Source organism: Eurosta solidaginis, chromosome 2 (assembly GCF_040869045.1).
Source record: "Eurosta solidaginis isolate ZX-2024a chromosome 2, ASM4086904v1, whole genome shotgun sequence".
NCBI lineage: Eukaryota > Metazoa > Arthropoda > Insecta > Diptera > Tephritidae > Eurosta > Eurosta solidaginis.
In genome coordinates, this window is record NC_090320.1 from 266432980 (window position 1) to 266577158 (window position 144179).

Below are 144179 nucleotides of genomic sequence, written 5' to 3' on the forward strand. Positions count from 1 at the left end.
AGCATAAGTGTGACAAGAACAAATTTAAATTTAGGTACATTCGGTTATTGAATACAAAAACAAAAACATTTAAACAGCAATATATCGGCATTCTGATGTTTGGGAATGTACCTAGCCTTTTGTAGCAATATAGGAGTATTACATATATTGTAGTATCGCGTGAAATTCAAATCGCGTGAATCCAAATCATTTGTTATTCAATTCATTTTTTCTTTACATGGCGATCCTGCCAGCCTGATCTTCAATTAGCTGAAAATTTGCGCATAAGCAAAATTCGCTAGATCTTGCTGAACAGAGATCCTGCCATCTCACAAACAGTTCGCTAACTGCCAAGAATTTTAAAGACAGCACTAAAGGCCCTGCCAAACTAAAGATAAAAATTAAGTAGTCCTGAAAGAAACAGGATACAAAAGAAAGGAGACATTTTGCGCTATAAAGAGGATTCCAAGAAAATTGCTAACAAAATCAATTAAGAGGAGATGAGCAAATTAATATCGAAAATATTCAACATCAGTTATAAGGACTTAAGCAAATTTAAATCGAAAATATTACAATCAAAATATACAAATCAGTTATGAAGATTTGAGCAAATTAAAATGGAATAAACAACATTCTGATCGGCAATAAGGATGACTGACCAAATAAATGCATAAGCGAGGTGGAATAAACAACATTCTGATCGGCAATAAGGATGACTGACCAAATAAACGCATAAGCGAGGTGGAATAAACAACATTCTGATCGGCAATAAGGATGACTGACCAAATAAAAGCATAAAGCGAGGTGGAATAAGAATGACTGACCAAATAAAAGCAAGCGAGGTGAAATAAAGAAATCTTCGGCAAACAACATCCAGACTGGCAGCAAGGAGTTATAAATGTTTAAGTATAATTAACATTTTTTAGAATCAATTGAGCGGCCTCAGGGACGCTAAACTATGAGCAAAAACTTTGTTTTTGCTTAGGAAATTTTTTTTATCTCCATTTTGAATTAGAATAAATTTGTCACAATAGGACTAGCTTAATAGAAAAATCTTGAAAAAAAAAAACAACATAAATACAAATTCTCAAATAAGTTGTTGAAAAAAAAAAATTTTTTTTCATTGTCAGAAAAATAACTAGAAATATTCACATACCGAGTAAATTGGAATGTCGAATGCTAAAAACAAAATTTTGATTTGTCAGAAAAAATTAAGAAAAAACAACCGAATGTCATAAAATCCTATCGAAATACAAACTGGCTCGTTTGTTTTTAACAAACTAGATTGTATTTTTCTTGGTTCTTTTTGGAAGTACCGTAGCCCAGAGCTGTAAAAGTGTGCAATCATTTGAAATTTTAAATCATTGATTTAAGAATGCTGTTTCTTCATTCTTTCATTCTTTGTTAAGGAATGTACTTTGATGTATTTAAATTTAAACGACTTAAACTCAAGTATCTGTTTTTGTTATATTATCGGCAAAAAATATCCACAATTTACTCTATTTGGTCAATGCACAATGTGTTCATTTACAATATCCATTTTAATACAACAGCAAAATAAGTAGGACATATAGAACCATTTTGACATATAGCAAGAAAGCAATAGATTGTCTTTGCGAAGGTTAAAAAGAAACTGAAAAGAAGGAAACATTTACTGGCATATTTCGATGTTTTAAGGCAACTGCAGTTTCACCGTGTGATTCGCGGTTCGAATATCAGTGAAGCCTTTGATAACATTCGAAATTGACTGATGATGATTATGTGGCGGTTTTCGAAATGTTAAAAACGCAGTATGCCAGTAAATTTTTCTTTCTTTTCAAAAATAATGATTGAATATTCAATTATTATAAGCCGGTGTTAAGCTCATGAATTCTTAAATATTAAACTACTTGAATAATTAGGAAGGCTAAGTTCGGCTGTAACCGAACATTACATACTCAGTTGAGAGCTATGGAGACAAAATAAGGGAAAATCACCATGTAGGAAAATGAACCTAGGGTAACCCTGGAATGTGTTTGTATGACATATGTATCAAATGGATGGTATTAAAGAGTATTTTAAGAGCGCCATGGTTCTATAGGTGGACGTCATTTAGGGATATCGCCATAAAGGTGGACCAGGGACGCTAGAATTTGTTTGTACGATATGGGTATCAAATGAAAGGTGTTAATGAGTATTTTAAAAGAGCGTGGGCCTTAGTACTATAGGTAGACGCCTTTTCGAGATATTGCCATAAAGGTGGACCAGGGGTGACTCTAGAATTTGTTTGTACGATATGGGTATCAAATGAAAGGTTTTAATGAGTATTTTAAAAGGGAGTGGGCCTTAGTTCTATAGGTGGATTTCTTTTCGAGATATCGCCATAAAGGTGGACCAGGGGTGACTCTAGAATACGCTTGTACAATATGGGTATCCAACGAAAGTTGTTAATAAGTATTTTAAAAGAGAGCGGGCCTTAGTTCTATGGGTGGACGCCTTTTCGAGATATCGCCATAAAGGTGTACCAGGGGTGACTCTAGAATTTGTTTGTACGATATGGGTATCAAATGAAAGGTGTTAATGAGTATTTTAAAAGGGAGTGGGCCTTAGTTCTATAGGTGGGCGGCTTTTCGAGATATCGCCATAAAGGTGGACCAGGGCTGACTCTAGAATTTGTTTGTACGATATGGGTATCAAATGAAAGGTGTTAAAGAGAATTTTAAAAGGGAGTGGGCCTTAGTTCTATAGATGGATGCCTTTTCGGGATATCGTTATAAAGGTGGACCAGGGTTGACTCTAGAATGCGTTGGTACAATATGGGTATCAAACGAAAGATGATAATGAGTATTTTAATAGGGAGTGGGCCTTAGTTCTATGGGTGGACGCCTTTTCGAGATATCGCCATGAAGGTGGACCAGGGGTGACTATAATGTGTTTGTACAATATGGATATCAAACGAAAGGTGTTTATGAGTATTTTAAAAGGGAGCGGGCCTTAGTTCTATGGGTGGACGCCTTTTCGAGATATCGCCATAAAGGTGGACCAGGGGTGACTCTAGAATACGTTTGTACAATATGGATATCAAACGAAAGGTGTTAATGAGTATTTTAAAAGGGAGCGGGCCTTAGTTCTATGGGTGGACGCCTTTTCGAGATATCGCCATAAAGGTGTACAGGGGTGACTCTAGATTTTGTTTGTACGATATGGGTATCAAATGAAAGGTGTTAATGAGTATTTTAAAAGGGAGTGGGCCTTAGTTCTATAGGGGACGCCTTTTCGAGATATCGCCATAAAGGTGGACCAGGGGTGACTCTAGAATACGTTTGTACAATATGGATATCAAACGAAAGGTGTTAATGAGTATTTTAAAAGGGAGTGGGCCTTAGTTCTATAGGTGGACGGCTTTTCGAGATATCGCCATAAAGGTGGACCAGGGGTGACTCTAGAATTTGTTTGTACGATATGGGTATCAAATGAAAGGTGTTAAAGAGAATTTTAAAAGGGAGTGGGCCTTAGTTCTATAGGTGGATGCCTTTTCGGGATATCGTTATAAAGGTGGACCAGGGTTGACTCTAGAATGCGTTGGTACAATATGGGTATCAAACGAAAGGTGATAATGAGTATTTTAAAAGGGAGCGGGCCTTAGTTCTATGGGTGGACGCCTTTTCGAGATATCGCCATAAAGGTGGACCAGGGGTGACTCTAGAATACGTTTGTACAATATGGATATCAAACGAAAGGTGTTAATGAGTATTTTAAAAGGGAGCGGGCCTTAGTTCTATGGGTGGACGCCTTTTCGAGATATCGCCATAAAGGTGTACCAGGGGTGACTCTAGATTTTGTTTGTACGGTATGGGTATCAAATGAAAGGTGTTAATGAGTATTTTAAAAGGGAGTGGGCCTTAGTTCTATAGGGGACGCCTTTTCGAGATATCGCCATAATGGTAGACCAGGGGTGACTCTAGAATACGTTTGTACAATATGGATATCAAACGAAAGGTGTTAATGAGTATTTTAAAAGGGAGTGGGCCTTAGTTCTATGGGTGGACGCCTTTTCGAGATATCGCCATAAAGGTGTACCAGGGGTGACTCTAGATTTTGTTTGTACGATATGGGTATCAAATGAAAGGTGTTAATGAGTATTTTAAAAGGGAGTGGGCCTTAGTTCTATAGGGGACGCCTTTTCGAGATATCGCCATAAAGGTGGACCAGGGGTGACTCTAGAATTTGTTTGTACGATATGGGTATCAAATGAAAGGTGTTAAAGAGAATTTTAAAAGGGAGTGGGCCTTAGTTCTATAGGTGGATGCCTTTTCGGGATATCGTTATAAAGGTGGACCAGGGTTAACTCTAGAATGCGTTGGTACAATATGGGTATCAAACGAAAGGTGATAGTGAGTATTTTAAAAGGGAGCGGGCCTTAGTTCTATGGGTGGACGCCTTTTCGGGATATCGCCATAAAGGTGGACCAGGGGTGACTCTAGAATACGTTTGTACAATATGGATATCAAACGAAAGGTGTTAATGAGTATTTTAAAAGGGACCGGGCCTTAGTTCTATGGGTGGACGCCTTTTCGAGATATCGCCATAAAGGTGTACCAGGGGTGACTCTAGATTTTGTTTGTACGATATGGGTATCAAATGAAAGGTGTTAATGGGTATTTTAAAAGGGAGTGGGCCTTAGTTCTATAGGGGACGCCTTTTCGAGATATCGCCATAAAGGTGGACCAGGGGTGACTCTAGAATACGTTTGTACAATATGGATATCAAACGAAAGGTGTTAGTGAGTATTTTAAAAGGGAGCGGGCCTTAGTTCTATGGGTGGACGCCTTTTCGAGATATCGCCATAAAGGTGTACCAGGGGTGACTCTAGATTTTGTTTGTACGATATGGGTATCAAATGAAAGGTGTTAATGAGTATTTTAAAAGGGAGTGGGCCTTAGTTCTATAGGGGACGCCTTTTCGAGATATCGCCATAAAGGTGGACCAGGGGTGACTCTAGAAATAGTTTGTACGATATGGGTATCAAATGAAAGGTGTTAATGAGAATTTTAAAAGGGAGTAGGCCTTAGTTCTATAGGTGGATGCCTTTTCGGGATATCGTTATAAAGGTGGACCAGGGTTGACTCTAGAATGCGTTGGTACAATATGGGTATCAAACGAAAGGTGATAATGAGTATTTTAAAAGGGAGCGGGCCTCAGTTCTATGGGTGGACGCCTTTTCGGGATATCGCCATAAAGGTGGACCAGGGGTGACTCTAGAATACGTTTGTACAATATGGATATCAAACGAAAGGTGTTAATGAGTATTTTAAAAGGGAGCGGGCCTTAGTTCTATGGGTGGACGCCTTTTCGAGATATCGCCATAAAGGTGTACCAGGGGTGACTCTAGATTTTGTTTGTACGATATGGGTATCAAATGAAAGGTGTTAATGAGTATTTTAAAAGGGAGTGGGCCTTAGTTCTATAGGTGGACGCCTTTTCGAGATATCGCCATGAAGGTGGACCAGGGGTGACTATAATGTGTTTGTACGATATGGGTATCAAATTAAAGGTATTAATGAGGGTTTTAAAGGGAGTGGTGGTATTGGATATGTGAAGACGTTTTCGAGATATCGACCAAAATGTGGACCAGGAAGACCCATACCATCATCTGTCGGGTACCGCTAATTTATTTATATATGAAATACCACGAACAGTATTCTTGTCAAAATTCCAAGGGCTTTTGATCTCGCCCTGCAGAACTTTTTCATTTTATTTTACTTAATATGGAAGGTGCCACACCCATTTTACAAAGTTTTTTTCTAAAGTTATATTTTGTGTCAATAAACCAATCCAATTACCATGTTTCATGCCTTTTTTCGTATTTGGTATAGAATTATGGCATTTTTTTTTTTTCATTCTTCGTAATTTTCGATATCGAAAAAGTGGGCGTGGTCATAGGCGGATTTCGGCCATTTTTTATACCAAGACAAAGTGAGTTCAGGTAATTACGTGAACTTAGTTTAGTAAAGATATATCGATTTTTGCTCAGTTTATCGTGTTAACGGCCGAGCGAAAGGACAGAGGGTCGACTGTGTATAAAAACTGGGCGTGGCTACAACCGATTTCGCCCTTTTTCACAGAAAACCGTTATCGTCATAGAATATAAGCCCCTACCAAATTTCACAAGGATTTGTAAATTTTGAAAATTTCTTTTATTTTTGTATTTTGTTGCACCATATTATTACATTATATTATATTTTATTACATATTTTTTTTTTAAATTTGACTTGAAAATTTTTTTTTTTTAAGTGGGCGTGATTGTTCGCCGATTTGGCTAATTTTTATTAAGCATACATATAGAAATAGCAGTAACATTCCTGCCAAATTTCATCATGATATCTTCAACGACTTCCAAATTACAGCTTACAAAACTTCTAAATTACCTTCTTTTAAAGGTGGGCGGTGCCACGCCCATTGTCCAAAATTTTACAAATTTTCTATTCTGCGTCATAAGTTCAACTCACCTACCAAGTTTCATCGCTTTATCCGTCTTTGGTAATGAATTTTCGCACTTTTTCGATTTTTCGAAATTTTCGATATCGAAAAAGTGGGCGTGTTAACGGACGGACGGGCGGACATGGCTCAATCAAATTTGTTTTCGATACTGATGATTTTGATATATGGAAGTCTATATCTATCTAGATTCCTTTATACCTGTACAACCAACCGTTATCCAATCAAAGTTATTATACTCTGTGAGCTCTGCTCAACTGAGTATAAATACAATCTAGTTTGTTAAAAACAAACGAGCCAGTTTGTATTTCGTTAGGTTTTTTTGACATTCGATTGTTTTTTCTTAATTTTTTCTGACAACTCGAAATTTTGTTTTTAGATTGAAAATTTTGTGCATAAGAAGTACACAACTAAAATGGACTTTCGTGTGAAACAAGTGAACCACCAAAGCGCGAAATAACTTCCGTGATATTTACATTTTTTTTTTTGAAAAATGTTAATGAAAAAATAAAATTCAAAACATAAACAAAAACATCAAATAATTTAATTTTCTGGACAAAATTAGTCTCCCTTTCTCTTGTTGGAAATTGTTTCTGTAATTTCACTTTCCGATAAAGTTTCGTCAGATTTTTTAGAATGGAATCCGAGCAAAAATAAAATAGTGTCATATAGGCATTAATGTATCTATACCATTGTGAATTCATACAAGTGAAAAATCTTTCTATTCCATTGCCCATAGCGGATTGTCAAATAATAGCTGACAGCGCCTAACTGCTAGGTTTTATGTTTCTATTCCATACCATTCGCACCAACACCAATACACAGATTTTGACAATTTGAACAGACATATTTTGTTGCTTTACAGATGAGCCAACCTGTATATAGTTGAACCATGATAAAAACGTCAATAGTAAACAGCCTCGATCACCTGTTCAGTCGCTGTTCGATTACTTAAATTATTTGCTCGATAGTGTTTTTCAAAAATTTTTGTAGACGACTGGTTCATTGCATTATTTACATGTTTTACAATGTTTGCTTAATTGGCTGCTCAGGTTTTATCTGTTAACTAGATTTTAGAAATTAATATAAATATGTAGTCTACTTTTCAGAATACACATAAAAAATGTTGATTTGAGACACAAATGGGCAATTCATGGCAGTTCAAAAGCAAAAAACAAACCTCTCTTCTATTCTCTGGCCATTCGCGACAGCCATTCTCCCTCTCAGCTATTATTTGACAGGTAGGTATGGCAATGGAGGAATAGAAAGATTTTTCACTTGTATGTATTCACAATGGGCTGTCGTGAATGGCCAGATATTGGGATATAGGTTTGTTTTTTGCTCGCGGTTATTAAATTGAACTGCCAGGAATTGCCCATTTGTGTCTCAAATTAGATTTTCTTTTAAATGTGTTTACTGAAAATCAGACTACCCTGCTAGACGGCTATTCGTCATTTGAAGTATCAATTGAGAGATATGGCTGATGGATATTTACATCAGGGCGTAAAGCAAAGTTCCTATCAGGTTCTTAGAAGCGACACGACAAACCTGATTAAACAATTTGTATACGTGTATGGGTTTCCGTCTTTTGCACACGAGAATTGTCATATCGCCGTCCTTTTCATTGCCTGCGGCCTATTCGTCAAACCTGTATAAATAAAATCCGACCTGATGTAAAAACCTTCCACATTTCAAATTTATCATTTATTTCCATACAAAATTTTATCATATAATTATTTTACTAATATATTATTAAAATAGTAGATGTCAAAAGTAAAACAATAGGGGGACTCATGTAACCGTATAAATGCCTTATAAAGTGTGTAAACGTATAAATTTATCTAGTTTACGCAGGAGCTGTCAAATTTTGTATGAAAAATCATTTACACGATTTGTATAAATTTACGCGCACATTTCATTGTGTAAACGCGGTAAACTCAAAGGAATGCAACCTTGCAGACATTACAGACGGCATTTTCATCAAAAATCTCCAACATCAGCAAGTAAAGGCGTTTTAGTTTTGATTTTACACTTAATCTTGGTATTTTTTAATTTGTATAACAATCAAAAAAATTTTTTTGGAAATAATAGGGGGACTCATGATAGCATATAAACTTATAAGGTGTAAAATTATATCCATTTACACACGCGGTTATATGAACGCACCTAATAATACTCTTGATAAACTTGATTATTTTTCAGCTGTATTATTTCCAAAAAAAATTTTTTGATTGTTATACAAATTAAAAAATACCAAGATTAAGTGAAAAATCAAAACTAAAACGCCATTACTTGCTGATGTTGGAGATTTCTGATGAAAATGATGGCTGTAATGTCTGCAAGGTTGCATTCCTTTGAGTCTATCGCGTTTACACAATGAAATGTGCGCGTAAATTTATACAAATTGTGTAAATGATTTTTCATACAAAATTTGACAGCTCGTTTACGCACTAGATAAATTTATACGTTTACACACTTTATAAGGCATTTATACGGTTACATGAGTCCCCCTAATACAGCTGAAAAACAATCAAGTTTATCAAGAGTATTACTAGGTGCGTTCATATAACCGCGTGTGTAAATGGATATAATTTTACACCTTATAAGTTTATATGCTATCATGAGTCCCCCTAATATGTTTTCACAAGGAATTTATCTTTGAACTAATAAATATAAACAAATACAAAAACCAAAAAATGTATAAAGTATATTATAAATAAAATGTATAAGGATATACATAAATGTAAAGATATAAATAAGCGTTGTTTATCCAAGTTTATATATAAATTTATGTATGTGTATATGCTTATACATTGTATTTATTATATAATTTATGCATTTTTGGTTTTTGTATTTATGTTAATGTTAATTTGCTGTAAGGTAGACTTTGGAGTGAAGTCGTAATTATGCAAAAGCAAACACTGTGTTTTACTCTATAGCCGCAAGCTCAACAAACATACCACAACAAAGAAATAAGGCTTTTAGCAACAATTTCAGTTGTATACAAAAGTTTGGTTGTTGTTGTTGTTGTTGTAGCGATAAGGTTGCTCCCCGAAGGCTTTGGGGAGTGTTATCGATGTGATGGTCCTTGCCGGATACAAATCCGGTACGCTCCGGTGCCATAGCACCATTAAGATGCTAGCCCGACCATCTCGGGAACGATTTATGTGGCCACATTAAACCTTCAGGCCATTCCCTCCCTCCCTACCTCCAAGTTCCATGAGGAGCTTGGGGTCGCCAGAGCCTCGTCTGTTAGTGAAACAGGATTCGCCGCGGATAGGTGAGGTTGACAATTGGGTTTGGAGAAGCTATATTTTGCGCTGGCAACCTGAAAGGTTGCGCTACACAGCCCCTTGAATCTGGTATTTTAGTCGCCTCTTACGACAGACATACCTACCGCGGGTATATTCTGATCCCCTAACCCGCTGGGGTAAAAGTTTGGTAGTCAGTGTGTGTGTGGGTGGAGCGAGTGTGGTGGTAGGGAATGACTGATTCCCAGCTTCGGTAAATATGTCACATTTTGCACCAAATTCGCCAACTGCTGTGCCATATTGCTTGGTTCGTTGCCAATGTGTTTTGCTTAATGGGAATAAAAAATATTTGGAAAATGCAATGATAAATTAAATATCAATACATACATTCGTCAATATAACCTGCAGCATTTCCAACATCTGGTCCATTTTTCTGGAGATTTCTGTCTCCTCTTACTGACTTTCATGATGAAGGCTGGGCGTCAGCATGAGCAGTCTCATTAAAACCTCCGCTGGTTGCGAAGCTCATCTTAAGGGGTTTGGCTGAAAATAATACTCATATAATATTCTACTTGGTTTTATTTAAAAAATTAATTATAGTTACCGTTGTTTTGTGATGACATATTGCTATTAATAGTGTTATAGAATAGTCATTTTTGAAAGAGGAATTTTTAATTTACGAATGTAATAAAGATTGTAATAAATTAAATTTAACCCAGTGAAAGTTATTATAGACTCAGTGGAATATGTAGTTTATTTGGAGAAGTGAAATATGTAGGAACCAAATTTACATTCTATCTTTCGTTAAGCCTTAGAAAAAATTGTTTAAGGACATCGTTTGGTTTATTAATAATTATAATTGGGCTCAACCGCAACAATAAAAAAAAGCAACAATTCTTTGATTTAATTGGCAAATATTTTGATTTGCGGAATTCTTTGCTTTAGCTCACAACTGCTAAAACTTGTCCAAAAATATCGGGAGAAGTGCCAAAGGACGCGTTTACGAAAGCGGAAATGAAACATTTTATTTCTGTCAAAAGATATTGGTAATTCTATAAGACAGCATGACACTGCTAATGCGCGTCCAACAATATCGAAAGTGGTGTCAAAAGACACGTATGCGTATTGACAATAATACGAACGCGGAAAATAAAAATTTTTAACTCGTTCAAAAGATATTCAGGACTGTCATGAAATCCAAGTCGGTTTTGCGTTTTGTCGGAATTACAAACCAATAGATGTCATAAAACCGTATTGGTTTTGCTCTTTTCGAATGGAAATAAAACCGATGTTCGAATCAGCTGTTTTGTGGTGCACCGGCAATTTTGATGTTAATTTTTTTGGCAAAACTTTATAAAATAGTTGTTTTGTGCCTTTAAACAGAAATAAACAAATTTATTAACATCAAAATGGCATCAGCAGTTGTAGCATTTATATTATTGGAAGAAGAAAGGTCAAAAGGAAAATTTTGAGAGATCACATCAATCCATTTGAGTTTCCAGAGACAGCGTAATTCAATATATTTCTTAATGTGGGTTTATAAATATTTATAGTGTATTTGCAGTTACATTGCATACTATCGCATAAAGAAAGAGGCTTTCCGAATGGTATTGGACACCATTGAAGGACTCTTAAGTCGCTCGAAAATTCTCCCAGTGCTGCAACTAGCAGCTACGTTACGATTTTTAGCTGAAGGACCCTATCAAAGATCAGTTAGCATGGATTCTAGCATGAGTGTAGGTAGAAGCACGGTGTCAACTATTTTAGATGATGTGCTTCGTGAAGCCCTTCGCAATATCTGAATGTTTCTCCATAAGTTCAGTCAAAATACTGTTATACATTGAATTTTTATGTTTTCCCCTATTAAGAATGAAAATATATGTAAATTTACATTTATTTTTATAAAATAAACCTTTATTTACTTATATTTTTAGAAAATACTCAACTGCAAGAGAAATACAACTAGAAAAAAATGAAATCCAACAGCATTTAACTGATTGGATTGTTTCCGATAGCAAAATCGATATTAACGGATTCTGTGACACCTAAAACCGACACTAAAGGCTCCATTACTGATACTTAGCATAGACTTGACTTGACTTGAGAACTGTCACTTACAGTTCTGTTAAATGAACAGTACATGTTACTGATTACTCAAAACTTGGCAACACTTAACTTGACTTAGAAGTCTGTTGAATTTTGGTTTTCTATGTAAGTTCTAAGTGGCGTTTACATTTTGAGATGCCATTTGTTTGTTTCCATGTCATTTTGACATTTTGTCATTTATTTAAAAGAAAATTTCAAACCTGATTATGATGCCAGATTGTATGCGCTAAGTGGAGTATAATCGTGGCTAAGTTGCCAAGTTTACACCAAGCCAAGTCAAGTCTATGCTAAGTATCAGTATGGGAGCCTTAATTCCAATTCGAACATTAAACCGATAACATTGGATTTCATGACACCAAAGTAATTATTTTGTCGTTTTTAAAGCCGATTCCGACAACAATTGGATTCCATGACAGCCCTGATTAACGAAAAACCGAAAAATTATCCCGGAGTTTTTATTTGCCGCCTTCGGATTATTAATATTGATGTCAAGACGCGTCGTTTGACACCTCTCTCGATATTTTTGAAAGCGTATTAGCAATCGACCCCTCAACTAGACTTTTACCTTTTTTTATGGCTACAACAAAATCATCTAAATTACAACAACCACATGAAAATTTTCAATTTCTTTTGCAAATATCTCTTGACAGGTCCAAAATCTGTCACCGCTACTTTCGGATTCGCGTTCCTGGACCCAAAACACGTCTTTTGATACCACTTTTTATATAGGGCGTGTATTAAGTGTCATGCTGTCGTGTAGAATTACCGACCACCATTCTACATTGGCGGCCTTCGGCCGCGATTATAAAAAATTGTCGTAGGTGATTCCAACACCGGTTTGGAGATCAAAACTCAACCCGCGGAAAACACTTTTACCAACAGTTATTTTTGTGGGTACCACAAAATCATAAAAATTACAACTTGAAAATTTTAAATTTTGGGTAATAGTCTAGTTGAGGGGTCGACTGCTAATACGCTACCAAAAATATCGAGAGAGGTGTCAAAAGACGCGTATTAACCTCGAGAACAATAATCTGAAGGCGGAAAAGAAAAATTTTATCTCTGTCCGGAGATATTTGCAGTTGAAGTTGGCGATTTCCATGTGGTTGTTGTTGTGTTGTACCCATCAAAAAAATTGTGCATCACCGTGGCGGTAGCCACGATTAAACCACACACCCGGACGTGGCATGGCGTAGCCCAGGGTTAATTTTTATAAGCGCGGCCGAAGGCCGCCAACGCCGAAAGGTGTTCTGCGCAAAAATACTATGGATCCGACCCCCGGTTTCGGAGGTACCCGCGGGTCTTTTTTCGGTTTTATGTTAATATCTTTTGAACGCGTTAATATTTTTATTTTCCGCCTTCGGATTATTAATACTGATGTCAAGACGCGTCTTTTGACACCTCTCTCGATATTTTTGGTAGCGTATTAGCAGTCGACCCCTCAACTAGACTATTACCAAATTTTGTTTGCAAAGCGCGTCTAGTAACACCTCTCCGGTTAGCAGTTGCGAGTTAAAGAATTGCCTGATTTGCACCTCCATTTTGAGCCATAGGCAATATTTTCACTATTGTCCTCATAAACCACACATTTCCCATTTGTTTACGCTGGCTTCATAGAGCCTCTTTTTACTGCTGAGGCAGTTTTTTAAATGCCTCTTATTCATTTACTGACTTTTTTAACAGGTCCCGCTATAATAATTAATTAAATTGGCAAACAAAATTTCACGATTGAATTTGTCAAATGACTTAGCGGCACCAATAATCGATTGCATTGATTCCCATAAGGTTGGTCAAATCAGCTGTTATAAGGTTACCGATACGGTTACCGATAACGCACCAATGGTTGCAGCTTAAAGGGCGAATTAATGGTGACTTATAACCATAAAGCCATAACCAGATAAAACAGCTGATCCGCCTACCCTATGGAAATCAATGTAATCGAGTTAGCGTTATGGTATGCCACCATTAATCGATTACATTAGCGTTATGGTATGCCACCATTAATCGATTACATTGATTTCCATAAGGTAGGTTCGGTCAGCTGTCTTATCTGGTTATGGTTATAAGTCACCATTAATTCGCCCTTAAGGTTCAGTTGGTCTTACTTATGACTATCAATAGAAATTTGACGCGTCCAACGCATTTGTTTAATTGTCTGATGAATGCCCTAGATTGATGAGGAGTGGGATGACTAGTACCTAGGTCCTACCTAATTATTTTCTAGCTTTTAGTATTATTATTACTTAATGGAAGTATTGTGTTCAAAACTGTTAAGCTAAAATATTTTTTTTTAATTATTATATTCATAATTGATTGGTACTAGAAAAGTGTGAGCACACTCAGCAAAGGCTGCATTCATTTGAATGTTTATTCTGTGTTAAACAATTTATGTGTTTCATTCAATTACTTCTTTCTTCGAATGAGTTCAGGAGTACTGTCTTCTTCCACTACTAAATGAAAAATGGGTTAACTTTTAAGCCACATTCCTTAACAAGGAATGAACGAATGAAGAAACATCAATCTTAAATCAATGATTTAAAATGATTGCACAGTTTTACTGCTCTGCCGTTAGGTTGAACTGTCCGGTCCATGAAGGCCTCACATAGACTGAATGGGTCCGTAGTGCTACTAGATGTTTATTTTAACGACCAAACTGAAGAACCCTATCAAAAACCAGGACCTGTGTTATAAAATAACTCCGGCCCCTGCAAATACTAGAAGTTTTCTAGGACTTAAGCAACTTGCTGCTTCTAGAGCTGACAACTGTATCACTCCTAATAGCTGAGTCTTAGCTTGGAAAGCGCAGGGCATGACAACAAAATGTGCTCGACCGTTACCTCTAACCCGCACTTCCTACATCTGCTATCTCTTACCAAGCCTAATTTAAAGGCATGTGGCCCCAGAAGGCAGTGTCCAGTCAGAATACCCGTCATGAGTCTACAGTCCTCTCTTTTTAATAATAGTAAGACCTACACCTAATCTTCGACCCTTTACAGCCCCGCGCTTGAACCCACGCCTTTCCTGCTTAGTCGATGATGTGCACCTCTCGCCTTCTCTTAATTTCGCCCAATCTAATTGGGACATTTACGGGGCAAGCTTCAAAGGATTCGCCCTTTTTATCTAGTTCATTCGCTTTTTCATTCCCATCTATTCCCATATGTCCTGCAACGCAATATAGATATATGCTTCTTCCCTGTCCCGATTTTTTCCAGAGATTGCTTACACTCTAACACACTTTTAGATGCTGTGCTATGCCTTAATTTCTGCTTGGCTGTCAATATAAAAGTTAACACGGTTGCAGTTTAAGCTATTCTCTTCAAGTGTTTCTACCGCTTTCCTACGGCTAATATTACCGCTAGGAAAACGCTACAGTAATCTGTCAGCTTGTAGGATCTGTTTGTTTCCGGATCAGCACAGTATACCGCAGACCCTACTTCTTCCACTATTTTGGAACCATCTGTGTACACATGCATCGCCTCGTCCGCCATTTGAGCACCCTTGCGCCAACCGTCCACCCCTATTGTGGCCTTAAGATCTCCATCGAAGCGCAGATAAGGAATCAGGTAGTCAGTTCGTCTTGTAATTGCTATACTACTATGGCTCTGCGGCCAGCGTTAACCGTATTTCGTGCATCCCTGCAAAAATCGTTGGATCATGTGGTCCACTAGAGTACTTACCATTATACTCCACTGTAATGCAGCGATGGACCAGCTCATGTTTCTACACGAACATGTTGTAAGCCGATCATTGCTCGTTTTTAATGATTGTAATCACTACACGATATTTATTGGACTGTGGGTACTCCATGGATTACTCTGATGTAATGCGGAGCTGGAGTATATGGTCCGGTCCTAGGACATTGCAATGTTAATTGGACCATATTTTTTCTATGAAGTGTGGTTAATTTTGGAGTACTCGGTTGGTCCATAGCGAGTACTCCATACATGCATACATGGAGTACTCGCGATTTTTGCAGGGATATGACCCTAATAATTTTTACAGATATTAATAACTGGGTTCAACACCCCCCAGCGGGTTACGGGATTAGAATATACCCGCGGTAGGTATGCCTATGCCTGTCGTAAGAGGCGATTAAAATACCAGATTCAAGGGGCTGTGTAGCGCAATCCTTCATGTTGCCAGCGCAATATATAGCTTCTCCAAACCCAATTGTCAACCTCACCTATCCGCGGCGAATCCTATTTCACTAACAGACGAGGCTCTGGCGACCCCATGCTCCACATGAAACTTTGGGGTGAGGAGGGAGGGAATCGTCTGAAGGTTTAATGTGGCCACATAAATCGACCCGAGATGATCGGGCTAGCACCTAAATGGTGCTGTGGTATCGGAGCGTACCGGATCTGTATCCGACAAAGGACCATCACATCGATAACACCCCCCAAAGCCTTCGGGGAGCAACCGTATCGCTACAAAAACAACAACAACTGGGTTCAACAGGCGTATGTCCCACAACAGATTGCAATAATATCCAACTATGTTCAAATGCAATATGTTAAAATAACGAAATACATAGTGAAATCCATTTTAAATGAAACAAATTGGATAAACCGATTTATTCATGTGTCACGCTTTATTCGGCGAGAAGACGCAAAACACTCCCGGAAGGTTTGGTAAGGATGATGTGACTAAAATACTGACGCGAAGATTAAATACGTAAACAAATAACTATCATAGCGGTCTAGTACTTAGAGTATCGTATTCATAACCTGCCCATATACGTAAAGGGCCAATTAAACTTCCTTAACCCTAACGCGATAGTCGTAACAATACCCATATCCATAACCACCTCCAATGTGATCGATTAATGGTGCTTTAACCTAAAAATCGTGAAAATTTCATAAAAATGAAGAAAACGTAAAAATTTCAAACACATTTCACAAAAAATAAGTTTCTTAGTCATTACGTATTAAAAACAATGAATAAAACCTACAAAAAGTTATTAAATTCACCAACTCAAATATTTTTAGGTTATGGATATGGCGAGAAACCAAAAACCAATTGGTTGGCTATGGAATGGTTATGGCGTTAGCGTTATGGTATGGCACCATTCTTCAATGTCAAGTTGCCTCATGTGCATGCTACACAACTTCAATAAGCAAGAGTCATTGGTGCCGTATGTCGTACCCCTAATGTAATCAGCTGTTTATCGTTACGACGGTAAACCAAAACCCAATTGGTTGGCTACTATACGGTTACGACCTTACAAGCCAACCTAATATAAACGCACGCAAGTCATTTTCTTTCAAAAATGTCTCATGCAAATACAACTTGTATGAGAGCAACTCAAATTGATTTTGCTGCGTGAAAACCTAACTCGATTTCCAATTTAGATTTGACGTTTGCACACATGCTTTCCATTGTCGCAACACATGCTTATTTGGGTTCGGGCAAAAAACGCCGGTTGTTTGCGTGCGCTAAAAAAACGCAGTGCGGTTTTATTAGGTTGGCTTGTTAGCGGCACCAATAATCGATTGCATTGATTCTCATAAGGTTGGTCGAATCAGCTGTTATAAGGTTACCGATACGGTTACCGATAAAGCACCAATGCCTTCAGCTATACACTGCTCTACCGACATTTCCTCACAAATTTCAGCTGATTTGCTGAATAGCCGACGCATCGCTGTAGCTGCCAAACGATATGTCAAAGAGATTCTAAATATTGACATCTCTTTCACACATATTGCATTTATGCCATAAATTATGCAAAGAGAATAGCGATGTAATAAATTTGCGCCGTCGGTGACTATCGTGAAGTAAAATAATTTTCAAACAGGTATGCTATTGAAAAAAGTTAAGATAAATACTGATAAAAGATTAGCAAGTCGTGCATTTTATACCAAAGAACATTTCTAAAACGCTCAAAATTCAATAAACATTGTTGTGTAGAGTGAAATACAGCTATATATACACAAACTAGTATATATACATACATACGTACATAAAAAATCTCTGTTCAGTGCCTATTTAAAATCGTTTTCGCTGTCCTTACCTATATTTCGTTTGTCGTATCGGGTTCGTATCGTTTTGTCGTCGCTGCATTTCCTGATAAACAATAGATATTTGTGAATTAAGTGAAATTGCTGTACAGTTTTACATGAAAAAACTTCTTAAATAACACCATCTTCAGCTAAATAAACAAGTGAGTAGATTTTTCCAATGTTTGTGGGTTCATATTTAGTGCAAAGTATTGTAGAATGAAAATGGTGCATCGAAGAAGGAAGACAAAAAAATATTGCCACCTATCTCTGCTTCTTCATGTTCACGTTCGCTCGTGTATCAGCCTCGGGAGCCTCCTCAATGATTGAAAGATATCTGTTTTTTTTCTTTTCCTGCTATTATGTATATCTATGTCTATGTAACTGCATATATTTTTCATATTTATTACTTAAATCGATAGGAAAATTATGGCAGTAAGGTAAACATGTTTTGTTGTTGCTTAAAACAGAAAGTCTTTTCGAATGATAAATGCCCCACCGAAGGCTGAACACAACATATTCATGATACTACATCCATGCCTACAAACATAAATCCATACAAATATACATGCATGCATACATCGTGCACACATACATTATACCCAGCATGCAAATATACTAGTACACTGTGCTCACATTTTTTAGCGTTATGCAGTTTCTTGCATCCTGTTTTAGTTTAAAGCGCAGAATCCACATCTTAAGAAAACACTCAAAAAATTTTATTTGGAAAATTTTTGGTAATTCTATGCGACAGCATGACACTGATAATACGCGTCCAAAATATCGAGAGAGGTATCAAACGACGCGTCTTGATTCAGTATTAATAATCCGAAGGCGGAAAATAAAATAAAAATTTGAACTCGTTCAAAATATATTAACGAAAAACCGAAAAATTACCCGTGGGTCCCTCCGAAACGGGGTACCGATCCATAGTATTTTTGCCCAGAACACCTTCCTGTATTGGCGGCCTTCGGCCGCGCTTATAAAAAATTACCCTGGGTGGGTCCAACACTATATCCGCGCACAACTCTTTTACCCGCAGTTTTTCTTGTGGGTACACCAACATTACAACAACATCGCCATCTTCAATGGCAAATATCTCCGGACAGAGATAAAATTTTACTTTTCCGTCTTCGGTTAATTAATACTGAAGTCAAGACGCGCCAAAACAATCTGCGCAAAACCCTTACGTTCACAACTTTTTTGTGGGTACTACAACATTACAACAACCACATGAAAATCGCCAACTTGAACTGCAAATATCGACTTATTATTGTAATTGATAGATATATGTATGTGTAAATACAGAGCCATCTTTAAAATTAAAAAGTAAACTTTACAAAAATGGGAATAGATTATGCGTTTTAAATTATCGAGGAATAGCAAAGCTTAGTGATATACCCAAACTTTTTGAATCGATCGTCACCAAGCAACTATATCATAGGGTATCCTCAATCATTGACTTGTCTCAACATGGTTTTTGCTCGGGTAAATCTACCGTGACTAACTTGCTTGAGTTCACAACTCATGTGATGAACGGATTTAAGGTTAATAGCGAAATTGATGTAATGTATACTGATTTAGTAAAGCTTTTGATAAAGTTTCCCATTAATTTATTCTGTTCAAACTCGATCATTTTGGCTTCCCGCCTTTGTTTCTATCTTGGATATCTTCATACTTGATGGATAGAAAACAAACAGTTATATTTAATAACTGTAGGTCAGAAGCTATAAATGTTACTTCTGGTGTTCCTCAAGGCAGCCACCTTGGTCCACTGCTGTTTCTGCTGTTCATTAACGACCTTCCAAATGTTTTAAGCACTGCAAGCCGCTAATGTACGCTGATGATGTCAAACTTCTTATGCCTATCCGCTCACCTGTGGATAGATCAAATCTACAATCGGATCTGAATAGCCTAGTCGAATGGTGTAGTATAAATGTTATGTCACTAAACCTGCCGAAGTGCAAGTTCATGTGCTTTACAAGGAAATCATACCAATCCTACGAGTATATGATTGATGATTACACAGTTAACCAAGTCATTAGTTTTGTAGACCTTGGGGTTATTATGGCCTCTAAACTCGACTTTAAGTTGCACATAGAAGGTTGCGTGAACAGGGCCAAAGGGACTTTGGCGTTCGTCAAACGATGGTCTAAAGAATTCGATGATCCATATATTACTAAAACTCTCTTTATACATATCTTTGGAGCGGCCAATATTAGAATACGCTTCACTAATCTGGAACCCTCGTTACCAGACGCACTGCGGCAAATTAGAGTCGGTTCAAGCAATTCCTGATTTTTGCGCTAAGGGACTTACGATTGGACCCCTCAAGGATTCTGCCTCCCTACTCCTGCCGTTTAAAACTTATTCAGCTCCCTACGTTACGGAGTCGTAGGGGGATGGTAGGTGTGTTATTTGTAGTAAAACTTATTAGAGGGATGGTAAATAGCCCTTTTCTGCTCGGTGAAATTTTATTTTATGTTCCCTTTCGACCATCTAGACATTTTCAACTGCTTCAAATAAGCACATGCAGATCGAATTTTGAAATGCACGAACCTCTTCGTTGTCTGTGTACTGACTTCAATAAGCACTGCAAAAACGTTGATACGTGCGACACACTACTTAATAAAAAATATCTGCTGACTACATTTAGTTACCAATGATTTGGGTGGGTGGCTTGGAATCACGTCCTTTCCAACATCCCACTCTTATCACGAGCTCCAGTAACTTTGGGCGGATGGCTTGGAATCACGTCCTTTCCAACCTCCCACACATCGTAGCCCTACTTGTTGTGTGTCAAATATACATCAGCTGCTCGAAATCACGTCTAATCACCAGCTCCAGTAACTTGTGGCGGGTAGCTTGGAATCACGTCCTTTCCAACCTCCCACACATCGTAGCCCTACTTGTTGTCTGTCAAATATACATCAGCTGCTCGAAATCACGTCTTATCACCAGCTCTAGTAACTTTGGGCGGGTGGCTTGGAATCACGTCCTTTCCAACCTCCCACACATCGTAGCCCTACTTGTTGTGTGTCAAATATACATCAGCTGCTCGAAATCACGTCTTATCACCAGCTCCAGTAACTTGTGGCGGGTAGCTTGGAATCACGTCCTTTCCAACCTCCCACACATCGTAGCCCTACTTGTTGTCTGTCAAATATACATCAGCTGCTCGAAATCACGTCTTATGTTGTTGTTGTTGTAGCGATTAGGTTACTCCCCGAAGGCTTTGGGGAGTGTTATCGATGTGATGGTCCTTTGTCGGATACAGATCCGATACGCTCCGGTAACACAGCACCATTAAGGTGCTGGCCCGACCATCTCGGGAACGATTTATATGGCGACATTGAACCTTCAGGCCATCCCTTCCTCCTCACCCCCAAGTTCCATGAGGAGCTTGGGGTCGCCAGAGCCTCGTCTGTTAGTGAAACGGGATTCGCCGCTCGAAGGTGAGGTTGACAATTGGGTTGGAGAAGCTATATATTGCGCTACACAACCCCTTGAATCCCATCACGTTTTATCACCAGCTCTAGTAACTTTTTGGGCGGGTGGCTTGGAATCACGTCCTTTCCAACCTCCCACACATCGCAGCCCTACTTGTTATGTGTCAAATATGCATCAGCTGCTCGAAATCACGTCCATTCCGACAGCACTAATAATCAATTCCCGTTGCTCGGCATCACATTCCATCTCGGCAACTGATTTAATAATTGATATACATATTTTATAATATAATTTTGTTAAATTTGTATGCTTCTGTAATTTATCTGTAATCCGTACAATATTTAGTCTGCTTAATTGTTAAATTTGTAGACTAAAATAAATAAATAAATTGAGTTCATAAAAAAAAGAGGTACATACATAGAAAATTAGTATGTTATAAAAATTTGATATCACATTGTATAAGAAAAAATTAAATTAAAAATATCAGGCTAAACCTAAGAGTATAGCAGTATGTAAAGCGGCAAACGGACATTCAAAGCCTATGCAGTTATACAAATCATTGTAACGCGAGCACCAATGACGCAGGGGACTATTTCTAGCAAAATTTTGCCGGCATGGAGGTAAATGAAAAGGCACAAAATGTCTGGAGGCCCTAGCAGGAACAGCAAAATTTAGTTGACTGATTAGGTCAGGGGAGTCAATCACGCCAATGATAAGCTTGTGAATGAACATAACGCCGAGTAATACTCTACGATTCTCTAGAGATGGCAAATTAATTAGAAGAAGCCTATTCGTGTACAGTGGATGATAAGTACTTGATTCCCAGTTGAGACCTCGTAATGCAAAATTTATAAACAGTCTCTGGACCGACTCAATCTGATCTATATGGATTTGATAGATTGGAGACCAAACACATGAACAGTACTCGAGAATAGGACGTACCAGCTAGGTATAAAGGATCTTTGTGAAATAAGGGTCATCAAAATCTTTAGCCCAACGTTTGATAAAACCTAATAAACCAGTTGCTTTGTTTATAGTGGTTGAAATATATATGGCAAAACTTAATTTCGGATCAAAAATAACACCTATATCAGTTACAACAGATATTCGCTCCAAAGGGTTGCCGTTAAGTATATAAGAGGACCGGCTTCACACGGTGAAAAGTCATTTGCTTACATTTAGAGCAATTCAAAAAAAGTAAATTTGCAGTACACCAGCTTTGAAATGAGTCAAGATCGGCCTGCAGCTGATTTAAACAGAACAAGTTTGAAGGCAGATATGTGTAACAAAGTTTTACATTATCTGCGTACATAAAAACTCTAGAATGTAAGATAACCTTTGGTAGGTCGTTAATGAACAGGGTAAAAAGTAATGGACCCAAATGGCTACCCTGGTGCACGGCAGAAGTTACATCAAACGACTTTGAAAGATTGTTGTTGAAGAAAACTCGCTGAGTCCTCTTTTCAAGATAACTTGAAATCCAACTTAATAAAGGCGCTGGAAGGCCCAGAAGATCAAGTTTGTGAACTAAGAGCTCGTGATAAACAGAGTCAAATGCTCCGGACAGAGATACAATTTTTCTTTTCCGCCTTCGGATTATTGTTGTTGAGGTCAATACACGTCTTTTGACACCTCTCTCCATATATTTGGACGCTATTAGCAGTGTCATGCTGTCGTATAGAATTACCAAAAATTTTTGTTCGTTCGAAAGATATTAACTTAAACCCGAAAAATTACCCCCGGTCCCTCCGAAACGGGGGTTCGTATCCATACTATTTTTGCGCAGAACACCTTTCTGCGTTGGTGGCCTTCGTCCTTCGGCGATTATAAAAAATTATCCTGGCCGGTCCACCAATGAGGTGGGATCAAAATTAAATCCGTGAAAAATCCCTTTGTACACACAAATTTTGTTTCAGTGCACAACAACATTACAACCACATGAAAATTGCTATCTTCAAGTGCAAATATCTCCGGACAGAGATAAAAGTTCCATTTTCCACTTTGGACTATTAATACTCATGTCAAGACGCGTCATTTGGCTTCTCTCGACAGTTTTTTTGACTCATTTTAGCAGTCCACCCTTGTTCTAGACTGTTACCTTTTATTTTCCACGTGTATGCCAAAGTTGAAATTGTTTTATTTAAAAACTAGCGACCAAGGACGCAACAAATTGAATGGGATTTCACTGAAATGACAGCCCTTGGTCGGGAAAAATCCCGAGACGCTCCGGTACATAGAACCGGCTGCCTTCGGAACGTTTTTTTTTTTTTTGTAGTAAAAGTAATTTTATTAGCACTCGGCCCCTTTTGTAAAATATTACCAAGTTCACTCAAGATGCGGCCTGCAAGCATCAAGGATTTCTTGTGCATTTCTTCGTTGCAATAAATGCTTAAGAACTACCCCTAGCCTTAAATTTATCAATTATGAAAAAATATAACACAACAATAAAAATTATTGCCGTTTCGAAGCAATGACAAAAAAGAAAAATTAATGTTCAGACCTTGAGATCGTTCCCTGCTAACCACAAAAATTGTTAAAATGTACTATAAATAAGTTAGTTTAAAGGGTATATAAAAATAAATTATTTGAAAGTTTTCTTGAGAGCTGAACTTAGGACTTAATGAACAACAAATGATTTTGAACACTTGTTAGAATTTCACTGCTGGGTCAATAATTCGTGTACATATGCCTTAAACACCCGGCAAAAAAATTGAGCCTTATATAAGGCTTAGTTCATAAAGCCAAGAGGCTTTTGGCATCAGGCTATCATACTATAAGGACTATTAGTTTTATGGCGTATTCATTATGATATTCCTTATTTTTCTGTACTTATGTCATCAGGCATAAGGGGTATCTATATGATAACGTTATGTATAAGGCTTATAGCCTCAAAAATAAGCCTTACATACGGAATTATTGTAAGCCATTACAAAGAATATAATAATCTTATTATAAGGCTCATGGACCAAATAAATAGGACTTACATTATGCGTTATATAAGGTACTACTTGCTGTATTAGGACCTTTCATATAAGGGCTATAACCAGATCTGCTCCCTATACACTTATGGCACTTTTGTTTTTGTTTTCCTTGAATAATGGGCACAGATACAAATTTACACTTCAAACATAAAAAAAAAAACTCAAAAGCACACCCATATGCCCTCATATATAAATAAAATTCATATGGAAGTTTTTGATTTTAATATTATAAGTGCAAAGCAAAATGCACTTTCACGAGCACTTCGATATAGAAAACAAATTTACACTAACAAGATGACGACTAAAAATTATTAAAAAATATAGCACTGAAAAAAAATGTGTATTGAAAATTGGCTAAGAAATTTAAAATAACTGCAGGCTTTTAGGGTTAGATCTCGGAATTTGAGAAAAGATTTGGAAACTTGCATAGGCCTGGATTTTAAGGACCGAGGTCGCAAAATTTATTACTTCGCAAATATCTCGCTTCCTATGTCTTGCTCGACTTTTGCGCTCAGTTTGAAGTTCAACATTATGAAATTGTTCATAGATCCAGCAACTTTTTCGTTGTGTTGTTGTATTAACGACAAAAGATATCCGTAGGCTTTGGGTAGTGTTATGGATGTTGATGGTCATTTGCCGGTTACAGATCCGGTACGTTTCGGTAAAAAGAACAATTAAGGTACTAACCCGACCATCTCGGGAACGAATAATAAGGCCACATTGAACCTTATAGGCCATCCCGTCATTCCGTACCTGTAACTTCGGTAATAATTCACGTTTTGTAAAAAAAATAGGTGGATTTGATCTGAATGCCATGACTGAGTGAAGTTGTTGGGCTGGATTTTGAAAATTAAGTTTAACAACAACAACAACAACGAAATGCTTAAAAAAATCGATATATTGAAACTTTTGAGTTTTTTGGACTTTTAAAAATTTATTTTTTATTTTTTAAACAAATGTCAGTATGTATACAATTTTGTACATGTATTGTCATTTGAACTTCAATATAAAAAATTTTGCGCAGCACTGCTTATAAACCACTAAAATCAGTCTTACATAAGGGCTCATAATAAGGTAATACATCGTGTACAATTTTTTTTTGGTTTACCTTAGGTATAAGGCTTATTGTAGCGTAAATAAACACAAAATAAGGCGTTGCTGGGCATATTCACGCTGTGCACGTGTGTGTGCTGGTGTTGGCCAGGCTATAACAACTATAAGAAAATAACAATAACAAAACAATTTGTGTGCACAACAATAAATATCAAAGTAGGTTCAAGTGCATCCACCGCCGGCACCCCCTTGATCAGTGTTTTAGATTATTTGTTAACATTTGCTAGCGTTCTTATTTATAAATTATAACAAACAATTGTTTGTCTACACACACAATTTTCGGCTAAATCATATTTTAAAGAATTTATTAATTTTAAAGTACGGAAGAAGGCAATAAACTACAAGTTTAGTGATTTCATAAAACTCATTTTAATTAAAACAAAAAAAAAAAATGTTTGTTTAGATTTCTTGACGTCATAAACAAAATTGAAAACCACTTGAAATCGTTTGTGGCGTTAACCTATGTATTATTTTTAGCTTCCATCTCGTAAACCTGAAATTAAATGCATTCTCAAAGGAATTCATTGTTTGGCAATGAATAATATTTGAGTTCATGGAAATTCAAATTAATCCACTTCACATGCGTACCTATCGCTTTTAATGAATGAAAATGTGAGTCATATAATAATCGGTCTCTTTTATATACATTAATACTATGAGGGAATGTAGGGGCCAACAGTTATCAAAATTTGATAGCATTTAAAAGCCAACGTCAAGTATTATTGTCGTGTTGACTTTTCCTCAGCTCTCACACAAGTTTCTGTATTCATTAATATTTCCCTATGAAAATGTAAAAGACACAATTGTCTACAAGTTTAGACTTATGAAAAAGCACAAGGTAAGCCAATTCAATGGTTTAAATTTAAGATGGTACCATTTTTTTCTGAACAGTAAACGCAATGAGTTTTTTGTTATTGTCTTCAATGATAAGAGTACATACATTCATTGCTTAATCTGGTTGCTACTTCTACATTTAGTTTTCTGTTATAGAATTTCACAATTTTTTTTTTGCAATACATAATACAAATACTTGACGTCTACGAACCAAAAGCCTATTACTGGAATGCGCAGGCGATGATCTGTCAACCTTAAACTCCAGACGGAAAAAGAGGGTGGGGTGATTGAGATGGTGCTACTTTGTTATACGAAATCGTTCCCGAGATTGTCGGGCTAGTATGCAGCTCATAAGAAACCCAAAAACCCCATAAAAAATAACACTTAAAAAACGGTCAAGAAAAAACGTGTCTGCCAATTTTCTTATCTAGCAAGTTATATGCTTGTGGTTTTGGCAAGAAATAATTATATAAAGTATTATTTTTTTACTTTCGATATTTTAAGAAAAAAATTCTATGCACTTACTGAAGCTATGCAAAAAAATATCAAAAAAGTTTTCGAAAAAATTTGAAATATCGAGAAAATTTTACGAAAATTTCGCACGTTTCTGCTCCTACTAAAAAAAATCAAAGATTCACACTTTGTATGGATAAAAATCTTAAACACCCTTCGAATTAAAAAAAAAATTTTAATGCTTAAAGAAGTAGCAGCGCAACAACAACACTGCCTTTCGGCCAAGCCCTTCGTAGAGCCCATCCATCGTGTATCACGTACATACATACCATTAGTGAATATTCGGGAATTAGTGAATAGACGGAAATCAATTACAGTGTATATTGTGGATATTCATACACTTTGGACTTCACCAGACTCCAGATAATCAGTGGAATATTTCGATCGAGCTCCTCTCGTCGTCTAACGTTGGTCTTCACAGATAAAAAATCTCTACTTTATACTGGCCATATATGTATATAACTGACTTGTGGATTACAGTTGAAGTGATCCCATTTCTCACTTCCGCCATTTTGAAATTTTGATTTTTGTGTTAAGGAGCGCAATCAACCCGGAATGCAGTCCATGTATTCCCATTCATGGAATAACACTTTTGGATTGCAGCCTTTATTCCATTTTTTTAATGATGAATAACTAACAAAAACGTATTGCAATGCTTTGGAGCAGCAATCAATGAAATAATTAGTCCAAATGGAAACCATTCCTTAACAACTGTGTCAGTAACTCAATATTTCCCCTTCAGCTTAAACATTGAACAGAGAAGGGTTCTTCAGGATTTTGTCTACTTTGGCTATACAGTGTTAAACTCCTATTTACCCAAATTAAAAGCTCACATTCTAACCAATTTCTCTATAGTGAAGATGAACAGTCATCCAAACACTTATTCTTGGGTTGACCTTGATAACATATATTTCGGTTAGATGAACCAGATTATGACATATATCACAAAGCCATACTAAGCAACAACAAATTGATAATTATATTGAAAAGCACTATCAAAGGTAACGCCATGAGCATTTTTGTTCATTCCCAATTCAAGAAGCATTTAATCACTAATCATATTCTCGAATCCCAAAGGAATGTTGTAAAATGATTCATAAATAACAAAATCGATAGCAATCACAAACTAAAAGCCACACTCTTAATATAAGACTTACGATAGTTTTCAAACTGAGAACTCCATATTCTCTAATCTATATCAAGCATCCAAGAAGCGGAATTAAATTAAAGTGGTCTTTTCGTACTCGTTAAGTTCTTCGAAAGATTTATGGACCTATACGCGTTGGCGATGGCGAGTACCGAAGAAGATTTAATGATGAGCTGTACGAGCGAGCTATACGCAGACATCAACATAGTCCAGCGAATTAAAACGCAGCGGCTGCGCTGGCTAGGCCATGTTATGCGAATGAAAGATGATGATCCGGCCAAGAAAGTGTTTCTATCGGAACCCGCCTATGGAAGCAGAGGTAGAGGGCGGCCCCCACTCCGTTGGAAGGACCAGGTGGAAAACGATTTAAACTCCCTTGGTGTGACCAATTGGCGCCGGTTGGCGGAGCGAAGGAGCGACTGGCGCGCCTTGTTGGACGGCCATAACCGTTTAGACGGTTAAGCGCCAATTAAGTAAGTAAGTAAGTAAGTCTTTTCGTACTCAAGTTGAGAGTTGCGTTTGAGAAAAGCAAGAGAAAGTTTCAAATGACAAACAATGTTTAAAATTTAAGAATAAGTTACATTTGCTGAATCCTTTGCGATGATTTTTCTGTAGTTAATTGGGAATGCCCGCAGCAGTATCTTATTTAAGATGCTGTGTTCACATGATGCGCACCCACCCTTTAGTGTATTTTTAAAGCGTGCAATTTAGTCGAACACTGTATTTATTCTTAAGATAAGTTTATATGTAGTAATTTATTTTTATTCTTTTGCTTAGATGGATGCTTTTTATCTATTTGAGTGCGCAAATGGCCAAGTAGTACACTTTACTCCTACATACATAACTCAAGACGTATTAACTTTCAAACTCATATGTATGTCTAAAAGTATGTATTTGTATAAAAGAAAATAAGTATCACACAATTTTCTGTGTTTGACCCACTTACGTAACTCAAGCGTAACTTATCTTGATGTTAAATTTTGTTGTGCCCCGTCTCGCCATAGCCACACCACCATCATAGGACCCCCAATCGACACTTAACGATACATCTTTTCGTCAGCTTGATTTTGTAGCAGAGTTGAGCGCGAAAAACTGCTGAAACTGTTATAAAAATTTGCATATTGAACACTAAAAAATGAAAAAAAAAAAACCATAGAAAGAAACACCATAAAGTGAAAAACGCGAGTGGATGCTGTGACACGACCATAAAGACAAGGGCACTTTACTTGTTGTAGCAAATACAGACATAGTGATAAACTTTTGTTAGATATGTATTTACTTAAGTAATATGTTGTTCTTTTTCTTTCTTTTACTAAACAGCCCCGAATAGAAAAAAAAAATCTTTTAAGTAAACAGAATTTAAGAAATAAAATAAAAAAGTAAATTTTTATTTGCCGGCTTGAGGTCTGATGTTTTGGAAAATAAAACACAGATGTTTTAAATTTTTTACCAATATATTTCGGTTATGCACGATAACCGTCCTCAGGGTGAACTATAAACAAACAGAACACAAAATAACATATAATTTACATCAAACAACAATTAACAATTATTAACAAAACTTCTTAAACATTGAAAACATACATTTTTGACACGTCTTTCCCTTTGTACGTGGAGTTGTTAACTATTTTGGTTTTTTATTAGATGCCTATAGGAGAGCGCGGCGTTTGCTACATCTGTTTTGTAGTTAATTCTTGTGTTAGTTGGTGTGTTTAGTATATGTAGCATTTCCAGTGTGAATCTCTTTCCATATTGTTGTTCTTGTTGAAGTACTTTTTTTTTCGAAATTCGGGCAGTGCTTTCTCGTTGCACAATGGGTCATAAGTGCGGTTTTTTGGTTATTTATATTTAAATCATTACAATATTTAAAATCTGATTTATGTTGTGCTAATCGAGTCTTTAATTTAGATTTAGTTGTTCCAACATATACTTTGTTGCATAATTCTTTGTCGTTTCCGTTACACGGGATTTGATAAATAATGTTGCTTTTTTCCATTTGCGGTATTTTCGATTTCGTTTGGTTAAACATACTTTTTAAAGTGCTCATAGGTTTGTGTGCTATTTTAATATCTTCTTTATTATAGATGTCAGATGTTGATAGGCGCTCAGATAATTTAGGTACATAAGTTAACGACTTGAATATTTTTGGGTTTTCCTCTCTACGTTGACTATTTGGTGATTTATATCTTTTTAAAAGAGTTTTTATAATTTTATCAGGAAAATCATTGGCTTTTAACAATATCTTTATTTCATTTTCTATGTCATTATTGTAAGTGTCATCTGTAATATTCATCATTCGTCTTATACAGCCCATTGCCGTATTTATGATCATGTTTTTGGGATGTTTAGAATAATAATTTATAATTCTACCCGATGTTATGGATTTCTTATACCACATTAACTTCAGTTGATTTCCTCGTCGTATTACTATTGAATCTAGATAGGGTAATTTTCCGTCGTCCTCGAGTTCCGTAGTGAATTTAATATTTTGTCAAAAGAATTTAGTGCGTCAAGTATGTTTTGTACCTCGTTTTCATTGATCATTGCAAAAAGATCGTCCACGTATTTAGTTAATAATCTTGGTTTTCGTGTAATTTGTTCATCGCCTTGTCCAACAGTTCTTCCATTACAATATCTGCAATTATTGGGGAGGTTGGTGATCCCATCGGTAATCCTTTTAGTTGTGTATATATTGTTTCATTATATTTAAAATACCGATTATCTTTAATGCAGAACTTTGATATTTCTACGAACATTTTCTTAGGTATTTTCGTATATTTTTCTATTGTTGACCACTTATTTCTTATTATGTCAAGTGTTAGATGTGTCGGTATACTAGGGAACAATGAAACTGCGTCAAAGGATATCATCTTTTCATCGTCATAAATATAAGAGTTATTGATTTTTTCTTTAAAGTCTTGTGTGTTCTTTATATTATATAATGAACTGGTGGTGACGTTTTTTAAAATATCTGCAACGTATTTGCAGAGTGTGTGTGGTGGTGATCCCGTGGCCGAGCATATCGGTCTTAATGGTGTTCCTTCCATGTGGATTTTCGGCAATCCATATATCCGTGGTGGTAGTGCCGTTGTAGTCGTAAGTTTATTTCTATCTGCCTTCGAAATAAATTCCATTTTAAAAAGTTTATCTACAAGACTATTATTTTTATTTTGTAATTTTAAAGTGGGATCTTGTCTCTGAATTCTATACATCGTCAGGTCATTTAATATTTCATCCATTTTATTGTTATAGTCATTGAGTTCCATTGCTACTGTTTTGTTTCCCTTGTCAGAAGTTAAAATACGAATCTTTTCATTTTTATTTAGAAATTTACGTGTCCGTCCCACTGTATCTAGTATTGCACGATCTATTGCACTTTGCCGTGTTGTTGTATGATCTTTTATCAATATTGCTAATTTTGTTCGCGCTTCCTCTTGTTGCTCTTTGGTTTTGTGTGTTTGTATTAAATTCTCACCGTCAGCTATGTTTTTGAATAATGGAAAGCTCTTATTTTCTATTGGGATCGCGAACTTTGGACCCTTCGATAATAGAGATTTTATATCAGCTGGAAATTCTACTTTAGTTTTGTTTACAAACCACTCATCGCTTTTGCTGTTGTTGTTAACCAAGATATCATTTCGTTTATTTTGGAGTTTATCGTGTTTTGTTTCTTGTTTATTTTTCAGTTTCCTTGTCAGTTTGTTGGCAACATTATCTTCTCTCATCATAAATTCTTCGAAGTCATCATCGCTCATTTGCTTCTTCAGTTTTGTTCTTATATTTTCCACCTGCTGTTGTTGTCTTTTTAGTATGATGTGTTTTTGTTGAATAAGTAAACTTAATATTTTCGTGTGGTAGTAATATGTATATCTATCTAAACTTCTGTATATTGTAACGAATTCACTTGCAAATCCTTTTATTTGCAATCCTCTGCAAAAGTTCGAATCACTAAACTGTTGAATAAATAACTCCAATATTGAATGATGGAAAAATGGCCTTTATTAAGTACTTCACAATAACACTTATACTTTGCTACTCGCTGGCTTAATAACCAAACTGATTGATAACTCTACTATTGGCCGCCAGATCGCGTGCTTAATCAAACTGATTGATAGCTCAACTCAAACTGAATTACTTCTTACTCGCCTGCCCCGCTTTTATAGTTTACGCTGCATACTTCTAGGCTCTTCGATTTCCAGAACTTACTAGCATTGTCCATGAGCTCTCAAACTTCTCAGCTATATGCATGTGTTTGCGCATTGACTCTCCGCTGCTCGTATTCGTACATGGTACATATGTGTAGGCGCAATTATTTATTCGTTTATGTAGATACATAAAGATTGAATTATTGATGTGAATGTTTGTAGTTTACAGTCTCTCGCGCGCACATAGGCGTATAAGTAAATGCATCTGTGTTTGACATCTCTCTGGGCTGCCTTATATATGTGTATACTTGATTTGATTATTAACGTAAATACTGCTTGGCATGGCCTTAGCATCGCCTTAGTGATGGGATAAGTTAGTGATGCTAATATCCGTGACAATATATCTATGTGTGTATCACGGTCAAATGAAAATAGTTTATTACTATTACATCTAGTCGAATCTGTTATAAATTTTGGAATAAGTTTTGACTTTCTGCATTTTAAAAGAAACTTAATACTAGATCTAATTTTCACTAATTTCTTTGATGTAATTTGATACTTATTTATCACTGCTCTTGCTTTTACATATTTGTTCCTTATTTCTGCATATCCCATTTTGAAGTAATTGTTGTTGGTGTATGCTCACGGCGTGCCTTCCGTTTTTGTAAATATTAGTTTGGCGACCTTTCTATTTCATAAATTTTTATTTGCCGGCTTGAGGTCTGATGTTTTGGAAAATAAAACACAGATGTTTTAAATTTTTTACCAATATATTTCGGTTATGCACGATAACCGTCCTCAGGGTGAAATAAAAAAGGTTGTACCTATTCGTTCGGAAACCTTTACAAACATTTTCAATTTTTTTTTTTCGTGTTTTGTTTTAGTTTTTTTGCTTTGTTTTTTTTTTTACTATACTTCATTCTGGCCAAAAAAAAATCCAAACAAATCGCCGCTTTAATAAAAATACCTTGAAAATGAAAAAAAAAATATATAAATGAAAGTTGGAAAAGTAAGGTGTTACAAGGAAATATTCGAATACAATACATAAATATATGAAATAATTGGGGATATTTCAGAAACAAAACGTACAAAACCATGGTTTCTATAGATAAAATAAAAAAATAAAAAATAAAATAAAAATAGAAACAAGGTTAAAGATAAAAAAAAACAAAAAATTTGTGTAAAAATAAAAGCAATTAAAATACTAAAAATTAAGAAAAAAAAAAATGAAAAATAACAAAGTTTTGAAATGAAAAAATAAACATGAAAAAACTGAAAATAGTGTAAAATTTAATTAAATTTAGGAGATTTAAATAACAGTAAGACATAAAACAAAAAAATTAAAAAATGAATATGAAACCAAAAAATTTTAACATTGAAAAACAAATAGCAGCAAAAATATTAATTTATTTTTATAAAACTTTTTTCGACCTCTAGGCCATGTATATGTAAATTAAAACACCAAAAATGCTTGTTTTACATATAAATTTTATATTTGTCAAATTTATTTTTATCAATTTATTTTTATCGATATTTCGATTTCAAACTGAAATCATCTTCAGGAACTCTTGAGTGCACCGTCGATCATTTATATGTAAAACAAGCATTTTTGGTGTTTTAATTTACATATACATGGCCTAGAGCTCGAAAAAATTTTTACAAAATTTACAAAATAAAGGCGAAATAGAATAAAAGTAATTAATAATGTATGTAAATGGAAAACAATTAAAAAACATTTAGGTAATTATAGAATCATAAAAAAAAAAAAAAAATATAACCAAAAATAAACACAAATACATATTGTTAAAAAATATAAACCAAAAAGTAATGTAAAAATAAAAAATTAAATGACAGTTAAAAAATAAAAAGAAAACACAATAGTCTTGCTCAATATAAATAATCCAACAAGAACAAATAAAAAGAAAACAAAAAATATAATAAAATAAAAAATTAAAGAAAATATAAGATAAATAAAAAAATAAATAAATACAACTGAAAAAAAGAAGATAAAAAATTAAATATAAAAAATGTAGTTAGAAAAAATCGAAAAGTATAGAGTTAAAAAAAAGTAGAGTTAAAAAAAAAAATAAATAAAAAAGTAGAGTTAAAAAAAATAAATAAAAAATGTAGAGTTAAAAAAAGTAAATAGTTAAAACAAAATATAAAAAAAGTAGAGTTAAAAAAGAAATCAAAAAAAGAGTAGTCTGATGGTAACGTGGTTCTGCAGTGTTTGGAAAGCACTCCGAATGTATTTCTGCCATGAAAAGTTTCTCAGCGAAAACTCATTTGCCTTGCAGGTGCCATTCGGAGTCGGCATAAAACAAGTAGGTGCCATCCCGCCAATTTGTAGGAAAAATTAAAAAGGAGCACGACGCAAATGGGAAGAGAAACTCGGCTTAAAATCTCTTCGGAGGTTATCGCACCTTACATTTATTTTATAAGGAGTTAAACAAATATGAATAATTTAATTTTATTCCATGTTCAAAGAGGACAGTGAAAAAAGTTATTTTCTGCCATATGTATGATAAATAAATTTTTTGACACAAAAAAAGTAATTTAGAACAAAAAACATTACTGAAAAATTGATAAGCTTCCTTTCACGAATAACTTGTACTTTATTGCATTCCAAATTCCATATTCAGTCATTTAACACACAGGTGAAGGAAGGTCATTGCTTAGTCAGATCTTAAAAAATTAAATTCTTTTGTCAGAAAAAAAACAAAAATTTAATAAAAGTATTAAAAAATATGGAACAATGTTAAAAATGTATGCAATCTTTTGCAAATTAATACGAAAGTTGAAAAAAGTTCAAGTTACGTTTTGGTCCTAATTGGCGCCCGAGCCGGAACTACCCCCTGAAAGAAACCGCCAAAAAAACGAGCTGCGTTAAATTTAAAAACCTTTCATTTCAACAGAGAAACAAAAAGAGAAAGTACTCTAAATGAATCTTTGAGCTTTAATAACAATACATCGGCAACTATTAGTGCCAAACAACCGCACTAACGTGGAGCTGTCTTACAATGTGACGATAGTTGCCAGTTATTGCGTATCCAGCCACCTATCGTTCTTTGTCTGGGTAGTTATAGATCAATGGATTTCTAAGACATACAAAAAATTCATCTCCTAGAACTAATCCTGTGACTAGTACCTAAAACGCCAATTGTTGCAGTAAAATTACATGCCTCCATTTTAGTGTGCGCTGCTTGACGAACGTTCATACATATTTATTTATGTTTGGAGTTTTTTGTTTTCAAAAATTATGTTAGCGTAAATCGTTAAATCTTACTTGGCAACTCAATTTATCTCCACAGCCTACGCATGCAGGGTTTTTGTAATTTAGCAGCATTCGGTATGCACCCATTATAATTATCCTATTAAATTTTAAATTTTACATAAATAGATCAGTGGTGCACAAACCCAGCTGAGATTCAAACACAAACGCAACATTTTTATACTCAGCGTGCTTTGCACACAGAGTACACACAGAGTGTATTAATTTTGATTGGATAACGGTTGGTTGTACATGTATAAAGGAATCGAGATAGATATAGACTTCCGTATATCAAAATCATCAGTATCGAAAACGCCCACTTTTTATATATATAACATTTTGGAAAACAAAAAACCTGATTATTTAGTAAATAATACACCTAGAATGTTGAAATTTGACAAGTGGTCTGATATTGAGACTCTTGATAAAAATTTGAAAAAATATTTTAAAATGGGCGTGGCACCGCCCACTTGTGATAAAATCAATTTTACAAATATTATTAATCATAAAGCAAAAACCGTTAAACCTATCGTAACAAAATTCGACAGAAAGGTTGCCTTTACTATAGGGAATGCTTTGAAGAAAATTAACGAAATCGGTTAAGGACCACGCCCACTTTTATATAAAAGATTTTTAAAAGGGTCGTGGACGAATAAAATGAGCTATATCTTTGCAAAAAAGAGCTTTATATCAATGGTATTTCATTTTCCAAGTGGATTTATAACAATAAATAGGAAAAACTTTAAATTAAAAAAAAGGGCGTGGCACCGCCCCTTTTATGACTAAACAATTTTCTATGTTTCCGGAGCCATAACTCGAAAAAAATTAACATATCGCAATGAAATTGTGTACACTTATTTTCCTTATAGCAGAAAATATTTCTAGTAAAAATGGACGGGATCGTTTAAAGACCATGAAAACTTAGATATAGAACAAGACTAGAATAATAAGCTATAACTTAGCAAAAAATAGTTTTGAATCAATGATATTTCACTTTTCACGTTTTATTGTAAGAGGAAATGGGGAAAAATTTTTTTCTAAACGGGCGGTGCCACGTGTTATGTATAAAAGTAATTTATATGAAATGAAATGTACAATTGAAGATCACGCTGAGTATATAATGTTCGGTTACACCCGAACTAGACGCCTTTACTTGTTTGTAAGAATTTTAAATAAAATTTGAGCATAGAGTTTACGTATGAAGTACAAGCGACTCACTGCTTGCTCTGTTGAATCTCAGTCGCTAAGCTCACACGATGTGTAGGTGAATGCCGAACAAATGTCCGACGCTCTACCAATGCTCTTTTGGGCATCTCTGAAATATATACATATGCACGGCCAAAGTTAAAAAATATGCATATTCTAACGCAAATCATGGCATCGATTTGACTCCGCTCTGTGCGGGTAATAAAAACCGTTAAAATAGATTTTGCCACCGTGACATTTGGCTTAAAGCGTGTTTGTATGTATGTATTTACTGTGTGCTCTAAATATCCATATTGTTATAATAAAATGCTTTAATACTTTTTATTGCTGAGATTTTATGCTTTGTTTGTTTTTGCAATTGTAAGTTTGGTTATGCGGGTTTGACAGCTGTTCCAGTTGATATAGAGATTAAAATCTCCATAATTATATTTAACTCTACATCCTACAACTTCAAGAACTTTTTTTGTATTCATATACTTATTTATTAAGCATGTACGAAAATATATTAACGTTAACTTTTATTGACTAAGCAATCAATATTATTGTAAAGCGCTTTTTTTTGTTGCATGGGCCTGTAATGGGCTTTTATGAAAAAAATAATTAAAAACAAATAAAGGTGTCTAAGTTAAGGTGAAACCGAACATTATATACTCAGCGTGAGCTTCAATTGCACATTTCATTTCAAATAAATTACTTTTCTACATAACACGTGGCACCGCGCGTTTAGAAAAAAATGTTTCCCCATTTCCTATTACAATAAAACTTGATAAGTGAAATATCATTGATTCAAAACTATTTTTTGCTAAGTTATAGCTTATTATTCTAGTCTACGACCCTTTTAAACTTGTTTAATATCTAAGTTGCCGTGGTCTTTAACCGATCCCGTCCATTTTTACTAGAAATATTTTCTGCTATAAGGAAAATATGTGTACAAAATTTCATTACGATATGTTAATTTTTCTTCGAGTTATGGCTCCCGAAACATAGAAAAATGCTTAGTAAAAAATTTTAGTGTTTTCCAATTTAATGTTATTATTCAATTTAGAAAGTAAAATGCTATTCATACAAAGCTCTTTTTTGCTAAGATATAGCTTATTATTTTCGTCTACGACCCATTTAAAAATCTTTTATATAAAAGTGGGCGTGGTATTTAACCGATCTCGTCCATTTTTTCTAGAATTATTTTCTGCTATAAAGAAAATATTTGTACCCAATTTTATTACGATCCGTTAATTTGTCTTCGAGTTATGGCTCCCGAAACATAGAAAATTGCTTAGTCATAAAAGGGGCGGTGCCACGCCCATTTCTTTAAAATTTGAAGTTTTTCCTATTTATTGTTATAAATCCACTTGGGAAATGAAATACCATTGATATAAAGCCCTTGTTTGCAGATATAGCTTATTTTATTCGACCTCGAACCTTTTAAAAATCTTTTATATAAAAGTGGGCGTGGTCCTTAACCGATTTCATTAATTTTTCTTCAAAGAATTCCTTATAGTAAAGGCAACCACTGCCGAATTTCGTTACGATAGGTTTAACGATTTTTCATTTATGATTAATAATATTTGTAAAATTGATTTTATCACAAGTGGGCGGTGCCACGCCCATTAAAAAAATTTTTTTTTTCAAATTTTTATCAAAAGTCAATATCAGTCCACACGTCAAATTTCAACATTCTAGGTGTATTATTTACTAAATAATCAGGTTTTTTGTGTTTTATATATATATAAAAAGTGGGCGTGGTTATCATCCGATTTCGCTCATTTTCAATACCAATCTATTCTGGGTCCAGGTAAGCTCGTCTACCAAATTTGGTGAAGATATCTCAATATTAACTCAAGTTATCGTGCTAACGGACGGACGGACGGACGGACCTGGCTCAATCAAATTTTTTTCCGACACTGATGATTTTGATATACGGAAGTTTATATCTATCTCGATTACTTTATACCTGTACAACCTACCGTTATCCAATCAAAGTTAATATACTCTGTGTGCAAAGCATGCTCAGTATAATAATATTAACGATTTTAAGAGTTTGGGAGTAATTTGTATGGTATATTATTTTTTCTGCGGTGAGACAGATGAAATTTTGTCCATGTTAAAACAGAAAGTATTCAATGGGCTTGCCAGTGTCTAGAGGCTTTTCAGACAATATTTAGCACATAACACTTAGGTTAGGTTGAAGTGGCTACACTTAGGCCAGCGATATAAGCCCGGTTGTGATACCACGAAAAGACACCATTACCTTTCCTCTTCGAACCGTTCTGATAAAGGCTACCAGGCCCTTGACGCCATGCTCCACAACATGGCTTAGAGCATCTAGAAATGCAGAAAGCGCTGCCGTACACCACAGTGCCGGGCAGTTGCAGATGAGGTGAACCACCTTTTCCTCATCCTCTTTACAACTCCCCGCGATATGGCGCTCCTAACCTTTTTGCATGCCTACCTTTAAGGCAATGCCCATTTAGTGCCCCTACAAGTGTGGAAATTGTATCCATACTAAGGTTGCACACGTGGTGGTATTTTTTGGGATCCCATTTTGGACAGGTTTCCCTCGAAGTCCGATACCCCGGTGTTTGTAGCCATCTTTCGTCGGCTTGACGGTGGATGTGCTCGTTTCGCAAGGGGCATACCTAAGCGCTCTTGACCAGGAAGAATCTTACTGCTTATACCCTGCCTAGCAACTTCATCTGCAACGCAATTTCCCTCAATGTCCCTATGTATCGGGACCCATGTGGGGTGTTCTGTTGGGTCATCTCTTGAAGAGATCGGCGACAGTTTAGTGTTGTTTCAAAATTGAAGGAGTAGGTGCCAAGGATTTGATGTCGCTGAAAATTAAGATTCTTTTGCCGACATTGTGTGTCGCTATCCTAACTGCGGTTTCCATGGTGGTTAAAACTTGGATGGTAAAAACTGGAAGACGCTGCAGTTTGCAGTGATCGTGTAATCTGAAGTAGTGCTGGAGGTCAAGGTCCCTTTAGTATATTCCATCTCCAACTCTACCGTTTAGCTTAGAACCGTCTGTGTATATGGAAATGCTGCCGTCAACAGCAAGGCTCTGCCCAATCAACTCTACCAGAAATGTTTATCATAAAGTTAGTTTCCGCAACTGTTGTTGTCGTACAGCGATCCGTGCTAGGAGGAAGAAAACTGTATTTGTTTAGTATTGTAACGAATTTACTTGCAAATCCTCTTATTTGCAATCCTCTGCTACGTTCGAATCACTAAACTGTTGAATAAATAACTCCAATATTGAATAATGGAAAAATGGCCTTTATTAAAGTACTTCACAATAACACTTATACTTTGCTACTCGCTGATTTAATAACCAAACTGATTGATAACTCAAATGAAACTCTACTATTGGCCGCCAGATCGCGTGCTTAATCAAACTGATTGATAGCTCAACTCAAACTGAATTACTTCTTACTCGCTTGCCCCGCTTTTATAGTTTACGCTGCATACTTCTAGGCTCTTCGATTTCCAGAACTTACTAGTTGTTTCGGCTACAAAATCGCCAGCCACAACTACGTGCACAAATTATTGCTCTCTCTTGTGACAACTCAGATAAGATATATGCATGTGTTTGTGCATTGCAGCTCCGCTGCTCGTATACGTACATATGTGTAGACGCAATTATTTATTCGTTTATGTAGATACATAAAGATTGAATTATTGATGTGAATGTTTGTAGTTTACAGTCTCTCGCGCGTACATAGGCATATAAGTAAATGCATCTGTGTGTGACATCTCTCTGGGCTGCCTTATATATGTGTATACTTGATTCAATTATTAACGTAAATACTGCTTGGCATGGCCTTAGTATCGCCTTAGTGATGGGATAATTTAGTGATGCTAATATCCGTGACACTGCCCTCCACCTAAGTCTGATCGTCCCGATCAGACAAATCTCTCGATCTAAACGTTGCTAGCCTTTCCAAATGGACCACCTTCATTTTGGTTCGTGGTTTACCGATGGTTTGTATGCGGTACACTACATCGTTGATCCGTTTTACAACTTTGTATGGGCCTTCCCAATTACACTGCAATTTCGGGGACAAACCTTTTTTACGTTGTGGGTTGTATAACAGCACCAAATCTCCTTCCTGAAAACCTTCTGAATTAATTGCTTTATCATATCTGGCTTTCATCTTGTCACTCATAATCTTTGTTCGTTGCCTTATCAGATCATGTATTTCTCTTATCTCTTCTTCCAAATCACTAGTGGATTTCCTGACATTTCTCTCCGCATTGGCATCTATCCCAAACTTCAAATCAGCTGGCAGTCTAAGGTCATTGCCAAAAATTACTTTTGCAGGGGTTTGGCCCGTTGTCTCATGCACTGCTGATCGGTAAGCCATCAAGAATAATGGTATGCGGGTATCCCATTCTTTATGGTACTTGTCCACTACTTTCCTTAAGTGCTCCTCCAATGTTCTATTGAATCGGTCTACCATACCATCGGATTGAGGATGCAATGCAGTTGTCCGTGTTTTTCGAATGCCCAATGACTTACACATTTCCTGGAACACAGCTGATTCGAAATTCCTGCCTTGGTCAGAATGTAACTCCATTGGTACACCATACCTTGCAACCCAATTGTTTATAAACACTTCTGCTACCGTTTCCGCTTCTTGATTTGGGATTGGGTATACCTCTAGCCATTTGCTGAAATAATCCATAACTACCAGTACATATTTGTTTCCGCCGTTGCTAGTAGGAAATGGACCGGCGACATCCATAGCGATCCTTTCAAATGGCGCACCTGAGTTATATTGCTTCATCTGGCCATGACTTCGTGTTCTGGGCCCTTTCGCTCTGCTGCAAACCTCGCAGTTCGCAATCCACTCAGTGACCGACTGACGGCAACCAACCCAATAGAATCTCTGTTTAATCTTCTCGAGCGTCTTCGTGACTCCAAGATGACCTCCGCTTGGACCATTATGCAGCTCGCTGAGCACATCAGGAATCCTCTTTCTGGGAACAACTATCAGTTTATTCTTGTATTTACCATCCTCACTCTCCCATACTCGATGAAGGCAACCGGATATCAATTCTAAACTGTTCCACTGTGCCCAATATGACTTCGCAATGGGACTCTCTGCTGACATCTCTTCTCTGTTTGGTCTTTCATTTCGTTCGAGCCCTTGCATAACACGTGACAGATCTGCATCTTCTAGCTGGCACTTTCTTAGCTGTTCCTTGTCCCATTCATCTGTACATGTTATAGTCATTAGCCGGACATCTATAATGTCTTCTTTAGCCTCGGCTTTTGAACAGTGCTTGCATTCCAAACTACATGGTCTTCGTGACATTGCATCGGCATTTCCATGGGTACTACCTTTTCGATGCTTAATGGAAAAGTCATAGCTTTGTAGTCGCTCGATCCACCGTGCCAATTGTCCTTCCGGATTACGGAACTGCAGTAGCCATTTTAAAGCTGCGTGATCTGTCCTGACACGGAATCGCTGGCCGTAGAGGTATTTGTGAAAATGTTTAACGCACTCTACCAATGCCAACAGCTCTCTCCGCGTAACGCAGTAGTTCCTCTCTGGGTTTCCAATCGAACGGCTGTAATATGCAACTACCTTCTCCTGTCCATCGACCAGTTGTGATAAAACGCCTCCTATAGCATATCCACTCGCATCTGTATCTAGAATAAATGTTGCTCCTGGAATCGGATATGCTAACATTGGGGCAGTGCACAAACGCTCCTTCAATGTTTGGAAAGCCACTTCTCTCTCCTTCTTCCATTCAAAAGCTTTATTTTTTTTGTAAGCTCATGGAGGCTATGGGCTACGCTGGAAAAATTTTGTACAAATCGGCGGCAATATGTGCACAGCCCAAGGAAACTTCTTAATTCATGTAGGTTCTGTGGTCTTGGCCAATCCTTTACAGCCTCTATCTTTTCGTTCGCAGTGCAGATGCCCTCTGTCGTTACCTTGTGACCCAAATAATTTACTTCCTTTTTAAACAGCGCACACTTTTTGGGACTTAACTTCAGACCAGCGCCAGCTATTCTTTGGAAAACTTCCTCCAAGTTCTTAAGATGTTCATCGAAATTCTTGCCCAATACGATGATGTCGTCCAGGTACACCAAGCATGTTTTCCAATGTAGTCCTTTCAATACCTGATCCATGAGTTGTATAATTTGACTCACAACTTGCCGCTTAGCCAGTGGAACACTACGTGGAGCTTGACGGATCGGCCTCGCATCTCCAGTGTCAATTTGATGTTTCACAACGTTGGTGCGGCCTGGTTTAGAACCATCCTGGTCAAATATGTTCGCGTACTTTAGGAGCAGTTGTTTTGCCTTACTCTGATATGCTTCCTCTAGCCCCTGCGTCCATGCCGTGATGTCATTTGAAAGATTAGTATTACTAGCTGAAACGTGTTCCTGGAGCTGTTCACAGTTAATAACTACTTCAGCCTCTTGGCATCTTCCCAAAATAGCTCCTTTAGTCAGTTTGAGTGGTGAATTGAACTCATTGAGTACTCTTACCGGAACACGTCCATCTTGTTTTGTCATAGCCAGGGTTTTTCCTACAAGTATGTTCAGTGCTGATTTGTTTGCTGCTTCGACAACCCACAATTTGTTTGTCCCACAATCTCCATCAACCTTTGCCCAGATGACTGCTTCGGATTTTGGTGGTATTCGCTGACTCTCTTCCACCAGCACTCGTTTACTGCTGTAGCCTCTCTCGTAGCCGAAATTAAGTGGTACATCCATGTTCTTATATCGCATCGTCTTGCTTTGCATGTCGATCTTGATGCCCTGGTCGATTAAGAAGTCCACTCCAATTATGATTTCATCAACAATCTCTGCCACTATAAAATTGTGTACTACCGTGACGTTCCTAATTGCGACTTCACATGATACTTCTCCTAGAACCGTGCTGTCTTCTCCAGTGGCTGTACGCAATCTTGCTCCATGCAATGGTGTTATCTTCTTGTTGACTAAATCCGCTCGAATGATGGAATGAGATGCACCCGTATCTACAGTCAGTAAACGTTCCTTTCCATCCACATGTCCTCCGACAGTAAGATTGTTTGACCTTCTTTCAATTTGTGAGATAGAGATTATGGGGCATTCAATTGAGGGAGCCAGCTGTCGCCCCTTGCGGCTGACTCGCTTTAGTTTAACGATTGAGTGGACTTGGAGATTTGCTCATCTCCTTCAGCTCTGCGCTTACGGCCACCCACATTGTTGGAGCTATTGGGACCGGTGCTGCAATGTCGTGCAATATGACCTGGGTTGCCGCACTTGAAACATTTAATAACTCCGGCATTTTTCTGTTGTGATCCCTTCAGTGCTTCCAAAATTGCGTCTACCCATTCCTGCCTTTCTACTTCTACACGATGAGCCTTATATGCTGGTTTACTTAATAGGGAGGCAGTTTCCTGAGTCAATGCATGTGATACCGTTTCAGCAAATGACAGTTTTGGGTTCGCGTATGTAGCTCGCTTCGTTTCCACGTCTCGTATGCCATTTATAAAACTCTGGATTTTTACCCTCTCGGTGTATTCCACGGGTGCGTTCTGTTCTTCCAATTGTGATGTTATACGGGTTTCCTGCGATTCCAGTTGGGATACCATATACGTCTTCTGTTATTCAAGTTGTGAAGAAATTTGTGTTTCCTTTGCTTCAATCTTCGATGTTATTCGTGTCTCCTGCGCTTCCAGTTGGGATGCCAATTGCGACGACATTGATGCTACTGTCGATGTTTGTGCAGATATTGCAGCCAATATCATGTTCAAGTCTGTGCTGGTAACTGTCTGCGATGTTTCGTTTTTCTCTTCAATTTTTGTTGTCTCCTCGCCATCAAGGTGAAAGACATACTCTTCCACGTTAATTCCCTCTAATTCCATTGCCTCTCGTAGTCGTGCCTGAAGTTCGAGTTTATTGCCGGTTGTATTCAATCCACGGCTGTCCAACTCCTTCTTCAGTTGCTGGATCTTCAATTCACTGAATTTTGCCATGTCCTTGTTGTCCTCTGGAATTTATTCAACAATTCCTCTTCTGACACCAATTGTAACGAATTTACTTGCAAATCCTCTTATTTGCAATCCTCTGCTACGTTCGAATCACTAAACTGTTGAATAAATAACTCCAATATTGAATAATGGAAAAATGGCCTTTATTAAAGTACTTCACAATAACACTTATACTTTGCTACTCGCTGACTTAATAACCAAACTGATTGATAACTCAAATGAAACTCTACTATTGGCCGCCAGATCGCGTGCTTAATCAAACTGATTGATAGCTCAACTCAAACTGAATTACTTCTTACTCGCTTGCCCCGCTTTTATAGTTTACGCTGCATACTTCTAACCTCTTCGATTTCCAGAACTTACTAGTTGTTTCGGCTACAAAATCGCCAGCCACAACTACGTGCACAAATTATTGCTCTCTCTTGTGACAACTCAGATAAGATATATGCATGTGTTTGTGCATTGCCGCTCCGCTGCTCGTATACGTACATATGTGTAGACGCAATTATTTATTCGTTTATGTAGATACATAAAGATTGAATTATTGATGTGAATGTTTGTAGTTTACAGTCTCTCGCGCGCACATAGGCATATAAGTAAATGCATCTGTGTGTGACATCTCTCTGGGCTGCCTTATATATGTGTATACTTGATTTAATTATTAACGTAAATACTGCTTGGCATGGCCTTATGCGGCAGTTACCCACCGACGTGTGCCGTACGTAAGGACGTTTGTCGTACGAAGCACGTTTGACCGAACTCTCAAGTCCGTAGGAATCAATGTGTGCGTCTGTGTACATGTACATAACATATTTGTGTGTGTATTGTTTACAGATAAGCACTGTTGCCATTGACCATTTTGCATGTATGCTTATGGAAACATCAACTTTTTCCAATTTAATTTTTGATATTGTAAAAGGCCGGAATACATATTAAATAAGTATAAATAGATTACATATTTATAATCAGCACTTTTACATAATTATTTCGCATTATTTTCACAATTTTTCAAACTTTAATTAGGTGTTTTTGCATAAAATTGCAAACGGTAAAAAATTAGCGCACACAAGTTTACTAGGCAACTCTGTCTAGTGAGAGAGCGATCAGCTGACACGTTCTTACGGAAAAAATCAAAATTGTTTTGATTTCTACGTTCCGGGCTACGTACATACGGGCGTTGCGCGTCGGTGAGTTTTCGTTTACATTGCACACTCATAAGATAGGTCGTGTCAGCTGACACGTTTTTGGTACGTACGTTCGTGAGTAACTGCCGCATTAGTATCGCCTTAGTGATGGGATAATTTAGTGATGCTTATATCCGTGACAGTATATTATAGTGTTCTGTTGTCTTGTTGTTCTAACAGGACAATTCCCTTAAGCGCAGGGATGACGTTGCCGCTGATCGATAACCAGCTAGATCCAATGGAAGGACTTGCCTGACATTTAAATATTCACAGATGTAACTGGAGCCGAGAAATCCTGGATCACTCTACCTAAGAAATATCATAACTAAGAAAATTCGTTAAAAAATTGATTTGTTCATATTTTTACAAAACGGTTTTAAAAAAAATGCAGATCATGCGATAAAACTAGCTGAACTAATTATAACAAGATTTTTGTCTAAAATTAGGCATCAGACGAGTTAATAATCAATTCAGTTGTAAAAAATGGAACTTGCACTAACCAATTATGAATTGCCACGCGTTTAGTTGACTATTCATATCCTAATTTGGTATAATCTGCATGCTGCTATACATTCATATGTAATTATGTATGTATGTATGTCTTTTCATGCATACATACAGTTGTGGTAAAAATCTTAGTAGTGCCTATGTTTCATTGCCCTCGTTTTCACACAGAGTTGTTGGAGAGGGGCCTTCCATTAGGAATTTAGTTCCTCTAATGTGCAGCGACATGCAATGATGGACTGCGGTGAGTAAAATTGTGTTTCTAGTGATGACGCGATTGATTCTGCCGAAAGGGAGCGCAGAGAAATGCGCATGGGAAACAGTGGCGACTAAATAACCGACTGCTAATCGCAAATGTGGAAGTGCAAAATATCATTGGTTGCTCACTAATTGTACGCAATGCCTTGAAGTATCAACAAAGTGGCAAAAAGTGTTGAAGAAAGACACCAATGTCGGTAAGAGGAGTTAAGACCGTCGTCGTCAGATACCCAAACCAGTTTCCATTTGCGGCTGCTACTAAGATCAAAGATGCCTTAAAAGTGTCTTCAAGCGGTGAGATTGTGTGTCAGCGTTTGCGTGAGCACGATCCAGGTAGACAGTCCAAGAAAAGTACCGTTGTTGACTATAATGCATGAACAAAAGAGACTTCGATTTGCCAAAGAACATTTGAAGATTGTCATGTATGGTGGAAAGGGATCGCGCCAATATGTAAAACGGCCACCTAATACCGAAAACCATCCTAAGTATACAACAAACCCCTTAAAGCATGAATGTTCCAGTATTATTGCCTGGTTATACTTTTCTTGGCTACGCGTGGGACCCATTTATTGGGTCGGGGATATTATGACTGCCGCTTCATATGTTGATATACTCAAGGTCATCATGCTGCAATATGTTAGAGACAAAACGCCACTTGTTTGGACGTTCCAGCAAGATAACGACCTGAAATTTACGAGCAAAGTAGCAAATAGATAGTTTGAGGAAAGCCAGATCAACCTCCCGCCACAGTCACGAGACATAAAACTAGATTTTTTCCCTGAAAAATTTTTGGGTTGATGTCAAGGAGGCAGTAGCTCAACGTAAGCCAACATCGAATACGCAACATTGGGAAGCTGTAAAATGCATGGGAGTAGATTTAGGTTCAAAGATGCCAAAAACTTGTTGATTCAATGCCACGTCACTGTGCTGCAGTTCTAAAGAATAACTTAATTCTAATTTGAGTATTAGCTAGCACCCAATGTAAAAAAATTTAACCACAATTATATGAAATTTATGTAAAATTTGTATTAACAATTTGTTACACTCCGATTAGTTACTAAGTTTTTGACCGCGCAAAATTTGTTGCAGTTTTTCTAAATATTTATTTTTCTTATTAAAATAAGATAAATTTTGAAATCTGTTAGATATTTGGGTTATAAGAGAGACAAATTAGATTTGTTTATAGAAATGAATCCAGGTACTTTTTGAATACATTCTTTTTTAAGTATGTTCACTACTAAGATTTTAACCGCAGCTGTACATCTACTATATAAACTCGGTATGTTCAATGCAATTTCTATAAGAGGAAATATTTTAGAAATTAAAGGCCAATTTTACTTCGTTTGCAATTTTTATATGGAAAAGAACTTATAGCAGCAAGCTTTCTTAGCTTATATAAAAGAAAATGTTTGATCAAAGTCAAGTACAGCATTTGTAGGACATTCATACATACATATATCAGCATATCTAAGTTAGTGATGTTGCGAATGTCAGACTTTTGTCCCATATGTCACTTACAGAAAAAATCTTGTAAATGGCACTGCCCAAAAATAGCATCTCAGTTGTCTCATCGACCGTCCTTTATTGACGTACGTCGTCTGCCTAGACTATAGGCAGTACCTAGGCTGACCGAATAAAGGCATCTTGACGTCCAGCTTGAACAATAAGACTATCTACTGTGCTTTCCGAGTCGCCTATACCTTAAGAGAGTAGCGCTATCTTTCATCTGCTCGGAAAGTCCTTGTTTCTAAGAATTTGTTGTACGTATGAAGCAGCCAGATTTGGGGTATACTTTATTGTTCAAGTTATGGTGCCATTACGGGCTTCATGCTGCGAGGGGCTATTCTTAGTTCCCCTTCCCTGAATGATCGCAAGCCGTGGTCTTTGTGAGCGACGTTATCGTCTATTCTGTTGCGTCGGTCGCGTCTACTATGTTTCGGATCTTCTCATATATCGCCTGGTTCAGTGAGCGGAGTTTCCCCACCCCTATTTTACTGTACCCAAAGACTTCTTACCAAAACTTTCCGGAAATAAAGTTGGGTTTATTTGACTACGTCACCGATAGCTTTTTTCGATCGTTTGTGCGTTTCCTCATATCTTCCACTCGAGCGGCTTACCAGCCTACATATATCCGCAATTCAATTGTGTAATCAGTACATTTGTTTTTTTTTACCTTTCCAAGTGCTTTTGAGTGTTGAGGTGTTGCGGGCGCCCGCTTGTACACTAGTAGTGGAAAACTTTAGATACGTCCGATTTTAGTTTTTGGGCCTTGATTTACTGAGATGGAAGGGGATGTAGTCAAAATAACTGCCAATAAGATCCCCCATGCCCCTTTTCACACCACGTTTGTTAGCTGATTTTCTGGCAGAAAATAGGATGTAGATATGTCAGTGTCGTGCCAGTGTTTGGGAACTAACTTTACTCTGGTGTCAGTCTGAGTTATTACCCATTCCACAGCTCTAGTGTTGGAACTATACGATATCGGTACCCAGGTCGGTCCCAGATCGTCTTCAACTCTAGCTTATCGTTGACCACTTTAATAGGATCATTCGAAGGAAAGTGGCAGCTGACTTATGTAGTCGATGGCAGCCGCTGTTGCGTCCGAGTCTCAGTATATGTCATTGTTTTGTAAAAAAAAAAATATCAATTTGCACAAACTAAATAAGGTCGTTTGAAGTTGACCGCTGCTTATTGGTCACTTCAAAGCTTCAAAAAGTAAAACTTCGCAGTTCGTATCACCGCAGATTACTTTGTGATCGGGAACTATGAGCACTTAGCACGTTTAAGTGATAGTTCGCATAATCTAATGCGAATGTAGGTACTATTTGGGAAGTCTTCTTGTCCAAATATATAAAAAAGTATTCTATACCCGGCTGTGGACTCCAGGAATAGCTCATATATCAGCGATATTTACGAACAAGCTGAGTACTCAAAGTGGACTCAGTACTTTAAAATATCGTATAATGTACAAAAACAAATCAAAACCTAAAGTACGTAGGAGGGGTTTTCAGTAGGAGTTAAAACTACAGTTAAACGTGACCTCAATTTAGCTTTGCTACATTGGTCAAATTTTAGTGTTCATCCCGGTTCAATTGTCCAATATGGTAGGGTTAATCTCTAGGTAATTTAAATTCACACTGAAAATACGTGATCATAAAAGTGGCGAAGTTGAGGTACTCCATACCCAAAAGTACTCTATACTTTCCATTTACACAACAACAACTAAGTATAAAAATGGTTTTTTCAATTCCTTTAACAAAGTGTATTCGATTTAATGGCTAAAATTGCCATATATATGATGGGAATGCGTCTGTTAAACGTGTCACAATGCAGTTGTCGTATATATCCATATGTCTGTATGAATGTATGGACATTACACGCATCTTACTGCATCACGTTAAATACGGTAAACGTTCAGGCGCCTTCCCTTTGCACAGTGCGGTGTATTCGCAATCATGGCCATGGCAGTGAGTTGCGGCGGCTTCAGATTTACGAAGCAAAAAAAGTGGCAGATTTTCCAAGAATCTTATCCAACCGTATCCAGCGTTTCAAACGCAACAAACCGTTTATAGCACGCCCATATCTAGAGCCACAACATCAATAGTCCAAGTTAGTAGAGTAGCGGTAAACAGGTTCAACACAACAAAAATAATCCAGCTTTGTTGATGAGAGTTGTCAGTGATACAGCAGTACATATAGAGTAGTTGGTAGTACACATGTATGTATGTCTGCATGTCTGGATACATAGATTAGCAATTGAATTTGAACCACAAATGTCGGCTTTCATTTAATCCCTGGAACATGGCTAAATACAGAATAATCGTCGCAAAGATAGTTGCTAAATCTCATTTTAACATCTACTTAGTTAAATACAGCTGTGCGGCAAAAAGAAAAGAACCATAATAGACTATGGGATGCTACCCAGCTGTGGCGGCTATAAGTGTGGTTCATAATAGCAAAAAGAAGTTTATAAAGATACGAATAGATTACCGGCGCCGCTCTGGTTAGACATACATATACTAGTCCTATATCTCTATCGCTTTCGCCATGGTTCCCGCTCCCACTATCATTTAGCCTCCCTTCCTACTTCTCTTTTATTTTAAAATTTCCGCTTCCTATCTCTTTATCCTTATTTTCTAGTTGTACCACTTCCTTAGGGAACTTAACATTAAAAATACTTCTTAGTAGAGACAGTGAGGACATGGAATCTTGCGATATTTAAACAAAACCAAAAGTAAAAAAAAATACGTAATCTTGAATGGTCCCCATCAGCCAGTTCAACATAATATAAAAAAAGTAAGGAAGGCTAAGTTCGGGTTTAACCGAACATTACATACTCAGCTACTCAGAGCTTTGGAGACAAAATAAGGGAAAATCACAATGTAGGAAAATGAACCTAGGGTAAACCTGGAATGTGTTTATGTGACATGGGTATCAAATGGAAGGTATTAAAGAGTATTTTAAAAGGGAGTGCGCCATAGTTCTGTAGGTGGACGCCATTTCGGGATATCGCCATAAAGGTGGACCAGGGTTGACTCTAGAATTTGTTTGTACGATATGGGTATCAAATGAAAGGTGTTAATGATTATTTTAAAAGGGAGCGGGCCTTAGTTCTATAGGTGGACGCCCTTTCGAGATATCGCCATAAAGGTAACCAGGGGTGACTCTAGAGAGTGTACGATAAGGGTATAAAATGAAAGGTGTTAATGAGTATTTTAAAAGGGAGTGGGCCTTAGTTCTATAGGTGGACACCTTTTCGATATATCGCCATGGACCAGGGGTGACTCTGGAATGTGTTTGTACGATATGGGTATCAAATGAAAGGTGTTAATGAGTATTTTAAAAGAGAGTGGGCCTTAGTTCTATAGGTGGACGCCTTTTCGAGATATCGCCATAAAGGTGGACCAGGCGTGACTACAATGCGAGTGTACGATATGGGTATCAAATGAAAGGTGTTCATGATTATTTAAAACGCAGTGGGCCTTAGTTCTATAGGTGGACGCCTTTTCGAGATATCGCCATAAAGGTGGACCAGGCGTGACTACAATGCGAGTGTACGATATGGGTATCAAATGAAAGGTGTTCATGATTATTTAAAACGTAGTGGGCCTTAGTTCTATAGGTGGACGCCTTTTCGAGATATCCCAATAAAGGTGGACCAGGCGTGAGTCTAGAACAGGCATGCTTAACCAACGAACCGATATCATTTCGTTACTATAATTAACGTTAATAAACGAAACAAAGTCTCGTTTATTAACTTGATTGCGTTGATTATCGTAACGAAATGATATCGGTTCGTTGGTTAAGCATGCCTGGTCTAGAATGTGTTTTTACGATATGGGTATCATATTAAAGGTATTAATGAGGGTTTTAAAAGGGAGTGGCCCTTAGTTGTATATGTGAAGGCGTTTTCGAGATATTGACAAAAATGTGGACCAGGGTGACGCAGAACATCATCTGTCGGGTACCGCTAATTTATTTATATACATATGTCATACTACGAACAGTATTCCTGCTAACATTCCAATGGCTTTTGGTTTCGCCCTCCAGAACTTTTTCATTTTCTTCTACTTAATATGGTAGGTGTCACACCCTTTTTACAAAGTTTTTTCTAAAGTTATATTTTGCGTCAATAAACAAATTCAATTACCATGTTTCATCTCTTTTTTCATATTTGGTACAGAATTATGGCATTTTTTTTGATTTTTCGTAATTTTCGATATCGAAAAAGTGGGCGGGGTCATAGTCGGATTTCGGCGATTTTCTATACCAAGATAAAGTGAGTTCAGATAAGTACGTGAACTAAGTTTAGTAAATATATATCGATTTTTGCTCAAGTTACCGTGTTAACGGCCGAGCGGAAGGACAGACGGTCGACTTTGTATAAAAACTGGGCGTGACTTCAACCGATTTCGCCCATTTTCACAGAAAATAGTTATCGTCATAGAATCTATGCCCCTACCAAATTTCACAAGGATTGTTCGACTTATGGCCTTAAAAGTCTTCTAGACGAATTAAATGAAAAAGGGCGGAGCCACGCCCATTTTGAATTTTTTTTTTATTTTTGTATTTTGTTGCACCATATCATTACTGGAGTTGAATGTTGACATCATTTACTTATATACTGTAAAGATATTCAATTTTTTGTTAAAATTTGACTTAAAAAATTTTTTTTTTAAAGCGGGCGTGTTCGTCATCCGATTTTGGTAGTTCTTATTTAGCACACATATAGTAATAAGAGGAACGTGCCTGCCAAATTCCATCATGATATCTTCAACGACTGCGAAATTACAGCTTGCAAAACTTTTAAATTACCTTCTTTTAAAAGTGGGCGGTGCCACGCCCATTGTCCAAAATTTTACTAATTTTCTATTTTGCGTCATAAGGTCAACGCACCTACCAAGTTTCGTCGCTATATCCGTTTTTGGTAATGAATTATCGCACTTTTTGGGTTTTTCGAAATTTTCGATTTCGAAAAAGTGGGCGTGGTTGTAGTCCGATTTCGTTCATTTTAAATAGCTATCTGAGATGAGAGCCCAGGAACCTACATACCGAACCTACATACCTCAAAAGTTACTCAAGTTATCGTGTTTACGAACGGACGGACGGACGGACGGACATGGCTAAATGAATTTCTTTTTTCGCCCAGATCATTTTGATATATAGAAGTCTATATCTATCTCGATTAGTTTATGCCGTTACGGATTACCGTTATACGAACAAAGTTAATATACTCTGTGAGCTCTGCTCAGCTGAGTATAAAAATTAAAATAGGTACATATAAAAAATAAAAAAATTTATGAAATAAAATATGATAAATACTTATAAAAAACTATAAAAAAATTCATTAAAGAGAATTATTTTAAAAATAAAATTTGAACAAAAATTATTAAAATAGTATTTGTATGTATTTATTTGAAACAACAATTTTGACAAATTATTTAAATCAACCAACAAAATAAAAAATTTAAACAATTAAAAGTAAGGTTATAAAAAAAGCTGTAATGAAAACAATGTTAAAATAAAAATAATTAAACTTTTCAACTTTTTAAACAAAATAAGAAATGCGCAACGAAATTTCAATTGACAAAACAGCTGACTTCAAAAATTCGAAATTCCTATTCCCCAATTATTCTTCTCCCTAGGAGAAAAGAATTGGAGGAATTTTTCCGCGGGAATAAAGAAATCCGCGAGAACAAAATTCCGCGTGAATATTTAGAATTGGTATGATAGAAATTTCAAAACTATTAAGAAATAAAAAATTTAAAAGAACTAAAAGTTTATAGAAAAACCTTCAAAAAAGTGAATGGAAAAATGTAAAAAATTAAAAATAATTTATAAAAAAAAATAATAATAAAAAAAGCAAAACAATAAATTCTACGAAACTGAAAAAAAAATTAAATAACAAAAAAACTAAAAATATAAAAAAAAATTTATTTAATAAAAAAAGAAAATAAAGAGAAAAAAAATAAATTAAATAAAAACAAAAAATTTAACAAAAAAAAATTATTAAAAAATGAAAATTTTAAGAAAAAGTAAAAAAAAAAATGGTATGATATAAAACAATTTAAAAAAATAAATAAAAATACTTATATAGCAAATGATAGAAAGTCATATAAAATAAAAATAAAAAAACGTGAACTAAAACAAACTAAAAATTAAGTAAGAAATCAAGATTAATTGTAACAAAATGTTTGCTTTTTGTCAAGTTGGTCTATTAATTTGAGCATAACTGTAGATGCCTATAAATGTACTATACCACAATATTGATAGGTGTGTCTACTACCTTAAAAGATGAACAAAAATTAAACCAACCTGGCGACAATAGCTATGCACGTTCACACAAACGTACATGTAAATGTTTGTATACACATAAATATTTGCTACAAAGATAACACGATTTGAAGTGAAGCAGACGAACACTAAAATGAATACTGAACTATTAGTGAGAAGTGGTCGATGACAAACGTCAACACCACAGTGCGAACATCAAAAACATAACAAGACCCAGAACTAAACAAACGTTGTACATGAATTTTTGCCTCTTTTACACATTTTCTTTGCCCTGCGTACAATCTAAATACAGTAGCTAGAGAAATCACTTGCTGATAGTATTATATAATTTTCGATATGATTTTCAATGTCTAAGCTTAGGTAGCAAATATTTATGTAGGTACGATGTACATACATACATAGATTGACAACGAAAGCAAATTAAGTGTGGCCTGTCTGTTTATTTCACGAATTGACGGGGACTTTTGTGTAAGTTAGCTGTGTATGATTACATGTATGCGTATAATGTAATTGTTGTGCCATGAAGATTTATTAGATTTTAAATGCAATAATTATAAGTTTATTGTGTGAAGGTACTTGCTTCGAATGCCAGATAAGGTGTAATGCAAGCCACGCACCTCAAAACCACAACCACCTTGGGTGGCTAACAGTGATCGAGCCATTTAAAGGTGTTGAATGCAAAATGAGAAAAAGAAAACAATTTCCTTAAATGTCAATAGATAGTAGGTACTGCTTGTGCGCATATATACATGTATGTATATATAAGTTGAGTACTTAGTTTTTTAGGTATAGATTTTCGAATAAGGCTATATCCACGTTTGAGTGGAAAATCGGCCTACCACAGCAAAACTGTCTGAGAACACACAGTTTCATTATTTGATAGAAACCTCAAGTCTTCTTTAATTGAACAAAGGAAATTCTGGGTTGGAGTAAGGCCTTGATGCAAATATATTGTTACTATTTATGCAACGGGAACTCGTCATACAAATTGAGCACCATGTTGAAAATAGATAGATCAAGTTCTGACGTTAGAAGTAAACCCAACATTTGAATAGCGGATCCTTTCGACCGAGCACTCACTGAATCTCTGATAGTCACCGTGCGGCGTATCACTCCCTTTATTATTTCATTGAAGAGCGCTCTGCTTCAGAATTCGTTTTAAAAAACGGTTCCTCTCAGCTAAAACTCAATATAATCAACACTGACATATGGCTATTATCAACAGAACACTGAAACGTTAATTAATAAAATTCCGAGATTACTAAACGTTTTTGATCGTGTTGTACGATCACGTATGAAAAAACAAATTCACGCAAACGAAAGATATGAATCTGTGAAGCTACTCGTGCTAATAAATCATAGCCCCTATTTCACATTTTTCCCTTATCCTATTGACCGTTAAGAAGCTATGGCGATTAGAGCTTTAAATTTCATGTTCGAGAAGAAATTTTCCGCGAGATTCTCGTATCTCAAAATACTCGTGAGGCTCGCGATTTTCTCGACATTCAATTTAGTCGAAACACTGGCAGTATTATATAGAGCTTAAGATTTCTTCTGGAACACAAGCGAAAATTTCTACCAAACCACAATTAAAAACCAACGTATTTCGAGATAAGAGTAACTCGCGATGAGCCGTGCCCTAATATAGGGCGGTTTCGTATAGAAGATGTTGGAGCAAGACCCTCTAATTTTATCAGCAAACTTTCCTTAATAATATATATGAATATTATACAATAAGGTTCTGTTTCGATTACTTTGCGAAGATATAAAGCATATCGAGATACTTGAACCTATTAGCGCGATTTAGTCTTGTCCGAAGCTACCAATTTTCAAATTTTTACGTTGCACTATCAAAAATCGGCACATTCTTACATTTTTTAAAAATGTCTATCCTATTTTTTCTTTACAATTGCTATGTTTTCATTGCATTCAGATTCGTGATGTCGACGGCGAGTATCGCAGTAGGCTTAAAGCTCTGTGCTGTATAAGCCCAAAGGCTTCGCTGGCTAGTTCAAGAGGATGATAACGCTCCGGCCAAGAAAGTATTTCAATCGACATCGCATTTTGGAAGCAGAGTAAGGGCAGACGTTAATAATTGGTATAAGTTATCGCGAAACAGCGATATCTGACGTGAACGTGACTTGTTACGAAACGGCCAAAATGATGATGATGAAATCTGCCTCAATTCAACCTTCGAGTTCGGTGAGAAGATTCGCCTTAAAAATTGTCTTTGAATTCGCTCTCATCCCTCTGCTTCTCCTTCCCCCTTTCCCTCCTCTTTTATTTTTTGAACTTATATTCTTTGTTGATCTGATCTTGCATTTGCAATTTTGCACTCAAGCTTTCATCGTTAAAAAAATTCGAAGCGAAGGATAGGAACAGCGTGGGAATGGAAATGGAAAAAGGGTAGGGATAGGGATAAGGAAAGGGATAGTGATAGAGATAAGGACAGGGATATGAATATGGATATGGATAGACATAGAGATATGGATAGCGATAGGGATAGTTTTTTTCGTGGGTGAAGAGAGGGAGGAAAATTTTGTGAGAAATTGGAAAGATTTGTTCTATGTGAGTGAGAAGTTTTAATTTTTTTTGGCTTATGTTAATGATAAACGTCAAATCAAACCGACTGGGGAAGACGCAGTTAAAAGCTTTTTAAACTCTATTTGGTAACAGAGAATGCGAGTGAGCAAGCCTTTTGATTAAACAATTTTTTAATTGCAGAGCAAACGCCTTCGGCACAATCAAATTTCCCTTTACTTGTTATTATTTGCAATTTTCACGAATTCTGTTAAAATTTCTCTGAAATTTTTACACCCAACTTCTAGAGTTTTTTTGTGCGGAAAAAAGAAACCATCAACCCATTTAACGAATACAAGGGGGACAAAGGCAAAAACACACACACACACACATCTATTTATGTTCGATTGAGTTGACTTCTTTCGGGTGGCACGCTCTGAATATATATTTTTGCTCGACTTCATTAAATTACAGCAATTTACTCCCCTCACACTATCCAAGTTTCATTTACAACTTAAATGCACGCAAAAACACAAGCAATTCGCAATCGCATTCGTGCCACAACTTGACAAACAAACAAACAAATAAACTTGCAACATATTGCCATATTGCTAATACATGATTTATATTTTTTCTGTTTTATGTGTAAGTTTATGTACATTTATTTGTTTTGTTTTCTTTACCCTTTGCTGGTGGTGTTTTTGTGCCTTTTTTGGTTTCTGCTGGTTGTTGCTTTTGTGTTGCATTTGCACTTAGTACTTATTTTCTCATATTCGTTTATTGTTTTTGGCCCCATGCATGCATCAATTGCTATTGTTGTTTTTTGTTTTTGTTGTGTGTAAAAATATGCTAAACAACATTAATTATTATTATGAGCGCGTTTACATTGGTAGTGCAAAATAAAACGAATATTGCAACAACTACAAGTAAATTCAAGGGCGTATGCAGGGGGAAGGGGGCCGTTGCCCGCCCCTTCGCGAACTAAGAACACCAAACTGAAAGTTAAACATCAACAACATGAGCTTAATAATATTTATTTACAAAAATTTACTAATAACTACATACACATACATAATACTTACATATTCTTACTAATAAAGTAACTAAAATGATAAATAACTTTGAATAACAATAAGACTGATAAGGTGCATAAACGCACCAGATACTGTGTATCTCTGAAAATATCGATAAGTATCGATTACACGTGAATAATTAAAACATCTCTGTAACTAAATAAAGTATGTGGAAAAATACAATTTTTCTGAATCTGAAACTCACTTGGGGGATCATATTTCTAAAGTAATTACCCTTGTACTGACTATTAAATTAATCTATCTAATTCAACAAAATTTTGAATTACCAAATCCTAGACATGGTAGATATTTTAGGGAGCTCTTGATAAATAAATAAAAATGTTAACGGACTGCTAGAGCCCACAGCTGGGTCTATAAAGCAGGCTTCGCTTTTACCTAGACGTCATTACTCTTTATACTTATAAATACGCTATATATTTATTTTTATTTATTTATTTATATGTTTATATATGAATATAAAATTAAAAAAAAAATGGTCCCCCCTTCGTGAAAGGCTGGATAAGCCCTTGAGTATATTTGTATGTTTGTACTAGGGGGCGCTAAGATCATTCAAATCGATTACAATCTAAATTTACTCCATTCGCATGTTGCTGATATGGGCAAAAAGGCATTTAAGGCAGCAAACCAACAAACTAAAACTTACACAAATTTAAAGAATATGCATTAATAAAAAATTGGAATGTAATAATGTTGTTTAGCACTTTGATTGCTTCAACTGAAGTTTGTTTAAATATACATACATATTTTTTACCTGTGCCTTTTTAACGTTCTCATATGATCACAACACACATTTAGTGGTTGTTTAACATGCAATGAACACTTCTTTTCAACTTGTATTATATATATCAAATTCAAAAATTTAACCACCAACAAATGCCATAAAATTTCTCAATTTTAAGGTGATTTTCTTTTTTCGTTTTACAAATTATTTTAAAACAAATAAGAAAATTAAAGTACGGGTTCTATTACCCATCGGCTGTCTTGCTACCATGTTAAGTAGTTTAAAATAAATTTCGGGGTCAATAAAAAAACTCAGGTGTTCAAATTCAGCTGTTGACGCAACGCCAAAACGACGCAAAAGTCGAACGTGTTTGGGTCTTTTAAAGCATGTGAATGAGCAACTACGCTCAAAATCGATTTCTTCAGAAATATAATAATAATAATAAAATAAAGAATACAAAATTAAAAAATAGAGTAAAAACAAAAATTTAAAAATATATAGAAATATACAATTGACTTATAAGGGACATAATACATATGTATAAAAAAATAAGATATAAACTTACGTAAAAAATTAAAAATTTGATAAAAGAAAAAAAAAATGGCAAAACTTATTGAAGAAAAAAGTTATTAAAAATGATTTTTGCAAAAAAAAAAAATATTGAATTTTAAAAAGAATTATTGAAACAAAAATTTTGAAACAGGAAAATATTATTAAAAAATAAAAACCAGTGTTGAAAAATAGATAATTTAATTGGAAAATTTTTGGAAAAATTATTGAAAAATAAAAACAATTTGAAAAGTAAAAAAAAATTCATAAGAAAAATAAAATAATTATTGAAAAGTAAAAAATGAAATTCGTGAAATTTTAAATATTAAACGTATTGCACAATAATTTATTTATTAAATTTATTAAAACTCATTAAATTTTACGAATGCTTAGCAGACGATTACATCCATGGAAAAATAAAATTATTGAATGATTTTTTTTTAAATAAAAAGTTAATTTAAAATTTTAAATATAAAAAAATTCTCGAATGTAAAAAATTAAAATTACCTGTAGAAAAATACAAAAAAGTGGAAAAAAATAAATAAAAAAAATTGAAAAAATAAGTAAAATAATAAAAAGCCAAGTAAAAAATTACAGAAATGCAAAATAACATTCAATAAAAATTATCAAGTAAAATAAAAAAAAAATAAATAAAAAAAGAAAAATAAAAAAAGAATAAAATGAAATAAAAACAAGTAAAGGTTCTAAGTTCGGGTGTAAACGAACATTATATACTCAGCGGAGCTTCAATTGTACATTTAATTTCAGATAAATAACTTTTCTACATAACACGTGACACCGCCCGTTAAAAAAATGTCTCCCCATTTCCTCTTACAATAAAATTTGATAAGTGAAATATCATTGATTCAAAACTATTTTTTGCTAACTTATAGCTTATTATTCTAGTCTACGACCCTTTTAAACTTGTTTTATATCTAAGTTGCCGTGGTCTTTAACCGATCCCGTCCATTTTTACTAAAAATATTTTCTGCTATAAGGAAAATATGTGTACAAAATTTCATTACGATATGTTAAGTTTTCTTCGAGTTATGGCTCCCGAAACATAGAAAATTGCTTAGTCATAAAAGGGGCGGTGCCACACCCATTTTCAAAAATTTTGGTATTTTCCAATTTAATGTTATAATTCAATTTAGAAAGTAAAATTCTATTTATACAAAGCTCTTTTTCGTTAAGATATAGCTTATTATTTTCGTCTGCGACATTTTAAAAAATCTTTTATATAAAAGTGGGCGTGGTCTTTAACCGATCTCGTCCATTTTTTAGAAATATTTCCTGCTATTGGGAAAATTTGTGTTCCAAATTTTATTACGATCCGTTAATTTTTCTTCGAGTTGTGGCTGCCGAAACATAGAAAATTGCTTAGTCATAAAGGGGGCGGTGTCACCCCCATTTTTTTTTTAATTTTAAGTTTTTCCTATTTATTGATATTAATACACTTGGGAAATGAAATACAATTGATATAAAGCTCTTTTTTGCAAAGATATAGCCTTTTTATTCGTCACGACCCTTTTAAAAATCTTTTATATAAAAGTGGGCGTGGGCCTTAACCGATTTCGTTAATTTTTCTTCAAAGAATTCCTTATAGTAAAGGCAATCTCTCTGCCGAATTTTGTTTCAATAGGTTTAACGATTTTTGATTTATGATTAATAATATTTGTAAAATTTATTATATCACAAGTGGGCGGTGCCACGCCCATTTTAAATTTTTTTTTCAAATTTTTATCAAGAGTCTCAATATCAGTCCACACGTCAAATTTCAACATTCTAGGTGTGTTATTTACTAAATAATCAGGTTTTTTGTGTTTTCCAAAATGTTATATATGTATATAAAAAGTGGGCGTGATTATCATCCGATTTCGCTCATTTTCAATACCAATCTATTCTGGGTACAGATAAGCTCGTGTACCAAATTTGTTGAAGATATCTCAATATTTACTCAAGTTATCGTGTAAACGGACAGACGGACGGACATGGCTCAATCACATTTTTTTTCGATACTGATGATTTTAATATATGGAAGTCTATATCTATCTCGATTCCTTTATACCTGTACAACCAACCGTCACCCAATCAAAGTTAATATACTCTGTGTGCAAAGCACTCTGAGTATAAAAATATATAGAAATATACAATTGACGTATAAGGAACATAATACATATGTATGTATAAAAAAATAAGGTATAAACTTACGTAAAAAATTAAAAATTTGATAAAAGAAAAAATTGGCAAAACTTATTGAACAAAAAAGTTATAAAAAAATGATTTTTGCAACAAAAAATATTGAATTTTAAAAAGAATTATTAACACAAAAATTTTGAAACAGGAAAATATTATTAAAAAGTCGATCATACATGTCCATATGTCCCTGATGATTTCTTCAGATTGAAGTCGAAATATTGACCAAAATTAAAATTTATGAATATAAAACAAACCAAAAGGAAGTTTTATTCATTAACCGCGGCCTTTCAGCTCAACTAATCTAATTAATTATTAAAAAATAAAAAACCAGAGTGTTAAAAATAGATAATTAAATTGGAAAATTTTTGAAAAATTATTGAAAAATAAAAACAATTTTAAAAGTAAAAAAAAATTTCAAAAGAAAATAAAATAATTATTGAAAAATAAAAAATGAAATTCGTGAAATTTAAAATTTAAACATTTGCACAATAATTTCTTTATTAAATTTATTAAAATTCATTAAATTTTACGAATGCTTCGCAGACGATTACATGCAAGGAAAAATAAAATTATTCAACGAAATTTTTTTTTTTAATAAAAAGTTAATTGAAAAATTTTAAATATAAAAAAATTATCGAATGTTAAAAATAAAAATAATGACTCAAAAATGTAAAAAATTAAAATTACTTGTAGAAAAATACAGAAAGGTGGAAAAGTTAAGTAAAAAAATTGAAAAAATAAGTAAAATAATAAAAACAGTAAAAAATTATAGAAATGCAAAATAAAATTCAATAAAAATTATTAAGTAAGAAAAAAAAAAACAAAAAATAAAAAAAAAATAAAAAAAATAAAAAAAAAATAAAAAAAAAAATAAAAAAAATAAAAAAAATAACATGAATTAAAAAAAATTTAAATATACAAAATACAAAAAATTGGAACTGAAAAAAAAAAACAAAAGCCAATTATGATAGAAAATTATTTTAAAGTATTAAGTATTTTCCTTAGAAAAGTATAAATAATAAAAAAATAAGTAAAATAATAAAAACTAAGTAAAAAATTATAGAAATGCAAAATAAAATTCAATAAAAATTATTAAGTAAGAAAAAATAAAAAAACAAAAAATAAAAAAAAAAATAAAAAAAAATTAAAAAAAGAAATAACATGAATTAAAAAAAATTTAAATATACAAAATACAAAAAATTGGAACTGAAAAAAAAAAAAAAAAACAAAAGCCAATTATGATAGAAAATTATTTTAAAGTATTAAATATTTTCCTTAGAAAAGGAAAAAGTGGTTCAAAATAAAATATGAAATATGTTATCTCTTCCATGGAAATTTGCTAGTGCTAATACATTTATTGAATATTTTTATAACATTTGAAACGGTTTTTCAATTATGGTTATGAATATTAACAAACTTCTATGTTGAGTCCCGAAGTAACAAATTTGATAGAACTTCTCTCCCACTAGACAAACCTTTTGCATACACTTTTGTTCTATCCGCAAACAAGTACGCACTTAATTTCTTCACAATTGGCCTTTTTACGAGTGCCTACGTTTCCTACAATATTAATTTATTTGTGCATAGGCCCATAGTAGGCCCTTGTCCTTGTTGTTGGCGTTATTGTTCAACAGGCGGCGCCTAACTTCGACTTAAACTTCGCCTACCAATTCAAAATTAAATTTTGCCATTTCTGTTGTTGCCTGATTCTGTTAACGTATTCATTTGTTTTTAAATGTTTTGTTTTTTGTATTTATGTATACTTTTGTTTTTTTTTTTAATTTTTCATGTAGTGATTGTGATGCTTTTTTTTGTAGTTATTGGCGTTTAGCTGGTGGCGCTTATGACTCGTACGTGCCACATTGACGATTGCTAGCTGTTGTTGTTGACATGCAAATTAAAATAAATAATATGCAAAATAGCAAGGAGTAAGTAATGCTAGCTAGCGAAGAAAAAGAGCACAGAGGTAGGGCTTCGACCTAAACCTTTTGTGGAAAAGGGGGGGGGGGGAAAGGAATTCTGGTAAAATTTTTGGAAAGAGTGATGTTATGATTATATATGTACATTACACACATCGTATTTTGATTAGGCTTTTTCTTTCACTAGTGGAATGGTAATTAGCTTCTTTTGCAGTTCGACGGAGGTTGGATGGTATATTTTGTAAGTAATTTCCGGTTGGCTACGAGCACAGGCCCATGCAAGTAAAAAAATAGTGTCCCTTCTCGGGCACATCAATTCTATAAACAATTTTATTTTGAAGTAATGTAAAAGCAATGTCGAGTAAATGTGCCTAACGAACATATTAATTCATTCCATTTCCGTCTCGGGATCTACCAATGCAAAAATGTGGTTACTCTAGATTAGAGTTACCCTCAAGAGCTTCGGAAAACTGTTCGACGTGAGCGGAGAAACGGAAATTCAGCTAAGCAAACAGTCATCGCTTGTATTTGAAGCAATAAACCTCGACTGCTGAGTGGAATATCACCTTACATCTGCTACTTCAAAAACGCTTTATCTGAGAAAACATAAAAAAATACCTCTTTAAGAATTTGTTTGAAGAATGCCCAATTTCAGAAGTTTATTCCGAAACGCCCTAACTGAGTATAAATTCAATACATTGTAGGTAAGATAGGGCGTTCTTCAGCGGAATTCTGAGACGGGGTGTTTTTGAGACGACAGCCGAGATAGGGTGATATTCCACTTAGCAGAAATTTTCTTTGTACACATATTTATTTTAAAAAAAGTTGGCTTTGTATTCCAAGGTTTGCTGGCTATGCACACCTCTGCTATAGACAGAATATATGCATAGATAGATGTCTAATAATGGAGTAAGTCCTTTGACAAATGTTAGTTACACTTAACTCCCACATCAAAAAGTTTGCTGCTAAATTTTAAACACCTACACTATGAGCCAGAGCTCACTTGATATTCGACACTTTCTTGGTTCAAATGATAATAAGTGGCGCAATAGCTAACTTCTCTTACTATCCATTATATTGAACAAGTCGTAAGTTTGTGCGTCACCCACATATGTGACCCAGGAGTGCTGATGAATGAATTGACCATACAGATGTTTGCAGTCATTCGATATATGGGCATTTGTGTATGTATGTGGAATGTTTTAGCCAATAATTGCTCAAGTACTAAAACAGTTATGTTGGTTGTTGAACTCCTTAAAGAAGCTGTACTTTATGCTCTCCACGATAAAATTGGGCCTCATTTAAAGAAATTTAAATGAAATTAAACGGGCAAATCAAGAAATATGAAAATTTAATCAAATAATTATAACAAAGTAAACATTGCAGGAATGAATTTAAAAAATTGGGAAAAAAGTAATTAAAAAATTATAACCAAAGGTGCCCAGTAAGAAAATTGAAAGTAATAAAAAAAATAAAGAGTAGAAAAAAAAAACATGCAAACTAAATTTAAAGAAAAAAGTATAAACTTGCCAAATAATAAAACAATATTAAAACAAAAACTAAAATCATGATAAACAAAATTATTAACAGGCTAAAAAAAAAAACCAAAATTATAAATTGAAGAATCTAAATTATTCTTGCTTCTCAGATTGTACATGTGTCCACTGACACTTTATTGAACACAAAGTCAAATTAAAACATATACAGAAAATATGTATGCAAATACTTTCAGCTTAGCTTTAAATGTGTTAGTTTGGACTGTCCGAAGCAATATCGGACGAGAACCGCACTCGTCAGAAGCCAGAGGCTGAATAATAAAATGAACAACTGAAAATATTTGCGAAGCGATGACAAGTTATTGTCAGGGTTGCGATATACATAAAAACATACGATATGTACAGAGTAGTATTACAATGGTATTCGCACAGAGTTGCATGTAAACAGTGTTGTGTTTTTATAACATAAAACAATAAGGTTATTTGATTGATCGATTGACTCGTTACAGTCTCCCCCTAGGATACTGATACCCGATGAGGTATCCTACTTGTTAGCCTTTCGTGGACGTCCTCGACGACGTATCATGTTCACTGGATTCTCAGGAATAGCGCTGGAACTTTGGAACGGTGTCAATGACGATGCATGATAAGTGCCTAAAGGATATTGTGGATTATCCTCATGAGCTACAACATATGCGGAGGAACCCTGTTTGCCAATGATGGTATAAGGACCATCTCGTCGTGGTACGAATTTTGAAGTTACGCCCTTAGCGGCATTGCTTAACACATGAGTGGTCACTAGAACCTTGGATCCAATTCCTAATCCTTCTTGTTCACGCCTTTGAGGATTGGTTAAATCTTTATTGTGATCTTGTTGTTTCTGTTCGCATTCACGAGCGTTTGGAAATGCCTTAGTCAGAGTATCGAGATATGGAGTAATCCTAGCGATAAAGTTTTCAGAGTGTATGATGGCTCGTAGATCATGCTGGACATCGTCAATCGTCCTCAGTTCACGCCCGAATGTAAGATAGGCCGAAGTGTAACCAGTACTTTGACATCGAGTTGTATTCATAGCAAAGCGAATGGCAGGTAATCTTTCTGCCCAAGTGCGATGTTGGTGACCTACCAAAATTGCTAACTGCGTCTTTAGGTCCCGATTCTTTCGCTCTACAGGGTTGGCTTGAGGATGGTACAAGGGAGTAAACACTTGGCTTATTTCGAGACAGAACGTTAGCTTCTGCAATACTGCCGATACAAATTGTACCCCATTGTCGCTGATGATTCGTCTTGGAACGCCATACCGTAGGAACACTTCGTCTATCAACGTTCTCGCACAGATTTCAGCAGAGGCTTCTTTGAGCGCAAATAGTTCCACCCAACGACTCGCTACATCCTCCACTATATATATCCACTGCATCCCATTAGTATCTGCTGGCAAAGGCCCAAATAAATCGATAGCTATGGTTTCAAAGCGTTGTTTACTGGACGTAGTTTGATACAAGCCCATTGGTTTCAGGTTGGATACTTTGTACCGTTGACAATCGATACAACTTTTCACGTGGCTTTCAATATCTTTACGAATCCCAGGCCAGTAATAGCGGGACATTATGTTATTCGCCGTTCTATCAATCCCATAGTGACCTGCTATATCTTTGTTATGGTAGTGGTCCAATATCGCCGGACGCTCAGATGTAGGGATGACTAATTGTGCGTCCTCGCTATTTTCGTCATTGTAACAATACAATACACCATCGTTCATGGTGTAACCTCTTTTGGACCAATGCACCGCATCGTCAGTTTTATTTTCGAAGCAGTCAATAATTGCCTTCAGATCTGGGTCGCTTATCTGCCCTTCTCTTATCTGCTTTGCTCCTAACCGTGGGAGATCAATTTCGAATGAGCATATGTCGCAGAGTTCTTCAGCAACGTGTTCGGCCTCACATGGCGGCCGCGATAACATATCTGCTACGACGTTAGTTCTTCCAGGTTTGTAATCAATTTGTATATTATACGACTGTATCAATAATGCCCAACGAGAAAGCCTTCCTGTAGGAGATTTTAATTTCATCAGCCACTTCAATGGCCGGTGGTCAGTAATGAGCTTCACCTCGGAGCCTTCAATATATCCTCGGAATTTCTGCACAGCCCACACGATAGCCAAGGCTTCCCGTTCAATTGTAGAATAGTTTTGCTCAGCTTTTGTTAGCAATCTACTTGCATACTCTATGGGATGCTCATCTGGCCCCTCCCCCTGGATCAGGACTGCTCCTAGTGCATATCCACTAGCATCGGTTTTGAGGATGAACGGAAAGTTTTCATCTGCTTGTTTTAAAATTGGTGTCGTCGTCAATAGCTGCTTCAGCTCATCAAACGCTGCCTGCTGTTGATCCGACCATTCCCATTTAACATTTTTCTTCGTCAGTTGTGAAAGCGGTTTTGCAACATTTGCGAAGGCGGGTACAAAACGTCTGTACCACGAGCACACTTGTAGAAACGATAATAACTCCTTCACGTTTCTCGGAGGCTTGCGGAGTGATATGGCTGAAACTTTGTCTGGATCAACTTTGATACCATCAGGTGTTAATATGTGACCCAAATACTTCACAGCTTGACAGGCAAAACGGCATTTCTCTCGATTCACTTTAAGACCAAATTGCCGCAGACGATCAAAAAGCTTTCTAAGATCATCTAAGTGCTCCGCAAAACTCTTGGAACATAAAATAATGTCGTCCAAATACGCAACTAACGTTATGTCACATAACGCGATCTTAAGGCGATCTATCAATCGCTGAAAGGTCGCTGGTGCATTGCGCAGGCCAAAAGGCATTCGCGTAAATTTGTACATCCCAAACGGCGTAACGAAAGCAGTTTTGTCTTGGTCCTCGTTTCTCATACCAACTTGCCAGTATCCCGCTTGTAAATCTAACGTTGACATGTATTTCGTGACTTTCGCTTCATGCAATAAATCATCAATTCGTGGTAACGGATACCTATCTGGTTTGGTGATAGCATTCAACTCTCTATAATCGATGCACACTCGTATACCACCTGATTTCTTGGGTATAAGGACCACTGGGGACGCCCAAGGTGATTCACAGTGTACTATTATGCCAGCATTCAGCATTTTGTCGAGTTCAATTTTTAGTAACTCTTTACGTTGAGGTGATAAGCGATACGGTGGCAAAGCGATTGGGGGGTGTTCGCCTGTGTCGATTCTGTGTATTGCAAATGGTGTTGCCGAAGTCGGTTCCTTAAAAATATCGGCGTGTTCGGATAGCAATGCATCCACCTTCGTCTTTTCTGCCACAGTCAGCTCTTGGCCGTCTGGAAAATTTACATCCAAAGAATTTATTGGGAAAAAGTTGTCATCACAAAATTTGGTGAACTCATCACTCGTGGCTCTTGCTTTAATTGGAGGTGCGAACAAACGAGAAGAGCTCTCAGGCGTGGTTTCGCCGACAGGTATTGAGTTCCTAAAGATGTTTTGAACGACGGTTGGTGAATAGTCGTTTGAGCGCGCTCGTTTATTCTTTACTGCTGGACCGTAGTTACTCTCTCTACAAATCTCTGGTGAGTCAGGAGTAGTCTGGCTTACGGCATGCTTTTCGACGTAGCATATGAAGTTCGAAAGTTCGTTTGTGGTTTTAGTGCAAGGTGACTGTAAATAGCTTGTTACGACATGTGCCCCAGCTATGTCCATAGCATACGGTAGTTTACCTGGTTTAGGTTTCGCAAAGTCGTACTTTATCTTAGGCTCACCCTCAAAATACCAAAAGCGCTGTGCCAAATTCAACACTATACCAGCTTGTTCCAAAAAGTCTGCCCCTATGAGAGTATGATTTTTCTTAGCGTTAGGAAGTGATATCATTCGTATCTTTCGTTGCCGGTTACCGATAGTTATGTCACATATGGTGGACAATACCTTTTGCGAAGTAGTTGTTCCATCTGCCAACGTGACATCTGCCAACACATCCTGAAACACACACCCTTTGCTAGTCATTATTTTCTTTAGGTGAGCGCTAGCTACACTGGTTTTCGCTCCAGTATCAAATAATGCTTCACCTTGCATTCCGAACATCTCAAATTGGACGGATGGAATTGCTCTTCCAACAATGGTAGTGGATACGCTGTTTATAGGTAGATACTGTGGGCTCTCCTTGTTGTGTCCACTACATTTTGGACAGTTTGCACGGTAAACGCCTGGTGCAACACAGCCGTAACATGAGAACGAGGCGCCACGCTTGATTTGCGGCACACCTGTGCTTGTACTTGCTGCGTTATTTTGTTGTTGTGACTGCTGTGCCTGTTACGACTGTTGCTCCTTCTTTTTCTTGAAACAAACATCTGCGTTGTGGCCTCGTAGTCTACAAAATGAACACCTTTTCGGTACTTCCGCATGTTCAGACTTTTCCTTCACACCTGGCATGAGCTGCTTTACTTCAGCTAAAAATATTTCTGCATCCCGGCAACGTGCTATCAACTCGTCGAATGTTGTAAACGCTTCACGATGAACGCGCTCTCTGATCTTGACTGATCAGAGGCCGTAAACCATGTTCAATTGTACAATTTCACTTATGGAGTTAGTCAGCTGAGAGAATAGCAGTCGCTTTTTGCAAATAAAGCTGTCACTAGGTTCACGCACTTGTTGTCTTTGTTCGAAGAAGTTTAAAAATATTTTCAAATCAGGAGTTGGTGGCGAAAATGTTGAGCGAATTAATTCTATCGCAGCATCAAACGTAGGCACGGACTCTTTCACGCCAATCCACCACGTTGCAGCGTAGTCCTCGAGTAGTAGTGGCATACCGCGCAAAGCATCGTTGTCGGAAATTTTTTCGATGTCTTTATACACCGTTATAGCGGTTATAAATTCTTCAACCGCTGCAGGGTCCCGTTGTCCGCGAAAACGTGCAGTGCATTGCGTAAAAGATCCGCTACTTTTACCGTTTGATATCGCAGCCAAAATTTGTGCAAACTGTTCTGGTGAAAACGTAGCCATGCTTGCTTTTTGCGGTGAGTTACAATTGGAGTGGTTCGTAGCCCCACGTTGGGCGCCAATGAAGAATCTAAATTATTCTTGCTTCTCAGATTGTACATGTGTCCACTGACACTTTATTGAACACAAAGTCAAATTAAAACATATACAGAAAATATGTATGCAAATACTTTCAGCTTAGCTTTAAATGTGTTAGTTTGGACTGTCCGAAGCAATATCGGACGAGAACCGCACTCGTCAGAAGCCAGAGGCTGAATAATAAAATGAACAACTGAAAATATTTGCGAAGCGATGACAAGTGATTGTCAGGGCTGCGATATACATAAAAACATACGATATGTACAGAGTAGTATTACAATGGTATTCGCACAGAGTTGCATGTAAACAGTGTTGTGTTTTTATAACATAAAACAATAAGGTTATTTGATTGATCGATTGACTCGTTACAAAATAAAATTAAAAACTTCAACTATGTGCATAGTAAAAAAAAAGTATTAAAAATAAAATAAGTTAAAAAAAGAATAAAAATTATAAAATTCAATATATATTTAAAAGTGATAAAAAGAAATATATATATAAAAGTGATAAAAAGAAATATATATATAAAAGTGATAAAAAGAAATATATATATAAAAGTTATAAAAAGAAATATATATATAAAAGTTATAAAAAGAAATATATACATATATAAAAGTGATAAAAAGAAATATATATATAAAAGTGATAAAAAGAAATATATATATAAAAGTGATAAAAAGTAAAAATAGATAAAAATTAAAAAAATACAAAGTAAAAAATAAATAAATACAAAAAATAGAGAAATAATGAAAATAAAAAAAAAACAATAAATACAAAAAATAAAATAAAAAAAAAATAAATAAAAAAAAATAAATTAAAAAAAAAATAAATAAAAAAAAAAAATAAAAAAAAATAAATGAAAAAAAAAATAAAAAAAAATAAATAAAAAAAAAAAAATAAAAAAAAAAAATAAAAAAATATATAAATAAAAAAAATTGTTTTTGTTTTTATCGGCCTATTGATAAATGATTCAAGGTTCGATTCGAGCTCAAGGCCAGAACAATAATTTTTTTCCAATGATAATTATTGTTATTTTTTAATTTTTCTAAAAAGCTCGAACCGAACTTTGAATCATTTATCAATAGGCCGATAAAAACAAAAACAATTGTTAATAAACCATGAGCACTTGGGAATGTCAAACAAAGTAATTGACAATAAACAAATCCAGCATTATCAGTGATTTGAAACAGATGGCGCAACACTGAATAAATATAGTTGGTAAGAAGGAATAGAAGTAGCAATTTGTCAGTCAAACAAACCACCGCTGTATAGCTAAATGGTTAGCGCAGCGTGCCTAAAGCGTACTGATTATGAAGGCTTAGCACCCTTCGAAATGGATCTATCTGCGCAGCTATGGCAGGTTGTCTGAAAAATTTTCTACTTACTATTCCAAAAACAAGATACAATTTTTCCAATTTAGAAAAATTAAAAAATAACAATAATTATCATTGGAAAAAAATTATTGCTCTCTCCTTGGGCTCGAATCGAACCTTGAATCATAAAAAAAAATAAATAAAAAAATATAAATAAAAAAAAAATATAAATAAAAAAAATATAAATAAAAAAAAATATAAATAAAAAAAATATAAATAAAAAAAGAAAAACAAAAAATAAATAAAAATTAAAAAGAAAATAAATAGAAATAAAAAAAAACAATTGAAAAGTATATTACAAAAAGGGAAAGCAAAAATGTGAAAAAATAAATAAATAATAAAAAAAAAAAGAAAATAAAGAAAAAAGGAAAAAAATAAAAGAAAAGAAAGAAGAAAAAAAGAGAAAAAGAAAAAAGAGAAAAACAAGTAAGTAAGGCTAAGTTCGGGTTTAACCGAACATTACATACTCAGCTGAGAGCTTTGAGACAAAATAAAGGAAAATCACCAAAATGAACCTAGGGTAACCCTTGAATGTGTTTCTATGACATGTGTGTCAAATGGAAGGTATTAAAGAGTATTTTAAGAGGGAGTGGGTCATAGTTCTATAGGTGGACGCCATTTAGGGATATCGCCATAAAGGTGGACCAGGGGTGACTCTAGAATTTGTTTGTACGATATGGGTATCAAATGAAAGGTGTTAATGAGTATTTTAAAAGGGAGTAGGCCTTAGTTCTATAGGTGGATGCCTTTTCGAGATATCGCCATAAAGGTGGACCAGGGGTAACTCTATAATTTGTTTGTACTATATGGGTATCAAAGAAAAGGTGTTAATGAGTATTTTAAAAGGGAGTGGGCCTTAGTTGTATATGTGAAGGCGTTTTAGAGATATCGACCAAAATGTGGACCAGGGTGACCCAGAACATCTTCTGTCGAGTACCGCTAATTTATTTATATATGTCATACCACGAACAGTATTCCTGCCAAGATTCCAAGGGCTTTTGATTTCGCCCTGCAGAAATTTTCATTTTCTTCTACTTAATATGGTAGGTGTCACACCCATTTTACAAAGTTTTTTCTAAAGTTATATTTTGCGTCAATAAACCAATCCAATTACCATGTTTCATCTCTTTTTTCATATTTGGTACAGAATTATGGCACTTTTATCATTTTTCGCAATTTTCGATATCGCAAAAGTGGGCGTGGTCATAGTCGGATTTCGGCCATTTTGTATACCAATACAAAGTGAGTTTAGATAAATACGTGAACTGAGTTTAGTAAAGATATATCGATTTTTGCTCAAGTTATCGTGTTAACGGCCGAGCGGAAGGACGACGGTCGACTGTGTATAAAAACTGGGCGTGGCTTCAACCGATTTATTTCATTTTCACAGAAAACAATTATCGTCATAGAGTCTATGCACCTACCAAATTTCACAAGGATTGGTAAATTTTTGTTCGAATTATTGCCTTAAAAGTATTCTAGACGAATTAAATGAAAAAGGGCAGAGCCACGCCCGTTTTGAAATTTTCTTTTATTTTTGTATTTTGTTGCACCATATCTTACGGGAGTTGAATGTTGGTATAATTTACTTATATACTGTAAAGATTTTAAATTTTTTGTTAAAATTTGACTCTAAAAATTTTTTTTTTAAAAGTGGGCCTGTTCGTCATCCGATTTTGCTAATTTTTATTAAGCACACATATAGTAATAGGAGTAACGTGCGTGCCAAATTTCATCATCATATCTTCAACGACTGGCAAATTACAGCTTGCAAAACTTTTAAATTACCTTCTTTTAAAAGTGGGCGGTGCCACGCCCATTGTCCAAATATTTACTAATTTTCGATTTTGCGTCATAAGGTCAACGCACCTACAAAGTTTCATCGCTTTATCCGTCTTTGGTAATGCATTTTCGCACTTTTTCGGTTTTTCGAAATTTTCGATATCGAAAAAGTGGGCGTGGTTGTAGTCCGATTTCGTTCATTTTAAATAGCGATATGAGATGAGCGCCCAGGAACCTACTTACCAAATTTCATCAAGATACCTCAAAATTTTCTCAAGTTATCGTGTTAACGGACGGACGGACGGACGGACGGACATGGCTAAATGAATTTCTTTTTTCACCCAGATCATTTTGATATATAGAAGTCTATATCTATCTCGATTAGTTTATGCTGTTACGGATTACCGTTATGCGAACAAAGTTAATATACTCTGTGAGCTCTGCTCTGCAGAGTATAAAAAAGAAAAAAAAAAGAAAAAAAGAAAAAAGAGAAAAAAGGAGAAAAAAAGAAAAAAAAAAAGAATGTAAAAACCAAAATAAAAGAATACAAATAAGTAGAAACGTAAACAATTATTATTAGAATAAAACGAAAACCGAAAAACGAATCAAAACAAAAAAATTTTATCATATGTATTTAATTAGCGAGCTTTGCTCATATTGCTTTATACAATGGTTTTTTGTAATTGATATTAGAGAAAAATTGTAAGTTTACAAACGGCGATGGTTACTAGGACATGTTTCTGAATTTCACTTCTTCATCAGCTAGCTTTTCGGGAGCTGATCGTTGAACCCGAATCTCCAACATTCATATCAGTACAAGCCTTTAGCTGCTAAGCCATATGAATGTCCCGCTGTTCGCTGTACAATTGGTCTCTAAGAGTTGCCTTTTTGTTTATATTCCTTTTGATCACCATGTAGGCACATACACTCTGTATGTGGTTTATTCCTAATGGTGTGGATATGATTTTTAGGCGCGCTTTTGAAAGCTTAGTAACATTTGTTCGGATTTTTACAGTATTTGTTTTTAATACTTCCGCTGTTACTATTATATCAATATGATCATATGTATTTAATTAGCGAGCTTTGCTCATATTGCTTTATACAATGGTTTTTGTAATTGATTTTTGTCCTAGTAACCATCGCCGTTTGTAAACTTACAATTTTTCTCTAATATCAATTACAAAAAAATTTTATAAATCAAAGTTATTGACATTTTTATACAAATTCAATCATGCACGTCTTAAACAAATTATGATAAAAATGCTCAAATGTTTTCGTTCCTTGGTTTATTGAGGACAGCTGTATTTGTTGATTTTTGAACAACAACAACAACATACATATGTTTGATACCATTTGATTAAGTCCTAACTCTTTGATACTTCGTGGATTTACATACGTATCTACAATTGTAGTTTTTGTTAGCGTTACCGCCCCGTTGTAATTGGATATCGTTGTTATACACACTTCTACATACTCACATAAAGGAAATAAAACCCGACAAAAAATGTGCACCTTATAAAAGGCTGTGTTCCATCAAAATACTTACAGCATAAGACCCGAAATCGGTAAGAAGTTCAGTTGCAGGAAATATTCCTCAAGACAACAACATATTTTGTTAGAGTGGTGCTATCCGACTTGGAGTTTATTTAATATACAATATATTGTATTAGGGTGATAGACATTTAAAGTTAGTCTAACATAGGGCTTATACTACGGCGGTCTGACGGGCCATGTAAACATTGCTTTTTTTAAGTGAGCTCAATGAACTTACAAAAAAACATGAAATAAATTTCTATGTTACCTATAATTACCTAATTCGGTTTATGTGTTATGAGTAATATTTGAGTCACTCGTTGCACTTTCCCAGCACTGACAACAGATGCTATTGCTTAATTTTTTGCAGTCATGAAAGCGAACCCTGATTTTTCATTATACATAGACTGCGTAGTTGTTGATTAAGATAAATTAGAATTGGTTTATCCGTACAACATTATGTGCGATAACTTTGCCTCTGCCAATGCTTTATTTCTTACAATCTCTTGTGCAACTTTCTTGGGGGTTGTATTTATTTTCGGTTTGAACAGAGTTTATGCATTATTAGCACATGTAAATATCCATGTGCAATATTCTACTTTCCGAAGGTACAAAATACAATGTATACAATTAAAGATATCTACAACTAAAAAAAATACATATATGTCAAAATGTTCGACTGTGGGAGGCATTAATTTGAAACTTTCATAAACAATTTGTACAGATGTAAATTATTATCATATCAAGAATATTTATTATTCGCTATTTTATTCTAGTTGTTGTTTTTTGTGTCAATATAAGTAGTTGCTGGCGGCCACCGTGGTGTGATGGTAGCGTGCTCCGACTACCACACCGTATGCCCTGGGTTCGCACCCCGGGCAAAGCAACATCAAAATTTTAGAAATAAGGTTTTTAAATTAGAAGAAAATTTTTCTAAGCGGGGTCGCCCCTCGGCAGTGTTTGGCAAGCGCTCCGGTGTATTTCTGCCATGAAAAGCTCTCAGTGAAAACTCATCTGCCTTGCAGATGCCGTTCGGAGTCGGCATAAAACATGTAGGTCCCGTCCGGCCAATTTGTAGGGAAAATCAAGAGGAGCACGTCGCAAATTGGGAGAGAAGCTCGGCCTTAGATCTCTTCGGAGGTTATCGCGCCTTACATTTATTTTATTTTTTATAAGTAGTTGCAGTAGTTTGCAATTCCTAATGGACACGCAACCCATTTACTCGAAGACAGAACCCTGTTTGTGGTGGAAACTTCAGACCAAAGGAGTTTCCAACAAACAGACAAGTATTTTTTGAGGGATCTTGACGATCAAGAATTCACACAAAGAGCTTTACTCACATTTATGTTTGGCGAAGAACAATTGCCATATTTGCGACCATCCCCAAACATAAACCCATTATTCCCTTTCCAAAACTGTCAAGTGATTGCACTAACGGTTACATATGTATATATAACAACCAATTAGATAAAGGCAAAAAACACCCGTTCTTAAAACCTCTGCTACATCGTCACGTAGCACTGTGTTGTAAGGACTGTCACTCCAATTTACTTTCGTGTGATTTTATAGAATACACACACATATGCATATATTTGTTGAGGGTGGTCCCAATTGCCATTCCACACATTATCTGAGCAATTCTGTCAATAATGAAAAGAAATAATTTACCTTTTATTACACATACATAAATATGCACATATTTATGTGCTTATATACCCTGCATAACTATAAACAAAATTGTAACCAATAATAATCTGCATTCAGGATTTTCTTTGTGACTTAGCCCAAAAAGACCATACATGTACCAACTACGAATATGATGCTAAGATATAGATTTCGGTTTTTTGATGTCCAAAGCAGGGCTATACGCAGACATCAACATACTCCAGCGAATTAAAACGCAGCGGCTGCGCTGGCTAGGCCATGTTATGCGAATGAAAGATGATGCTCCGGCCAAGAAAGTGTTTCTATCGGAACCCGCCTATGGAAGCAGAGGTAGAGGGCGGCCTCCACTCCGTTGGAAGGACCAGGTGGAAAACGATTTAAACTCCCTTGGTGTGACCAATTGGCGCCGGTTGGCGGAGCGAAGGAGCGACTGGCGCGCCTTTTTGGACGGCCATAACCGTTTAGACGGTTAAGCGCCAATTAAGTAAGTAAAGCAGGGCTGAAAAAAAGAGAATAATAAAAGAATAATAAAAAAAAAATTATAAAGAAATGCTAAAAAGATAAAAAATAATAAAGAAATAATAAAAAAAAGATAAAAGGAAATAACAAAAAAGTAATAAAATAATACTTAGAAAATAAAACATAATAAAAAAGGAAGAAAAAAAAAAAAATAAAAAAATTTACAAAAAATAAGAAAAAAAAAATTAAAAAAAATAACAAAAAATGAAAGAAAGAAATATAAAAAAAAAAATAAAAAAATAAAACAAAATATAAAAAATAATATGAAAATAATAGGAATAAAAATAAAGCAGTAGAATCAATAAAAAAGTAATAAAACATTAGAATCAATAAAAAAGTAATAAAACAGTAGAATCAATAAAAAAGTAATAAAACAGTAGAAAACTATTAAAAATAAATATAAAAAAAAAATAAAAAAAAAATAAAAAAAATAATATAAAAATAATATAAAAATATTATAAAATAAAAAAATAAAAAAATAATATAATATAATACATAAAAAATAATAAAAATAATTAAAATGATAGTTAAAATTTTTTTTAAATATTTAAAAAATAATTTAAGATAACAAAAAATTGTAAAAAATAATAAAAACAGTCCACTCACGGAATAATAAAGTGATAAAAAACTAATAAAATTAATAATAAAAAATTAAATAAAAATTAAAAAACAAAAGTATTACAACAAAAAATTTATTTGATAAAAGTTTAAGAAAGCGAAGTTATGAAAAAAGTAGGAAAACAAATTGTTAATAACAAAGAAGCTTGCTGGTGTCTTGGTTGTAGTTGTTGTTTTAACAGTGCTTGTTTCGTGGTTTCTTCAAATTGTAGTTTCAATTTTATCATTACAAACTAATATAAATAATAAGCAATCGTTAAACTCAGAAACACTTAAACAAAAAAATTGTATTTGCACGCATACATATCTCCTATAAACTACTCCTGACTTTTTTTAAAACTAGTTATTTTTAGTGCTGGGTATAAAGAAACATTTTTGAATACATATAATTTTCTTTTTGTTTATTTATGCTATGCACTACTTCTCTTTCATGATTTCGACAACCCTTTTGCTCTCTTAATTTTACTCGTTTTCTCATCTTATGCGAGCGAGCGATTTACACCTTTCACACCTCGAATGTTCTGTGCCAATCAACTGATGAGAGATCTCACTCTGTTTAGGTTTTCATATCAGTTTTGCGATTTGTTTACATTTGGTGTGAGACTTTCCATTACTTTTTCTTCTTCTTTTTAAGTACACACCTATTTTACTGGTTGTTGATAACATTTGCTTCAAACATTTTTTGTTTGTATTTATAAATTCTTATTATATTTGTATATCCTCAATCGTGGTTATTAGGCTTGTCATCGGGTTGTTTATTGGTGCATTTTATGCCACTGCTATTAGCGCTCGTTTCTCTTATTTTTGTTGCTTATTATTTTAAGTAACACACATGTTTTGTTTGTAGTTTTAGTTTGTTGTAATTGCTGTTATTTTTCTCGCCATTTATTTGTGTTTGGCTTTTCTTGTGCTTGTCATGTTGCATTTTGCTCCTCTAGTTTTTTATAAAAAACTTAACTGTATGCATGTTTGTATGTATATCCTGGTTTTGTTCTTGTGTTTAGTTACACTCAGTAAAATTATCTATTAAAAGGAGAGAATAAATAAAACGGTGTCATAAAATAGCAAATCGTATGTGTTATATGTACATGTGTGTTATACAGGGTGACGAAGAAAAATGTAGAAGAAACGTTTATGTTTTGGTTAGCTCTCAAGATTTACCCAATATTCTAGCCAAACAGAATGCGCACAGTAGATTTGGATAAGCGCCAATAATAATGATGGTAATGATTTTATTTACAGAAACACTCTTCAATTGCAATCTGGTCTGCAAATCGCTGTAAAAATTGGCAAACTTTGGCAAAATCTTGTTCATGAACCTATTTCGTGGTACCTATGAACTGCCAAAATGGTTCAGTTTAGGTTATTCAACCCTTTTTCATATTTTGGTGAAAAGAAAATCATACTTTAAGGTGCTGCAGTTGGGCCATGATTCGTGATCGAAACTTCTTTTTTAAATCACAACAGCTATGATATGGTTGGTCGGATTAATAACATATGTGAACTAGTGACAAATAGTACTCGCTAGATCTTTAACTTATTATAATTTTTAGAAACAGTGCCCGTATCGTGTTATACGATAAATGATCGGATTAAATTTTTAAATCGCAATAGTACTAAAATGGTTGTTGAGATTGAGATAATATGTGAAATAGTGGCTACCAGTACTAATTAGATACATAACTTATTATCATTTCTGAGAATCGCATTACAGATTCATATTTATCGTTTGAGTGAAATTGCTTTTCGATACGTGATAGTAAAACACGATACGGGCCAGTTTGTCAGTTGATAATTATCGTTTCAATGAAAATGGTTTTCAGTCATTGATCGTAAATTGTAATACGGGCCTTTTTCATTAAAAGTAATTACATAGCTTCCAAAAACAAAAATTATCGTATATGAATTTTAACAAGTAAGGGCGAGACCTTTCATGAATGGGGCTGAACAATAATCTTATCCCATCCGTAGTATCCAAATAACCGACTGTATTAGATAACAAATATATAGTGAACAGATGTACATACCTACGTGATTTTTAATATATATACAAAGTCAACAAGTAAGGAAGTCTAAGTTCGGGTGAAACCGAGCATTGTTGTTTGTTTTGTGTGCTTAATAGTGTTATAAGGCTGCGCAATAATACATATACATATGGTTCTATTCTGAACTAATTTTTCTTCGAGTTATCGCTCCGGAAACATAGAAAATTGCTTATTCATAAAAGGAGCGGTGCCCATTTTTAAAAATTTGAAGTTTTTCTTATTTATGTTATAAATCCACTTGGGAAATGAAATTGATATAAAGCTATTTTATGCAAAGATATAGCTTATTTTAATCGTCCACGACCTTTTTAAAAATGTTTTATATAAAAGTGGGCGTGGTCCTTAACCGATTTCGTTAATTTTTCTTCTAATCATTCCTTATAGTAAAGGCAACCTCTCTGCCGAATTTTGTTACGATAGGTTTGATTTATGATTAATATGTGTAAAATTGATTTTATCACAAGTGGGCGGTGCCACGCCCATTTAAAATCCCGTTTTATCAAGAGTCTCAGTATCAGTCCACACGTCAAATTTCAACATTCCAGGTGTGTTATTTACTAAATAATCAGGTTTTTTGTGTTTTCCAAAATGTTATATATGTATATGAAAAGTGGGCGTGGTTATCATCCGATTTTGCTCATTTTCAATACCAATCTATTCTGGGTCCAGATAAGCTCGTGTACCAAATTTGGTGAAGATATCTCAATATTTACTCAAGTTATCATGTTAACGGACAGACGGACATGGCTCAATAAAATTTTTTTCGATACTGAGGATTTTGATATATGGGAGTCTATATCTATCTCGATTCCTTTAAACCTGTACAACCAACAGTTATCCAATCAAAGTTATCATACCCTGTGTACAAGTGCAGCTGGGTATAAAAATAGGTAGGTACTTTGTGTGAGGATGCAAAGTTTCGCGTTTTATGTGGTCTGCATGTAAGAACTATGACCACGAATCACTTATTTCAACAAAAAAGGGGGCAGAAATGACAGTTTATATGGGGTATATACACTATATATACCACCGATCTCTATGATTTTTTCAGCCAACTATATATGCTATATACTAACGTAAGCAGTTGGTGAAAATTAAATCTTCTAGCTGTTAAAACGGTGTAGAAATTGCGAAAAGTTTATTATCTGAACAATCGGTTGTAGGGGACATATGCTATATATATTTCTTCGAAATTTTCAGACAACAATATTTGCTATATACGTAAGCATGTGGTGAAATTTGAAGTTTCTAGCTGTTAAAATGGGGCAGAAATTACGAAAAGTTTCTTATCTGAACAATCGATTGTGTGGGATATATATGCGACCGATCACATCCATTTTTTCAGACAACAATATGTGATATATACGAAAGCATATGGTGAAGTTTGAAGCTTCAATCTGATTAAATTGAGGAAGATATGACAAAAATCATCTTTTTTGATAAATCGGTTGTATGGGGAATATATGCTATAGTGGTCCGATCCGGCCGGTTCCGATAAATGTCTAATCGGACACCTAAATATACCCACTCACCAAATTGTATCAAGATATCTCAAAAATTTACGGACTAGTTTGCATACAAACAGACAGACGACATGGCTAAATCAACTCAGCTCTTCATCCTGATTATTTCGGTATACTTATTGGTGGGTTTATCTCTTTTCCTTTAAGGATTACGATTTTGGGATTCGTGACAAAATTAATATACCATTTCATTTTCATGAAAGGTATAAAAATCGGATGTTAAATAACACAGTTACAATAAAAAACAATTTTTCTCCAAGGATGAAATATTTTTGTTATACTTTCGAAAGCCTCTAAACATTTTTTTTGACAATAACTGAAATGTAGATTAGATTCAAATATCACAATAAGCATTGAGATGAGTTTTATCTTCTACAACAGAGGCCGAAAATGGCCGTAAAAATATATAGGGAAGTCTTTCACAAAATTATTCGATTTTTCCCTGGTATTTTCACTCGTTAGAACTTCTACAAAAGTCAATTTTAATTTATCCAAATGAAATTTGCTGCGAAAATGAACGTGAAGCGTAAATTAAGATTCAACCAAAAAACCAAGCCATTTCTCAATTTTGATCCCAAAAAGTAATATTCATATGGCCTCGTGCTTTGCTGTCTTTTCATTAACTTAAAAAATCTAAATTTTTTACCACAGCCACTTTTTTAATTCACCCTGTATATGTAGAGCGTTTGTTTAGCGCTGTACGAGCAATCAGTGTTGTTGAGTGGTGGCAGTGTGCGCCTAATAGACGCTATTGCAGCGAATAGTGCAACATTTGTTGAATTGTAATTCAACTGACAAGACGTCACTCAGAGCTTGGCAGCCAGTAGACAGCAGGCTAACAGAAAAGCAAGAGCTAGAGCTAACCATAAGCAATAGTCAGCTATCGGTAAATGACAGGCGGCTAACATAAAGTCAAGTCAATCGAGTTGTTGTTAGTCGAAGAAATAGTTGTGCGTTCGTTTGCATTATCGGCGCGATCGAATCGTCAGAGGAGTCAATAAAAGATTAGCAAGAAAAAAGTGCAAATATTTAGCAAAGGAATTATCGGCATTTCCATGTCGTTGTTTTCTCTCCATTTATTGCTCATTTAGTTTGTTTGCATCAATAGCATGAAAATATTTGATAAAAAGTGTAATGAAGTGGGATTAGTAAGAAAAAATCTAAAAAATAAATAAATGTTGTGATGAAAATCATAAAAAAAGTGTTTTTAATTTATTTGCAATTACTATGTTAAAAATTATCTAAAACTGCATAAACCAGTGTTTTATCACAAAATTGGATTTGGATTTCTTGTGAATTTGTGTGTCTTCAATTGTGCAAGTTCACCGCAGTAGCTATTTTAAACTCGGAATTCCAATCATGTGTATGTTATTTACCTTATTTATCATATTTATTGCATACACATCATATCAATTTCCTTCTTGCCCTTCCATCTGCGCATTCGCAACAGTTTATCTATACAATAAAATACATCCTACATAGTTGCATACCCAAATACACTACAGTCTCTAGGCACTGAATTATGAACGATACATAAAGGGAGTCGAAATTTTACAAATTTTTTTTTGTTTAATTATTAGTACATATATAATAATCGATAAAAACTTACACTGATACGTGCTTCGATACGAATGCATATATATTCGGCACATAAACTGTTACATTGCTTTTGAAAATTATTTGTTTTGATTCTTGCTATAGATTAAGAACGGTAAATTCGTAAAAACGCCATAAGCGAAAGGGTGTAAAAATTATCAATGCTGACTTAATTTTTAGAGTTCTTATCGACCAAACAAAGAAACGAAAAAAAAATATATATAAAAGGCGGGATAAGATAAATATACCGTTTGAGCAACTTTTCTCTAATTGAAAAAAAAAAAAAACTTGTTTCTAAATTTTTGATGTAGCTTTGCCCATGTATAGTTTACAGAGTGGCCGAAAGATTAAAGGTTTGGTGTATTTTTCTTAACAAACTATTCACCGTCCTGGGCTCGCATTACGTTTTACGATCCTTGCTCGAAACTCCTTTTTTTAAATCACAATAGCTCTGAAATGGTTGATCAGATTAATGACTGAACGAGCGACAAATAGTACTCGTAGGATCCATATCTTGTTGAAATTTTTAGAAATAGTTTGACAGTTGCATTGTTCCCGTTTGAGGAAAAAGGATCTTCAGTCCCTGATCGTAAAACGTAATACGGGCCCTTCAACAATTTCTTTCTCAAAACCATTTGGTTGTTAAAAATTTAAACTTTTAAAAATTTATAATTCAGAAAACGTCTAATTAAAAAAGTTTAAATATGGAAAATGAAAAAAAAAAAAAAAAATTATAACTAGACACTGCAAAAAGTAGCGTAATTAGAAAATAAAAAAGGAATAAAAAGAATTGAAAGAAAAAAAAAAAATTATAATTAAAAACAAAACTAAAGAAAACATCTATAAAAAATAAAGGAACAAGCATAAAATAAAATAAAAAATGAAAATAAAGGAAACTATAAAATAAAAAAATAAAAATAAAGGAAACTATAAAATAAAAAAATAAAAATGAAGAAAAAAAACTATAAAAATAAATAAATAAGAATAAAGGAAACAACTAGAAAATAGTAAAATTAAGGAAAAAACTATAAAAGAAAAAAATAAAGGTAACCACTCTAAAATAATATAAGGGAAAGAAAGAAAATTGAAGAAAAATTTTAAAATAAATTTAAAAATAATTAAAATAAGATGAACTAATAATTTTTATAATTAAAGTAAATAAAAAAGTATTTAAAAAACTGAAAAAATTTAAAAGAAACAAAAAAAAAAAAAAAAATAAAGGAAAAAGCCATAAAATTAAAAAAAAAAAAATAAAAAAATAAAACAACTATAAGATAAAAAAAGTAAAGTAAACAACTATAAAATAGAATAAAAATAAAGTAAACAACTATAAAATAAAAATAAAGGAAACAACTATAAAATAAAAAAAAGAAATAGAGGAAACAACTATAAAATAAAAAGTAAAATAATTAAAAAAAAATTTAAAGAAAATTTATAAAATAAATATAAAAAAATTTAAATAAGAACTAAAAAAAATTTTTAAATTAAAGGAAAGGTATATTTAAAAAAATTAAAATTTTTTTGTTTTAAAAGATAAAAAAAAATAAAGGAAAAAACAAAATACATAAAAAAATTTATATACATACATACATATATATAAGAATAGTATAAAAAAAAGAAAAAAATTAATTCATTATTAAACATGTAATCGTGTCTAAGTTTGGGTGTAACGAACATTACATACTCAGATGAGAGCTTCTATCGTACGGTTCATTGCACTTCAGATTTTTGACAGTATTATCAGAAGTGGACATTTTTATTAAACTATTTTGCTCGCTTTTATTAGAAACATTTTTCCTTATAGGGGAAATCAGTATAACGAGTTTTTTCATTATAGATAAATTTTATTTTCAGTTATACTTCCCTAAACGTAGAAGAGTGATTGGTCAAAACAAGGGGAGTTGCCACGCCCGTTTTCAAATATTTGGAATTTTTCTAATATCTTGTGTTAATGGTATTTTTCCTATTATATTCGCCTACGATCCTGATCTTAAACCAATTTTTTCCGTTCTTAATTATTACACCTTGTACCTTTCTCTGTTGAATATAAATTTTAACTACCCAAGAATGAAATATGCAAAAATAGCTACCAATCTTAATTCAATGGCCAGTGACTGTTTATACATAGCACAAAGTAAATTACATACAGTCTTTTGGAAATTTTAACGCATTGCAGAGATAGCTAAACAAATCTTATTTGAGAAAGTCAACGTTATTGTCGTTATGTCGTTGGCCATCGTTTCATTTTTCTTGCTACTTCTTGTCTTCTTTCCTCTTCTAGTATCTATTATTTGACTAGTGTCTTCATTGAGCGGAAGTGCGATAAGTTTTATATACTTTGATTTACACTTATTGCCGCATTTATGATTGATTAATAATATACGCATGCGTGTATGAATTCATAAATAGCGCACGTGCATAGCAATAATCCCTTAATCATCTGCCACAGTGCATACAAACTTTTTCTTATTTGCATTTTGAATTTGTTTATTTAAAATGTTTATGCCTCATGTTTTATTGATACTTATCGTTAGCTTAATGTGAAAATGTGCTAAATCACTTTTTTTGAAAATTTTTATTTTAATGCAGTTTGAAAACTGAATTCAAAATACATGGATCACAAAAAAAAAAAAAAATTCAATTTTTCATTTTTACGTGCTATGGGCAATGATGTGTAAATGTGCTAAGTCGTCAGCTGTTAAAAAGAATGGGCTAAGTCAACCGGGCAAAGGAACATCAAAATTTTAGAAATAAGGTTTTTCAATTAGAAGAAAATTTTTCTAAGCGGGGTCGCCCCTCGGCAGTGTTTGGCAAGCGCTCCGAGTGTATTTCTGCCATGAAAAGCTCTCAGTGAAAACTCATAGGTCATGTAGGTCCCGTCCGGCCAATTTGTAGGGAAAATCAAGAGGAGCACGACGCAAATTGGAAGAGAAGATCGGTCTTAGATCTCTTCGGAGGTTATAGCGCCTTACATTTATTTGTTTAAGTCAACCTGTCAATAATATCAATCTGAATTACTAGTCATTTCTTTTTGCGCGCATTTTATTTATTTATATGATTCATTCAGTCTAAAAGTACATGCTTTGTTGTTGTTGTTGTTACTGTATTAATGATAAACACACTCGCCGAAGGCTTTGGGGAGTGTTACCGATGTTGATGGTCCTTTGCCGGATATAGATCCCGTACGTTCCGGTAACAAAGCACTATTAAGGTACTAGCGAGATCATCTCGGGAATGATTTATATGACCGCATTAAATTTTCTAGGCCATCCCGCGCTCCCCACCCCCTAGTTCCATGAGGGGTCGCCAGAGCCTCGGCTGTCAATGAAACAGGATTCGCCACGGTTAGGTGAGGTTGACAATTGGGTTGGAGAAGCTATATATTGCGCTGGCAACCCCTTGAAAGGGTTGCGAACACAACCACTTGAAATTGGATTCACCCAATTGAGACATGGTTTTGGTGTTTGATAAATGCTTTGCGCTGACCATAATCTACATCAGTTCTTATATGTCGATAACTAAATGCTTTACTACAGACTTGTTAAAAATATAACACAATTCAAGCTTAAACTTATATAAGCTGTTATTAAAATTAATAACACTACTGAATTGATTTTCTAGATGTATAGTCCTAGTTATAGGTTCATTCATAGCATAATTCGTTTTATGAGTTATTTCAATACATAACCTATTATGCCGAAGTTCACGCAGTGGAATATATGGAATGAGCATTCGTGCTAAAGTTTATTACATTATAGGCAAGCATGAGTGAGATAAAAGTTCTTCTGTCATGCAAAGCCTGAAGACCAAGCAATTTGTGCCCGCTGGCCAGTGAAGCATACGCAAAGCAATTTTTTTAAACTTTCTCAACTTTATAGGAGTTAGATTCATAGAAAGTATTCCATATTATTGAGTAATATTCAAGACCATTTCTGACCAAGGATATATAAAGTGCCTTCAACGTCATAGGGCCCTTAAAGTCACTGGTGTTACGTCTACTGAACCCAACCATTGCAACAAATTTTTAAAAATGAAGTCAATGTGACTAAAAGAAGAGAGTTTGGAGTCAAAAATTACACCCAAGTCTTTACTCTCTTGACAAAGATTAAGAGATTTATCATTTAGTTTGAAGATAAAGTATGTGGCAGTTGCCTTTATGGAATAAGACACAACACAGCATGTGTTTGAATTTAAAAATAAATTATTGCCTGCGCACCATCCGGCAAAAGAGTCCAGATCAGAACCGTTAGAAACAGTTTGGCAAATAAATAGTATTTTTTGTGAAATATATAGTTTTAGTGTTATCTTTCAATCATTAAAGGGGTGGGGGAGGGTGGGGGGAGTGATGGGGAAACATATTGAGTAAAAAGTGCTAAGTCAGGAGAAAAAATTTGTTTTGAATGCGGAAATTGTGCTAAGTCATAAAATAACTGCTGGGTTAACATACATGATTTTATTTATCTTTTTCAAAGCTTCTACACTCAAAAGTATTGCAACTAAGGTATCCTCATTCACAGTTTTGAAAAAAATGTTATTTCAAAAAATATTCATTTTTTTCGTCTCGTGTAAAATTTGTTAAAAGTGACTTAGCACATTTTCACATTAAGCTAACGCTATTTATATTTATGTTAATATTATTATTGTACGTATAAGCTGCGACATTTTGATCACTGATCACAATGTGGCTTCCTTTTGCGCGCAATCAATCTCTGTATACTAGACTGGTTTGATTTATTACCGATATCGCGCCATCGATTTTTCGATAGGATTTCGGCTCAGGAAAAAAAGTTCCACTACGCATACCCAAAAAAATAGTTTTCGAGAAGGAGAAAAAAAAAACAGCAAAAGGGTACATTTTTCGACCAAAACACTCCCCAAATCCCAAAAAATATTTTTTTTTCAAAAAACTGTTATCGCCAACGTTTTTACAACAGTTTTTGAAAAAAAAAAAAAATTGTTTTTTTGGGTATGCGTAGTGTAACTTTTTTTCTGAGCCCAAATCCTATAGAAAAATCTATGGCGCGATATCGGTTAACTTTCGTCCATAAAAATCGACCCAGGTTACTGTATTACATAAATACAATGTAGGAAATATGTAAACATCGTAGAAGTAAAAATGATATGTACTTTGAGATCGATGTCTTATGTTTATAGGGTTATATATACATTCACTGAAAGAAAAAGATTCGTAAAATCAATAGAAATACGGGTCAATTCAACCGAAATTTCTGTAAATTTTTATCCATCGCAACAAGATGTTGAATCAACTGCGCACAAATCGTTATTGACCGTTTAAGTAGTCAAATGAACAAAAAAAGTTGTAAATAAATGATAAGGCGCGATAACCTCCGAAGAGATTTTTGGCCGAGCTTCTCTTCCAATTTGCGTCGTGCTCCCCTAGATTTTCCCTACAAATTGGCCGGACGGGACCTACATGTTTTATGCCGACTCCGAACAGCATCTGCAAGGCAGATGAGTTTTCACTGAGAGCTTTTCATGGCAGAAGTACACTCGGAGCGCTTGCCAAACACTGCCGAGGGGCGACCCCGCTTAGAAAATTTTTCTTCTAATTGAAAAACCTTATTTCTAAAATTTTGATGTTGCTTTGCGTGGGATGCGAACCCAGGGCATACGGTGTGGCAGGCGGAGCACGCTACCATCACACCACAGTGGCACTTACTAACCGAACGTCAATTGGGCTACATCAAATATGCTGGCACACATTAAACATTATACACTTTATTATTTTGTTTTATTAAACGCACTTTCACCAAATTTTATATTTTATTTAATTTATAGTTTTGAACTTCGCTTTGCAAATAGAAATGAAAATAGTAGTCACAAAACCAAGGCGAATTCATTACAGGTGGTGTTATCCCATCAGCTGATTGCTTCTTCTTGATAATTTTCCATACAACGCCTTGTACTGCAACATGTCAGTTTATCGAAATCAATGAAAATTTTCTTTTGACTTGACATTCTTCTGTACGGCGAATTGGTTGAATTCGCTTTGCCACCACCTAGTATGGATTCGCCTTGCACAAAACTGATTCTCAATTCTTTCAGTTGCAGCTCAGCTCATTCTCAATTTCTTCTTCGCATCTAGTTGCCACACTTGATTGTTTCGAACAACCCTTGTAGTATAAATGTTTGACGTAACATTTTAAATAGAGAACTTGTAAGTTATAGAAAAGTAAATAATCAAATCGCAGGAAGGTAATTCACCACTGGAGTAACTTTACATGTAATACGGCAAGTTTAATTTTCGTGACACTTTAAGTTGAAACGATTCCAAAACAACTCAAACTTTTATGTTGTCGGAAACATCAACATTAAAAAAGGATGTTTTTTATTATCTTATTAAATTCGTTCGCGTGAGTGAAAATTCGTAAAAACTTGAACAAAATTTTACTAACTAGAAAAATCCTGTTCGTTCAAGCAAAACTTTTGCAACAAGAGGGCGCAATTTTGCATTTCGCTTGGACGAGAAGTTGCAAAATTGTACCCGATAGATAGGTGTCCAGGTATCTCATAATTTTTGCACAGTAAATTCAAAAAAGGGGTTTTTTGTTTTGTATTGATAACTGAAAAACTAGTTTTTTGTTGTTTTCCAATTTTGTGTGTTTTTTCGATTTGATGGTTTTCTTATTTTGGTGTTTTTTTTTTACAAGTGGCACCATCGTCATAAGTACAAAGTAGAGAGCGCAGTGAGCGTAAAATTCTCTTTGAAATTTGCTCATGTATTGATAGTTGACCGCCGTTGAAATGACCTGTAAGATAAGTTGTGTTAACAGAAAAATCAGTTAGATTGACCAGAAATCTGTCAATTTTACAGAATTTTGTTAACTTAAGAGCGACAATTTCTCTTCTGTTGAAATGACGAAACTAATTTGTTCGTATGACAAAGAACTCGGTCGAATTAACCATAATTCGATCAATTTCACCGAATCTCCGTTAAGTCAGGAACAACAGAACCGATTTGTTGATTTTACTAGCACCATTTCTTTCAGTGTAGCTATGTGCCTATTTCCGTTCTACAAACTCTGTATATCAAAGGATGTGTTCGAGCTGCAGTTGTTGCAGCAGTGCGACTTTTGATTGACTGAGACTCACGTTATTCTGCACAGCATTGGCAACAGAGGCAACGTCACGAGTTCATTGAATAAAATGATGCCAACCTATTGCTCTCACTAGAAACAAACGCAACATTAAAAGTTTCCCAGCTTGAGTACAAGCAACATGCCATCAATTTAGTAGCATTGTTGCAATACTGCCTTTTTTATTGGTAGCCGATTCGAATCGCATATGGAACTCATCTGTCGAAGTGGGTTACTGGCCACAGCATTCTGATTGGATTAATATTCAATAAATTCGCATTTATAGTTTTTATGTTGATATCTGACATTTTTTTTATAAACAAATCTTTGAATTCGGGTTGTGTCCCAGCTAAACTAACAGCGGAGAGTTTCGAAGGATTATTAATCAACATAAGTACGGTCAGCAAAATGTATGCGGGCGGGAAAAGGATGGATATATCGTTTTCTTTATAATAAAGTATTTGGTTTTTGTGAAGATTTTGATTGTTGATATCGCGTATGGCATCACTATTTTCACGTGATAACATTATTTAATACGTCACGTCGTATCAATGAATTGGGGGTGCGAAATGGCGAAAAGAAGATTGGGCGTCCTTGAAACAAATTCCGAAAAAGCGGGATCTTCGTCTCAATTTAAAGACATTCTATATCCGATGCATAAATGTTTTCTTTCTGAATATCGAACACGGCGAATAGCGATATATTTGAGAGCTCCTCCATTGCAGTGAGCTGTTTGCCATTCTGTAGGTGTAAGGCTCGATTTCAAAATAGAAAAGATTGTAATTTTAAATGCTTCAAAAAAGGTTTCAAAACAAGATCGCATAGCTTCAGAAGTGATCGAAGGTCCGTTTGTCCATAAGTTGTTTCTTAGATCAAGTGATAGAACAAACGAAGGTTTTTGTTTTTTTGTTTGGAAAGTTGTGGGTTTGTAATGATGTTAACAATGATTTGTGCGGGTCTCTGAGCCCTAATTATTGTGTGATAAATATACATACATTAACTAGACTTACGCTAAAAAAAAGCCGAGGACAAATTTTCCCCGTTACGGCATTTCTACAGTCACTACAGCTGCTTAACAAAACTTTTTAGATATTGTGGTTAACATCGATAATTCCTTAACTCATTATGTGTTATCTTAAGTCGAGAAAGTTAGAAAGTCCCAAGCAGTTTTCGTAAAATCAACTACATTTCATTTAAGTAATAGTTTTATCCTTGAAGAAAAAATTAACATAATTGTCTAAAAAGAACAAATCATGTAAGATATGGAAGGCGTCGGCGTTATAATTAATTATCCCTAAAGAGATTCTGGACGAAATATATCCAATAGGAGACTTTATCCACTCGTTATCGAAGTGGACGACCACGAAATGCCACGGGTGCTGCGAAAAAAGAAAGTGGCATCGGAGCGACAGGGGACAAGTCATATTCTCTGATTAGCGTAAAATAAATATATTCAATTAAGATTTGTAATGCGTGGTTAGCCCCAAAAATACAAAAATATGGACTCACTCAATTCTTGGTGAGATGCGGTCGTGAATTCTGAGTTACTTAACTCCTCATTAAGCACTTCTCACGGTTTTTAATATGTACCACACCGTTTCTGTTGCCTTAACGCAGTTTCGACACAATCTTCCTGATTTTTGGGACTTACCAAACGTCGCGAACCTTGACTGAATAAAATTTATTTTGCATTCATAAGAGAATATAAATCATACCCAAACGTTCTCTGTCCAATATATGTTTTCGTAATATGTACCAGTTAGAGCGCGGAACGCTTTTTTGTAGTGGAAAGCGGTTTTTTTTAGCCACGGGCCATCAAATTATTTTTTCTCCCTTTCGATTCTAATTTTCATGTTTATACTATCCTTAAACTCAATGGAAATTTCTGCAGTAGTTTTAAATGTGTTCAAAAGAGTCATCAAGATACATCCCAATCATCGCGTTCTTTTGCCTTTCGTGGTCATCCGCTTTCAAAATCACCGGATAAAGTCTCCGATTCTATATATTTCCAACACAATCTCCTAAAGGATGATTTATTCCAATGTAAATCAATACCAATCGGGTTATTTGCGGTTTGTACACTCAGAGAAAAACACTGCGGAGGGGCGACGCCGCTTAGAAAAATTTTCTTCTAATTGAAAAAAAATTGTTTCTAAAGTTTTTGATGTTGATTTTTCCTGGGCGTGAACCCAGGACCTTCGGTGTGGTAGGCGTAGCAAGCTACCATCACACCACGGCTCGGCGGCCGCCTAAGGACAGGGCTTGTTTTAAGAACAGTTTTTCCAAGCACACCGTTTGTATTTTATGACCAGTTTGGTATTGATGTGTGAACCTTATGTGCTCATTTCACTACTTGAGCTTGATTTAAGATGTTTCGTTCTCACGCTTCGATAACGATTTGTGGCCGATTTAACAGTTTTTGGTCTCAATTCAAGAACGGTTTGTGCTTGATCATTGGTGGGAGTGGGAAGGTACCATTTATTTATTTTTTTATGAATAAATAATTTTTTTGTCATTAATAGAAAATATTAAAATCCAAAAGACTAAGAAAAAATGAATTTTTTCATATATTTCTCTTATTGAGAATCTCTTCTTATTTGATGATGCAATCTGAATATATACTTAAAACATTTCATAACAAGTTTGAGAATTACCTGTGCATATGTGAATGGAACTGAATGAAAAATAAGGATTAAAAAAAAAAAAATTAAAAAATTGCTTTAAAAAACTTCAGACTTTGATCGTGATCGAACTCGCGCCACACGATCGCAACCGCAACATCATAGCCGCTGGGCCACTACAACTGCTTGATAGCTTGCGCCAAATATTGTATTTAACATTGTAGTACACACGAATTATAACGTTTCTTTTTACTTGAACTTCCCTGCAAAAATCGTTGGATCATGTGGTCCACTGGAGTACTTACCATTATACTCCACTGTAATGCAGCAATGGACCAACTCATGTTTCTACACGAACACATTGTAAGCCGATCATTGCTCGTTTTTAACGATTGTAAACACTATCGGACTGTGGGTACTCCATGGATTACTCTGATGTAATGCGGAGCTGGAGTATATGGTCCAGTCCTAGGACATCGCAATGTTAATTGGACCATATCTTTTGTATGAATTGTGGTAAATTTTGGAGTACTCGGTTGATCCATAGCGAGCACTCCATACATACATGCATGGAGTACTCGCGATTTTTGCAGGGTAGTTTAAGAACGTCGTTCTCATTAATAGCACATTTGTTCATATTTTAATACCAGCCTTCGCTTTTCAGGAAAATGGTGTCAGTTCAAGAACAAGTTTGTTGTTTAAAGAACAGGTGGTTCGTTTTTCAAGAACAAAAAAGTAAGAACATGAAAAGCTTGAATTGAGTCCGGTGGTGCTGAATTTTAGAACGGCGTTTTTCTCTGAGTGTAGACATTTGTGTTAATTTCTTTCTTAAGGATAACACTATTACTTTTAATTTATATCATTGCTTTTACGAAAACTGCTAGGGACTTAAACTTTTTTGTCTCAACATAACACCAAATGAGCTAAGGTATTATCAATATTCACCGCAAGAACTAAAAGCGTTCCGCAGAAATACTGTAAGAAGTGGAGCGCAATTGACTGACTAATAATATCTCCTTTCCTACCAACTTTCCAATCCAAGTAATGTGCACTTTTATATTTTTATTACTCATACATATTTTTACAATTTCTATGTCAAAAATTTAAAATCAAAGTTCAGCAATAATACGTCTTTATATAAGGATACATTTTTCGCTGATTCTGTCCATTTACATAAAGGAAATGCTTAAAATTCTTTTATTTTCTTTTTATTTATTATACTCAGCGTCCTATGCACACAGAGTATATTAATTGTGATTGGATAACGGTTGGTTGTACAGGTATAAAAGAATCGAGATAGATATAGACTTCCATATATCAAAATTATGAGATCAAAATAAAATTTAATTGAGCCATGTCCGTCCGTCCGTCCGTCTGTCCGTTAACACGATAACTTGAGTAAATATTGAGATATCTTCACCAACTTTGGTAAACGAGCTTATCTGGACCCAGAATTGGTATTTAAAATGAACGAAATTGCATGATAACCACGCCCACTTTTTATATATATAACATTTTGGAAAACACAAAAAACCTGATTCTTTAAAATAATACACCTAGAATTTTGAAATTTAACGTGTCGACTGATATTGAGACTCTTGTTAAAAATTAAAAAAAAAAATTAAACAAGTAAGGAAGGCTAAGTTCGGGTGTAACCGAACATTACATACTCAGTTGAGAGCTATGGAGACAAAATAAGGGAAAATCACCATGTAGGAAAATGAACCTAGGGTAACCCTGGAATGTGTTGTTTGTACGATATGGGTATCAAATGAAAGGTGTTAATGAGTATTTTAAAAGGGAGCGGGCCTTAGCTCTATAGGTGGACGCCTTTTCGTGATATCGCCATAAAGGTGGACCAGGGGTCACACTAGAATTTGTTTGTACGATATGGGTATCAAATGAAAGGCGTTAATGAGTATTTTAAAAGGGAGTGGCCCTTAGTTCTATAGGCGGACGGCTTTTCGAGATATCGCCATAAAGGTGGACCAGGGGTGACTCTAGAATTTGTTTGTACGATATGGGTATCAAATGAAAGGTGTTAATGAGTATTTTAAAAGGGAGTGGGCCTTAGTTCTATAGGTGGACGCCTTTTCGAGATATCGCCATAAAGGTGGACCAGGGGTCACACTAGAATTTGTTTGTACGATATGGGTATCAAATGAAAGGTGTTAATGAGTATTTTAAAAGGGAGTGGGCCTTAGTTCTATAGGTGAACACATTTTCGAGATATCGCCATAAAGGTGGACCAGGGGTGACTCTAGAATTTGTTTGTACGCCATGGGTATCAAATGAAAGTTGTTAATGAGTATTTTAAAAGGGAGTGGGCCTTAGCTCTATAGGTGGACGCCTTTTCGGGATATCGTTATAAAGGTGGACCAGGGGTGACTAGAATGCGTTTGTACAATATGGGTGTTTTAAAAGGGAGTGGGCCTTAGTTCTATGGGTGGACGCCTTTTCGAGATATCGCCATAACGGTGGACCAGGGATGATTAGAATGCGTTTATACAATATGGGTATCAAACGAAAGGTGTTGATGAGTATTTTAAAAGGGAGTGGACCTTAGTTCTATGGGTGGACGCCTTTTCGAAATATCGATATAAAGGTGGACCAGGGGTGACTCTAGAATTTGTCTGTACGATTTGACGAGTGGGCCTTAGTTCTATAGGTGGACGCCTTTTCGATATATCGCCATAAAGGTGGACCAGGGGTGACTCTGTAATGTGTTTGTACAATATGCGTTCAAATTAAAGGCATTAATAAGAATTTTAAAAGGGAGTTGTGGTAGTTGTATATGTGAAGGCGTTTTCGAGATTTCGACGAAAATGTGGACCAGGGTGACCCAGAACATCTGTCGGGTACCGCTAATTTATTTATATATGTAATACCACGAACAGTATTCCTGCCATGATTCCAAGTGCTTTCGATTTCGTCCTGCAGAACTTTTTCATTTTCTTCTACTTAATATGGTAGGTGTCACACCCATTTTACAAAGTTTTTTTTCTAAAGTTATATTTTGCGTCAATAAACCAATGCAATTACCATGTTTCATCCCTTTTTTCGTATTTGGGATAAAATTATGGAATTTTTTTTCATTTTTCGTAATTTTCGAAGTCGAAAAAGTGGGCGTGTCATAGTCGGACTTCGGCCATTTTTTATACCAATACAAAGTGTGTTCAGATAACTATGTGAACTGAGTTTAGTAAAGATATATCGATTTTTGCTCAGGTTATCGTGTTAACGGCCGAGCGGAAGGACAGACGATCTACTGTGTATAAAAACTGGACGTGGCTTCAACCGATTTCGCCCTTTTTCACAGAAAACAGTTATCGTCATAGTATCTAAGCGCCTACCAAATTTCACAAGGATTGGTAAATATTTGTTCGACTTAGGCATTAAATGTATCCTAGACAAATCAAATGGAAAGGGGTGGAGCCACGCCCATTTTGAAATTTTCTTTTGTTTTTGTATTTTGTTGCACCATATCATTACTGGAGTTGAATGTTGACATAATTTACATACTTATATACTGTAAAGATATAAAATTTTTTGTAAAAATTTCACTTAAAATTTTTTTTTTTTTAAAGTGGGCGTGGTCGTTCTCCGATTTTGCTAATTTTTATTAAGCATACATATAGTAATACAAGTAACGTTCCTGCCAAATTTCATCATGATATCTTCAACGACTGCCAAATTACAGCTTGCAAAACTTCTAAATTACCTTCTTTTAAAAGTGGGTGGTGCTACACCCATTGTCCAAAATTTTACTTATTTTCTATTCTGCGTCATAAGTTCAACCCACCTACCAAGTTTCATCGCTTTATCCGTCTTTGGTAATGAATTATCGCACTTTTTCGATTTTTCGAAATTTTCGATATCGAAAAAGTGGGCGTGGTTATAGTCCGATATCGTTCATTTTAAATAGCGATCTGAGATGAGTGCCCAGGAACCTACATACCAAATTTCGTCAAGATACCTCAAAATTTACTCAAGTTATCGTGTTAACGGACGGACGGACGGACGGACATGGGTCAATCAAATTTTTGTAAATAAATAAATACCTGTACAACCAACCGTTATCCAATCAAAGTTAATATACTCTGTGAGCTCTGCTCAACTGAGTATAAAAATGGTCGTGGCACCGCCCACTTTTGAAAAAATCAATTTTACAAGTACTATTAATAATAAATCAAAAATTGTTAAACCTATCGTAACAAAATTCGGCAGAGAGGTTCCCTTAACTGTAAGGGATGCTTTGAGAAAAATTAACGAAATCGGTAAAGGACCACGCCCACTTATATATGTTTACAAAAAAGAGCTTCATATCAATGTTATTATAAATAGGAAAAACTTAAAAATTAAAAACATGGGCGTGGCACCGCCCCTTTTATTGCTAAGCAATTTTCTATGCTTCGGGTGCCATAACTCCAAGAAAAATTAAGGTATCGTAATAAAATTGGGTATACAGATTTTCCCCATAGCAGGAGATATTTCTAGAAAAAATGGACGAGATCGGTTAAAGACCACGCCCACTTTTATATAAAAGATTTTTAAAAAGGTCGTAGACGAAAAAATAAGCCATATCTCACCGAAAAAGAGCTTTGTATCAATAGAATTTTACTTTTTAAATTGAATTATAACATTAAATTTGAAAACACTAATATTTTTGAAAATGGGTGTGGCACCGCCCCTTTTATGACTAAGAAATTTTCCATGTTTCGGGAGCCATAACTCGAAGAAAAATTGACATATTTTAATGAAAATGTGTACACAAATTTTCCCTATAGTAGAAAATATTTCTAGTAAAAAATGGACGGAATCGGTTAAAGTCCACGGCAACTTAGATATAAAACAAGTTTAAAAGGGTCTTATACTAGAATAATAAGCTATAACTTAGCAAAAAATAGTTTTTAATCAATGATATTTCACTTATCAAATTTTATTGTAAGAGGAAATAGGGGGACATTTCGTTTTTAACGGGCGGTGCCACGTATTATGTAGAAAAGTAATTTATCTGAAATGAAATGTGCAATTTAACCTCACGCTGAGTATTTACTGTTCGGTTACACCCGAACTTAGACACCTTTACTTGTTTTATATTTATCTTAAAAATCGCTTAGGTATGTACATCTGTTCACTATATATTTCTTATCTTATACAGCCGATTATTTGGACATTACGGATGGGATAAGATTATTGTTCAGCCCCATTTATGAAAGCTATGAAGTCTTCGGCACAGCCAAAGACAGTCCCATTCTTACTTGTTTCTATTCAGTTTATTAATTTATTTTTGAATATTTCCTTCATATTTTATTTCTAATTTATTTTTAATTCACGCTTAAATTTATGTTTGTTTTTGCACCGCACACAGTAGCAAAGGTTTTTCAGACATGCACACAATTTACCTAAGCCACCCAATTAGGTTTAGAATTCGCGACATTAAATAGCTCGGCACAAGTGCGTTAAAGCTTAGCCACTACATACGCTTATTGACACTTGATCGCGCGCTGTTTTCATGTTGAAATCCAATTTCAAATCCAATTAAGCGCTACGTATAAATCAAGAAATTCATTTAATCGCCAGCGTGAAGATTGAAATCACCAACCAAAGCAAATTGGGTGGCAGTATTGACAGTTTGTTATTGGTGTTGTATGTTGTATTGTATGTGCAATGTTGATATTTTGGTGGCAAATGCAAATGTAATATGGTGACACTATTAACCAAAAACAAGTAACTAAGAGTGTGATTATCTATTACCAAGTAAGTAAGTAAATATCGTTTCGCTGCTACAGCAAATGTGATTTGTAGATAATAATTTATATGGCGACGCGTACGCATGCGCGTGAGCCGCAAATGGTTTTTGTTTTTTGTTTTTTGTAATAAACGGCGATCGCGTGAAACAGCAGTCGTAATTATAATTACCACGCGCGTTAAAGCTACCTGGCTTAAAATTTATAACCTAGCTTGAATTACTCATTTCACAATGAATTAATCATAAATTTCTAAGTAGTTGTAATTTATACCCATTCATTATATGTAACTAAGCAATTAAAGCATGTATGCGATTTACAAGGTAACCAGCCTCCTGCTGTTTCTCATTTTATCATTGGAGCTATTGGAATTTTGCACACACATTTTTTTTAAAGCATAATAACGTACAAGGGTGCTTCTGCAGGGCAAACAAATAGTTAGTAGGAAGCGGTGACTCTTTTTTAACCGGTTCTTACTTGGAAGCCGTTAGGTTTTGGATTGTAGGTTAGGTTGAACTGGTCGGTCCATGAGGGCCTCACAAACTGAAAAACCCTATCAAGATCCTAGATCTGCCAGCTGTATCACTCTTAATAGCAGGAGTCCTGGGCTGACAAGCGCAGGACACGAGCACAAAACGTGCTCGATCGTTTCCTCCTCCAACGCGAACTTCCTACATCTGCTATCACTGATCAAGCCTAATTTAAGGGCATGTGATGCCAGAAGGCAGTGTTGTCCAGTCAGAATATTTGGATTGTAAAAAAGTAAAGTAGTTACAACCGAAAAAAAAATCATTTACCTGTGATGTAATACAGCAACTGAAAGATAATCGTAAAACGCATCGACAGACTAGAAGAAATCGCAATGACATCTTCATCTCGTTCGCAACCTTTGATCGCATACGAGACTCACCACGTTTCCCGACTATTTAGAGCCCTATAGTGCGCGCAGCGCTGCCACGTAATGAGCAAGAAATTAAGTTAGAGAGTCCGGTGATAAAATTATCAGCTGTCTGTGTGGTTAACAGCTTTACGACGGCAACGCTGCATCGTTTATAACATATTAGTCAATTTGATTTGCAAGTGCCCACATTTCGTGGAGCGGAGAAACCAAAGGGTATTTCGCCTGAATATGATACCCTGTGAAAGCTGATCTTTCCGACTGCTGGACGAAAGACTTTTTCATGATTTTTGATAAGCTTTTAATTGCGGTTTTTGGCTTTCGACTCGAAAAAGTCGGGGTGAAAAAATTTGTCTATATAAAAATTTTTGAGGTTCCAGGAGTTCATATAACACTTTCAGAATAATGCGCATTTGGTTGGGGCGTAATATATCAGTCAAAGTTTTCAAAAAAGTAATCAGTCTCCACAAAGTAAGGGGTTCAAAGGGTCATTAAAGAAGTCTTTAAACAACAAAGAAACTGATTCAACAATGTGAAGTTAAACAAAATACTGTCTCAGAATTTGTAAGTACCGGTTCAAAAATAGTAACCGCTTCCAAGTAAGAACCGGTTCAAAAAGAGTAACGGCTTCCAAGTAAGAACCGGTTAAAAAAGAGTAACCGCTTCCAAGTAAGAACCGGTTTAAGAAGAGTAACGGCTTCCAAGTATGTAACCGGTTCAACGAAAATAGCCGATTAAAAAGAGTAACCGCTTCCAAGTAAGAACCGGTTCAAAAGAGGTAACTGCTTCCAAGTAAGTAACCGGCTCAGCAAAAATAACCGGTTAAAAAAGAGTAACCGCTTCCAAGTAAGTAACCGGTTCCACAAAAATAACCGGTTCGAAGTAAGTAACCGGTTCCACAAAAATAACCGGTTCCAAAAAAGAAACCGGTTCCAAAAATTTAACAGATTCCAAGAACAAAACCGGTACCAGAAAAGTAACCAGCTTTAAAAAATGTATGCAGTTTCAAAAAAGATACTTCCAAAAAACCAATCGGTTCTAAAAAAGTTACCGAACTGAGATGGTACCGATTTAAAAAAAGTATAGAATAATGCCTGCTGTCATTGTCAACCATCGTATATGTACATATGTATGTATATTTTAAATAAAATGCAATATTCTTGTTTCGGTTGTTTATTGCCTATATCAATTTTTTAACATTTAAGTCAACATTATAACACCTTTGCTTGTTTGCCGTATGACATTTGTCGCAGATGTTTGATATGGAAATTTCAATATACCGCGAACTAAGTACATGTATACTACATGTTGGCAAGCTGACTACGTGCCTTTTTCCAATATTTTCCTTACACAATTAAATAGTTGATATAACTTTGTGATTTAAAAATTTGAATCTAGATACCATGGAATTATGACTTTTTTGAGTTGAGCTTTGCACTTTACCATTCTTGTTATTCTCTTTGCTATTAATTGATGATTTTTCAATTACTCTATATTCATTTTTTAACTAAATATGTCATACTGGTATCGTGCTCTGTTTGCAGCTGGTTGACATTGAAATGTCATAATTAAAATGAATTGTTACAATTGATAAGTTACCTGACTGTCGCTTGAGCTGTCATCTACTCGTATTGACAGCGTTCTACTACCTTTAGGGACATTTTGTCCAATTGCACATAATTTGTATGCAGAGTTATTGTGCAAGAATTTTTGTGTGGGGTGCCTATCTATGTATTAGCATGAGTGTTCGGCTAGTAACAAAACTGAGGGGGAAAATGACACAAGTGTTAGTTTTTAATTTAGAACGCATTAGGAAGAGAAATGAAAACAGAATATTATCGTATATTCAACTGAAATAAAGAATTGGACAAATTGTTTTTTTCTGGAATATATATGAAATTTATCACAATTTAATGAACAGAGGAAGAATAAAGAGAAAGATATTCACAAAAAAAATTATATCTTGAAGAATTACAAACTAATTTTTTTTCCTATTCTTATTATAATTTATTTCAACCTTTATTTAAAAAATTATAATATAATTCTAATAAAAACAGCGTTAATAAAAAATCTTAAAAGAATTATAAAAAAAGACATAATAAAACAAAATCATAATAAATAAAAATTTTAATTATACAATAAAAAAAGTTTTGAAGAAGAATGAGAACCATAAATAATATAAAAGTTATAATAAACTGGAATAAAAACAAAATTATTAAATAATTACAAAAAACATTAAAAAGTTAAAAAAACTATAAAAAAATGATGAAAAGACGTTATAAAAAATTATAATTTGAAAAAAAATATGAGAACGAAAAGTAAAAAAAAGTGTATAAAAGAGAAAATAAAAAAAATAATTTTTGTTGTTATATCGGCCTACTGAATTTAAGATCGCGGGTTCGAATCGAGCTCAAGGCCAAACAATAATTTTTTATCATTATTATTGTTATGATAAAATTTTTTCTTAATTGAAAAAATTTTTAAATTAGAATAGAAGAAAGAAAAAATTTAAGACAACTGCCAAAGCTCGTTGTATAGATCCATTTCGGGAACTGCTAAATTCCTTCATCGGCAACGTTTAGACGCCGCTGCTATAACCATTCAGCCACCACAGCGGTTTTTTGTTTGTCTTCATTAATCCTACTTCTATTCTGGTTCGTGCCAATTGATATTCACAACACTGCGACATCTGTTGCAGAATAGCTGTGAAAATTGGACTTGTTTGTTGGCAATGCTGCCATAGTGTCATATTTTTTTTTTTTTTTTTTTTTATTGACACTTTTTTCCCCGTGCTCTGGGATGTATTAACAATTTTTGTTGTTATATCGGCCTACTGATTTTAAGATCGCGGGTTCGAATCGAGCTCAAGGCCAAACAATAATTTTTTATCATTATTATTGTTATGATAAAATTTTTTCTTAATTGAAAAAATTTTTAAATTAGAATAGAAGAAAGAAAAAATTTAAGACAACTGCCAAAGCTCGTTGTATAGATCCATTTCGGGAACTGCTAAATTCCTTCATCGGCAACGTTTAGGCGCCGCTGCTATAACCATTCAGCCACCACAGCGGTTTTTTGTTTGTCTTCATTAATCCTACTTCTATTCTGGTTCGTGCCAATTGATATTCACAACACTGCGACATCTGTTGCAGAATAGCTGTGAAAATTGGACTTGTTTGTTGGCAATGCTGCCATAGTGTCATATTTTTTTTTTTTTTTTTTTTTATTGACACTTTTTTCCCCGTGCTCTGGGATGTATTAACAATTTTTGTTGTTATATCGGCCTACTGATTTTAAGATCGCGGGTTCGAATCGAGCTCAAGGCCAAACAATAATTTTTTATCATTATTATTGTTATGATAAAATTTTTTCTTAATTGAAAAAATTTTTAAATTAGAATAGAAGAAAGAAAAAATTTAAGACAACTGCCAAAGCTCGTTGTATAGATCCATTTCGGGAACTGCTAAATTCCTTCATCGGCAACGTTTAGGCGCCGCTGCTATAACCATTCAGCCACCACAGCTGTTTTTTGTTTGTCTTCATTAATCCTACTTCTATTCTGGTTCGTGCCAATTGATATTCACAACACTGCGACATCTGTTGCAGAATAGCTGTGAAAATTGGACTTGTTTGTTGGCAATGCTGCCATAGTGTCATATTTTTTTTTTTTTTTATTGACACTTTTTTCCCCGTGCTCTGGGATGTATTAACAATTTTTGTTGTTATATCGGCCTACTGATTTTAAGATCGCGGGTTCGAATCGAGCTCAAGGCCAAACAATAATTTTTTATCATTATTATTGTTATGATAAAATTTTTTCTTAATTGAAAAAATTTTTAAATTAGAATAGAAGAAAGAAAAAATTTAAGACAACTGCCAAAGCTCGTTGTATAGATCCATTTCGGGAACTGCTAAATTCCTTCATCGGCAACGTTTAGGCGCCGCTGCTATAACCATTCAGCTATGTCGCAACAGATGTTGCAGTGTTGTGAATATCAATTGGCACGAACCAGAATAGAAGTAGGATTAATGAAGACAAACAAAAAACCGCTGTGGTGGCTGAATGGTTATAGCAGCGGCGTCTAAACGTTGCCGATGAAGGAATTTAGCAGTTCCCGAAATGGATCTATACAACGAGCTTTGGCAGTTGTCTTAAATTTTTTCTTTCTTCTATTCTAATTTAAAAATTTTTTCAATTAAGAAAAAAATTTTATCATAACAATAATAATGATAAAAAATTATTGTTTGGCCTTGAGCTCGATTCGAACCCGCGATCTTAAAATCAGTAGGCCGATATAACAACAAAAATTGTTAATACATCCCAGAGCACGGGGAAAAAAGTGTCAATAAAAAAAAAAAAAAAAAAAAAAAAAAAAAAAAAAAATATGACACTATGGCAGCATTGCCAACAAACAAGTCCAATTTTCACAGCTATTCTGCAACAGATGTCGCAGTGTTGTGAATATCAATTGGCACGAACCAGAATAGAAGTAGGATTAATGAAGACAAACAAAAAACCGCTGTGGTGGCTGAATGGTTATAGCAGCGGCGCCTAAACGTTGCCGATGAAGGAATTTAGCAGTTCCCGAAATGGATCTATACAACGAGCTTTGGCAGTTGTCTTAAATTTTTTCTTTCTTCTATTCTAATTTAAAAATTTTTTCAATTAAGAAAAAATTTTATCATAACAATAATAATGATAAAAAATTATTGTTTGGCCTTGAGCTCGATTCGAACCCGCGATCTTAAAATCAGTAGGCCGATATAACAACAAAAATTGTTAATACATCCCAGAGCACGGGGAAAAAAGTGTCAATAAAAAAAAAAAAAAAAAAAAAATATGACACTATGGCAGCATTGCCAACAAACAAGTCCAATTTTCACAGCTATTCTGCAACAGATGTCGCAGTGTTGTGAATATCAATTGGCACGAACCAGAATAGAAGTAGGATTAATGAAGACAAACAAAAAACCGCTGTGGTGGCTGAATGGTTATAGCAGCGGCGTCTAAACGTTGCCGATGAAGGAATTTAGCAGTTCCCGAAATGGATCTATACAACGAGCTTTGGCAGTTGTCTTAAATTTTTTCTTTCTTCTATTCTAATTTAAAAATTTTTTCAATTAAGAAAAAAATTTTATCATAACAATAATAATGATAAAAAATTATTGTTTGGCCTTGAGCTCGATTCGAACCCGCGATCTTAAAATCAGTAGGCCGATATAACAACAAAAATTGTTAATACATCCCAGAGCACGGGGAAAAAAGTGTCAATAAAAAAAAAAAAAAAAAAAAAAAAAAAAAAAAAAAATATGACACTATGGCAGCATTGCCAACAAACAAGTCCAATTTTCACAGCTATTCTGCAACAGATGTCGCAGTGTTGTGAATATCAATTGGCACGAACCAGAATAGAAGTAGGATTAATGAAGACAAACAAAAAACCGCTGTGGTGGCTGAATGGTTATAGCAGCGGCGCCTAAACGTTGCCGATGAAGGAATTTAGCAGTTCCCGAAATGGATCTATACAACGAGCTTTGGCAGTTGTCTTAAATTTTTTCTTTCTTCTATTCTAATTTAAATATTTTTTCAATTAAGAAAAAATTTTATCATAACAATAATAATGATAAAAAATTATTGTTTGGCCTTGAGCTCGATTCGAACCCGCGATCTAAAAAAAATAATAATAAAAAAGAAAATAAAAAAAAAATAATAAAAAAAGAAAATAAAAAAAATTGTAAAAAAGAAAAAATAATATGACAAAGATCAGTAAAAAAAACTATGAAAAACATAATTAAAAAAAAAACTATGAAAAAGATAATTAAAAAAAGTAAACAAAAGATAATTAAAAAAAATTATGGAAAAGAAAATGAAAAATAAAAATTACGAAAAAGACAAAAAATAATAAAAAAAAAATATGAAAAGGAAAATTTGAAAATATAAAAAAAAAATTAAAAAAATAAGAAAAAAGAAAATAAAAAAATATGAAAATATTAAATATTAAAAAATACGACAAAAAATTATAAAAAAGAGCATGAAGAAGATAATAAAAAAAACATGAAAAGGAAAATTTAAAAATATGAAAATATTAAATATTAAATATTAAAAAATACGATAAAGAAGTATGAAGTAGAACATGAAGAAGATAATAAAAAAATATGAAAAAGAAATTATGAAAAAAAATATGAAAAAAAAAATTTTAAAAATAAATAATAAATATGAAAAAGAAAAAGAAAAAAAATTATGAAAAAGAAAATTAAAACACAAATTATTAAAAAGAACATTAAAAAAACTTGAAAAAGAAAATGAAAAAATTATGAAAAAGAAAATTAAAAAAAGTATTAATAAAAATTAAGAAAAAAATATAATAAAAAAAACTTAAAGAAATAATTAGTTTTGTTTTAATTAACAAAAAAAAAAAAAAAATGGAATTAAAAACACAATAATATGTTCATGACAAGTTTTGTAGAGTTTCCAAAATATTACTAACTTTTGCATCGATTGAAGATCGACTGACTGAACTCATAAAAATTTATAAAAAAAAAAAAAACACTACTTATTGTAATAGTCGAATCACTTATCTAATGTAAACCACTAATCGATAGTGATAATCGATTCCTTTACTAAACAACTTTCGCTAATGACTAATCGCTTATCAAGGGATCTGATATACAGCTCCTAACAATCAATAAATCAACTAAGCTCGTTTTGCGTCTTTTTAACCCAAAGCGAAAATAAATTATTTCGATTAGTATTCCACAAGCAGCTATCGCCTCTGGGTTAATTGTCACTTGAAAAACTATTAATAAATTTGTCCTTAACAAATAATTTGCCGCATAAATAACGATTTACAATTAATTAAGTACTTATCCATAAAAAAATAGAAATATTATCACTTTTTAAGCCATATGCAGCGAATTTCGCTTGAAACTCCATTTTTAATTTTGTTGTCTAACGTGTTTGCGATCGGCATAGAGAAACCGCGTGCGCAGCGGCACAAGCATTTTAAGCGCTGGAACCGCCCACTAGGCACTAAAGCGCCAAATACACGACACGAACATTTCCGCGAACATTCCCGTTATGTCATGTTTCTGCGACCTTTTCTGTCGTGTATGGTGGTGTTTGCCAGTTCGCGCAAATGTTCGCCAAAAATCAAAATATTTTAATTTTTGGCGAACATTTGCGCGAACTGTTCGTGCGTGTATGGCGAAATAGCTCATAATCGTAGTAATTTCTGAACGGAACAGACGTGCGTGGAAAATAAAAATTTTTTAAATGTTCGGCCAAAAGTTTGTATGGTGTATGGCCAAAGCTGCGAACAAGATTGCGGAATGTTCGCGTCGTGTATTTGGCGCTTAAAAGCAACATACATACATATACATATGTATGTAGATATATACATAAGTACGTACTTATTTACGTATGTATGTATATACATTATGTATCTGCCGTAGTAATATGTTTGTTTGGTGGCCACTGCTTGGCCGCACGCCAAGATAACCATCGGTTATAGCAATTTAAGTAGCGGGTGTGCTTGTGCCAATCAGCGAAACCACTTTAGCTACGATGTGGATATACACGTACGAACATACAGCAATTCATGTGCATGAACTTACTTATGTATGCATTAGTTTACAATTGGACTTATTTTATAGAGAATATTTAAATTATTAAAGCTCCACCTCTCGTTGTGAGTATGCAAATGATATACGTAAGTGGTATATTAAAAAAAAGTTTAATGCCGTAAAACCAGCAAAATCAAATAAGATTAACTAAAGGTAAATAAAACTTTTCTTAGTTGAACAAAATTTAGCACTGTAAAACAAAATTTAATAAAGTAAAATAAAAATGAAACGAAAAGAATAAAACAAAAAAGTAATAAAGTAGTAAAATAAAAAAAGTATTAGAGGAGCAAAATAAAAAAGTGATGGAGTAAAATTAAAAAAAAGCAGGGATGCACCTTAACGTTAAGCTAATCGTTTATAAAAAAATTTCCACCGTTTCCGTTGAAACACTTCGAAATATTATCGATAAAGAAATTATCAAGATAAATTGTATCTCGTTTTTAACCGAAACGAAACGTTAAAAACGTTAACAAAAACGTGATACTTTATGTTTGAATTGTGCTGGCAATGCTATAGCCATGGTGAAGCCGTAAGGTGGTAACAGCGAGCGGACATACACACACAAACTCCATGTAATTTGTTTGTGTAATTCGTTGGTGGTAATGTCAAAAATACTCTGAGAAATGTTCGTACTGTCAAAATTCATGAGAAAAGTTGCAATCAGATTGGCTAATGCTTTCACCTTTAATGACTCCGCCATCAATCAGCTTTGCCAGCATAGTTTGAAATTAATAACATAAACAATTTGATTTCGTTTTGATATGGCAAAAAAACGAAACAAAATCATTTCGTTAATTTGACGTTCTTAACGTTAATAAACGAAACGAAATGACTGCTTCGTTTATTAACGTTAATTATCGTAACGAAATGATATCGGTTCGTTGGTTAAGCAAAAAAAGTAGTAAAGGAGAAAAATAAAAAAAGTAATAAAGTAGTAAAATAAAGAAATTAATAAAGAAGAATGCTAAAAAAAGCTTGATGTTACAAAAATACGCAAAATCAAATACTATTAACTAAAGTTAAATAAAACCTATCTTAGTTAAATAAAATTTAAGAATGTAAACAAAATTAAATAATGTAAGATGAAATTAAACAAAAAAAATAAAATAAAACAATGTATAAAGAAGTAAAAAAAGTTCTACTAGTAGAGTAAAAAAAAAAAGAGAGGTAAAGGAATAAAATAAAAAAAAGCTATAAAGGAGCAAAATAAAAAAGTATTAAAGGAGTATAATAATAAAAGTAGTAGGTAAAGGAGTAAAATAAAAAAAGTAAAGGAGTAATAAGAAGAGCAATAAAGGAGTAAAATAATAAAAACATTAAAGGAGTAAAATAAAAAAGTAATAAAGGATTAATAAAAAAGCAACAAAGGAGTAAAATAAAAAAGTACTAAAGGAGTAAAATAAAAAAGTGATAGAAAAGTAAAATAAAAGAGTAAAATAACAAAAAGTAAAATAAAAAAAATAAAAATAAAAAACAAAGCAATAAAAAAATAAAGGAATAAAAAAAAATAAAGGAAGGGGATAATAAAGGAGCAAAATAAATAAAATAAAGTCTACTAAAAAAGGTAAAAAATAAAAAATAAGAACTCAAAGAATGAAAAAATAAATAAATAAAATAGAAATAGAAAAAAAAATAAATAAAACAAAAAATAAAGAAGCCAATAAAGGAGCAAAATAAATAATAAAATAAAAGCTAACAAAAAAGTAAAAAATAAAATAAACGCCAATAAAAGCTAATAAAAATTGTAAAAAATAAAATACAAGCTAATAAAAAAATATAAGCTAATAAAAAATTGTAAAAAAAATATAAAAAAAATATAAAAAAAATAAAAAATAAATTAAATATAATAAAAATCTAAGAACTAAAAAAAAAATGAATAAAAAAATAAAATGAAAATGAAAAAAAATAAATTAAAAAAAGAAAAACAAAAGAATTGATAAAATAAAAATAGAAAAAATCAATAAATATAAAAAAATAAAAAAATAAAATATTTAAAATATATAAAAAAAAATTAAAAAATGAAATAAAAATGGTAACAAAAGTTAAATGGAATTAATTTAACAAAAAATTTAACTGTGTCGTATTATAGGCGGTAATATTAAACATGTTTACTTCGTACAAATTAGAAAAAGAGGTCGCCATAGACAATGGTTAGCAAGCCCTTTCTGTCATGAAAAGCCTGTCAGCAAGAATTTATTTGCCCTAGCAGATGCCTTTCCAATTCGCAACAAATCTGTTACTCTGATACTTCTGTTTAAACTGCTTTTCGTTGTTTTTTTGTAAACTAAGGAACTTTGAAAAGAGTGGCTGTTAAGAGAAATTTTACATTGAATCCGTTTCTAAGTGTTGTGTTTCCAGTTATATTGAGATGTAACTAATTTTCTCTATTTATTTAATGGTACTTTTGGGCAGGTGGCAACTGTCTAACTATAATACATTCATTCGATCACCCTTTAGAATATATTCCGTATATTTTATTGAATAACGCATTTACGCTAATATCCAACTTAAATTTTTTCATAATCTTTCTTACAGATTATCATCCTGTTAACGATTACACCGGCTATCCCATGAACCCGACAAACGGCATGGATACAGAAGATGTCGAATCCACCTCAAGCAGCGCTATGTCCCGACTCGGCACACTTTTTTCATTCACATCGCCCGCCGTTAAAAAACTCCTGGGTTGGAAACAAGGCGACGAAGAAGAAAAATGGGCTGAAAAAGCCGTTGACAGTTTAGTGAAGAAATTAAAGAAACGTAAAGGCGCCATAGAAGAATTGGAGCGTGCATTATCCTGTCCTGGCCAACCATCAAAATGTGTTACAATACCACGTTCGTTAGATGGACGTTTGCAGGTAAGCTCAAATTTGAGCAATTCAGATGTTCGACAATTCACATACGTTTTCTATATTTAACCTACAGGTCTCACATCGCAAAGGACTGCCGCATGTTATATATTGTCGCGTTTGGCGTTGGCCAGATTTACAATCACACCATGAATTAAAACCACTCGAAATTTGTCAATATCCATTTAGTGCCAAACAAAAAGAAGTTTGCATAAATCCTTATCATTATAAACGTGTCGAAAGCCCTGTACTGCCGCCTGTGCTGGTGCCACGTCATTCAGAATTTGCACCTGGCTATTCAATGCTACAATTTAATCAATCAATGTCTGAGCCACCAATTCCACCCAATGTAAATTATTCAAATAATGGTTTTAATAATATGAGTCCAAATAGTCCGCCTTTAACATCAGCTGGTAGCCCAAGTACGGTTAATTCAAATCCTAATTCACCATATGGTAGCTTAGCTGGTACACCACCTCCAGCATATAGTCCCTCCGAAGATGGTAATTCAAATAATCCAAACGATGGCACACAGCTAATTGATGCACAAATGGGTGATGTTGCTCAGGTGAGCTATTCGGAACCAGCTTTTTGGGCATCGATTGCTTATTATGAACTCAATTGTCGTGTTGGTGAGGTATTCCATTGCAATAATAATTCAGTTATCGTTGATGGTTTTACGAATCCATCAAATAATTCGGATCGTTGCTGTTTAGGGCAGTTAAGTAATGTCAATCGTAATAGTACTATAGAGAATACACGTCGTCATATAGGTAAATGTAATTTTTGTTTGTTGAGTAGCTTTACTTCAACACTTCTTTAAATTAACCTTTCTATTTCAATCAAAATAATTTTTTATATCATTTGCAGGCAAAGGCGTTCATCTCTATTATGTAGCTGGTGAAGTTTATGCCGAATGCCTCTCAGATTCGGCAATATTTGTGCAATCACGTAACTGTAATTATCATCATGGCTTCCATCCGAGTACAGTATGCAAGATACCGCCAGGTTGTTCTCTTAAAATTTTCAATAATCAAGAATTTGCTCAACTCTTGTCGCAATCGGTAAATAATGGTTTTGAAGCGGTCTACGAATTAACCAAAATGTGCACAATACGTATGAGCTTTGTAAAAGGTTGGGGTGCTGAATATCATAGACAAGATGTTACATCGACACCATGTTGGATAGAGATACATTTGCATGGACCACTGCAATGGTTGGATAAAGTGCTAACACAAATGGGTTCACCACACAATGCCATCAGTTCCGTATCGTAAAAGGAAGACGACGAGAAGAGGCGTAGAAAACGTATATGAAAGAGCGGTTTTTTTTCTAAAGCTTAAATTAAATGTATGCCATGTTTTGATACTAAAAAATCAAACTCTTGTGGCATACAAACATGAATTCATTTAATTGAATTTTTTGTTATTAACTTTCAAAATTAAGTTTTTCAAGTTCATCATAACTCATCGAACTGCTATTTTTTTAAATTGAATAATTTGATTTTTTAAATTTTGAGCAATATTTACGTTCTCTATACATATTAGGGCGGGTCAAATTGTACGGGGAAAAATGGGGGAAAAAACTTCAGGTGCACATCCAGTTTCTCAATCTGAGTAATATTGTCTATGAGACCATAGGTCTGAAATGAATTTCGAGCCTCCCTAATTTTGTTAGAAAATTTTATATCCCAATCCGAATCCGAATTTGACATTTATTGTCATGTATTTTATTTGTGAGAGCCGCTATTCGGATTGGGATATAACATTTTCTAAGAGGCTCGAAATTCATTTCAGACCTATGGTCCCATGGACAATATTACTCAGTATGACCCATAGATTCAGAAACTGGATGTGCCTTTTCAACAATAAATTTGACCCACCCTAATACATATATATACAAAACATATAAATAATTAGTTTACTATAAGTTTTAAAATCGATGTGCAAATTTTTGATCTTCCCCTTAATTATAAATAATTTTTGTTGCCTTATACAAATATTTTTTAAGAAAAGACGTACTGTTTTCTTTTTTTTTGTGGCGAAATTTTGTCATTCCTATATATAAGCTAAAAAAATGTTTAGTAAACAAAAAAGTGTCATAGCATTGGTTTAGGTTGAGCACAGCAATACCAATAAATAATTAAAAAAAAAAGAAATTATAAAAAATCATTTTTCGTGAATTTGTAATATCTATTTTATGATGTTTCCTAAAAGTAAACGAACTAATGCCTTAAAAATAAATTATTTTAATTATGTATGATATATTGTTTTTTATTTAAACCATATAAACGGTTATAAGCGAATGGATTTTAAAATAATAGTTCTGTATCCACACCTGCCGATTTATCAATTTATCTAGTTGAAAAGTAAAAAAGAAAAGCCACGCAGTTGTGCATACAGCAAATATTTTTATTTTTAAGATATTTTATGAAATATGCTTTATTGGAAATAATTTCAAAATTCATTTACATACATACGTATGTATGTATATGTCGTACGTTTGGGTAGATTCAGTACGGTATTTCTTTAATTGTCTTTAAGTACATATGCACTTGCGAGAAAAAAATTAGGAGCAAAATGTTTTGTAAACTTCATAAGTTATTTTCTTCTTCTAACTAGCTACGTTTATTAAAAAAAACAAACACAATGAATTGTAAAATAAAAACTATGTAACCTAACTATGAAAAAATTTTTTTTTTTAATTTATAAAAAAAGTTTTGTTTATTTAGTTTTGTAATCTAATTCAAGCTTAAGCAAAAGGTTTGCTGGGGCGCATCTCACGTTCTGTGAATTGTTAAAATGAAAATGAGTTTTCACACCTTTGAACAAATTTTTGTTTGATTTTTGTTTTTTTCTTTTCATTTTATCCCTTCATAGAACGCGAATTGTTCCCCTGATACTTTAAAGCGAAAGAATACATTCAGTTATCAAATTTTTCGAAAATGTTTCCAAAATTGGGTTACATAGTTTTCGCTATACAATCCATATTTTTTTTAAATTGTTGAAAATAAGAAGAGAACTGATACAATTTACAGATAATTTTTGCTACTGTTTTTTTTTTACTTGCAAGTGTATATGAACATGACCTATATTGATGTATCATTTACAATTACAATTATCTCAGCATGGAAAAGGGTACATATTTTTACAGAACATCAGAGCCTTCTTTCCCTATTTAGCGCAATTATAGTGTATTCAGTTTGGCGTTTTTTTATATTCAGCACAATTTTCGCAGATATATAGCGCAGGTTTGATGTATTCAGCATCTTTTTTGTATCCAGCGCAGTTCTTCTGTATTAAGCTCTGTGTTTTATACATTCAGCGTAGTTTTTTATGCAAAAAATACCCTCATATGAATTCAGCGTTTTTTTTGTAAATTCAGCATACCCTTTACCGCGACGAGCTCGCGCTGCACTATTTCTATGTACTAAGCAATGCTTATAAGGTATTCAGCGCACTTTTTTAAACTGTATTTGCAGCTCGATTTAATGCATTAAGCTTAGGTTTTACTGCCTAAATTTGTTAACACGCATTCAGCTCGTTTTTTTCAAGTAAATCGTTTCAGCTCAACTTACTTCTTGACGCAATAAAGTTCAGGCTTCCTTGCTTCATATAGTTTGTACGTTTTAAGCGTTGCTTATAGTGCTATTTATTGCATTCAGCTGAGATTTTACTTCGTTAAAGCTTCGCGTTAGCGTTATTTTGACATTAACAATGTGCCAAACATTTTGGCATTTTAGCATTAGTAATTTTTTTCAAATAAATTACAAACGTACATTTACCGTTATTTTAATTTTTATTACATTCTAAAAATTTAAGAATAATTTTTAAGCAAAAAAAAAATGTTTTGTTTTTTTTGCAAACCCAATTGAGTATGTGAAAACTTTATTTTCATTTTATTGCCTTATAATAATAATAAAATAGTTTCATAAATCAATACATTATGTTTTGTTGTTTTATTTTTGAAAATATAATTTAAAACAAAATATCATACTACGAAATAAATGGATTTTACGATTTAAGTGTACTATAAACTAAAAGGATAAACTAAGTGGAATAAACTGTGGAATTTAAAAACAAAAGCTAAAAATAAATAAAAAATAATAAAATTAGGAACATAAAATAACAAGACGAATTCAGTACCAGGTGTTGCTATTCTAACAGCTGTGTGCTTCATTTTATTATCATATATTCCATATAACGCCATGTACAGCAATATGCCAGTTAATCGAAATCAATGAAAAATTTCTTTTGACTTGACATTCTTCTGCACAGCGAATTGGCTGAATTCGCTTTGGCATCACCTTGTATAGATTCGCCTTGATAAAAGAAAAATTTAAAAACAAAATAAAGACGGTAAAAATGAGTGTAATTATAAATGTAAAAAAAAAGTTGAAATCAAAAAAATAAACCTACAAAAAATATAAATACAACAATTCGGCATATTTTAGACATAATTTACTTAGTAAGATAGTAAAAAATTACTTAGTTCAACTTTTGAAATATAATTATATTCTGCTGCTGCTGTCGTGCCTGCTTATACAAACAAATATACAAACATACTTATATATACTACAAATGTATACCTTCATACAATTTTTTGCTGCTTACAGAATGATGTTTAAGTGCTTTTAAAAAATAACATGCCTTACAACAGCTTAAAAGCTAAATAAAAAGACAACATGTATATAAATATGCGTACATAGATTTGTCCATTTGGCCTTATAATATACAAAAGTAGTTATATTGGAAGGTGTGAAGAAAATGTAACCGCAAATTTGCCTTTTAGCTAAATATAAGTAGAACTAGTTGGAGCAGCCGGAACAAGGTGGAAGAGATCCAATTAATTAGCACCGCTGTTTTTAATTTTTTCCATTTTCTGTCGTGTCTTAAATTCGAATTTTTTGAATGCATTTTTTTTTTTTTTAATTTTTAAGGACCTTTTTCTCATGTGAACTTTAAAAATTATTTGCTCTACATGCACCTTTACTCATAACAAATATTTAAATCGCACAGATAAACCTTAAAGTTTATTAAAAAAAAACGGCCAAATTTATTTGCTTTCTTATATAAACAAATTTTATTTTTGAATAAAAATAGTTTAGGTAAAATGTTTTACAATAATTTTAGTTTCTTTAGAATATTTTATCTTACAAAAATTATTATGAGGAATTCGCATCCTTATGCGCCATATGTGGTGTGTTATAATCAAATTTTATGATGTATGAAAACAACCCGATTCTTTAAATTTTACAATACTCCTGTGAATTGTCCAAATGATTTGGTAGCTTTTGAATTGCATTTGTTTTTGCATCGGCAAGGTATTCTGGTAATGTGACACATCATTCCCATGTATTTTGATGCTTTGAATCTGAACAGACCCTAAGAATCAGCCTAAATGGTCGGAGTTCGGTCCGGATCTCAAGAAAGAAAAACACAAAATCTGTAGGTCGAACTGGTACCCGCTAGGCCAATTCTGATAGCGGATTCGTATTCGGAGCATCAAAATCCATCGGAACACATATATCGCATTACTATCTTCGCAAAACTTTTTGAGAAATTTGGGAATTTTGGAAAGAGCTGCCTTTGTTTTAAAAGCTTATAGAACTCAAAAGAAAGAAGACCACAAATACCGTGTTATTTGATTTGTTTTACACCGTTCCAAAATGTGTTATGGTGGGTCCAATTTCGAACTTCGAAAGTCAATATTTTAGAGGCTAACTTCGAAAAACGGAGAATTTATTTTTTTTATTTATGGATTATTCAGCCCAATCACGCAATCCCTCGTAGACTGTTTTTTCGGGATTCGCAACATTCGAATTCGTAACATTGCTACGATGGATTGCGTGATTGGGCTGTTTGTTTTAAATATTTTTCGCGTTTCGTAAATTTTCTCCGTTGGCAAGAACTTGTAGAAAATTTCAAATGTCAAAAGTTTACGTTCCGAGTGAATTCAGTCATGCCACTGTACGAATTTCGAATTTACTTATTTACTTTCGCATGATTGCATGATAGCAATTTCGTAACTTTCCCGAAAAAACAGTGTACGATGGAATGCGTGATTGGGCTGATCATCTTTAAGAGACAAGCTTTGTATAGTGTAATTACTGCGACAAATTTAATGATTTCTCAATTTTGTTTCAGAAAGTTTTTTAACCACCAACAATCATAATCAGACCGTTTCTACGCTGCTTCCCAAAGCAGCCGGTTCAATGTACCGGAGCGACTCGGAATTTTTCTCGGCCAACAACAACAACAACAACAGACTAGAGAACCAAGGGGGATCAATATTTCTTCCGATTGTCTGGTCCTTTCCATGCGCGGTTCCAAGGGGGAGGCACATTGGGGATTAAGCACTAATTTCATTCAAAACCACTTACAGGTTCGAAAAATCGGCCGATTGCAACAATGTTTACACAGAAATTTTCGTAATTGAATTCTGAAGAGACTCACATCGCTTGATTCTTCAAATTAATTTTTTAAAGAACATTTTGCAGAATTGTTTTTTTTTTCTAAATTCAAAATTTTAAAAATCGGGCTATGTGAGTCTCTTCAGAATTCAATTACAAAAATTTCTGTACAAAAACGATTAAAATCGGTTAATATTTGTGATATGTAGGTGGTTTTGAAAGGTTCGTCTCTAATGTGGGAGGGGAACCGTATTTTGTATTGACTGTAATGAAATACATAATACTAATCTACATAGTAGTTTCTTATCACAAAACGGATTTTTACTAGAAGTGCTGCTGGAGCCGCGCTATGTTCATATCTGCTTAAATCCTTAGATACATGCCCTTTGCATCACTGGTTGGATTTCTAATCTCACATTCCTTTCGCTGTTAATGCTGGATCTTAGATCAACGTAGTTCTTCCGTTGTTGTTATTGTAGCAGTGCTTCGCCCCATCTGAGTAAACCTTAGGCTCGGCGACCATATCGGGGACGCGTAGCATGCAAACGGCCAGCCAATTGCTTTGTAAGTGGTAAAGAGCGCTTTTTATCTTTACCACAAGTGCTGCCGGCAAGAGATTCGAGAATTTTCTTTCGGCTTTGGATTTTAGGTAGTTTGCTGATGCATGCTCACCAAAATGTAGATCCTGATCGCACTTCACACCCAGTTTTTTTTTTAATGTAAGACAGTCGGTAGCGTAATACCTTGAGGTGAATGTACAAAATGATCAAAATTTCGACGAAGTCCTTTTCAGTCTCGAGGTGTTTAAGCGATAATTCTTTTACCATGAGGTTACAATCCTATCCTAGAAAAAACAGAAATCGCACGATACGGAGTCCCCTTATCTGAAGCCTCGTTTATTTCATATTGCTAGAAGAGGTGCTTCCCAATACGCTCAACGTGATATGGCCAACATGTGTAAAACGGAGAATTTATTTTTTTTATTTATGGCTTATTATCTTTAAGAGACAAGCTTTGTATAGTGTAATTACTGCGACAAATTTAATGATTCCTCAATTTTGTTTCAGTAAATTTTTTAACCACCAACAATCATAATCAGACCGTTTCTACGCTGCTTCCCAAAGCAGCCGGTTCAATGTACCGGAGCGACTCGGAATTTTTCTCGACCAAGGGCTGTCATTTCAGTGTAGCACTGCTACAACAACAACAACAACAACAGACTAGAGAACCAAGGGGGATCAATATTTCTTCCGATTGTCTGGTCCTTTCCATGCGCGGTTCCAAGGGGGAGGCACATTGGGAATTAAGCACTAATTTCATTCAAAACCACTTACAGGTTCGAAAAATCGACCGATTGCAACAATGTTTACACAGAAATTTTCGTAATTGAATTCTGAAGAGACTCACATCGCTTGATTCTTCAAATTAATTTTTTAAAGAACATTTTGCAGAATTGTTTTTTTTTCTAAATTCAAAATTTAAAAAATCGGGCGATGTGAGTCTTCAGAATTCAATTACAAAAATTTCTGTACAAAAACGATTAAAATCGGTTAATATTTGTGATATGTAGGTGGTTTTGAACGGTTCGTCTCTAATGTGGGAGGGGGAACCGTATTTTGTATTGACTGTAATGAAATACATAATACTAATCTACATAGTAGTTTCTTATCACAAAACGGATTTTTACTAGAAGTGCTGCTGGAACCGCGCTATGTTCATATCTGCTTAAATCCTTAGATACATGCCCTTTGCATCACTGGTTGGATTTCTAATCTCACATTCCTTTCGCTGTTAATGCTGAATCTTAGATCAACGTAGTTCTTCCGTTGTTGTTATTGTAGCAGTGCTTCGCCCCATCTGAGTAAACCTTAGGCTCGGCGACCATATCGGGGACGCGTAGCATGCAAACGGCCAGCCAATTGCTTTGTAAGTGGTAAAGAGCGCTTTTTATCTTTACCACAAGTGCTGCCGGCAAGAGATTCGAGAATTTTCTTTCGGCTTTGGATTTTAGGTAGTTTGCTGATGCATGCTCACCAAAATGTAGATCCTGATCGCACTTCACACCCAGTTTTTTTTTTAATGTAAGACAGTCGGTAGCGTAATACCTTGAGGTGAATGTACAAAATGATCAAAATTTCGACGAAGTCCTTTTCAGTCTCGAGGTGTTTAAGCGATAATTCTTTTACCATGAGGTTACAATCCTATCCTAGAAAAAACAGAAATCGCACGATACGGAGTCCCCTTATCTGAAGCCTCGTTTATTTCAAATTGCTAGAAGAGGTGCTTCCCAATACGCTCAACGTGATATGGCCAACATGTGTAAACTTTCTATCGGTAATTCCTTTTTCGTTTTGTCGATTCTTTTATCGTGGGTGCTCTCTAGGATTTGGCGTTTCGTGAACATTTGGTCAGATCTGCCAGGTCAGAAGGCGCACTGATACGCTTGCATAAGTCTGTCGTGTCTGGGTTTCAATCCTTCGATGATTCGCTATATATATGTACCGCGATTACCACTAACAATCGGAGTACAAATTTGCGCTTCAATGTAAATTCACCGTAATTCACTTAAAGCAATTTAAAATAAAAATTATCGTCATGCTTTTCTGTAAACTGTTTTTGTTGTCTGTTAAGTGATAATTCCCACACCTAGTTAACTCTCTGGTTTGCTCCCATATAACTTTTTAGTATTTTTTGAATAAAAAAAAAATTTTCATAACACTCCCATATGCCCTCACATATACTATGTAAATTCGATTCATATGAAAGTGCCGGAATTTCATATAAAAGTGCAAAGAAAAAATGCTATTCAAATTTACACTAACAAATTGACAAAAAAATTTTCAAAAACATTGTAGCACTGAAAAAAATTTTAATTCAAAATTTATTCATTAAGGAGACCATCAAAATTCTTTGTTTGAACATTTAAAATAATTTTGTTTTTCAATTTGAAAAAGTTTCAGTGTACATATAATTTTGTATATGTATTGTGATTCGCACTACAATATAAAAGTTCTTGAACAGCCCTGGTCTTGTCTATTGTAATAAGAAAACTTATCCATTGGTTAACATTTTTTTTGTTTTAAAACATATTACATTTGTTTTTTTTTTTTTCGTTTTATACTTTTTCTGTTTGAAACATTTTTTTGTTTCATAATTGTTTTTTTTTTTATATATTTTTGCTATATAATTTTTTTTATTAATTTTGAAATTTGGGCAACACATTCGGTATGAGATAAAATTTCGTATTGCTCAAACATATTTGTTCCTTGAAAATTAAGCAATGCAATAATTTTTGAAAGCGTTCTTTTCCAATCTCCACCTCCTTGATTCGCGCTTCCATCAACTCATGCCTATACTGATTTAAAACACCACCACACGAGCAAACAAACAGATATACCATACAAAAAAAAAAAAGATATTTGCAACGAAAAGGAAGAAATAAAATGTTTTGTAAATTTTGCTGTGTATTTTAGCTATTCGTGTATTGACAATTTAATTTGAAATGCTTTGTATTTTGCTAATATATATACATACACAATGCTATATATAAATACATATATACATACATGTATGTTGTTGTAAGAGTAAAAATACTATGGTTATACATATAAAAATGAATAATAACTTGTAGTCATTAAAAAAATGTACTAAATGGTTAATAAGAAAAAAAAAAAAACAGAAATTTAATTGATTTCAAATAAAGTTCAATAGATTCCCAGCCAAAAAAAATGTAAACAAGTTGAATAACATTTTCGAATGAGCCATGTAGAGATATATATATCGTATACCATTAAAAGCTTCTCAGTGAAAATTCATCTGCCTTGCGGATGCCGTTCGGAGTCGGCGTAAAACATGTAGGTCCACCCCGCCAATTTGTAGGGAAAATCAAGGGAGCACGACGCACATAGGTAGATTTTAGACATTTAGGCGGCCATAATTGGATTTCTAAAAGTTGCCACAATTACAAAAAAAAGCACTCCCACAGCTTAAGAGAGAGAACAATAATTCTACCCCTTCCCATCCATTGCATACCTGGCGTTAGCCGTCAAGTAATCGGAATTTAGCTATTTCTGAAACGCGTGTTATAGTTTTTTTTTAACCTATATAAAATCGCAGTCCGTCCCTCAAATTTTGAGATATCTCAATGAAATTTGGCACAAGGATGTATTTTTGTATTATATTAGACATTTGTCGGATCCGGTAGGATCGGACCACTTATAACTTATATCTCCCATACAACCGATCGTTCAGATAAGACGATTTTGGTCATTCCTGCCGCAATTTTGAAAGTATAAACGTGAAACTCGGTGATATATATTTTAATATATCATAGAAAATTTTCTGAAAAAATCACTTCGATCGGAGCTATATGTATATAGTTATACCTATCCCTTACAACCGATCGCTCAGATAGAAAGATTTTTGGCCATTTCTCCCTTAGTTTCCAATATAAAAACGTTAAACTTGATGATATTTATTCTAATATATCATAGATTTCCTGAAAAAATCACTTTGATCGGAGCTATATGTATATAGTATATACCTATCCCTTACAACCGATCGCTCAGATAGAAAGATTTTTGGCCATTTCTCCCTTAGTTTCCAATATAAAAACGTTAAACTTGATGATATTTATTCTAATATATCATAGATTTCCTGTAAAAATCATTTTGATCGGAGCTATATATAATATATATCCCATACAACCGGTCGTTCAGATAAGGGGGTTTTTTGCCATTTTTTATATTTATCTTAAAATCGTTTAGGTATGTACATCTGTTCACTATATATTTCTTATCTTATACAGCGCATTATTTGGAGATTACGAATGGGATAAGATTATTGTTCAGCCCCATTCATGGAAGCTATGAAGTTTTCGGAACAGCCGAAGACAGTCCCGTCTTTACTTGTTTTTCATTTGTATTGTACACTGTGGGGATGAACTGTCTTTTATCTTGGCGAGTACGTTTCCGTTTGGCGATCTAGGGTAATCCCAGATTTCAAGCCTCAGTTTGTGCAAATGAGATGAGGTGTGTAGGGCAGCAACCCTGTAACAGTTTGAGTAGCAGCAAAGCAAGATCTTCTAGGTACTCGCATAAATATTTAGCACACTGTTTTTCGATGATCGAAGGACGAAGGAACGATCGTAAATTCGTTCCCTCTGCTCAGTGGGGATGGTGCGCAATATGGTCATATGGTAAGTAAATATATAGATAAACATTAGAATGGGTCGATTTATTAACCGATATCGCGCCATCGATTTTTCGACAGGATTTGGGCTCAGGAAAAAAAGTTCCACTACGAATACCCAAAAAAATAATTTTTGAGCCTGCAAAATTTCAACGATTTTTTTTCGATTTTTTATGCATTTTTTCATTTTCAAGGCTTCAAATCATTTTTTATGTATTTTTTTTTCGTGTCAATTTGCAAATGCAGGTTTTTGAAAAAAAAATTTTTTTTCTTTTATGGAGATTTAGAAGAATTTGGTCGAAAAATCGATATTTTTTGCAGGTTCGATAATTATTTTTTTGGGTATGCGTAGTGGAACTTTTTTCAAATCCTATCGAAAAATCGATGGCGCGATACAGGTTAACTTTCGTCCATACAAATCGTCCCAGGTTAATAAACATATATATGAAGGCACTTCGGAATATACATTTCTGCACATCTAATGTCGGGTTGACAGCCAGCGCAGAGAATACGAATATGGTCTCGTTTACTAAGAAATATAAGGTCCCGCATTGGACTAAGCCTAAGCTGGGAGGGCTGATCCTTCAGGATAAGCCTTGTATAAAATATCTAGGAATAATTCTAGTTAGGACATCGCCCTCTCATTGGGTATTTAAACAGATCCTAGAAGCTGCGCTCGCCACACTTAAGACTTCAGCTATTAAGAGTGGACCAGATATCAGATCTAGAAGCAGTAAGTAGGATAGATAGGTTCTGGTAAGCTTTTAGCATTTCCAAGAGCACCGATTTCTTTTATAACATAGGTCCTGGTTTTTGATGCATTCTTCTACTTTGATAGTCGACCAAACTTGTGGTAGCATTACGGACAAGTTCGCTCTTTGTGAAACTTTAGTTAGACGCGAACCGAGCCATTTTTTTTGGGTGATTCGTGGTTTGGTTCGGTTAAAAGAACAATATCACCAATCACAAAAGGAGCGTGCCAAAAGATAAAACTACATTCTCGGGAAAAATAGTTAAAGTTAAAGATTGATATGATGTTTTGTGATAAAAAGGAATTTTCGTTACGAAAAACGGCAGTGAATATAGCAGAAAAATATGTTTTATTAAAATTCTGATACGTACTGAATCCTTTTAGTGCTGGCTCGTTTCTGGGTCTAAAGTTGGCGGCCTCTCATTCATGGCAAAAAGTGTGCGACCAAAATGTCTCTTTATCACACCATAATTTAAGGTGCCGAGAAAAGTAGGGTGGCCTTTGTGGTATTGTAGAAAACATACAGGAGAAGTATGGTCTCTTCTTATGAACCCTAAATATCATCTACATATTGAGGCCAAAGCACATCCTAGCAAAAAACTTCTAGCCCCGCCTCCATAAGCGCTACGATGAGATTCGGCACCTGCCAACACAGTCGTTTGATACGGACAAGCATAAGGAGACCCTAGGCAAAAGCCACATAGAACTACTAAACGCATTTGCCAGAACGCGGCCGGTAAACCCTGTCATTAATATACAATATCTACTCTTACAGAAGAAGATAGCACACTACCAAGGGAGACACCAGTCACTCTGGCTCAACTTCGTTATGGATACTGTAACAGGTTAAACTGTTATTTGTTTAGAATCAACTACAAAATACTGTGGCGAATATTAGCATCACTATGAAGCTAGTAAATAATGAACGCCTCATAGGAGGGCGGCGGGATGTCGGTGACCAAGAACTGCCAACCCCCTAATTCAGGGTGTTATGCGGACCGTGCCTATTGGACGATTTGCAGCCAGGGGATAAATTCGGCTGTATTCGAACGGAGCCTTCCCGATACCGGGCCACCTCGGGAAGTATTTATGGCCTTACCACAGTAAGGGGCGCTGCTGTCGCGGACGGTTCTTTCCCGGTATATAATACTGGACCGCTGAGCCGCCTTGTCGGGCAGGTGGTCCTACGACCAAGATGAACGACTCATTACCTGATTGTAATAAGGACGATGTAAAGGGGAGGACTGAGTCGCAATCCAAGGACGACAAATACGAATTAAGCGATGCGTCGGACTCGGGGAGCGAGAGTAGTGCTGATTCAATGAACTCCTTGTTGGAGAATCATACAAATGAAAACGGAGTAGAAGAGTGGAGAAGGGTACGGAGCAGAGGAAGTAAAAGAGCTCTCTCGCAGTACCGTGCAGCACTAAGAATTGTACAACGCTTGGGAGCAGTGGTCGGCCCAACAGAAGTGGAGATCGAGCGCTTGGAATGGGTCCATGAAGCGGTAGAAGTTGGTCGAAGTCAGTTCAAAAGGTTTGCTGCGAGAAACTCTCGGTTTTGCAACCGGTACGAGGAGGAAAAAGCGTCGAATGGCAGAATGAAGAGGAAACGTTCGGCGGAAGGCGACAAGCCTGCTTTCAAGAGGCAGAAAGGACCCAGTCCTAGAGCCGCGAGTCAGGGCAGTCGCATAGACAAGACAAGTAGGCCCAAAGCTGTAAGACAGATGGGATTCAATAGCAGGGTTGCAACTACCTCGAAAGCTGCGAGTCAGAGGGAAGTTCCAACTACGAAAGTAGAGATAAGCCAAAGGGAGATAACGCTAAGACTCCGGCTTTCTCGGAGGCGCTAAAGGGTGTTAACGCTAAGACTCCGGCTTTCTCGGAGGTGCCAAAGGGAGATAACACTAAGACTCCTGCTTTTCCCGAGAAGATGAGTGATGTGGCAAAACAGTCACTGACTGTGGCGGTGGTTGATCGTAGCAGTCCTTTCGGACAAAAGATTACTGAAAGGTGGATATCTGTGGAAAGGGAGCTTATTAGCTTAATGCTTAAGATGATGCGGGAACAACCAAGTAAGCCCATTCCAACCTTTGATTCGGGGGAATGGTATAATGGTGTGAAGATGATAGCGTGCGACAACATCGCGAGCTTGCGGTGGCTGGAGGAAGTGGTTCCAAACCTCCAAAGGCAAGGCAGGAACGCGCCGTTTGAGGTGGTGGATAAAGCGCAAATCCCCACGGTACCAAAAGTTAAGGTATAGATACCATGCGTGATGAAGTCGGAGGATACACTGCGACTTCTGCAGAATCAGAATCCGAACATACCGACACAGGATTGGAAGGTACTTACTGTATCTCGGCCTACCGAGGATGGTCAGTTCTACATCTTCCAAATAAACAAGCAGGCGGATGATATTTTCTACACGCAGCTTGGCAAAATGTCCTTTGGCACTGGCAAAATTTACATGCGACTCAGGAAAAGAAGTCCTGAGGATAAAAACCCTAACACGCTAGAGGTGGGCGAAGTCGAAAAGGACCTCAAAAGCCTAAGTGAAAAAAGACAGGGGAGGTCCCCGACGTCACCACGAACGTGCTAGAAGAGGACTAACTGCTAAATGGTGCTGTGACTCGCACAGAGGAACACCCGGCACAACAGTCACGAGAGGCTGAGGGGGCCTCGAATACTCTAAACCAAAAGGGCAAGGGGAGGACGACGACGTCAAGACGAAGGTGCTGGAGGGGGACAAACAGCCCAATGGTGCTGCGAGTCCTACAGATAAACCTCCAACACAGTAAAGTGGCGTCGAGCGAACTCCTAACCCTTGAGGAGGGTTCGTTTGACGTGGCGCTGATCCAGGAGCCGTGGCTCTCATCGGGAGGAAAGGGTTTCTGGACTTAGCGCGCGCGGGTTTGCCGTTTACTACGCGCAAACGGAATGACGGGTGCGAGCTGTAGTAATGGTAAGGAAACAGCTGCATTCATATATGCTGCCTAATTACACCACTGAGGATATCGTAGCGGTGGCCGTTGAGCAAAAGAATAAGCAGGCATTTATCCTGGCGTCCTGCTACATGGCCCATGCTGCGGAGGTTCCACCGATTGAGTGCAAAAGGCTAGTTCAGGAGGAAGGGCGCATATGCAAATGCGCACCACAATGCGTGGGGAGGAGCAGATACGAACGAGAGAGGCGAATCTCTATTTTGTTACATCCTGCAAACCAATTTGCAGATAGGCAACAAGGGAAATGTCCCTACATACATTGGTCTAACATCCAGCAATGTTCTGGATATTATATTGAGCTCCGAGCGTGATATATCAAGGTATGATTGGATGTTTCTTGATAGACAATCCTTCTCCGACCATGCGTATATCAGCTTCAGCATCCCCTAAAGAGGGTAGAGAAGGGAGGAACCTTTAGAAACCCTAGGTCAACGAACTGGACTAAATTCCAGAAACAGGTAGAAACAAAACTGGGACAACCCAAAGAGGTTGCTAATGTAGAGGAACTGGAGGAGTCGAATGAATTCCTAACAAGGACGCTTATGACTGCTTGGAAGGAATCTTTTCTAATACCCCTCCACAAAAACGGCAGTAGGTCATGTGTAGAAAATTATCGAGGAATTGCAAAATTGTCTGCCATCCCAAAGGTGTTTGAAGCCATTGTTACTAATCAGCTAACATTTTCCATTTCTGCATTGATTGCAAACTCTCAACATGGATTCTGTAGAGGCAAATCTACCATTACCAACCTACTTGAATTCACAACGCATGTTTCTAATGGATTTAGAGAAAATCTTCACACCGATGTTATTTACACTGATTTCAGTAAAGCATTTGACAAAGTTTCCCATTCATTGCTTATCCACAAGCTAGATCGACTTGGTTTCCAACCAGGTCTCACTCAGTGGATATCTTCTTATCTCTGCGGTAGAACGCAACAAGTAATTTTTAAAAATACTCTTTCAGAGGTCATTAAAGTTCCCTCTGGCGTCCCACAGGGCAGTCATCTCGGTCCAATTCTGTTCTTGCTATTTATTAATGATATTTGTACCATAATAAAATATTCCAAAATTTTAATGTATGCTGATGATGTAAAACTTTATAGGTCTTATGAGTCTATTGAAGAACGTCCATTGCTTCAAGCGGATTTAAACTGCTTAGTTGCTTGGTGCAACGCGAATTCAATGCCGCTGAACATCAATAAATGTAAGTTCATGTGCTTCTCTCGGAGATCTTTGCCAGCAGCCTCTTACGTAATTGATAATTTTTGTCTTGCATCAGTAAATTATTTTGTTGACTTGGGAGTTACGATGGATGCTAAACTTAGTTTCAACCTTCATATTATGACTACTGCCAATAAGGCTAGAGGTGTTCTATCATTCGTGAAGAGATGGTCTAAAGAATTTAGTGACCCTTATGTAACCAAAGCCCTTTTTACCACATTGGTTAGGCCGATACTAGAATACGGATCAGTAGTCTGGAATCCGCGATATCAAGTTCATGCAGATAGGCTTGAGTCAATACAGAAGCAATTTTTCCTTTTTTCTTTAAGGAATTTTCATTGGGACTCTGCATATAATCTTCCACCTTATACTAGTCGGTTAAGGCTTATCAATCTTCCAACTCTCGCTAGCCGTAGAGAAATGCTAGGAGTATTATTTATGGCTAAACTACTGAATGGACTAATTTCTAGCCCCTTTCTTTTGAACGAAGTAAACTTCAATATCCCATCACGAGCGTCAAGACATTACAAACCTCTTCTTTTGAGGCAGTGTAGAACTAACTTCGAATTAAATGAACCTTTCCGGTGTTTGTGTTATGATTTTAACTCTCACTCGAATTCATTTGATATAACGGATTCACTTTTTACTATAAGGAAAACTGTCCTATCCTACCTTAACTCGTAACAAAATAAAAATAAAAATAAAAAAATAAAAATCTTTATATGCTAAATCCTTAACTTATTTAACAATTTACTATATGTATAATTTTCTACTGTTATGTATATAATACTCAGCTGATGATTTTTATTCTGTAGCTGAGCAGTTTTAGATCTCGACGCTTAACAAACCTCCGCCTATCAACAATTCGGCAAAAACAAAAACAAATCCGTGCGTCATGCGGATGCGCCCCTCGTGTCGGTTGGGCGGGCTTTGGAGGGTATTAATCCGTTGGGTTTATTATTATTATTATTATTATTATTATTATAACAAAGCTTGCCCTCTAAGAAGATTCAGAGGAAAAGCAAAGCCGCCATGGTGGAGCAATGAGCTGAGTCTTCTAAGAAGATAGGTAAAAGAAATGTTTAAACTCGCAAAGACCGCGGAAGGCGAAGCGTGTCAGGACGAGTACAGGGATCTACTGAGGATCTACAAGCGTGAAATTACCAGGGCGAAGAGAAACTCATGGAAAAGTTTCTGTACGGACATAGAGTGCTCCAGCGAAACAGCACTGTTGAAAAAAGTCCTAGTAAAGGGAAACATAGTCCAGGGACTAATAAAGAAAGAGAACGGGGAATGGTCACGTAATAGTGAGGAATCCCTTGAGGTGCTTCTCAATACACATTTCCCATCGGGAGACGGTTTAGAAGAGCCAGCAGACATCACTCACACTTCGATCACGGAGCTAGTAGTTCCAGGCTTGGTGACCGATACCAAGATCGAGTGGGCAGTGAAGACGTTTTTGAAGTTTAAATCGCCGGGCCGAGATGGTATATTCCCGGCTATGCTACAAGTCTCAAGTAGGGCGGTCGTGGAATGGCTTAAAATAATATTCGATGGGTACATAAGACTGAATCATGTACCGCACTCTTGGAGGACTGCTCGTGTAGCTTTTCTACCAAAGGCGGGGAAGATCGGTCACGTGTATCACAAAGACTATAGACCCATTAGCTTAACATCATTTCTGCTCAAAACCTTTGAGAGGCTGATAGATGTGTACATAAAGTCCAAAGTGGATGAAAAGCTGCTCTCCACAACACAACATGCGTACACCAAAGGCAAGTCGGTAGACACCGCATTGCATAGGGTGGTAATAAGCATAGAGAAATCCCTGGAATATAAGGAGTATGCTCTAGGAGTCTTCTTGGACATTGCCGGGGCTTTCAATAATGTTGCAAAATGGGCGATTATGGATGGTCTTAATTACATTAAAGTACGTGCTGCCTTATTCAGATGGATCGACTGCATGTTAAATTGCAGAAAGATTACATCACAATGGGGATTGTACGAGGCCACGAAATCAGTGGACAGGGGCACGTCGCAGGGAGGGGTGCTATCACCTCTGCTGTGGACGCTGGTCATCAACCAACTGCTCAGGCAATTCGATGAGGGACCCGTAAAACTTACGGCTTACGCAGATGACGTTGCAATTGTCATAAGTGGAAAGTGCCTTCCAACGATTAGTTCTTTGATGGATCGGGCGCTTCGGGATATTCATACCTGGTCATCTAATGTCGGGTTGAAATTCAATGCGGAGAAGACGGATATGGTCTTGTTTACAAAGAGTTACAAGGTCCCAAATTGGACCAGGCCTAAGTTAGGAGGGGTGACCTTACAGGAGAAACCTTGCATAAAATATCTAGGAATCATCCTAGACAGTAAGCTGTCATGGAAGCTCAACGTGGAGGAGAGGGTCAAGAAGGCCTCAACGGCACTCTATGCATGTAAAAGAATGCTGGGGTGTGCGTGGGGCCTATCGCCCTCTCTTTCTCATTGGGTTTTTACAACGATTGTAAGCCCTATTCTATACTATGGAGTTCTTGTTTGGTGGAAAGCCACACAAAAAACAACATACCGCAAAAAATTAGAGGGGGTATGCAGACTATCGATGCTTAGCATTACAGGAGCCCTGAAAACAACCCCGACGGCTGTACTGTATGCCATTCTGCACATTCCACCTGTAGGCCTGGTAGCAAAGAACAAAGCGTTAACGACCGCAACCAGGCTCGGTGCTTCGGGGCAGCTTGAGCGCCGACCATATGGCCATAGTAGTATAGTGTCATCAATCACAAGACGAACAGACTACATGATTCCCTATTTGCGCTTCGAGGGAGATCTTAAGGCCACAATAGAGGTGGACGGTTGGCGCAAGGGTGCGCAAATGGCGGACGAGGCGATACATGTGTACACCGATGGTTCCAAAGTAGTGGAAGGAGTAGGGTCTGTGCTATACTGGGCTGATCCGGAAACAAGCAGATCCTACAGGTTGCGGGATTACTGTAGCGTTTTCCAATCGGAATTATTAGCCGTAACTAAAGCAGTAGAAACCCTGGAAGAGAATAGCTTAAGCTGCAACCGTGTTAACTTTTATATTGACAGTCAAGCAGAAATTAAGGCAATAATCTCGCATAGCACAGCATCTGAATGCGTATTAGACCGTAAGCAGCCTCTGGAGGGAATCGGGACAGTGAGAAGCATACATCTATATTGGGTCCCAGGGCATATGGGAATAGATGGGAATGAAAAAGCGGACGAACTAGCTAAAAAGGGTGCATCCCTTGAAGCTTGCTCCGTAGACGACCCAATTAGATTGGGCGAAATTAAGCGAAGGCGAGAGGTGCAAAAGATCGACCAAGCGGGAAAGGCGTGGGTTCAAGCGCGGGGCTGTAAAGTGTCGAAGATTATGTGTAGGTCTTACAACCTTAAACTAACACAGTTGCTTCTATCATTAAAAAGATAGGACTGTAGACTCATGATGGGTATTCTGACTGGACACTGCCTTCTGGCGTCACATGCCTTTAAATTAGGCTTGGTCAGTGATAGCAGATGTAGGAAGTGCGGGTTGGAGGAGGAAACGATCGAGCACGTTCTGTGCTCGTGCCCTGCACTTGCCAGGCTAAGACTCCAGCTATTAGGAGTGATACAACTGTCAGATCTAGAAGCAGCAAGTCGTTTAAGTCCTAGGAAGCTTCTAGTATTTGCCAAGAGGACGGAGTTATTTTATAACATAGGTCCTGGTTTTTGATAGGGTTTTTCACTTTGGTCGTCAAAACAAACTTCTGGTAACACTACGGACTCAATCAGTCTATGTGAGGTCCTCATGGACCGGCCAGTTCAACCTAACCTAACTATGTAGTCATCAGCTAAGAGTAGAAGTTGTTACTTACACATACACACGCATATAGCTAAATAACCAAGTATGAGATACAACTGTGCCAGAAGGCATGTTCGACCAGATGTCTAGACTCTAGACCTTAGGAGAAGTGTGCTAACGAGCCAACAGACAGTATAAAAGCAGCGCAAGCCGAAGAATAGCTAATAAGTGCAGTATAATTGTGAAGTACTACTCCTAAAGTAGTCTAAATAAAAACCATTGTGCAATACTGAATATTGGAGTTATTTATTCGACAGTTCAGTGATTCGAACGTTAGCAGAAGGTGCATAGTAATCAGAAATTCCCAAAATTCGTTACAATACGTAATGTATGTCCTGCACGCGATGTTTCGGCACATGACACCAACCATTTTTTCAATTATAATATGGAACTTGGGCACGACCATTCACAAATTGTCATCCAAGTCCATTACCGGGAGTCGAAGGAAACTGGCAGTTTCAACAGGGACTATGGTCCGTCCCTGTTGAAACTGCCAGTTTCCTTCGACTCCCGGTAATGGACTTGGATGACAATTTGTGAATGGTCGTGCCCAACAACAACATGGCCTCTTTTGATGTCAACAGCATGTATAGAAAAAAGTTTAATAATGAACTGTATGAGCTTTACGCAGATAATTCCTGTAAAGCAAAACTTAACCCTCTAAGTACTCAGCCAGAAGAAAGTATGAGTGTCGTAACGTCGTAAAGTCCCAGATAATCTAAACAAGCGAGGTAAGTTAATGTTATATGAGCTCAATGTAATATACATACATATGTACATGCGTTTTTACACGCATGCGTTAGGATTATAATTCTAAAATAAATTATTCATCGATATTCTACGTCAAAGATCACGGTGAATTTTACACTTCGAAGGAGTAACAACCATTATGTGTAATTTGTTCGATACCCGAAACTTTACCAAGTCACATGTCCACATATGTACCTTGTTAAGATAAATCTGCAAGTACAAAAGTCCTCCCATATTACTCATTATAAATAGCATTGGATTAAGGTAAAATACAATAAACATAAAATTGAGCACATCATATGTTTGTCCTGAGTATTACATGAAATCACATGTCCTTGATCCTTATTGTTAAACGACTTAAACGGCAGCATATGCATGGACATGTGAACACACAAAAGCTGAAATCGTTTTTTATATTTTTTTATGGGTATTAGTGACTCATAAATCACTCAATTGTTATGAAAGATGCCTGTGGGCTGCTTTGGGCTTTGGGCAGGAAGCTTAGCGAAGAAAGCTGACTTGCGCTTCTGTTAGATGGTCAGTGAATGTTGGTAGTTGTGCAATTTGAATGTGTCAAGGAAATAAATTTTATTTTCTTTACGCTGCTTAATTAAGCTATTTATATAATCTAAGCTTTAATGTATACGACAGGTGCACAGAAAATTTATTTGCGCTTATTGGTGCGTAACTTTTGTAATTTAATTTGATTTATTTATGCGTTATATAAGGTTTCCCAAGCGGTAATTGGTTGGTATTGCGTTTGAGATTAATAAAATGATTGTGAGGTTCGCCACCATATCGTTCGATTCTATTAAGAATGAGTTAAATTTACAAGCTCATGGCTGAGGTAAAATATTCAAACTTATTTGTACTGAAAGCCGCAGTGTGGGTGGGGGCAGAGTAGGTTAGGCTGCCTGAATCCGTCCATACTACCAACCGCAAGCTCGCTGACAAATACTAAAAACTTCCTAGGACCTATCCAACTTGCTGCTTCTATATCTGACAGCTTTGTTGCACCTTATATCTGAAGTCTTTACATAGCGTTTCTTCCTGCAGTCAACATTTTCTACGGCTGCTATCACGGACGAGGTTTAAAAGCATTTGACACTAGAAATCAGTGTCCGGTTCGAGCTTCGAGGAGTGTACGGTTTTTGCTTATCCTATTTTTCATTTCCACCTATTCCCGTATGCCTGGTTACACATTCAGATGTATGTCTTTCCTTATCCCTAATCTTTCCAGGGATCACTTGCACTCAAACATACTTTAAGATGTTGTGATATGCGAGATTATTGCCTAATCGCTGCTTGGTTGTTAATATAAAAACTGACGCGGTTGCAGCTTAAGCTGTTTTCCTCCCGAGGCTCTACTGCTGTGGTCAAGGTTGCTACTTCCGACTGAAAACACTACAGCTATCTGTCAGCTTGTAGGATCTGTTCATTTTCGAATCACTACAATGCCTTACCGTACTTGGAACAATCGAATCGCCTGTAGTTTGTGCGCAATTGTGCAAACCTTCGACTACTATTGTTAGATCCACAGTCCCCATCGAAGCGCAGGTAGTCTGTTCATCCAGTTTTTCGTGACGCTATACTTTTTCGCCGTATGGCCTGCGCCCAAACTGCCTCGAGGCTTTTTATCATTCGCATTCTTTCACACGCAAGTGCCGTCGATCTTCTCTTTTCGCTCCCCTTGAAGTTGAGTTTAAAAGACAACTTATTGTCTAGAAAGATTCCTACATATTTTTTATAAGGTTTAACCCCACCTGCTTAGGCGTTGTCCAATTTGGGATCATGTTTCTCCTTGTTAGCAAGACATACTCTTCTCTTTCTTCTCTTTTCTCTGCATTGGTGGCGAAACCGACATTTGATGCCGCTAGCAAGTATACTTAACCCGAAGCGCCTGGTCTATAAAATAACTAGTTGAAGTTGTTCCATTTATGATAACTGCAACTTCATATGCGTACGTCGTTAGTTTGACGGTTTTCTCGTCAAACCGCTGACATATCTGAGTAGTAGAGAATACTTCATCCACCTTGGATCACATTTGAAAAGTTGCCAAAAGTTCGAATATGGAATACGGTAAAGCAATAAAAAATATGAAGGAAAAAGTCGGCGTTCTTGCACTCCGGCTGCTTTGAGACCGAGAGGTTATATGAAGGAATTCGTCATCATGGGAACCCAAAATATCCTACGTCGAAAATGCGAGGAAATCATGCAAAGCATCAGTTTTGCACTAAACTTGTCAATACTTCCTCCGAACCAGTGCTAATCGAATGCAGATCGCGACAGTTGCTAGCCACAATTATAACAACTGCGCTTTAGTCTGAATATAAATTGGCCAAAGGCTCCGACTATTTCATAACCGCCTGTTTAGCAAGGTCTGCAAAAGGGGACGATTGCCATTATGTAGGACATCTCAATGCTAAAAGTGGCAGCTAAAATCACTGCGAGGGGACAGGGTTAGAACTAGTACCGTCTTTAAATGAGATAATTCTCTGCCAGTTCGGTTGACTTTGGGAGCGCATTCTTACAACAATAATCGGCGGACCGTCAGCTCGCAGCATAGTTCGCCGAGTGTTTTGAGCCAGTACATGATTTACGCAAATGGTTTACAGACTACAGTGCTGTTGTTATTGTTGTTGTAGCGATAAAAACACTCCTCGAAACCTTATCCATATTGATGGTCCTTTGCCGGATATAGATCCGGTACGTTCCCGTAACAAGCACCATTAAGGTACAAGCCCAAATATTTCGAGAACTTTTTAATTATGACCACATTGAACCTTCTAGGGCATGCCACCCCCACCCTGTAGTTCCATGAGATTTTTGAGGTCGTCAAAGCCTAACCTACTGAGGCAACAGGATCCGGCATGGGAGAAAGCTGTAAATTACGCTGGCAACCCTTGAATCATTGAGGTGTTTTAGTCGCTCCTTACGACAGGCATACCTACCGCGCGAATATTCTAAGTCACCTAACGCGCTAAGCATGTCAAAGTGTATGGTAATACTTGCTCATAAGTATCTGGAATGTGAAACAAGGATTTAACAAAAGTTTCAACTAAAGTTTCAAGAATAAACCACAATAGCATCAAATTATTATTTATTTCCTCTTTCAATCAATTATCAACGACAGAATGTTAAAGTTTCAAAGTACATCCCTTTATAAATATAACTGCCAAAGTTATATTACTGCATTACATTTTAATTACCATAAATGGATTCTTGGAAAATTTTCACCCAATCCACTACTAAAATCAAATTTTTCATCTTCTATGTATATGTACTATAGGGGTGCATGGAATTAAGTTTTGAATCCCGATACCGTACGTACAAAAATTTAAGTTTTGAGAAATGCCACCGAACTCTAGTAATCGACATGACCGAAATGCCCAAATATTCCAAAATGCCATAGTAAATTACCATAAATAAAGTCTTGAAATAAGTTAATATAAATATGAATAAAGCAAATTTAAGTCAGATGGTGTATTATTATAAGTCCAAGCTATTTTATATGTGTAATAAAACTTATAACAAGGTTATACTAAGGAATACAATACTTAGTCAACCTCGTTATTATAACAGTTTATGTATGTAAGCTTGATTTTGGGTGAGCTATATAGAAGCCTTATATAAAAGATTCTAATACAGCAAATAGTTTATTTTAATAAGGCCTTATGTTCTTATATCAGTACACCTTTTTATGTTGGTCCATAAGCCTTATAATAAAGGTATCTATATTCCACTTTATGGCTTATAATAATTCCTTACGTAAGTTTTACTTTATATGAGCTATAAGCTTTACACACAACGGTATTTTCCAAAAAAATATCATACCTCATGACAAAAGTACAGAAAAACAAGTAAGGAAGGTTAAGTTCGGGTGTAACCGAACATTACATACTCAGTTGAGAGCTATGGTGACAACATAAGGGAAAATAACCATGTAGGAAAATGAACCGAGGGAAACCCTGGAATGTGTTTGTATGACATGTGTATCAAAGGAAAGGCATTAAAGAGTATTTTATGAGGGAGTGCGCCATAGTTCTATAGGTGGACGCCATTTAGGGATATAGCCATAAAGGTGGATCAGGGTTGACTCTAGAATGCGTTTGTACGATATGGGTATCAAATGAAAGGTATTAATGAGTATTTTAAAATGGCGTGGACCTAAGTTCTATAGATGGACGCCTTTTCGAGATATCGCCGTAAAGATGGACCAGGGGTGACTCTAGAATGCGTTTGCACAATATGGGCATCAAACGAAAGGTGTTAATGAGTATTTTAAAAGGGAGTAATCCTTAGTTCCATAAGTGGACGCCGTTTCGAGATATCGCCATAAAGGTGGACCAGGGGTGACCCTAGAATTTGTTTGTACAATATAGGTATCAAAAGAAAGGTGTTAATGAGTATTTTAAAAGGGAGTGGGCCGTAGTTCTATAGGTGGACGCCGTTTCGAGATATCGTCATAAAGGTGGACCAGGGGTGACTCTAGAATGCGTTTGTATGATATGGGTATCAAATGAAAGGTGTTAATGAGTATTTTAAAAGGGAGTAATCCTTAGTTCCATAGGTGGACGCCGTTTCGAGATATCGCCATAAAGGTGGACCAGGGGTGACCCTAGAATTTGTTTGTACAATATGGGTATCAAAAGAAAGGTGTTAATGAGTATTTTAAAAGGGAGTGGGCCTTAGTTCTATAGGTGGATGCCGTTTCGAAATATCGCCATAAAAGTGGACCAGGGGTGACTCTAGAATGTGTTTGTACGATATGGATATCAAATTAAAGGTATTAATGAGGATTTTAAAAGGGAGTGGTGGTTGTTGTATAGGTGGTCGCCTTTTCGAAATATCGCCATAAAGGTGGACCAGGGGTGACTCTGGAATGCGTTTGTACGATATGGATATCAAATTAAAGGTATTAATGAGTATTTTAAAAGGGAGTAATCCTTAGTTCCATAGGTGGACGCCGTTTCGAGATATCGCCATAAAGGTGGACCAGGGGTGACCCTAGAATTTGTTTGTACAATATGGGTATCAAAAGAAAGGTGTTAATGAGTATTTTAAAAGGGAGTAATCCTTAGTTCCATAAGTGGACGCCGTTTCGAGATATCGCCATAAAGGTGGACCAGGGGTGACCCTAGAATTTGTTTGTACAATATAGGTATCAAAAGAAAGGTGTTAATGAGTATTTTAAAAGGGTGTGGGGCTTAGTTCTATAGGTGGACACCTTTTCGGAATATCGCCACAAAGGTGGACCAGGGGTGACTCTAGAATGTGTTTGTACGATATGGGTATCAAATTAAAGGTATTAATGAGGGTTTTTAAAGGGAGTGGTGGTTGTTGTATAGGTGGTCGCATTTTCGAGATATCGCCGTAAAGGTGGACCAGGGGTGACCCTAGAATTTGTTTGTACAATATGGGCATCAAAAGAAAGGTAATACTGAGTATTTTAAAAGGGAGTATTCCTTAGTTCCATAGGTGGACGCCGTTTCGAGATATCGCCATAAAGGTGGAGCAGGGGTGACCCTAGAATTTGTTTGTACAATATAGGTATCAAAAGAAAGGTGTTAATGAGTATTTTAAAAGGGTGTAGGGCATAGTTCTATAGGTGGACGCCTTTTCGAGATATCGCCATAAAGGTGGACCAGGGGTGACTCTAGAATGAGTTTGTACGATATGGGTATCAAATAAAGGTATTAATGAGAGTTTTAAAAGGGAGTGGTGGTAGTTGTATATGTGAAGGCGTTTTCCAGATATCGACCAAAATGTGGACTAGGGTGACCCAGAACATTATCGGTTGGATACCGCTAATTTATTTATATATGTAATACCTGGCAAGATTTTAAGGGTGTTTTATTTCGCCCTGCAGAACTTTTTCATTTTCTTCTACTTAATATGGTAGGTGTCACAACCATTTTATAAAGTTTTTTCTAAAGTTATATTTCGCGTCAATAAAACAGTCCAATTACGTTATGTTAATAATAATGAGCTTAAAGGCCGTGGTTAAATAAAACACAATGTTTAAAATTTCATTGGTTTTTTTAATTTGTCAATATTTCGGCTTCAGTCTGAAGCCATCTTCAGGACTGTAAGTAAACACAAATGTATAAAAAGGGGACATTCATTTCAGATACATGGTCATTAAAATTTACGTTATGCAACTAGGTATACATATAAACGAGACACAACTTACACTTGTGGTTATTCTTTATCGACTGATCATATGTTCGGAAAACAAAAGTAAAATAAACATCAAAAATGTATACAATTTTAAAGTACAGTAAGTGTAAACTAAAATATGCACAAACAAATATATAGGGATACAAACAATAGATCAACGAATATGTCGTCATCCAACATTATGATTTGTTGATCCCAAGTATGCTGCTAGCGGAATAATTTCTGTACGCTGCTTTCTTTCATGTGCGCCGTGAGACTTGCATTTTGTGTTGTTGCTTAAGCAATAAATTGCGATATGCATATGCGCATTGGTCTGTGTCACTTTTAAAATTAATTCTCTTATCATTAGGCGTGTTCATAATGTGGAGCATTTCCATGGTGAAGCGCTTATTATATTGTTTCTCTATGTCCAATATAGTAACATTCTGGAAATCGGGATAGTGGCCCGTATCCTTACAGTGGGCCGTTAAGGCCGTTTTATTTTCCGAAGCGTTGTTTCTAAGTTTAATATTGGACTTATGGCCGGAAATCCTTGTCTTTAATTTTAATTTTGTTGTCCCCACATATACCTTCTCGCATAAGTGAGACCCGTCACCGTTGCATGGGATTCTGTATATTAGGTTGGATTTCTCATCCTTTGGAATTCTGTCCTTTGTATTACTGTAAATTTGTTTCAATGTATTGTTGTATGTGAACGCTATTTTGACCTTTTCTTTGTCATATAAATCCGATCTCTTGATCCTCTCTGCTATTCTTGGGACATAGGTTATCGCTTTGTATATTTTGTTATTTGCTTCTTCAGGTTTACGTTCATTACGTGCTCTGGTATAGAAATTTCGGACCAGTTTATTGACCAAGCTACTTGGAAACTCATTATCCTCTAGAGTTTTTTTGATGATCGTGATATTCTTCTTGTGGTACATTCTGTCGCTTATTGTAAGTACCCGTCTTATGAAGCTTTTGGCGGTATTTATTATTGTACTTTTTTCGTGTTTTGAATAATAGTTAATTAGTCTTCCCGAAGCTGTGGGTTTTCTGTACCAGTCAATATATAATTTGTTGTTTCTCCTATTGATTAACGTGTCCAAGTACGGTAGTTGACCATCTTTCTCAACCTCTATTGTAAATTTAATGTTTCTGCTGTAGCTGTTGAGTTCAGTGAGAATGTTTCCAATTTGTTCAGTTTTTACAATGGCAAATAAGTCATCTACATACTTTGTAAGTAGGCGTGGTTTGCTAGTAGTTTCATTTTCGAATCTTGTTAGCAGCTCCTCCATGACAATGTCAGATATGACTGGGCATATTTTAGTTTACACTTACTGTACTTTAAAATTGTATACATTTTTGATGTTTATTTTACTTTTGTTTTCCGAACATATGATCAGTCGATAAAGAATAACCACAAGTGTAAGTTGTGTCTCGTTTATATGTATACCTAGTTGCATAACGTAAATTTTAATGACCATGTATCTGAAATGAATGTCCCCTTTTTATACATTTGTGTTTACTTACAGTCCTGAAGATGGCTTCAGACTGAAGCCGAAATATTGACAAATTAAAAAAACCAATGAAATTTTAAACATTGTGTTTTATTTAACCACGGCCTTTAAGCTCATTATTATTAACATAACGTAAACGCATAAGGCTATAAAAATTACCAAAAACAATCCAATTACCTTACCATGTTTCATCCCTTTTTTCGTATTTGGTATAGAATTATGGCATTTTTTTCATTTTTCGCAATTTTCGATATCGAAAAAGTGGGCGTGGTCATAGTCCGATATCGTTCATTTTTCATACCAAGGTAAAGTGGGTTCAGATAAGTACGTTAACTGAGTTTAGTAAAGATATATCGATTTTTGCTCAAGTTATCGTGTTAACGGCCATGCGGAAGGACAGACGGACGACTGTGTATAAAAACTGGGCGTGGCATCAACCGATTTCGCCCATTTTCACAGAAAACAGTTAAAGCCATAAAATCTATGCCCCTACCAAATTTCAAAAGGATTGGTTAATTTTTGTTCGATTTATGGCATTAAAAGTATCCTAGACAAATTAAATGAAAAAGGGCGGAGCCACGCCCATTTTTAAATTTTCTTTTATTTTTGTATTTTGTTGCACCATATCATTACTGGAGTTGAATCTTGACATAATTTACTTATATACTGTAAAGATATTAAATTTTTTGTTAAAATTTTACTTTAAAAAAATTTTTTTTTTAAAGTGGGCGTGGTCCTTCTCCGATTTTGCTAATTTTTATTAAGCGTACATACAGTAATAAGGGTAACGTTCCTGCCAAATTACATCATGATATCTTCAACGACTGCCAAATTACAGCTTGCAAAAGTTTTAAATTACCTTCTTTAAAAAGTGGGCGGTGCCACGCCCATTGTCCAAAATTTTACTAATTTTATATTTTGCGTCATAAGTTCAACTCATCTACCAAGTTTCGTCGCTTTATCTGTCTTTTGTAATGAATTATCGCACTTTTTCGATTTTTCGAAATTTTCGATATCGAAAAAGTGGGCGTGGTTATAGTCCGATATCGTTCATTTTAAATAGCGATCTGAGATGAGTGCTCAGGAACCTACATACCAAATTTCATCAAGATACCTCAAAATTTACTCAAGTTATCGTGTTAACGGACGGACGGACGGACGGACGGACGGACGGACGGACGGACGGACATGGCTCAATCAAATTTTTTTTTGATCCTGATTATTTTGATATATGGAAGTCTATATCTATCTCGATTCCTTTATATATGTACAACCAACCGTTATCCAATCAAACTTAATATACTCTGTGAGCTCTGCTCAACTGAGTATAACAAGGATGCGATTTGCAACGGGTCGAGTCCGTCGTTTTACGCAGCATATATGTATCATTGCATAGCTCTTTTGTTAAACCCAGTTAGATATTTCTGAAATCAAAAATTCAATTTCGATCGGAAGCGGTTTCGAAGCAGATGAAACAGTCAGAGAATTCAGCGGCAAACACACGGAATGAAAATGATATTCTGTTGATTTTGCCTTAATAAACTTACTACGCCTCGATTTCGGCCTGCCATAATGCCAACATTATCTGTTTCTTGGCTTGGTTTCCTCGGAATGTAAACGTAATTATGTGGAAATTAAGAAGACGGTGAAGTTCACCGTAACATAGCCATTTTTTGGGGGATTCCGATTATTTTGCACCTTCTGCTAACGTTCGAATCTCAGTGCAAAATGACCTTTATTTAGACTACTTTCGGAGTAGTACAATTATACTTCACTTCACAACTAATCACGTGTTTAAATCAAAATGATTAGCTGTTCCTCAGCTTGTGCTGCTTTTATACTCTCTATTGCTCGTTCGCATATTTCTCCTAAGGTCTAGACTTTTCACGAACATGGAACAGTTGTATCGCATACTTGGTTATTTAGATATATATGCGTGTGTATGTGTGAGTAAGAACTTCTGCTCAGCTGATGACTACATGTGTGTATGTGAGATATCTCTTCACTTCGAGCTGCTGGTTATGTGTGTGAAATATTCTTCGTTGCCTTGTACATATGTATGTAAGTGCGGTTGTTTGCTGTTTTTGTTGTTGTGATTATTTACTAACAGCATAGCGATGTCAACATTCGCCACAGTAATATAGCGGCAGGGCATATAATATTACGGCCGTCACGACGGTAGAAACTCGTTTATCACCGCTTTTTGCCACCGCAATTGTAAAGCGAAGAAGATATTGTCAAATAATTGAAATTATTTATTAAAAAGCAACATTTTTGAATTAAAACTTTTGCTTGTACGTTTATTTAAAATAAATGCAAAATTAAATTTTGCGAATCGTAACAGTTCGTAGTTTCCAACAAAGCGGTGCCGCTGAAAACGGTGAGTATGCGGCCGCTCTTTGACGGTTGTAACATAGCGTCACCGCTTTTGGAGGATACCAAGCCTATAGTCCATCTAATGTCAACACTGGTTCATCCCTAATATACATATATCTAAATTGTCACTTTAAATGTGCTTAACGATATTTCAGCAACTAATTAAAGTAATTATTTTGTACATTATACATAATTCGTTTACAACTTTATTTTAAAATACAACGAACGAGGTTCGAAATTAAGAAAGCGAACAAATTATAAGTATTTTGGGGTTTGACAGCCACAATTCGGCGATGGCGTGAAATTTTAACAAAACTGCTTTGTCCGATATTACATTAAATTAAAACACGTACATACATATATACAATATTTTCTACCTTCTCGCAGTTATGTTCGTAAGAAGATTGGCAGTTTCATTTTGGTTAACGTTATGCCAAAGAATCCATTTAAAGGACTACCAAACCTAACCAAACATTCACGGGATGCCAGCAGCTACTGCTGAGTTCAGTTTAACGTTTACACCCCAGCTCACTGCACCCTCTTCAATTAAATGTGTGAGTTTGCTAACCAAACAGCCCAGCAAGCGGGCTTCATGGCCCTCCAACCAGTAGCACTGACGTCCGTCGATTCATTCATCTTTTTACTGATTCATTGTGCTGGCACGCTTTGTCATTTCTGTCAATTTAATTTTAGTTGAGCTTTTATTCGACCATCTACAGCACAAGTGCTGCTGCATAACTCAACAAAAACAACGACAATCATAATGTCGAGTACAACAGCGGCCATCTCATACTGATAGTAGAAGACAATTTCAAATAGCTGAAAGTGGGAGGAAGAGAGGTAAACTTTTTGTATTCATTCACAATTCAGTGCTGATGATGGCTTTTGGGGTGTAGTGAGAGGACTGCTAGGACACGGTGTATGGGTTTGAAGTAACAAGTGACAAAGAGTAAATTATTTTACAGAAATAAGTTAGTGAAAAGTTGGAAAGAAAATAAGGAAGCATAAATTTGAGTATAATCAAATTTTATATACGTAAAGGGAAATTAGAGTATCTGACAGGTGTCTTAAATGAACATGAGTTTATTTGAGAGTATGTACTTTATGGGCGTCCGAAGCTCTTTGTAAATCTGGTCTTAAATAGCCTATGCATCATAGTTTTGGTAAACTGCGCACCGTCCTCCAGACATTTTCAATCTGCGTAGCACTACGAAACTTCTAAGTTCGCACACACGCTAGGATAGGTAACTTGTCGAAGGTGTGAGGGCTAAGCCGAACTCTGCTGGGTGGTTAATAAAGAATAACATAAATACATTGACTTACTTCCGAGAAAAGCCGATTTTCGTCGTGTCGTTTTAAATTTTTTCTACAAACTGGCGGGACGAGACCTAGAAGGCAGCCGCATTTTTACTGAATTTTTTTTTTCTAATTTTATGTTATTATTTTTGCATGGTAATTGAACCTAGGACTCTCGAAGTCCTGGCGGGCGGAACACGCTACGCTTAGGGATGCACATATACGCCGTTCTGCCCCAGTATATCTGCGACTCATCAGTATGTCTGTGACTGATCCGACCCTATTAGATGATTGCAGTCCGGGGCCGTATTCGCCTTTTCCCGAGCATGGGACTTAAGGTTTTTTTTTGATATTTTTACGTACAGGACTAACTCGGGGGATTTTACTGGCCAATGGCTGTAATTTCAGTGTAACCCCATTTTATTTGTCACGTTTCTCTCACCAATTGTCAATTGTCATCCCTTTTCTTCAAATCTTCCTTTACAAAAATATTGCTTAGCAAGCCAAAACAAGTTGTTGTTGTTGTAGCGATAAGGACACTCCCCGAAGGCCTTGGGGAGTGTTACCGATGTTGATTGTCCTTTGCCGGATACAGATCCGGTACGTTCCGGTAACAAGCACCATTAAAGGTCTAGTTAGACCACCTTCTTCTAGGCTCTACTTCCAGAAATTCTTGTTGTGTTGATCTTGCAGCTGTAAAGACAATCCCCTAATATAAGGGGACTATTACGGACGTAGGTAGTTCTGGTGCTAGCTTCACTTACCCCTCAAACCTTCGGGTCTGCGGATCTTAGTCGGATCTTGCGTCGGGCTTGCCTAAAGCGGGAATATTCAAAGCCCCTTAACCTTCTTGGCATTCTGTAGATTCTTATTTCCAGCGGTATCCGTTTTTTTTATTAGGAGTATCAGCCCGCTTCCCACCTCTCGACACTCCTTCGGGAACGACACGCATATCTGCCGGGAGTATATTCTAAGCCCCCTAACCCGCTGGGGAGTCCGCTGTTGTTCGAGTCAAACGGCGCCCCCAGCTTACATGGCTGTTACCATCTTGGTAGCATGTATGGAAGTAGTGCCGAGCACCAGCTCATGCGTCCATTTTTATACTCAACGTGCTTTGCACATAGAGTATATTAACTTTGATTGACAGTTGGTTGTACAGGTATAAAGGAATCGACATAGATATAGACTTCCAAAATCATCAGTATCGAAAAAAAATTTGATTGAGCTATGTCCGTCCGTCCGTTAACACGACAACTTGAGTATATATCGAGATATCTTCGCCAAATTTGCTACACGAGCTTATCTGGACCCAGAATAGATTGGTATTGAAAATGCGCGAAATCGGATGATAACCACGCCCACTTTTTATATATATAACATTTTGGAAAACACAAAAATCCTGATTATTTAGTAAATAATACACTTAGGATGTTGAAATTTGATGCGTGGACTGATATTGAGACTCTTGATAAAAATCTGAAAAAATTTTATAAAACGGGCGTTGCACCGCCCACTTGTGATAAAATCAATTTTACAAATATTATTAATCATAAATCAAAGATCGGTAAACCTATCGTAACAAAATTCGGCAGAGAGGTTGCCTTTACTATAAGGAAAGCTTTGAAGAAAAATTAACGAAATCGGTTAAGGAACACGCCCACTTTTATATAAAATATTTTTAAAAGGGTTGTGGACTAATAAAATAAGCTATATGTTTGCAAAAAAGAGTTTATATAAGTGGTATTTCATTTTCCAAGTGGATTTATAACAATAAATACGAAAAACTTCTAGCTTAAAAAAATTGGGCGTAGCACCGCCCCTTTTATGACTATGCAATTTTCTATGTTTCGAAAGCCATAACTCGAACAAAAATTAACGGATCGTAATAAAATTCGGTACACAAATTTTTCCTATAGCAGGAAATATTTCTAAAAAATTGAACGAGATCGGTTAAAGACCACTACCACTTTTATATAAAAGATATTTAAAAGGGTGGTAGATGAAAATAATAAGCTATAACTTAACAAAAAATAGTTTGGAATCAATGACATTTCACTTATCAAGTTTTATTGAAAGAGGAAATGGGGAGACATTTTTCTTTTAAACGGGTGGTGCCACGTGTTATGTAGAAAAGTAATTTATCTGAAATGAAATATACAATTGAAGCTCATGCTGAGTATATAATGTTCGGTTACACCCGAACTTAGACACCCTTACTTGTTTCCATCTATTTTCGGCACCAACACACGAGAAGTACGGGACCACCACAATTCGTGCTTTGCGCACAGAGTATATTAACTTTGGTAACATAATTGTTGATCCTAACGGCATAAACGAATCGATATAAATATAGACTTCAATA

The 144179-nt window shown here is 35.3% G+C and overlaps 1 protein-coding gene and 1 long non-coding RNA gene across 5 annotated transcripts; one reads left to right on the plus strand and one right to left on the minus strand.

Annotated features, from left to right (window-relative positions):
- Positions 1-8145: 8145 nt before the first annotated feature.
- LOC137242758 (uncharacterized) lies at positions 8146-10694 on the minus strand. Its single transcript, XR_010950359.1, has 3 exons — positions 10312-10694; positions 10095-10250; positions 8146-10035 (listed from the first exon to the last, which is right to left on the minus strand). It is a non-coding gene; the product is annotated as an uncharacterized lncRNA (long non-coding RNA).
- A 6834-nt stretch (positions 10695-17528) lies between these two features.
- Positions 17529-115866, plus strand: Mad (Mothers against dpp). 4 transcript variants are annotated; one of them, XM_067767850.1, is made up of 4 exons: positions 17529-17973; positions 108955-109277; positions 109345-110041; positions 110139-115866. In XM_067767850.1, exons 2-4 carry the CDS (start codon positions 108990-108992, stop codon positions 110543-110545), a joined length of 1392 nt encoding a protein of 463 aa, XP_067623951.1. In that variant the 5' UTR covers positions 17529-17973; positions 108955-108989; the 3' UTR covers positions 110546-115866. The 4 variants fall into 4 exon arrangements, with proteins under 4 accessions (XP_067623951.1, XP_067623953.1, XP_067623952.1 ...); XM_067767852.1 differs by having other exon boundaries at positions 17563-17607; XM_067767851.1 differs by lacking the exon at positions 17529-17973 and adding an exon at positions 53917-56409.
- The last annotated feature ends 28313 nt before the right edge of the window (positions 115867-144179 follow it).

Bases quoted from the DNA above. Each gene is read 5' to 3' on its own strand.
- Mad (XM_067767848.1), top strand. The intron at 109,278-109,344 runs GTAAGCTCAAAT...TTTAACCTACAG, and splicing joins CGTTAGATGGACGTTTGCAG to GTCTCACATCGCAAAGGACT. The intron at 110,042-110,138 runs GTAAATGTAATT...TATCATTTGCAG, and splicing joins GAATACACGTCGTCATATAG to GCAAAGGCGTTCATCTCTAT.